A 143821-nucleotide genomic window follows, 5' to 3' on the forward strand; every position below is an offset into this window, starting at 1 on the left:
CATTGTGTCATACAAAGTAGATATATTCCCTTTTATTCTGAACACCCAAGTATAAATTTCAGTATTAACATCTTTTGGGGTTCGTACTGTGGGTTTGTTCTTTCACGTTCATTCTCATCTATAATGGAATTGCCTCATTCCATTTTGGCCAATGATATTGTCGACATTTAATAATTGAACGTGTTTCCAATCAACACAGCCCATTGATGATTTGAGTAGCTACTCCAAAATCAAAATTTGTCATTCATCAATTTATGATCCCACTATTCTCATTTGCATGCGCATACATCAATTATAAGCATTTCTTTGCTTTTGGGTACCCAAGCCACTGCAGGGGGCTTTTATTATGTGAGAATGTGGATTATAACCTCCAATGGAGCGTTATTTTATAGTAGAGCGTGGATAATCTCCATTTAGGGAGTTGGAACATTTAGAACCCATATATCTGTCATGCTGCAGGCATGCCACAGATTAATACATACATGTCAATTAATTTATGGGACTTTAACCCATACAATTTGCTACGCATTAGGCGTGCACAATATCAATATTGACATGTCAAAGGATTGTCCTTTCGGGACTTCAATCCACATCATTTGCTACGCAACAGGCGTGCATCATATTGATCACTGCTATATCCATATTCTGTTCTTATGGGACTTTAATCTGTGCAGTGTATTATCAATGTATCCAACTTGCAATCTGTAAAATTTGCGTTAATAATTCATGGATACATACAAGCCATTCTTTTGGAACGGACTTATCTCCCCATTTGGTTACCTTTCAAGATAAAATATCAAATAGGTATATAAGCATAAAATAACACAAGTATTGCTTACATCCTTAGGTGGGAGAAACTTTTCTCAAGTATCATTCAAGCTCATATCGGCCCAGTAAATATAATGTAGCGCTTGATGATCTAGTTATATCCTGCAAGAGCAAAAATCACAACTCTTTTGCCTCTGTCAAAACAAATAACCTTCATAGTTAGGATTACTTCATGGATTCATTCTTCAGATGTTCATTCTAAAGAAATAAAATCTCTTATGAACAGAGAGTTATAAAAAGAGAAAAAATGCAAAAATAATGTGATATTGATTGCAAGAGAAGGTAAGCAATCAAGGAAGGAAGCTGGTGGGAGCAGACAATAAGCTCTCATATCTCCTAGTCTAGAAGGACTTCCGGAGATTAGAGTATAAGATCGCCTTCACAATTTCCTGATGTAGCGGAAACGTGATCAGGGATAGTCTTGCTTCCTGAATGGATGATCAGAGATAGTCTTGCTTCTCGGGCATATTGAGTGCTCACTGATAAGAAAAATAAGTAGATATCGCATCACTAGGTATGGAGTAAACTGGATGTCTTCTGCAAAGAAAATTTCGTTAGTAACACATTTATACACAAATACAATGAATAGGTAGAACCGGTGAATTTCAAATTAACCATAGGAAAATTGCGAGATTCTCGGGATACTTTTGAAAAAGTAGCTCCGTGAAATCCGTAAAGCAAGATTAGCTTTGACGAAAATAATAATTGAAAACGCCGAAAGTGCCGACAAACATTAATGGAGGCCACGTGAAGTTTTGGAATCTGGGAAAGAAAAAGAGAATATGGGGATCCGAAAAGATATTGGGATCCTGAAAAACAGTAGCCATATTTCCTCCTATAGATATTGCCTTTGCAAAACTTGATTGGAGCAACTGCGTTTCAACTTAACTTCCTTCATTTTCTGAAACTTTAGTTTTCTTAAGACTTTCTTCGAAACCTTCTTAAAAATGGCTTCCTCTTCTTCCTGCCCAAATTATTTCAATTTAAATGATACTCCCACAACAACCAGTGATGCCAAAGTTTGGCGTCCATCCTTTGTATCCCAAAATCGTCATCTCACAGTTAATGATTCTGTGATGATGAATGATGCTACTGCTTCATAGTAGCTAGGAATTTCATGACTCCAATGGATGAAATGCTGTTAACAGGGAGGTCTGAGGAAGAGGCTATTGATGACTCAATGGCTTTTAGCATTCAGAGTGCTGCTTCTGTTTCTAACATGGCTGATCGTTTGCGTGCTAGAGCAAACGAGGTTGAGAGGCTAACAACTGAAAATTCGTCTCTCCAAAGAATGCTTCATGAGTCTCAACAGGAGGTTGAGAAACTTAAAGGAGAGAATAATGCCTTGTTGAAACTGGTGAGTTCGTACTCTGTTGATACACTGAGAAGGCTAGACATGCTGCAGGTCTCCAATGAAAGAATTTTGGGAGACCACGAGAAGCTCATGGCTAAGCTTAAGAGGCGCCGTCCTCTTCCTTCAGAGGCTTCCAGAACATAATGTAATTTTATAGATTTTACAGGGCCTGCACCTTCATTGCAGGTGGAAAAAATCTATCTGTTATATGCTCCTTTCCTATTATAATAATTGCGCACATTCTTAAACTTACACCTGTGGTTTTTACGTCTTTTTAAAATGACGGTTTGGAACCTTGTGCCTTATAGGTTCAAATAACCACATTGTCTCTCCCAAATTTCATATTTTATCGCATGGTAGCCTGGAACTTTTGGCCTGAGCTAAACACAAACTCAGAATTTATTTGCCCTTTTCAAATGGACATGAAATATGAATTGAGTAAAAGCCACGATAATATCGCAATATAGTAGTGAAGAGCATTAACTACTATATACCCACAACTTCAAGTTCAGGATCTCTCATATATTTGGATCCATGGGCTTCTGGCCCAGATATAACAAAATATGTGGGGAGCCTCAATTCATTATTTGAGGTTTATATTAATATTATCCATTTCGCGGTGTATTCTTAACAACCGGAATTCACAAAATATATTTCTTACTTGAGGTGTCGATTATAACAAAATCGAACTTTATTAAATTCATCATCTTCTTATGCCAAAGAAATATGTGGCATACCACAATTTGCAATAATACCTCAAGGGTTGTCCATTTAATTGTTGGAACTTCAGGTTCTCAACACTGTTAGATTTTGAACCTCAAGCCAAAATCACATATTCTTATGGTATGGACATTTTTACAATTTTCTGTACATATTTCTGGACTTCAAGCCCTTATATAATTGTCCATATCTTGAGGAACTTCTGGCATCTCATTTAATTGCTCATCCATGAGTTTAAGGAACTGCAAGTTCCCTTTTGTATATAGTGACGGTTTACCCAAAATGGTTAATATTTATGCATACGTCACTATTCATGTGAATAGTACTATTCATCAAGTTATGAATACGTATCTATTCATGTGTACAGTACATCTGCCAGTACAGTTATCATCCATGTGTACGGCACTATGAACCAATATGGTACTGTTACATCATTAAGGAACTCTAGGTCCTTATTTACATGTCAGGGATCAAGGACCCTTAAGTCCAATCACATGTTTACAAATACAGTACCGGAGAGACTGCCAGCTATCATATTAATATCATCATCAAGGATCTTCAAGTCCTGATGTAATTGTATGATGAGGATCAAGGAACTTCTGGTCCTGATCTGCATACTGTAAAAACTCATCATACAACACAATTAATCCATAAAATAAATTGCTGGTAAATAAATTACTGGTATGGACGATAAACCCGCACCATACTTTAAATAAATGTAAATGTGCGGTAAAATAAATTCATAAATTAAATTGCTTGCTGTATGGACGTTAATCCCGCACCATACCTTAAATAAAATTAAATGTGCGGTAAATTAAATTCGTAAAGTAAACGTGCTTGTATGGGCACTAATTCTGCTCCATACTTTTAAATAAAAGTAAAGGCATGTGCGATAAACTCGCGCCACCCTTTTAAATAAATACTGTCGTATGGGTAATAATCCTACACCATACAGTAAATAAAATAAATGTGCGGTAAATTAAATTTCATAAAGTAAACGTGCTTGTATGGGCACTAAATCTGCTCCATACTTTTAAATAAAAGTAAAGGCATGGGCGATAAACCCGCGCCACCCTTTTAAATAAATACTGTCGTATGGGTAATAATCCTACACCATACAGTAAATAAAATAAATGTGCGGTAAATTAAATTTCAAAAAGTAAACGTGAATCTGCACAAGTTCCTCCTGTACACCTTTAATTAATATAATTATATAAAATTAAAATAATAGAGAAGATAAAGGAGCAGAGATCTTATCGCTTATTCTTTCGGTGGGTTTTGCTGTTCTCATCAAAAGATGTTTTAGCACTTTTCCTCCTGTTACAGTGAGATGAATTGAAACCAGGTCCAGATTGGCAGATTCCCTTCCATGATTTTGGAATGGGTCCCATTCCTTCATCACTAAAGCTCTTTGATTCTGGCCAGACACCACTGTCAAGAACCCCAACTATGATGTCCTTGCCAAATCTGGCTTTGGATAAGAAGTCTCCTCCCATCTTGTTGCTTGTCCAATGCCTCTTTTCCTCTTCCATTATGCACTACAATCTTCAACAGTACCAATGAAGACATTTTTCATCTTCTCTCTCCTTCTCCTTCCTCTCTTAGCCTCATGTGCAGAACGAAAACAGGTCTACATAGTGTACTTTGGTGAGCACAGTGGAGAAAAAGCTCTACATGAAATTGAGGACACACATCACTCATATTTGCTCTCTGTGAAAGAAACAGAAGAAGAAGCCAGAGCTTCTCTGCTTTACAGCTACAAGCACAACATCGTGCTGATAACGTGTTGTGAACTAAAGAGAAATTGGAGAGGAAATTGAGATAGAGAAAGTAGAGAAACTGATTTTCTTCATTCTGATTTTTCTGTGTTTCTTTCTAACAATTAGTAGGCAAAGCCTTCCAACATGTGGGCCCCTTTTCCAACGTGTGGGCTCCACACCTAATTATTTACAACAAACAATACCCTCTAAAATGCATGACATGTATTATGCTTTTGCACATGTGGCATCACATGTTGATAAGTCCATAAATTTACACATTTATATACCCTTTATATTTAGTTTTGGTAGGAAAATTTGATTTAAAATAGACTTATTACTTTATTTTCTCAATTTTTAATCTTCCAGAGCAAGTAATTTGTTTTCAACAGAAATAAGTCTTTTTGGTGGAGTTTTAGTACAAGAACAGATGAAAGCTAAGATCTTGAGGATGATTGTGGAATTTTTCTAGAATTTTCGAAGCAGCCAATAAGAGCAGTCTTTGAAGTTAAGTCAGCATAAGGTGCAATCCCATCAAAACTGTACTGCTGTGGAAGAATGACTATTTGAAGACTTTCCTAATTTTTACTCAAGGCGTACAATATAAGAATGACTATTGGAAGACTTTCCTAATTTTTACTCAAGGCGTACGATATATGGCTGGAAAGATAAGACAAAGACCTACAATTTGCATATTTTTCCCAAATTTTCTTGGAGGAGGAACAACCCCAAACCTGCATGTAAAGTAACTGATGTGTTATCCCAGTCTAAGTAGGGAGATGAGTCAATTACTTACCCATTTTGGATTTATGTTTTAATTAGGTTTTGCTTTATTTTTTGGCTGCTGTAAAAGCCCAGCTAGGGTAGGAATAGATGTGTGGTGTTTTATTTAAGCATGAGAGCATCAACAGTGGGAGGGCGTATAATGAGGTGTATGTTAAATATACACCCTTTGTGATCGGAATCACCCGCAATGGAGAGGTATAAACGAGTGTAAATTTGCATCACCACCATGATATGCAAATTTAGATGCACATGTACATTTTTTTTTACATCTCTTGCAAGTGAGACCTACATGAGAAAATGTGAGAAAAAATGGACAAAAGTGGGATCTAGAGCAGAAAATGTGAAAGAAATCAATTATACATATTTAGATTTACATCTTCCCTACTAGAGCAAAAATTACATTTACAACCCCAAAAGGTGTAAAGGGGATATAAAAGTGGCTTTACATCCCCAAAAATACACCATCCCACTGTGGATGCTCTAAGAAACAACTCTTTTGGGGGCTATACACGTAAAGACTAGGAGAAATTGGAGACGTTGGAAGAATACCGCAATTGGCTAAGTTTTGTTGTTTCTTCCTTATGTTTTTGCTTATGACGAATTCTATGATTATGTGTAAGTAATTTTCTTTTGCTAGGCATAATGTAGCCCTAGTATGATAATCTAGTTTTCTTATTTTACCTATCTATTGATTGCCGTTTGATGTTGGATTCTTAATCACTGTGCTTAATAACTTGGTTGATTATCTTGATGCTTGATCACCATCTAGACTTTTAATTGAGTTAATCGGATGCAAATTAGAGTAAATACCATACTGAATTTGAGGCTTGCTTCGTGTGATTAGGATTTGTATTTCGTTTAGAGTAAATACCATACTCCTAGGGTTTACATGCTTCTTGGAGGTTTTCACTGATCTTAATGAGTTTCTATGTGTTGATATTTGACCTAAATACCATAGGCGAATTGCATGTAGGAATATATGAGTTAGCCTAAATACCATAGGTAATTCATGAAGAAGAAAAACTAAGCGGCGACATCAATTGGTTAGTTAATAGGTAGGTGAATAACTAGATCAGATTACTAGTGGTGAATTCATTGTCCTAGTGCTTTTATCAATTTGAATTTATCATCCTTGTGTTTCGTGACTTTCTACTTTTTTTTGTCTTTTAATTTCGTTGTTAAAAATTAATTAATTCTTTCAAAAAACCTCTTTTGTGTTTACGTGAGTATGATACATGTTTATTTTCTTGTTTATATAATTAGAGTAGTTAAAGTATTTTGTGAAGTAAATTAGGTTAGACTAATTGGAAATTGAACTCAATCCTCGTGTGAATGACCTTGTATTTGCCATATATATTACGATTGACCTTGTGCACTTGCCAGTATAATTTGTGTTTAGACTAATCATTATAATCTCTATTTTTCAGATTATCTAAAATTCACAACACAAGTCATGCTTATAAGAAAAACAATGAGTCTTTCACAAACCACATCAGTCAATAATCTACATGGAAATTTGACTTATTTGATGCAAACAAAGTAGGACATGAAAAGTCGACTTAATGACGAATTGAATAAAAATGACTTTGAAGGAGCAAGTGAGATTCGTAACAACTTTTGGTGGGCATTGGAATAATGAAGCCCTCTTTTATAGCATTAGGCATATTACATAAACTGTAAATTAGATCATGTACTTAAAGCACTTAGTGGAGAAGTACATGACATACGTAGTTAGTTAAGTGAATATCTAACAAGCAATCAACAAGAACTTGTAGTTCAAATGGTTAAGAGAATTTCTCTATGCATCCGAGGTCCTTGGTTTGATTCTCTTCTCCTACAATATCACTCGTCTAAATAAAAAAAAACCAAATAATCATGATTTAATATAAAAAGAACCATGTGCTTCTAATTAAAAAGAAGAAGAAGTAACCAAACCTTGCCAATGAAGTCTAGTCCGGTGGAAAAGGGCACTGGTTTGCAAACTAGTGGTCTTAAGTTTAAACCCCTATGACAGTTTTATGGAGTCTAGCTTATGTATGTGAGAAACCCTACTCCCCCTTCCTAACTTTGGCCCAAAAAAAAAAACATTGATGATTGTAATTTGATGGAAAATTTTTGCTTTTGTGTGGTGGTGGCCAACTCACTCAAATTATATTACGGTCCTGTTTGATTCATGGAAAAGATTTAATGGGAAATAATTTCCCATGTCTTTCCTAAGGGATGAGAAATGGACGATTTCTTTCCCATATTTGATAATGCTGGGCAAGTAATCATAAAATACCACTTTATTTCCTTTAACATGTTTGGTTACATAGAAATGTAAAACAAAATTTGTTTAATTTTTCAATATGAAATCAAATAAAAAAAAGAATGCATTGAATGCTATATTGTAATTCTAAATTATTAATGGGAACAAAATGGACATGAAAAATATGCATTTAATGTTGACTCCTTTTCTCACTTTCCCATGAGGAGGGAAAACAAAATGGGTCCGAGGGGGGAGGAGTGCTTCACTTTCCCCTCCACTTTCTCATGTGTGAGGCAACTATTTCTCATGCCTGAACTTATCAAACATGGAAAAACAATTGATTTTCCGTCTTCAAGCCTCCTTTCTCATGAACCAAACGGAGCCTAAGTGTATACTCATTGATTCTATATCCTAAGATATAAAATAGTAACCTCGTTCGTTTTATAATGAAATGAACAAAGTGGTAACACCACCATCATCACACCATTATTATTATGATTTGGTTAAGTTTAGGGTGATGTAATTCAAAACATTGCACTGGTGGAGAGGGAAATGAACGTGAAAGGCAGGTAAGACTAGGACATGTCGTTGCGTTTGTCATGTAATGGGTGCGGCGTTCATGTGGTGGGCCGGCACAGCTGCCTCCTCTTGTTGCTTTCACTGTTTTCTTTCTTTTTAATTTTTGCACAAAGAAATTGAAAGAAGCCAAATGATTGTCAATTTGATTGGCAATTTTAGCCAATGCTCTCTCTCTCTCTCTCTCTCTCTCTCTCCACACCGTTTGATCACGGACCATATTCAAACATGGAAACCATTTTTAAACGGAACTGTCTTACTGCTTTGCACGTCTTGGAAAAAAATAAAAAATGAAAAAACATTTCAACGCGTTCACTTGTTACAATGAAAGAGGATCCAACTTTTGATATAATCTTATTTTAATATATTATTTCTACTTTTTCAAAAGTGTAAGAATGGTTTGAAATAATTTGTAACTCAAGTGGTTAAGAGCATTTATTCATGTACTCGATGTTCTAGGTTTGGTTCCCTCCTCCCTAATATCATGACTCCACATGCTATGCTTTTCTTTTTCTAATTCTTCTTCAACCTTTTCTTTTCGTTATTATTCTTCACTCGGTTCTCAAGTTCTCTATTTTCTCCTACCCATGAAAGAAAAATAAATTATACCTTTCCTTTTACAAAAAAGAAGAGTTCTTCCGAGATAGGACCCTTACGACTACTATATCCTAGTCATATACCCACCTACTTTTAAATCTTTACTGAAAACCCAAATTTAAAATAAGTTGTCATGTGAGATAGATTTGTCCTAATATTATTAACTAATTACATTATATGCCACCTACCTTCATATTTAATTTATAATTTATTTTCAAGCATGTCATTAACTACCTTAATTATAATTAATACTCCTTATTAATAGCATACTAGCCCCTTGGCACATCGCGATTGGTTTTCTTTTTATTTTTTATTTTTTTATTTTTAGAATTAAGAAAAGATAACACGGGTAGTTATGTTCCATAAAAGTAGGATCTATTATCTTATTTTGTTTTTCATTTTAATTTTTTAATATAAAAAAATATGAATTTACCATATTATCCTCATTTAATTAATAATGTCAATTCTTAATGTTTGAATTAACCAAGGGCATTTTCTGGTATTTTGAATGTTTCACCATTCTCTGCCTTTTGCTTTATATATATAGGTAAATCACCCCATTTATTTTGGTTGGCATTCCCTCTACACATCGCCAATGCCTAAAATAAACAAACAAAAAAATTCCTAAATTACATATCCAATAAATAATGTACCTATATAAAAAAAAATTATAAATATGTATATAATATAGGTACTTTATTTATATATTAAAAGGATCCGTTACTTTGTAATTGAAATTTATGTAAATGTTTTTATAAATTAAAAATAAGTACATTATTTACCAAAAAAAAAAAAGGGTTTTTTTTTTCAAAAAAAAAAGGTATGTTGTGTAATTGAAATTTCTACACATTTTTCATAAATTAAAAATAGGTATGTTATTTATAGGTACACAAAATAAATATATTTACAAAAGATATGTAAAAAATAGGTATATTATTCATTAAAAAAAAGGGTGGAAAAATTAGGTACAAATAATAGGTACATTATTTTAGAGTACTGTTAAATGAACCCTAAAATTAACTAAGTACACCATAATATTTTAATCAAAATATAAAATTAACTAAGCACACCCTATGTAACTACCAAAAATACACTTGGTACACCCTAAGACACTTTATCACACAAAGTAAAGAATCAAAATCGAAGGCCTTTGGAAAAAGAGAAACGTATCCCACCAATAGTCGGTTCCTCTCGCAACCACAAAGTGAAAGAAACCAAATGCCAAAGTGTTTCATTCAGCTAATAGATTGTATACCTCAAACGCCAAAGTCTTACCTGCACAAAAACCACAAAATTAACTGAACCAAACAAAATATCACCTCAATTGCAACCACAACCACGTCTCTACAAAATCATCTTCATGTTTCTTGTACAACATCATTAGTATCCTTGTCTTTATTTTCAATATGTTTCCAACCATCATCTACAATAAGGAATCGCAGAGGCAAGACAATAATTCAAGTTATAGTAGATAAATAGAACAGAGAAATTCAATTTGGAACAAAAAGTGATGGATTGCAGTTAAGGAAAATTCAATTTGGAGGGGGGAGGAAATCTTTCCATTACCTTCTGAAAATCCAATAGAGAATAGGATAGCTTTTCAAAATCAGCAGCGCAGAGCAGGACTTCTATAAGCTCTATATGCGTTTTTGCTAGTTTCACCCATCTCTCTCTTTAGTTTCTTTGTTTTTGAGTGTTAGTGCATGCCTCCCCCCTCTGGTCTGTGGTGCTAGTTGTTTGGGACTCAAGTATGGGGAACTCAGTATGACAGGCTAGAGAAAACGGCAAACCGAATAAGGCCGGCTAAAAAGAGAAAATTGATGCAGCAGTCTGAACAAAGTAAACCTTCAACCAGAGATTATCAACTGTGATGAGGAAAGCCGCTCATCTTGCTAAGCTCTGCAAAGCTCAAGTGTGTATGGTTGCTTATAATGGGCCAAATGCCAAAGTTAAGGTCTGGCCAGAAGATCAAGACATGGCCAAAGCCATAATCTGCTAGTACAAAGAAGCAGTTCTCAAGTACAAAGGCATGCCCAAAATTCAAAAGGTTAACCTCTGTGGGTTGGGGGAAAGGATGATAAAGGAGCTCGAACAAAAGATGGGGGCTGATGACAAGGAATTGGACAAGTTATCTGGGGAGTCACTGATAAGCTTATCGACTTTCTTGGAGAGCAAGTTACAAAAATTGGATGATACAAAGAAAACCTATTGCTGATATGATGGAGAGAAGAATGTTGGGCAGAACATGAAAAATTGTGATTACTTGCTTCACAAGGAACTACACCAGCCATTAATCCCTCATGTGTTCAATGCAAGCTACTCAAACAATGGAACTTGGCCATGGAAAAATTATGAACTTCATGATAATAGTTTTTAACTTGGCTTTGCAAATTGCTCCAACAATGGCACCATGACAGGGTTAGCTGAACAAAATTGTGTCAGCTGGCACAAGTGATTATTTTAGTTCAACTGGTGAATGGGGATGCAGTCTCAGGTTTTGGTACCGCAGAAAACGTTGCTTTGATGGAATCGGAGAAGTGGAGAAACAATTTTGCACCAACATAAATCAATAGCATTGAGCAGAAAGCTTTGGTCATATGGTGACACGAAACGGGTGAATTATAATCTTGTTCCTCAGCAGTTTATGGAGGCTGCTCAACCATCCTTACTTGATGAGGCATTGCCAATTTCATTCTGGTCAAACCCTCTGCAATTTTACATGAATTAGTTTTGTCACAGGCTCAGGAATTTATAGAGTTTAGTCACAACCGAACCAATTGCCACAAACTAATAAATCTTTATAGTTTAGTCATTTAGTTCGGTTTCAGTAAGGCTATATATCTATACAGTATATACAGAGAGCTTCTATTGAGGGATCTTCAAATAAATTTATTTGAGGGACACCCTTGTAGGGTCCAATCCACATTGTATTTCATTAATCCAAACTGTCGATTTTTTAGATAATCATTCAAAGATCATCTCTACAAAAAATCACTTGAATCCGATATCATTTGACCACTCAATTGAGTTATTGAAATTTTAGTACTTTCTTAAAGCACCGTGTTCATGGATTTTGTAGGACACAATTGGATGTCGAAACTGTTTCCAATTTGTCTAATTTTTTGCAAGGAAGATCTATAAATGTAGACTTAAAAAATAGATAGTTTGGATTGTTGAAAAAAAATATTTGTAAAGCACCCAAAAGGGTGTTCCTCAAATAAAATTATTAGAAGGATCCATATATATATATATATATATGTCTGTATGTATTTGTTCCATTTGTTTTTCCCTTGTGGAGTTGGCTAGAAGCAAGAGGAAGTCTCTTGCCAAAGTGCCTTAATAAAAACAGCCCCAAAATAAGCAAGAACAACCATAAATCTGATATCAAAGAAACACAAAGGAAGCTTACAAGTAAGCTCTTTCTCTGACTCAATTATTTATTTATACACACATACATGATTAAGAAAATAGTGATATAAGCATACAAAATATATATATATATATAATATGTATAAAAAATAGGTTCTGATATACCAGAGGCCCATATGATTAGTAGAGAGCACCCTAGCTATCCTCCCGAAAACGACGTTTGATCTACAGAAGCATAGCAGTAGTGAAGCATTTGCATTGCATAGATTGCAATTTGCAAGAACTATATGACTTGGATGACAAAGAGAACCTTTGGGCGGTGCCAAATTCTTAAAGCTTTTACTTTGCCTTGAAGGTAAAGCTTAGCAGGGCTTATAGCTCTGCATTTGGGGTTTCGGTTTGGTTGGTGCATATATAAAAAAAAATGTACCTTTCAAATATGAGGTTTCTGAAATCTTCTCCTTTGCCCACTTTAAAAATATGAGGTTTCTGAAATCCTGTCCTTGGTTTAGCAATCCCAGCCTTTAAGTCAGTCAAAGGCAATGCGAAGTCCTTATCAGTATTTTGCTTACAAGGTTTCATGTACAACCCCTTCACAATTCCTACCTAATTAATGAGCCACACAACTCCTTGAACAAACTAAAAAGAAATGCGCATATTTGCCTCTACACATTCATATAAATATTTGGCATCTTCGTCTTCGTCCCTCATTGCCTCATTGCCTCATCACATAAGCACACCACAAGTGAAACTGTGATCACCAGGGAGGAAAAAATGGCTAGCAGTTGCCGGAACAGACTCTTCTCTGGGTTGCTGTTTCTTTGCTGTGGGTTTCTGGGCTTTATCACTTCTCCAGCAGAAGCTGCCATAAAGAAATACCAATTTGATGTGAGTTGTTTCAAATGCTTTAATATCATTTACATGCACAGACAGCCTTGAAACAACAAATTGAAAAATGAAAAAGGAAGAAGAAAAAAGAAAGCAAAAAGTTGTACTTCGTGCATGGATTTCCAGTTAATAACATCCTCTGTGTTCTCACAGGTCCAAGTGAACAATGTGAGTAGATTGTGCCATGCAAAGCCCATTGTTACTATAAATGGAAGGTTTCCAGGGCCTACAGTCTATGTCAGGGAAGGAGACAGAGTTCTCATCAATGTTACCAACCATGCTCAATACAACATGTCAATTCACTGGTAAGAGTTAAACTAAATTAACCAAATTAACAAACAAGTGATCAAATCAAAATTAGGTAAATATAGCAAAATGTCATAACTTATAGCTGATTGAGTTATATATGTTCTTACAGGCATGGACTGAAGCAATATCGAAACGGTTGGGCAGACGGACCAGCTTATGTAACACAATGTCCAATTCAGACTGGAAGTAGCTACACTTATGACTTTAATGTAACAGGCCAGAGAGGAACTCTATGGTGGCATGCACACATTCTTTGGCTGAGGGCTACTGTCTATGGTGCAATTGTCATCCTGCCTAAACCAGGCACCCCGTTTCCCTTCCCACAACCATACAGGGAAGCTGAAATTATACTCGGAGAATGGTGGAATGGCAATGTGGAAGAGTTTGTCAACAAAGCAAACAACTTGGGATTGCCACCAAACTCCTCGGATGCACACACAATCAATGGGAAGCCAGGGCCATTGTTTCCTTGCTCTGAGAAACGTAAGCACAACATAATCACAGAAAATACAAGTACATGACATTTTGGGATTGAGTCCAAACCCGAAAGGTGGTTGCCCTGCAATTTTCATAAAGTTCTAATTTCAATTTTGTTCTGTATTTCTTGTTTTAGATACTTTTTCTATGGAGGCTGAGCAAGGGAAGACCTATCTCCTGAGGATTATCAATGCTGCTCTCAACGATGAACTTTTCTTCGGCATTGCCGGTCACAACTTGACAGTGGTAGAGGTTGATGCAGTGTACACAAAACCATTCACTACTGAAGCCATACTAATTGCACCTGGCCAGACCACAAATGTTTTGGTCCAAGCCAATCAAGCTTCAGGCAGATACTTCATGGCTGCTAGGCCTTTCATGGATGCTCCAGTTGCCATAGACAACAAGACAGCCACAGGAATATTCCAATACAGAGGCATCCCCAACACAGTTCTACCAAGCCTTCCTCAACTGCCTGCCTCTAATGACACGGCCTTTGCTCTAAGCTACAACAAGAAACTCAAGAGCTTAAACACCCCAAATTTTCCAGCAAATGTTCCTCTCAAAGTTGACAGAAAGCTCTTTTACATCATTGGTTTTGGAAAAGAATCATGCCCAACTTGCCTTAATGGAACAAGATTTGTTGCTTCCTTGAACAACATCTCTTTTGAGATGCCTCAGGTTGGGCTTCTCCAAGCCCATTACTTCAATCTCAAAGGGGTGTTTAAAACTGACTTCCCTGATAGGCCCCAAACTCCTTTCAATTACACTGGTGCACCACTTACTGCCAATCTTGGGACTTCCACAGGGACTAGGCTGAGCAAGATTGCCTTCAACTCTACAGTTGAGCTGGTGTTGCAGGACACTAATCTTCTAACGGTTGAGTCACATCCCTTCCATCTCCATGGATACAACTTCTTTGTTGTTGGAACCGGGATTGGGAATTTTGATCCTGCCAAGGACCCTGCTAAATACAACTTGGTTGATCCTGTTGAGAGAAACACAGTTGGAGTTCCCACAGGTGGTTGGACCGCCATTCGTTTTAGAGCTGATAATCCAGGTATGATAATAATTGCAACATTCATTTCGAGTAATGTTACATGTACCACATTTACTGACGATAGTGGAAAAAAAAAAAAAAAACTATCATATCTATCATAGAGGTAGAAGTTAGAATTCACTCATATATAATAATGACAGGCTTGAGGTTTATTTACTTATAAGCTTTGCTTCCTTGTTTGAATGTCTAGGCGTTTGGTTCATGCACTGTCATTTGGAGCTTCATACCGGGTGGGGATTGAAAACCGCATTCGTTGTAGAAGATGGACCAGGATCAGATCACTCTGTTCTGCCTCCGCCTAAGGATCTTCCGCCATGCTAATGACGCGTGGACTGTGTTCGTATCAATCTGCTTACTTACACTTCTTGCAAAAGTTGCAGAAGCTAGGTTTCTTGAGGGTTACAAACAATTATGAAAGGGAAAAAGAATCAATTTGTGTGACACTGAAAATGTAATAAATTAAACCATGCTATGTAACAATTGTTTTCTTTCATCATATTTCTTCTGATTAATACTGGAAATAATTTATATAACCACATCCTGTGCATTTCCACTTTTTTGAATGCTGATCATAACCTGAAAACAGTTGAAGCTTTACAAAAATCTGGAGATAGCAGACATAAGAACGCTCCGAAGACTCGCAGGATCAAATTTTTCATCAAATTATATTCTTCATCCAATCACAACATAAAGATGCTACGTTCTTACTTATTTAACCAACATATATATGTTTTCTAAAATTAAATAAATAAATTTGGAAAAAAAAATTAAATAAATAAAAACCAACATATGTAAACTTGATGGATAAAACGCAACCAATTACGGAGCAGCATCCGTGTTTAAGGGAGAACTAACATAATATATATTAAAATGGCTTTCCTTCACCCAGATCACATATGGAGGACTAGTTATACATTTTAGCCAAATTAAAGGGCAACACTCATTAAACCAAAAGATAAAAAGTCAATTACACCTTGAAAAGAAAAAGAAAAAAAGAAAAAAAGAAAAGAAAGAGGGCAAGTCTAATGGTGGTCTGTTCGTATATGGGGCTCTAAAATTGGTGGAGAGAGAGCCCAACGGCAATCTTTGTTATAGAGGGATATAAGATGGCTCATGTAAATGGTAGAGGTAGAGGAATTTTGACAGAAATTGAGATGTGTGCTTGAATTGCTCAAAATTGAAACTGAAAGGATAAAATTGACAAAATTGAAACTAAACGGATTAAAGTGGTAAAACCGACAAACTACAAGGACTAAAAGTAAACTTTTGCCAAAAAATTAACACCAAATTTATATCCGTACAACTAAATGCTGAAAGAGGTACCAACTAATTCTTTGATCTCGTGATATTTTCTCTTCAAAATGTTGAAAGAGGTATCAAATTCGAATCCCAAGCCAACCGTGGTTTAACGGGACTGTAGCCATACTTGTGTGATTTATTCAATATCATTATTTCGTAAGTATCAAGAGCTAGAATTTGTTTAAATGTTGAGTAGTCACTAACTAGCTATTGATGTAAAAATTACTCGTGTTGATGCAAAAAAATGGTTCGGTACTTTTGGGCTCAACTTAGTTATATATTGGGCCTTCGGAATGCTCTGGACCTTGGTAGACCGATTGATTTGCAAAATGAGAACGCTCGGTAAGACCTAAGACACCGGTGTGGTATCGGCTGAAGGCTCTCCGATGCTTAAGTAAGTACAGAGTGAATAATGATCTGGACGGAGTAATGGTTAAGTATGCCAAAAGTTCCAGTTACCTCCATTTTGGGACTTGTGCTTCTTTTTATAAGTCTTGGGAGGTGTTCATGTTGTGTAGAATTTCGATGTGGGACTGTAGATATTCATTGTGGATGCTCCACATGTCAGAAGGTATTTGTGTTCTGGTATTGCGCTCGGCAGTCGCGAGGTGCCAAATGTGGCCTTACCGTATCCATCTGTGGTCCACATGTCACTTCCTTAGAGGTCTGCCAATTGTGGGATAAACAGGAGTCCCCCCAAGTTCCCAATTGAGAGAGCTTCTTAGTTGGGGACTTTCTTTTATCTTCAGTGCCTCTGGCTTGCAGAAGGTATGACCGATTGTTCCGTTTGTTCGCATGGTACCGTTCAGTGACCTTGTAGGGGCCGAGTAGCCTAGGCCTCTCTTGGGAGGTATGGTCTCTTTATGTGAGGCATCCTCTAGCTTTTCCAAGGTCATCAAGTTTCGTTGTACCATTCAGTAGCCATGTCCTTTCGAATGGCATAGCCTGGCTTGTTGATGTGTATGTTCCGATAGCATCGTTGTCGCTTGAGCTTCTGTATGTGGCGTGCACGTTGGGAAGTGGAATCAACTACACAGGACGACGCTTAGTCTTCTGCGCCCAGCGTGCAGACTGCCTCCACGTGTGATTGGTGCCACGTGTCAGACTGCCTCCGCGTGTTTTAATAATGATATATCATTTGTGTCCTTACATAACCCGTAGTTCGAGATTACAAATGATAATGCAAATTCAAAGCTTTAAATGAATTCGAAAATTAACTGAGTACATCATATGATCTAAGTACACTTTAATATTTTAATCAAAATTAATTAAGTACACTCTATTAAACTATCAAAAATACCCATAGTACTGCCTAATACACTCTATCAGACAACACCAAATTCAGATGATGATGATAATAGATAGGTCAATTAAATTAAAGTCCCATTTTAGGAAATGAACTCCACTAAAACTAAAAGATAGGTCATAAATATAACCCAGATGATGATGATTCTTCTTAAATTTTTTTAGCAAAAAAGTTTTAATGCTATCACGAGAAGACCGTGGTGGTATTGCTACTTTTCTCTTTTTAAGAGGATCCACAATGGGCTCTAATAAGGTCATAATTTCACACATTTGCATGCCTTCTTTGCTTAGTAATTTTGTTTAGCTTCTCTTTATTTTGAGTCTCTTACCTATATTTGTGTGTTTTGTAGGTTAAGACAGCAAGGGGATGACATTTGATACAATTCATGCATGTTAAGGGCTGAGTGGCACAAGAGGAATATGAGCTTAAAGATAAAACCAATTTGAGCCACACTCCTTGTCAGTCCAGTTTCGTAGGTCATCGTGCAGACCTCATTTCAGCAACTTACACAGGTTGGATGAGGAGACATCCTTGATAGAAGTTGTTCCAATGGGTGTTTATTATAACATATCCAAATTTCAGCCCAATTGTATAAATCTGGAGCCCTCAACACGTCAAGGATTGAACCCAAGTTCACAGAAATGTCATGTTGGCTGCCATCACATTTAATGTGGCTACAATCCCTAGAGCCATATGCTACACATGGGCAGCCATACATGGGAGTCAAATCAGCTCAGAAGCTCAGAAAGATGAACAAAAGTCAAGCTTTCCATAAAGAAACCATACCAAAGCATGTATTTGGCAGCTAGAGCAGTTGGCAGTATGTCAGCTAGAGCAGTTGGCAAGTATGGGCAGCTGGAGCAGTTGGGAGCAGCTAAGAGAGGTGTGCTTCAGCAGCCAAAGGGGAGGACGAAATTGCACTCTATAAATAGAGAGCTGCACACTCATTCAAGAGAGGGGGTCAGACACACACATTCACTTCATCCATTACTCTCATACACACATTCAGATTCACCACAAAGAGAGAAGGGAGCTTGGAGCTGTCAAGGGAGCTTGGAGATGTCCTGGGAACTTCCTTGCTGCCATCATCTAGTTCTTCTCCTCTCTTTATCCTATCTATGTATTTCTTATTTTCTATATTCATAGTTATGTCTAACTAATCCATTTAGTTAGGGCTTAGGATGAATCCCTAGTCATGAATATTCAATGTTATGGATGATTTTATAGTTAATTGATTTCCTTGCTTTTGTTATCAAGTTGTTAATCTCTAGTTTATTATGTGCTTGATGTATGTTTTCTTGGAGTAGCTAACTAGGATTTTATGCATCTAGCACAGGTTGGGAAGGGGTTTAGATTCACCAATTCTACTTTCCTTTCACAAGCAACACATGAATGGCCTAAGAATCATTCAAGGGGTTAATAACCATAGGTTGACTAGGACAGATACCATGTTCTAGGACTTGTGTAATTATCATATTCTCAAGGAGCTTAATGACTCTTGTATGCTTTATTCTAAGTAGATACCATGCTTAGGTTGCATATTAGAGATCACGTGTTGTGTAGATACCATGCATAATCACATGCCTTAGGAGAATCATGCATCCTGCACCTAGATACCATAGGCTTGTATGCGATAATCTATTGTTGATGAAACTTGAGTCAACTTCTATGCATTCATAACTTGGATAGGAAAACTAGTGGTGGATTCCAAGGCTCTAACACCTCTCAATCATTGTTTCACAACTTGTTGATTGCAGCCAGTGTTTACTTTCGAGCACTTTCATTTCACTTTCTTCTTTTCCTTTCAACAACAAAACCCCTCATTTCGAGTGCGTGTGTGGTGCTAGGATTCTGTCCTAGACCTTGAGTAATTAGCAAGAGGCATTGTTGAATTCGACCTTGCCTTTAGCTAGTTAGTCAGTTTCTTTGTTCTAAGTTTTTCTAGCATTCTAAGTAATTTAACTTGGAACCAAGTTACCATTCTCCGTGGGATCGACCTCGTATTTACATAAGCTATACTATAAACGGTTCGTGCACTTGCGAGAATTAAAGTTGTTGTTTTTAATAACTCATTTTAGTTGTTAAGAATTGGCTCAACAGGCTCCCTTTTTTTTTTTTGAGAAATTCTATGATTGCATTCATAATTCAGCCAAAAAAGCCACTAGCCACAAGGGGCCAATACAAACTAGCCACAAAAGGGTCATTACAATAACGGAGCGGTCTAATATCAAAATTAAGACAATATGGTGTGTCTCCACTAACGATCAGGCACGATCGAAGAAACTCTGGCATAGGCATCCCAACTAAGATTGCAAACTTAGAATAATAAAAAATAGATAAAGCTTGAAAAACCAAGTTATAACAATACAAATAAAACTCTCACAAAGGAGAGATGAAAAGCTCTCATAAAGGAGAGATGGAAAACTCTCACAAAAGGAGAGGTGAAAACTACACAGAGAACCCAAAGAGTCTTTGCAACTTATTCCAAACATAAAGAAATTGCAAAAAAGATGGTGGTGGAGATCCGACGCCGAAATGCAGGTGAAGATCCGACGCTTAACCGCAGCCGCCTATAATGGTTAGATGAAAATCATAACAAAACTAAGACAAATAGGGAAAACTTTTTGTCTCTGAAAATGGGGGAAGAGGTGAAAGGAGGAAGAGAAGAGATGAGGGGGGGAAGAACAATGGCTTCCTCCTCCCTGCTACTTTATTTAATGAGTATTTCAAACATTTAATTAATGCTAACTATTTTTTATGTTATTTTTTAATAGAGATGGACCAATTAAAAAATAGTTATAGCATTTATGACTCCCTAAACTAAAGAGCATGATTGAAGTTTAAATTTTATAGAAAGCTCATAATATAACTTTTATATGTTTTAGCTAAAGGCTTTTTATTACAAAACGTCCCTGACATTTACGAAACTATCAGATTGCATCCTTAAAGTTTTTTTGTATCACTCATGGTCCCTAACGTTAATATAGGTGCTCTTAAATAGTCACTCTGTAAAAAAAATGCTAAATTCAGGGATATAATCATCAAATCAATCCTAAATTATAAAATATATATATATTTGTATTTCCTTCCCTTCTCTCTTTCTTTCTTCTTCTTCTTTCACTCTTTCCTTTTTTCTTCTTCTTTCTTTTCTTCTTCTTCTTTCTCTCCGCTAGTAGTTTAAAATATGAGAGTGGTTAATGGCCTTTTTTTTCGTGGGGTTCCAATAATAAATAGAATGTAAAACAAGGGTATTGGCCTTGTTGTATAAAAGAAAAGAAAAGAAAAGAAAAAGTGGTTTCTAGCTTAGCTCCTGCAATGGAGGTGTGGGTGGTAGGTTGCCTCCCAGGGCAGGGTTGAATAATGGAAGTGTTTATGTCTCTAGGATCATGCCTCACAACAAACGGCCGTTTATCTCCTCTAGCATAAAAACCAAATAAAAAGAAAATTGCATTAAAAGAAGGAAAACAAATAAAAAAATAATGGTCAAACCGCATCTATATACATCAAATAGTCCCATGTGAGATACCCAGAGAAGAGATAAGGAATGAGAGAAAGAAGAAGAAGAAAGGAAAGACAGAAAGAAGAAGAAAGAAAGATAGAAGGGAAGGAAACAAAAATATATATATATATATATTATAATTTTGGATTGATTTGACCATTATATCCCTAGATTTAACAATTTTTTTGACAGAGGGACTATTTAAGAGCACCCATATTAACGTTAGGGACCATGAGTAATACAAAAAAACGTTAAGGATGCAATCTGATAGTTTCATAAACGTCAGGGACGTTTTGTGAAAAAAGCCTTAGCTAAAATTTAACTGAAAAATAGAGTATGATTGTGGATGCTCTTATGGTATGAATAGAAAAAGTCACTGAATTCAAAACGTATATGATTTGTTTCATCAAATTCCATTCAGGCTTTATATGTGGGTGTTTTTTTTTATCGAATGATGAAATTTCATTACAAAAAAACTCAACCAAGAGGATGGTACAAATACAGAATACAAGGAAGTACAAATCTAATCTGTAATATCAGATGAATGGAAGCAATAGATTACCCTAGATAATGATATCAATAGATATAAAAATTGATAAAAACTAACAAAATTAAAAACAACATAGCAACAAAAACCACATAAAAGCACCAGCACCACCAAACATGTGACACTCCGACTCAATTTTTAATCATTTATTTAATTTATTCAAATTATTTAATTGTGAAATTATAATTTTGCCCTTGGGTCATTTTGGTCACTTTTTAATCCGGTAGAATTTTGGGGCATCGAACCGCTCTATTGTGTAGCGCTCGTCGATACGAGTTCATAGACATGAGTGGGCTCAAATCAGAGTTTTAACGAAGAAGTTACGGTCAACGGAAGTGCAGTGGCACAACCGTAAATATTTCAAAGTCGGACTTTTAAATAACCAGATCAGCTTTTTTTTTTCTCTCTCTCTGTCTCTCTGTCTCTCTGTCACACAGCCACATTTTTCTAACGCTGATTCGGCTTCGTCCGGCCACCGTTTCCGACGAAACGACTTGCAAAATCTTCCTCTCCTCCTCCTCTACTTGATCTGACCCACCCAATTTCTCCGATCAAAAACCAGCGTATAGCCAGCAGGAGCTCGAAGGAAACTCTGGTTTTCTTCAAAACTTTTCGGCATCGTTTCCGACTACTCTGGCGATGGAATTTGCCAATCCTAGTATGTTTTCTCACCCTTTCAACGTGATCTAGCTGATGGTTGGGTTGGTTATGATCGATTTCGAAGTTTTGAAGCTCAAATTAGAACCTAAGTTTTGTTGGTTTTTGGCTTGATTTTCCGGTAAGCTCCGGCCACTTTTTGGCCGTGGTCCAAGAACAAAAGTTGTTCCCCTAGTTGTCACAAATACGTAGGTATAGGTATTGTCCGGTGTTTCAAGAATTTTTCAGTCGCTGGAATTTTTTCAAGACACCCACGTGCAGCCGGCACATGGGCCATGGTGTGGAGGCATTTTGTCCTAAAATGTTCCTCAAGTCGTCCTGAGCACGACGGTATGCTCGGATTCGAATTTGGTTACCGTTTGACGGTCGAACGGATTTACGCATATTAGGCAATATCCGGATTTGATATGTTCGGACCTTTGGATCAGCTCCATTTCCAAGAATGTTGATCTAGGTACCACTAGGATCGTGTAGGAACTCACGGATCGAGAATTGGAGTCGCAGATACTCCGAATTAATGATTCAAATATTACGTAAAACGGTGATCGTCTGATCATGCGATTGAGAGCGATCCGACCGCTCGATCGAGGCCAAAATTGCAAAATGGGTTTAGTAGGCTTTGTTGAACTCATAGGAACTTTCGAATCAGAAATCGGAAGTCACAGCCCCCATGGACTCAGTTGACCAAAAACGAGGAGTTTGACCAACTATTGACCACGGGCCTTTTATGACCGTCTCATCCTTTGGGAAGGTACTAGAATGACTTTGGGACTTTTCTAAGGTTGTGCATACACATTAAGTTTCTAGGAATTATGGGTTTGGGTGTATGTTTTGGTTGTGGCCTTACTGTACCAAATAGTATTACTGGAGTTGTTTGCCAATGTTAAATACGTGAGATTTTGAATGATGGTTATGGCGTATTGTTAAAAACTTGGACTTGTTTTGATGTTGTGATATTAGTGTAGTAGTGATATTGGTGGGAAACTAACTTGTTTGATAATTGATATTTTGGTTAATGAGGTTTTACAAACATGCTATCGGTTCGATTTCGGTCTTTACCATGCGACACGAGATTTTCCGTTTATATATTATTATTATTATTATTATTATTATTATTATTATTATTATTATTATTATTATTATCGTTTATTTTAATGATTGTTATTATAATTCACTTATGGCTTGATAGAGGGGTTTAGTGTCAGTAAGGATCTAATTAAATGTCGATTATATGTTTACATTCAAATATATGTCTATGTGTTTGAGTTATAGGTACACTGGATATTGATCCAGGTTTTAAAAGGTTGTCTTGGAAAGTGAATAATAATGGTTATGAATTCTGGTTTGTGAATGGTGTATTATACATATTTGAATGTAGTTTGAGAACAATTTTGGAAGATTATGCATGGTCAAATTCAAGTTAAAGAATGTTGAAATTGATCTCGTTTTAAGAGGGGGATTTTTGGGTGATCTGTTTAAGAACTGATCTTTGTGAAAGTGGATTTATTGGAAAAAAGAGGAATTTTATGGTAAGTTTCGGAAAATGGTTTTCAAACCCACCACAGGAGTAAACCCCCCAGTTGCCTTCAGAATAGTCTAGTCATTTATGACAATGCCCCACGAGACTCGAGGACACCTGAATAGTGTAGTTTGAGGATTTGCGTTCTCAGGTTGATTATATCTTCTTGAGTCTTGCGAGGAGATTTGACAGATATGCGTTTCGGGCTAATCACTCGATTCTGCGAGGATATGCATTCTCGGGTTGACTATGTGTCCCCCGAGTTTTGCGAGGATATACTTTCTCGGGCTGACCATGTGTTCCCTGAGTTCTGCGAGGATGTAACATATATGGTATTTGGAATTGACGGATTATGATTGGGGGTACGCCTAGGTGGAAAGTATTTGAGTTTTGGGATGTTTTAAACAAAAATTGATAATTTTATCTTGGTACTTATTGGTGAAAGTTTTAATACATGTTTTCAAATTTATGAGACAAAGATTGAGAGTTTCTAAGATTTAAGGATTTAATACAATTCACAACTATTTTTCTAAATGATGAGTTTGTTTTTACATTTGAAAGATTGAAACATGTTTTATTCAAACCGTTGATATTGATATTAAGGTTTCACGTGGCCAATGTTATTTTAATATTTTTCTCGTTTTTCCACTTATCGGTAATGAGCTATTATATATATGTATTTTTATCTGCACATATGTGATGGGTGGAAGGTTGTTCTAAAATCAATATCTTTTGCTTAAGTTTTAGTGGATTGATTAGAGTTTTGAGCTTTTGGTTTTAGGAAAGGGTAAAGGAATATTTAATTCGTGTGCTCACTTATGGGTTGAACCTTATTTTCTTGTATAAAGAACTACGTGTGGCTTGATTCCTCAGTAAGGGTATGTAGGCAACCTAGACTAACCTAGGTGCAGCCGCAAGTTTATTGATTGGTTTGCTTTGGTCGGCTTTGTTAAGTTGAATTTGATGAACACTTGAGAAATTATTTGAGTTTACTGTGCATGTAGATTTCTGGGTTTGAGCATTTTTCAAGGGAGAGTCTACTGGTTTTCCGGTAGAAGTCAAACCCTAAAGCAATTTTTGGACTAGGGCAAGGAGGGGTATGTTGGACAATTGTGCTGGATACCTGCTAAGTGTTGGACACGCACAGGGTTCGACACAGATTCCAAAGTGGAATTTGGGTCGGTTCCTGTCAAAATAGCCACCATAAACCATCAACACTCAAGACAACCCCAAGGCAAAATTACATTTGTTTCCCAATTCAGTATATCTTTTTTGGTCATTTTATACTAGGGTAAATTAAGAATTCAATAAATACTTTGGTAGTATGGTATACTAAGTTAATGTTAGGTTCCTTTAGCAGCACTCTAAATATAACATTAGCGACACCAACTTGTATATCAACTTTTTGTACCAACTAGTGTGGCATATCATGTGGTATGTGAAAATTAGTATACAAGTTGATGCCTGTAGTATTATTGTAAATTTAATATGTCGAATTTGACTAATACATGGTTGACCTAAAACCACATCTAATTTTCTCGGCTTGCATCGAGAGTATTAGTCATTTGAAACTGTTGCTTATATAGGAAGCGCTTATGTTTGTAAGCATTTTTTTTTTATTAAAAGTGTATTCTTAAAAAAAAAAAAAAATTAAGTCTCACCTTCTAAAAATAACAACTGAAAAAATTTGAATGTAATTTATAAAAATGCGCTTTATAAAGCGCTTTTATGACTCACAAACACTTTTAGTTATATTCCAATTTCTCCTTTTGGAGGCCTCCAGGTCCAGGTTTGTCAACTGGTAGGGGCACATAAATTGCCTACGCCAACTCCACTTTTGGATGACCCATGTTATATGCATAGAGAAACAAAATTCAGACACTTTATGTGAACATTGTAAGGCCTTTTTTAAGGACAAAAGTGGGTTGTTGGAACGAGATAGCCATGATTGCCAGTGCCACCCACTGAATATTTATCATCAGAACATGGAATTCCAAAAATAAGTCTGAAAGGTATGATTTATGCTAAGATTCTAGAGCACTGAGTTTCCCCTTAATACACGATTCATAAAGATAGGTTTTTCTAAAAAAATAATAAAATATTCTTCTTTTAGTGGAATGGAGATGAACTTCTAATATTAAAAAAGGAAAATATAACTAGATTAAAAGAATTACTTATTATATGAATAGGGGAAGTAATGAACCGGGAAATTTAGGAATGTGAATTGGATCTACTCTCTCTAGTTGATTGGGTTATAATTTTGAGGGTATTGAAATTACAGATATTAACATGTAAATTTTTTATTCTTTATGTACGTTAAACGCATGAGAAGTCATGAATTGAAATAATTTCAATATCCCTGTCTTAGAGTCTTTAGAGTAGGAATAGAGAATAATTCCAATCTATTCCTTTTTTTTTTCTTTTTTATTTTTTGAAAATAGGCGATGATATATTATTGATGAGCAAACAAAAGAACAAAGCAAGTGAGAAACATGACCACCGCTCCACATCTTCCGGGCAACCTTAAGAAAATCATAGCACCATATCGGCTAAACCCATAGTCCCGCATTGGCTAAACCCGAACTCAATGCAACCAGACATCTTCCCCTCTTTAGAGATCCAAACTATGTCGAAGGGAGCCAACTCCTTGTTTATGTGGGCCAAAATACGGTGACTATATCATGGTGACTCTTCCACATCACAAAATAAACTAACAATTTTGAAGAAAAAAGGGATAAAATGAGAATGAAGGAGGTAGGGAAGGAGGGTGCCAACCTAAAAAAGGGGTGGCGGCTAAGACTTTTTTAATTCCAAACATGCTACATTTGATCTTAATAAGTCTATTGGCCGGTTAGTCTTATGGAAGCTAAGATAACCAGTATAATTCATTATATTTAGGAAAATGCTAGGCTTACCACATTTTTCATACCACATTGTGTACCACCTCCCTAATAGAGGTGGACCTCCCTAATAGAGGTGGGCTCCACCTCTATTAGAAAGGTGGTACACAATGTGGTATAAAAATGTGGTAAGCCTAGCATTGCCCTTATATTTAATGTACAAATAGGTACCCTCCATTTCTTCCCTCAAATGAGTACACAGCTGATGTGGCACTAGTGGCTCTGCCACGAGAGAGTAATTATAATTAATGATATTTAAATTTAAGTTTATAGATAAGATGCATCCACTTGACCTTCTGGTGGTTAGAATTACAAGAATGTGGCCTGCGCACCAGAATTCCCTTATATATCTGTGTTTCTTAACCATCTTCGGACAAACAAGATAATACCAGTTTAATTACTGGTTCTTAAATTAATACCAAAACCAGTCAGCTCTCTCTGTTTGAGGCACAAACATATTAGTGATGATGCCTTGCTCAACAGGCCACCGCATATTCTCCTCCTCCTATAAATAGACTCATAATTTTGGAGCCTCTAAAACCACCAAACCAATCCAATCCAACCCACAATCAATTTTTTAAGTTATTGGTTTCTCGTTTTCCAACCATGTCTTCCATTGGAGCAACTTATGCAACAGTTTATGTGATGCAGAAGCGACAGAAGGAGGAAATGAAGAAGAAGCTAGAGCACATGGGAGGGAGATCAGGACAGAGCAGTACTGTACAAGACACCAAAGTCTCTGCACATGGGAGGAACAAGAAGGTTTATCCGGGGACTTTTCAGTCCCCGAACAATAGTCCGGTGGAGGCCGGACATAATTAATGTGGCTAATTCTGTGGGTTGTGAGTTTCTCAACTTGTAAGTGATCAAGGTGCTGGGTTAATTTACACTACTGTTGCTGGTTATTTCTGTGTACTATTGTAATTGTAATTAATTCTCTAAACATTTAGGTTTTATAAGCTTCCAAGTTTTAGGTTATGCTTGTTCTCAATTTGTATATCTATTACAAGTAAAAGTGGAAGAAGCTTTGCTCTGTGAGTTTCTGAAGTTGTTGCGACGTGAAGTTCCATCGCAATGCCGTCGCATATGGGTTTTACCGACGATGTTGGTGCCTTATACGACACTTTCTATCCGCCGTAAATGACCCATTTTGTAGTACTGCAAAGAGCATCTTCCTTCATGCAAAATGTTAAATTTGAATTTAATAACTTACATGGGAATTTGAAATTTAGTAAAACTTTGAACTTCAACCGAAATCCCAAATTTCATATTATTTTATTATATTTTTTAATACGATCAATAACCTATAAAAGAGAATAAATATAATAGTGGTGCTCATGACTGAAAAAATATTAAAATAATATTTGGCATCAGAATTGATGAGATGTTATTTTTCACATATTTCTTCTAGCCTTCAAATTCATATAAAATTTGACTATTCGGTTAAAGTTACTAAATAATTTTTTCCTTCAACTTTTGCAATTTCATATCTTGGTGGCAATTTAACATCTCCAAATTCCTTTTGGATATGCTCTAGGCAGGTGTATGACATTCTTTTTCTATTTTGTCCCTTGTTATGAGTTCACTTTTGTAGTCTGTCACGACAATATCTATCAAGTAATGGCTTGTTGGAAAAAAAGATATACAGCCATGATTACCATCCCACTGAATACCATCAGAACGTGGAATTACAAAAAAAAGTCTAGAGGTATATGATTGCTATTAAGGCTCTAACCACTTTCTCTAGAAGAATGCTGGCTGTATAATTAGGGATAACATGAGGTTTTTTTGTGGTGCGTGGTCATTCCTCTTAGTGTAAAAGAGAAAGTTCATTAAAGAAGAGTTTGTGCTCTTGAGTCATCCTCTAAAGATTTCGAGAGAGATTAGTACTTGTAATCTCATTTTCATTAGTCGAAGTATTTTCGGAATTTGTCCCATGGTTTTTCGCTTCATATTGGAGGGATTTTCGCGTTAAATTTAGTGTCTATTTCCTTTCTATGTATAAATTTTTTAATACAAGTGATGGTTTAAACTAGAAATGAGAGAGGGTTTCTCACACACACTATCAAGGTGCTATGGGAGTTCGAACTTGAGACTACTAGTTTGCAAATTAAGGCCATTTTTCACTAGGCTAGACCCCGTTAGCTCCCCTCTATATTTCTCATACTATTTGTGTTCAATTCGTATTTGAATTCCTACGATTTATAATTTTTTTTAATATAAGCGATAGTCTAACCTATAAGGAGAGGGGCACACACTACAAGGTCCTTTTTCACTGGTCTCTAAACCTCGTTGACCTATGATTTACACTTAAGCATCTGCTTTTGGTTCAACATTAGTAATAGTGTAATTGAGAACGTAATTCCATATTAAGTCGATTGGCCCGTTAGTATTATGTATGATCTCATGACTTTCAGGCTGCTACGATAACCCTTCATTAGATTTAATGTCCAACTGTAGGCAGCCTCCATTTCTTCCCCAACATGAGCACACAGCTGATATGGCATGTTTGTGTCAGCACTAGTGGCTTTGCCAACTTGTCATCCTATATAATTTATAATTAATTAACCGACATTTAAATTTAATTAGAGGTATAACATGCATCCACTTAATGTAAGAGAGAGAAAGTTCATTAAAGAAGAGTTTGTGCTCTTGAGTCATCCTCTAAAGATTTAGAGAGAGATTAGTACTTGTAATCTCATTTTCATTAGTGGAAGTGCTTTCGGAAATTGTCCCATGTTTTTTCACTTCATATTGGAGAGATTTTCATGTTAAATCTGGTGTCTATTTCCTTTCTATGTATATATTTTTTTTAATATAAGCGATAGTTTAAATTACAAGGAGGATGTGGTTTTTCACACACACTATCAATGTGCTATGTATTGAAGAATACACACAGTCCCACATAGGAAAATTAACAAAATAGAAAGTCTCATATAATAAATGGGTCCACTCTAATAAAATCGAGACCTTTTGTATAAAATCTCATACCTGCTAAACAGTTGGTTAAATTGGGGACAATATCGATGTTGCTAGTGGTGGGCCAAAGGTCCATCCCTTTGAAATCTTAACATGGTATCAGAGGGGGTCGGTTGATTGGGCCCAATTAAACCTAAATCAAACAAATCCCAAATTGAAAATAAATATATTTATAAATAATAAAATTTTAAAATTTTAAAATAATAAAAAATAAAAATAAAAGGTGACCGATGTGGAATTTGTTATACGTGTGGCCCAATAAAAAGTGGTCTCACGTGAGAAAAAGTATTGAAGAATACACACAATCCCACATCGAAAACTTAACAAAATAGAAAGTCTCATATAATGAATGGGTTCATTTCTAATAAAATCGAGGCCTTTTATATAAAACCTCACACCTACTAAACATGTGGTTAAGTTGAGGACAATATCGACATTGCTAGTGGTGGGTCAAGGGTCCGTCCCTCTGAAATCTTAACACTATGGGGATTCGAACCTGAGATAATTGGTCTGCAAGTTAAAGCCTTTTTTCACTAGATTAGACCCCATTGACTCTCATGTATAATACAAGTGATAATCTAAACTATAAGGGGAGGGACACACACTACAAAAGTATCATGGGGATTCAAATCTGAAACCACTGATCTATAAGTTCAGACCATTTTTCATTGGGTTAGACCCCGTTGGCCTATGATTGACACTTAAGCATCTACTTTTGGCTCAACATGAGTAAGTCGATTATCCCGTTAAATCTTATGCATGATCTCATGGCTTTCAATTGACAGCTATGACCCTTCATTAGATTTAATGTCCAACTACGCACCCTCCATTTCTTCCCCCAACATGAGCACACAGCTGATGTGGCATCTTTGTGGCATTCTTATGGCATCCTAATTATAATTTATAATTAATTAATCGAAATTTAAATTTAATTATAGGTATAACATGCATCCACTTAAGCTTCTTGTGGTTAGAAAGAATGTGGTCTGCGCACCACTATTCCTTTTATTTCTGTTCTTAATTAAACATCTTGGAACAAACAAGATAATACCAGTTTAATCACTGGTTCTTAAGATAATACCATAAACAGTCAGCTCTGAAATGCAAATGCTAGTGATGGCTTGCTAAAAGAACCACATATTCCCCTATAAATACTCCTCTAATTTGGAAATCTCATACCACCACAACAATTCACTTTTTTTTAGTTGGGTTTTTGTTTTCTAGCCATGTCTTCCATTGGGGCTAGCTATGCTGGGGTTTATGTGATGCAGAAGCGACAGAAGGAGAAAATGGAGAAGAAGGAAGACGAAACTAGAGGGAAAGGAGAGAGCAGTATAGCAAAGGAGAGCAAAGTCTCTGCACCTGGGAGGACCAAAAAGGTCCATGCAGAGAATTTTCAGGCCTCGGACACTACCCGTCCCTAGAGGAAGGCCATAGTTAGTGTGCATGGCTTAATGTGTGGAATGGTAGTTTCTAAAGTTTTTACAAATGCTTATGCTTGGTTGATTTTTCAAGTGATTTATTCTTGTTTAACTTGTGTTTTGTATAAGTTTCCAAGTTTTAGGTTGTGCTTCCATTTTCACCTTGTATATATATCTACAAGTTGCTATATGTTGTGTGATCTTTCTAAGCTATCTCAATACCAAAAAAATTTAGTGCTGCCTCTCCGTAGTTTCCCCAATGAAAATACTTTAGATGCAATATTTGCGTTTCTTTGTGTGATTAACGAATTTTCACTTTACATATATATTATAATTAGAACTGTTCATTTACGAAATCACCATTTAAAGATCACCTTTATTATAAATAAATTAAAAATTAAAAATAAGAAAAAGCAATCAAATTGGAGTTGTATGGTCATCCAAATGTATGGAGGAAATGTATTGTTCACTACGAACTAACACAATTGAGTTGCACTACTTAAGTTCCAAATCATTACCAACCTCTGACTTAAAACAAAAAGAAGGTTTTTTTTAAAATACAAGGAGAGGGAGACACATTACTTAAAATACAAGGAGAGGGAGACACATTACAAAAGTATCATGGGATTCGAACCTAAGACCACTGATCTATAAGTCAAAGTCCTTTTTCACTGGTCTAAACCACGTTGACCTATGATTTACACTTAAACATCTGCTTTTGGATCAACATTAGTAATAGTGTAATTGAGAACGTAATTCTATATTAAGTCGATTGGCCCGTTAGTCTTATGTATTATCTCATGGCTTTCAGGCAGCTACGATAACCCTTCATTAGATTTAATGTCCAACTATAGGCAGCCTCCATTTCTTCCCCAACATGAGCACACAGCTGATATGGCCTATGGCAGCACTAGTGGCTTTGCCAACTTGTCATCCTAATTATAATTTGTAATTAATTAACCGACATTTAAATTTAATTGGAGGTATAACATGCATCCACTTAATGTAAGAGAGAGAAAGTTCATTAAAGAAGAGTTTGTGCTCTTGAGTCATCCTCTAAAGATTTAGAGAGAGATTAATACTTGTAATCTCATTTTCATTAGTGGAAGTATTTTCAAAATTTGTCCCATGGTTTTTCGTTTCATATTGGAGGGATTTTACATTAAATTTAGTGTCTATTTCCTTTTTATGTGTATATATTTTTTTTAATACAAGTGATAGTTTAAACTATAAGGAGGAGGGGGTTTCTCACATATACTACCAATGTACTATGTGTTGAAGAATACACACAGTCCCACATCGGAAACTTAACAAAATAGAAAGTCACATATAATGAATGGGTCCACTCCTAATAAAATCGAGACCTTTTGTATAAAACCTCACATCTATTAAACATGTGGTTAAGTTGGGGACAATATCGATGTTGATGGTGGTGGGCCAACGGTCCATTCCTCTGAAATCTTAACATGATATCAGAGCGGGTCAGTTGACTGGGCCCAATTAAACCCAAATCAAACAAACCCCAAATTTAAAATTTAAAATTTAAAATATTTAAATATTTATAAATATAAAAAAAAGGTGACTGATGTGGAATTAGTTGCACGTGTCGCTATGGGCAGACCTAGCTCACGCCCAGTATGAGCCATGGCCCACACTCAACTTTTGTTACTCACCTATATATATAGTCAGTCATGATCTCTTGGACTACAGGGGTCCAAGAGATTTGTGGTCACTTACCGTTGGATGTAAATTCAACGGTTCACTCACTCTTACACTTCTTTTAAGAAACTTTTTTGAACCATTGGATTAATATCCAACGGTGGGTGACCACAATCTCTTGGACTCCTGTGGTCCAAGAGATCGGGACTGTATATATAGTATAGTTAGGCCCGCATATTTATTAAAAACATAACAGTAAGCCCACACAATTGTCCAATTATTAAAAACTAATTAAAGAAACACCCTAGGAAGCTATCACGTGAAGACTTGCCAACGCCTTGTCTCTGTCTGGAATAGTCGCCAATGCCAAAGAGAGGAAGACATCGTTGTTCACAAGCGAATCCATCTTTGTTTATTATAACCATAGTCTAAAATATTGATAATATCGAGGAAATATCGAGGAAATATCGAGGATATTTCGATTTTTTTGAATCACAGATATTTCGAAACATATCCATGTACATATCGTATAAATATCGACAATATCGACGATAATATCAGAAAATATCGATGTCGATAATTTCGCTCACATTTCAGCAATATTTTGTCAAAATATCGGTGTAATATTGCTAAAATATCGAAAATATCGAAAATATCGATGTGAAGGAAAAAAAAAAGTTATTAAAAAAAAAAGGAAAAAAGGGGAGAAAAAAGCACAAAGGGGATATGAACCCCTCCCATTTTACTCCTCCAACACCTTAAACACCATATCACTTATGTTTTTGTGATAATATGCTAAAATATTTATATTTATATGGGTGGTATGTTAACAATTACATGCAAAACTATTTTGGGGATTTATCATTTGATGACTACTCTTCACAATACACTTACTCTACACATAGAGATGATGAAGATAGTGAAAAATTTGAACCTCGTAGGAACTCTATGTGATACTAAGTCATTCATGTATCTTACCATGCAATGTATAAAGTGTAAAATATTATAGTAAATCATTATATATGAATGATTACGGTGTATTTAATCTTTTTTCATTAATTATTACATATTTTTTACACTCATAGTGTTTGCCCGCTTGCTGTATAATCAACTTAAATTAGTTAAATCCATCATGCAATGCATGTCCTTCTAATTTTTTGTGATAAACTCATAGATAATTGACTAAATTGACATTCTCCAAAGTTTCAATAAAAATTTCCAAGTTTTTCTTACAATTTCCGTGGTTTTTATTCAATTTTTATCGATATCGATAATATCCCGATATTTCCATCGAAATTTCTATATGTTTAGACTACCGATATTTCTGATATCATTGATATTTTAGACCTTGATTATAACTTAGCACTTCTTGTAGGTTAGTAATTGATTTCTCCTCCTTAGTTACACTTTCATATTTTATTTATCTTTATTTTGTAGAATAAAATTATTTTTTTTTGGTCAGCTAGTATAATTTTGTGAAATTTGTGCTGTGATTGTGAAGATGATTGTTAAACTGTTTAATTGTTAGAACTTTTTTTTTTTTTTTGGGTCGAGACTGTTACAACATTTGTTTGTATTTTTTTGTTACACTGTCTCTAAATAGGTGATTTTTTGTAACAGTCATGGAAAAATATTTTAAAAGAAAATCAAGGATGGAGCCATCAACTCTTATAGAGGTTGGTAGTTCAAAACAAAGTCGTATGGAAGTCAATGTGGCGGATCTTCCTTCAGATCATGGATTTCGAACTAGAATTTTAGATTACAATCACAATATTCGAGATCAAATCCGAAAAGCATACCTACAAAAAAGTCCTTGTCAACCTAAAAGTCATATGTTCCCTTTTAAGAAATGTGGAAATGGAAAACAACGGTTCATCCCTTCTTGGTTTTATGTTTTCCTAAGTGGTTGGAATATAGAGTAAAAAAAATGATGCGTTCTATTTATGTTGTTTTCTTTTTAAATCAAATAGTGGAGAACAAGGGAGTGGTGACGCATTTGTTGGTGAAGGATTTTCAAATTGGAAGGAGAGAAAAAGATTTGAAATTCATATTGGAGGTCCCAATAGTGCCCATAACCAAGCTGTGAAGAAGTGTGAAGCTTTGATGAATGAAAAACAACATATTGAAAATGTTTTTCACAAGATTTCAGTTCAATCTCAAATTGATTATCAAATTCGATTGTGTGCGTCCATTGGTTGCATTCGATTTCTCTAAGACAAGGTCTTGCATTGCATGGTCATGATGAGTTTGAGAATTCAAGCAAGCAAGGAAACTTTCTTGAACTTTTACAATTCCTTGCTAATCACAATGAACAGGTTCGAGCTGTAGCACTGAAAAATGCTCCTAATAACCTCAAGTTGATGTCACCAAAGATTCAAAAAGACATTGTAAATGCTGCTGTAGGTGAAACAACTAATGCTATTATAAGTGATATTGGTGATTCCTTGTTTTCTATTCTTGTTGATGAATCTCGTGATGTATCCATTAAGGAGCAAATGGTTGTTATGTTTCGTTATGTTGACAACAAAGGGTATGTGATTGAACGTTTCATGGGTATTGAACATGTGGCTAGTACAACAGCTTTCTCATTGAAGACTTCAATTGATGCATTATTTGCTAGACATCATTTGAGCATATCTCAATTACATGGTCAAGGTTATGATGGGGCAAGTAATATGAATGGAGAGTTCAATGGTTTGAAAACACTTATTAAGAAAGATAGTCTATGTGTTTTTTATGTTCACTGCTTTGCTCATCAACTTCAATTGGCTCTGTGTCTTTGGCAAAAAATCATAGCCTAATAGGTGTTTTTTTCACCTTAGTTTCCAATGTGATAAATATTGTTGGGGCATCATCAAAGCGTCGTGAACAAGCCCTCAAAGTTATTGAAGCACTTAGCAATGGTGAGCTCTCAACCGGTTAAGGCTTAAATCAAGAACTTGGAGTTAGACGTCCATGTGATACTCGATGGGGCTCACACTATGGTACTTTGCTTAACTTTGTTTCCATGTTTTCATATATAATTGATGTATTAGAGGAAATTTCAAATGATAGAGTGGGCACTGCTCAGAAAAATGAAGCATTTATTTTGTTAGGGTTGCTTCAATCATTTGATTTTGTGTTCAGTTTGCATTTGATGGAGATTATACTTGGAATTACAAATGAGTTATCGCAAGCTTTACAAAGGGATGATCAAGATATTGTGAATGCCATGGATTTAGTTGAAATATGCCAGCAAAACTTGCAGAATATGAGAGAAAATTGATGAGATTCTTTATTAGAGAAAGTTTCCCTTTTTTTTGTGTGAGACAAAATATTGAAGTTCCTAACATGGATGATATGTTTGCAGTTCGAGGGCGATCATGACATAGGGCACAACAAATTAAAAATATGCATTATTATTGTGTTGATCTTTTCTATGATGTGATAGATTTGCAACTTCAAGAGCTAAGGAATCGTTTCACAGAGGTTAACATAGAGTTGCTGCTTTGCTTGGCATGCTTAAGTACGAATAATTCATTTTCTGCTTTCAATACGCAAAAATTGGTACGTCTTGCTGAACTCTATCCAAGTGATTTTTCTACTGAACAACTCATGGCACTTGAAATTCAACTTGAGAATTATATTGACGATATACATTCCAATACCAAGTTTCAAGAATTGAATGGAATTTCTGATCTTGCGAAAAAATTAGTTGAGATAGGAAAGCACAAAGAATATCCATTAGTCTATTTTCTCATAACGTTGGGATTAGTACTTCCAGTTGCTACAGCTTCTGTAAAAAAGGTATTCTCTGGTATGAACTTTGTTAAGAACCGGTTGCGCAATCGAATGGGAGATCAATGGATGAATGATAGCTTGGTTGTATATATTGAGAAAGACATCTTCAATGACATTGATAATGAGCTCATTGTCAAGCGTTTTCAATTGTAATTGTATTGATTGTACTTGCTATGAATTTTTTTAGTCTTGAATTTTTGCAGTTGGGTCTTGTATTTTATCTTTGTTACGCCCACACATGGAAAAAATCCTAGGCCTGCCACTGCATGTGACCTACTAAAAAGTGGTCCCACATGAGTAGGAGTGTTGAAGAATACACATAGTCTCATATCGAAAACTTAACAAAATAGAAAGTCCCATATAATGAATGGGTCCACTCCTAATAAAATCAAGGCCTTTTGTATAAAACCTCACATCTGCTAAACATGTGGTTAAGTAGGGACAATATCGATGTTGCTAGTGGTGGGTCAAAGATCCGTCCCTTTGAAATTTTAACACTGTGGCGGTTCGAACCTGAGACTATTGGTCTGCAAGTTAAGGCCATTTTTCACTAGGCTAGACTCAATTGGCTCTTCTCTTTATTTCTCATACTATTTGTGTTTGATTCGTATTTGAATTCCTACGATTTATAATATTTTTTAATACAAGTGATAGTCTAAATTATAAGGGGAGGGACACATAATACAAAAGTATTATTGGAATTCGAACCTGAGACCACTGATCTATAAATTAAGGCCTTTTTCATTAGGCTAGACTCCATTGATCTATGATTGACACTTATGCATCTACTTTTGGCTCAACATGAGTAAGTCGATTGTCCCGTTAGTCTTATATATGATCTTAGTCTTATATATGATCTCATGGCTTTCAATTGACAGCTAAGATAACCCTTCATTAGATTTAATGTCCAACTACGCACCCTCCATTTCTTCCCCCAACATGAGCACACAGCTGATGTGGCATCTTTGTGGCATTCTTATGGCATCCTAATTATAATTTATAATTAATTAATCGAAATTTAAATTTAATTATAGGTATAACATGCATCCACTTAAGCTTCTTGTGGTTAGAAAGAATGTGGTCTGCGCACCACTATTCCTTTTATTTCTGTTCTTAATTAAACATCTTGGAACAAACAAGATAATACCAGTTTAATCACTGGTTCTTAAGATAATACCATAAACAGTCAGCTCTGAAATGCAAATGCTAGTGATGGCTTGCTAAAAGAACCACATATTCCCCTATAAATACTCCTCTAATTTTGAAATCTCATACCACCACAACAATTCACTTTTTTTTAGTTGGGTTTTTGTTTTCTAGCCATGTCTTCCATTGGGGCTAGCTATGCTGGGGTTTATGTGATGCAGAAGCGACAGAAGGAGAAAATGGAGAAGAAGGAAGACGAAACTAGAGGGAAAGGAGAGAGCAGTATAGCAAAGGAGAGCAAAGTCTCTGCACCTGGGAGGACCAAAAAGGTCCATGCAGAGAATTTTCAGGCCTCGGACACTACCCGTCCCTAGAGGAAGGCCATAGTTAGTGTGCATGGCTTAATGTGTGGAATGGTAGTTTCTAAAGTTTTTACAAATGCTTATGCTTGGTTGATTTTTCAAGTGATTTATTCTTGTTTAACTTGTGTTTTGTATAAGTTTCCAAGTTTTAGGTTGTGCTTCCATTTTCACCTTGTATATATATCTACAAGTTGCCATATGTTGTGTGATCTTTCTAAGCTATCTCAATACCAAAAAAATTTAGTACTGCCTCTCCGTAGTTTCCCCAATGAAAATACTTTAGATGCAATATTTGCGTTTCTTTGTGTGATTAACGAATTTTCACTTTACATATATATTATAATTAGAACTGTTCATTTACGAAATCACCATTTAAAGATCACCTTTATTATAAATAAATTAAAAATTAAAAATAAGAAAAAGCAATCAAATTGGAGTTGTATGGTCATCCAAATGTATGGAGGAAATGTATTGTTCACTACGAACTAACACAATTGAGTTGCACTACTTAAATTCCAAATCATTACAAACCTGTGACTTAAAACTAAAAGAATGCTTCTTTTTTTGTCATTTTTTTGTTTTCTCTTTAATACCATGTGAAATATGTAATGTCTAGCTTCCTTAAGCTTTCTAGATAAGCAATCTAGCAAATGTTAGGCCAATGACTTTAAAACCTCGCATGCTTGAAGACATTATGTGTAAAGACACCCTTAGAGCGCTTCCCCCTCCGGAGCCCAGCCAAGGCAAAAGGTCCCTTAGGCCTCCAATAATGGTTCCAACGCTCAATTTTTGCTCGGGAAAGATATGGAGTCCACCAACCCAAGCAAGATGGGCTCCCGCTCGCGAATGATGACATCAGCGAAGAAATTTTTTTTAAATATAATTACCAAATATTTTAGAATATTTTTTTATAGGTAAATTTTTTTATTATTAAACTCATACATATAAATAAAAAATTAATTTCATATGAATAGTAATTGTCCTCGAGTTGCCACGACAATAGATGAAAAAGCAACGAAAATATTACTAGGATAGATAATATTCACATAAACAGTAAATGCTTAAACTAGCTAGTCCCCTAAATATAACTAGTCTCGACTATGCTAGAATTGACCTTCACGAGGGGCATAAACAAACTTAATGGACCGCAACTGTTTTTTAGCAATATGAATGTCATACAACCCTCCCTCAAGATTTGCTGACCCTCACAATTCAATAGTGTCCCGCTTTGAAATGAATGCGAGGATTAATACTTTTTATACAAAAAATGGGGAATTCGAGGCGAGGATGGGTATAGCCCCCCTATGGGCACGAAGACGGGGACGAGGATTCTCCGAAACCTCTTAGGCGGGGATGGTACTGCCCAAACAACTTTGAATAAAAGAAAGCTTTGTTAATGTAAAGGTAGGCTGGATTTGCATTCGACCAAAATTCTAAAATATAATTACTGCAAGCACCGACCACGCAGGGACATGTTTCACTAATTATGATATAATCTGTCTGATATTTTTGTACTTACAAAAGGTATGCGGCTAGTAAGCTGCACGTCTAACTTGTACATGGAGCATCTTCAAACTCTCATCATCACTGAAATAAGCTCCTCCCCTCTGATATGCTAAGTGGAACAAAATAGAAAAAAGAGAATCCCTGCCATGCCACGATCCCCATAGATGAGCTACATTTACTAGTTACTATATCGGTTAACAGCCAATTTCCTACAGCACCACCATTGGGGGCAAGTTAACCAAATCGGTCCCCATCTGTCTCGATTGCCACGAAAGCAAAAATCCTCATGAGTTCCATTGCCAAGGCTGAACACGCCCCAATCCTTTCTTCCAGCATTATTCAGATTAAGCCTAGCTGAAATTCCATAAAGATGATCAGAATCCCATTCGTTCCACCATGGAGCAGCATGATCATTAGAGAAATAGATACAATTCCTCATCGCAACACCGAGTTCCGTCGAAGAAACAGACCGCGAACAACATTTGCCTAGAAATAAGATTTTATCCCCCAAATCATGTACCCTCTTCCAGGACATCAGGCTAAAATCCAATGAATATACTTTGAAATCATGTGTTTCAAGAACAGCCTCTGCTTTGGTGTTATAAAGCCTACAAACAAGAAGAAGCTCCCCACAAGATTCCACAAGATACTTCAACACACCACTATTTTCCTGCTCCTCTGACATTATTACTTCATGACAATCTATTTTTACCTCATAAGCATCATATGTTCTAATGCTAGCAAAGATATTAGCAGACTTAATCTGCCAAATGTTATAATCATTGCTTATAAGATAGAAACTTCCATCACAGAAGACAGCATCCTCAAATGGATCACCATCCAGTTTATGTTTAAACCATAATTCAGCTCCTGGGACCCAAAAAGAAAGCTCCCGACATTGACTATGAACAAGCATGCAAACATAGTTGTCAAGGATGGGAAGCCCTGAGAGAACAATCTTATGATAAAAGTTCCATGTTTTGGGAAGATCAGTTTTGTTCCTAGAGAATGGATTCAACAAGCTAATCTCAAGATAGAAACAACCAATATGTTTTACTAGAATCAACCAATCTTGATATGATCCCCAACAATATCTTCCATAAGCCTCGGGAAGCACAATGTCCCAATGTTGTTTTTGTAGTATGCTAATACAAGTTCTTACCTCTCTATCTTTGCCAGACATCATGAGCCATGGCACACCACGGCTTTGCCAACCAGCAAGTTCTTGTGCAACAACATGTCTCCAGGCTTTGCAAACATCACTAACAGATATACAATCAGTCACAGTCAGTCGCTCAAAGATGATCTCAAGGATACCACGAGGCAGCTCTGTCCAATCCAGATTAACAAGCTTCTGCTGCTTCCTTCTTCTATTTCTGCTTCGACCCATCGTGCAGCTCTATGACTCTACTCGCCTACAAAAACAAATATAATAAATGAAATCCTTAAACTATCTTTGGGAGAAAAAGAGAGGGGGGAAAGAAATCATAATAACACCAACAAACTCTTAATGACAGATTGTAAATAAAATTGTAAATGCAACATCAAGAAGTAAGTAGTGTGTGAAAACAGAGTTTTTAGTGCAATAGTATAAGCTTCAATCTAGGTGTGATGTAAGGTTCTCTGTTAACTAATCCATCGAATCTGCATGTCTTTGGGTTTTACTACACTAGCAACCTCAAAAAGTTTACATCAATTAAGAGGTGAGCATGACCCCCAATCAGTGCAAGAAAGGATAATTATCTGCACGCCATTTGTTGTTGTTCTCAGCAGACTAGCAACTGTAGGAACTTACTGAGCTTCCTGGCTTGATCAGAGGTAGTGAGTACAATAAAAGGGTTTGGCTCAAACTTGAAAGAATCTTTGGCTCTTTGAAAATAGCTAAAGTATCCTTGTAGCATTTACACAGTAAAAGTTGAAATTAAACCCAAAACTGAAATTCACTGCACAATATATTCTGGACAACTTGCTAGATAACTCTTAACTGCTAGATAAAAAAAGCAGTACTTGTTCCTACGAGTCTAGAACCAGACCTTGTAAGAAACTCAAAGAAAATAAAAGCAGACACAAAATAAAACCAGAATTACTTTCAAGAAAGAAAGTTTCGAACTTTCTTCCATTGAACCATGCAAAATTGAAAATAGCAACCTTTTCAATGAGTTTTGGAAGATTTTAAAGCCATCAGTGCATTTCACTTGACACCCATTTATCCAATGCGTGCATGCAACAATCAAAAGCTACCGTAGACCCCCTTAACCCATTTATCCAGTAAGATTTTGTTAAAAATAGCACCCATCATTGTGAATTCATTTGGGCACCAAATGCTTACACAAGCATATAATGTCGTCATTCAAAATGTAGATAGCTTCAAAAGCTAAATACAAAGGGAAGAAACACTACAAAGGGATCAACGGTTGAGTTCAGTGAATATATTTACTTCTAGTGATTGTAAAAAATAAAAAAAAAAGCATGAGACTCAGAATCAGTAAGTGCAAATAAAAGTAAATAAAGCATAATCCACTTACCAAATGATGTCCAGACGTTGGAGACTAATAGCTAGAAGAACAAAGAGGAAAGTTGCATGTCTAGGTTTTACAGGAGTGAAACTACAGTCGTTGCCGGAATGGAACGCCAGCAAACAACATAGCTGCTTCAGAAGAAAGAAGTCTCTCGAAGGAAAAGGAATCGCTGCTTACGAAAATGGTATGTGTCATATTTTGATTCCTCGTTTCTGCCCAAAGAAAAAGATAACGGGCTTGGCCCAATCTGTATCTATGAGACGGGTCACGTAGTGGGCCATCTTAGCCCAGTTCACTATGCAAATTTATTTTTTCACTTCTGAGATCATTTCCCAAGTTTTTTCTTTCTTAGAAAAAGATACTCTAATGTACAGAGAGGAGATCAAACTCAAATACAAAGGAACAGACGCACTGTTTTAGCCAACTTCGAACCCACATCCGCTCTAATTTACTAGGATTGAAAATAAAATTTAATTGATAAGTTCAAAAAGGAAGTAATATCCCCAACTAGTTGGTGTTATTTTTCAGTAGAATTCCTACTGGGATGTGTTTTTGTTTTTCAGCCATGTCTTTGGCAGTACCGACCCTGGACAAGAGTTGGAAGTATGATCGCCCAAGGCCCATTGTCCAAAGGGGCCCAGTTTTCTGTTTTCCTTTTAATATATGTATTATATATTACTACAGACAACAAAAAAAAAAAGAACAGAACAGGAGTCCACGTCCATGTGGGTCTCTGTCTCCATATGCAAACGAAAAATTATAAAATAGTACGGTTATCATCACGTCAGCTGGTGATATTTTCACTCAAAATATGTCATGTGTCATACTTTTAAACAAGTCACACTTTATTTTACAGCTGGAATTGAAACTTAATTTTTACCATTTAAAATAAAATTAAGGAAATCAAAAAAAATCAAAAAAGACAAGAGACGAGCAATTGCCCACACCAACCCAATCGCCTACTCCCAGGGCACCTACCTTGCTCGCCTCTCTCTATCTCTCATACAAGTCTCCAATCTCTCTCGGAGTAAGCTCCTTTCTGTCAATAAAGAAGTGAGGAATCTCTTAGAATCTCCTTTAGATTCTTCGCTAGAGCAGAAATTTCATAGTCGGTCGGAGGGCTTGCTCCGCTTCCTCGTCCTCCATAAACAGAATAACTCCCCCGGAAACAAGTTTTCGTTTTGATCTGCACCGTGAGTTGCTTCGATCTCTCTCCCTTCAACTGTTAAATCATCGCCAGATTTGCTTCTCAGCCATTTGCTTCTCAACCTTTTAGTGGCTACCCCAAGATCTATCTATATTTTCTCATTGATGAAGGTCTCAGGGATTTGTTGACTTCTAAATTACAGATTGCCATTAGATGTGAAGAAGGTTGTAATGGGAGGTGGGTGTATCACAAACAGGCTAAAAATTAACCAGTAGGAAATTGATACTGAAAAGGTTGATTGTGTTGGGTTGTCAACACCAATACGCATAGTAAGGGTAAAATCCTTAGACCTAATTCTTCAAGTTAAATTTTTTTTCATTGATTTGTCACTAAAAGAGAAATTTTTAAAAAAAATGAAATTCACCCTTTTGCGAACAATACCGCTCTAACTCCATCGTTCTTGTGTTTACAACTAATATGCATGATAAAGTTAATTCTTTATGTTTTACATTTTGTATTTGGGAAACTTATTCGGTTGATGCTAATTAATTTTAATGAACTCAAATTGTAAAGGTCATATTTTCATTTTGACAATATATGTTATTTGGTTGCATTTAATATGTTAAAGCTTATAGAAATTAGTCAATGGAGCTATATGAACTAGTGTGGTTTATATGATTTAATATTACTTTTAGAGTTTTTCTATTTAAACCCGCATTTCTCTTTGTTCACCTCAATACTTAAATCATTAAGCTGTTAAGTTTTATTATTGTGTAAAAAGACAAAAAAAATCATCTAACTTAATAATTAACCCTATTACATCTATATACACCCCACAGACACCCCACCAATTTTCATATTAAGTTTTCGAAAAATACAAATTCCTCTAGATCCTATTGCCAAATTATTCTTCTCTTTTAAAGATGTAGAATGTTGAGGAGCCTACCTCTTTACAAGTTATGTCGGAGCTGATGGAAAAGCTTGTTGATTTCTTGGCTGTAATGATCTTATTCTCTTTCCTTTGTTTCATATATCCAACTTTTCAATTGTTGCTTTATGACAGTCACAACTCATGACGCATGAGTACTATGCTTGTGTTTCCTTGCAAGATTATGATAGTCTACTTTCGAGTACACAACCAACTATCCACTTAGGGCTCGTTTGGTACACCGTATTAGACTCTGGATATGAGTAAATAGTCTATGTCAGGTGTTTGGTGTCAACTTGTATTATTTAATTACCCAACTATTTTATACGGGTTGGGCTTTTAATACTCTCCTTACCTGACTAACTAATACAATCCACAAAGTCCGGTTTAGATAATACACGCTTAATTATACGGCTAAGCACACGTTTTACGAAAAAAAATCAAACGCTCTTTTCTTCTTTTTCTCCCTAGGGTTTTTCTCTGCTATCTTCTCCAAAGGTTATTTTCTTCACTCTTCTCCAGGTATCCATCTCTCTCTCTCTCTCTCTCTCTCTCTCTCTCTCTCTCTCTCTCTCTCTCTCTCTCTCTCTCTCTCTTTCATACTCTCTCCAATATGCTTCTTCTTGCTTCTTCTCTATTCTTTATATATTTCAATTTTTTTATTAATTTTTTGTGGAATTAGGTTATGTATTTTTCATTTTTGAAATTAGGTTATGCTTACTTACATGAATGAAAGCTAAATCGTAAAAGGACCTATTTTACAAATGAGAAACATTGGACATGGGCTTAATGAATGAATTGCACAATCCTATTACCGAAGCAAATTAAACCATTTAAATGAATACACAAACTTCACAACAGTAGTAGCAACAGCAATTAAGTCATCACCATTTTCCTTTGGTACCTTTGGTTACGATTTCTTCTATAGTGGGTTTGGTCTTGCGTTTGGGACATTGTTGATTGGTTATGGGTGGTGCTGTCCGAATTCCTTGTTTTATGTTATCTTATGTATTTTGTTTTTGTTTAGTTTTGAACTGGTCTGGGTGAGAAGCTTGGTTTTGGCCTTGGTTTTGAGGTCTAGGTGCCTCTACCCGGTTTTTGTGACTTGCTTTGTAATCTATTTTTTCTGGGTTTCTTTAATGAGATCAGATTTCAACCCACACCAAAAAAAAAAAAAAAAGTAAGAGGAGGCTCTCTTTATAAAAACCAACATTGATGTCAATGATGATGATGAGGAAGTTGATGTTGAACCAGATCATTCTGCCTCTTTGCTAATATCAAATCAACAAAACTCAGCTAGCTCAAGCAGTCGACACCGCAAACGAAATGTAGATACTGATATTCAAAAGAAAATGGCTAAAGCATTTGGTGAGATGATTTCTGAGTCTATTGACCAATTGAAAACTATAACTAATAGTTTGGTGAAAGGATCAGAACCAAGACCTGACATTGCTGCTGAATTGGCAAAGATGGACTTGTCTATTAATGACCAAATTAAGGCACTACGGCTAATTTTGGAGAAAGCAAGTGATGAGAGAACATTCTTGACATTGGATGGTGCTATGAGAAAAGCATTTATTCTTCTCTTACTTGGGGCGAGGGAGCTGTGATTCACTCTTTGATGTAGTTTGGTTTATGAACAACTTTCCCTTTTGCTCTTATCACCTTAGCATGTGATCACTTTGAATTATACATTATTTGGTACTGTTTTTATTAACGTATGCGAGTATGTTGGAATTTTTATGAGATACTACAATTATGATAATGGGTTATATGACGAAAAAAAATATTGGCAAAAATAATTGAAAAACAAATCTTGTCATATGAATCTTACCAAAAAAAATTCGTGTAATTTGAATCTCAATTTCCATTAAAATTATCAAAGAAATTTTTTTTATTTTAAAAATAGTCTGATCTGATGTTATCCAGAACATCACCAAACACAGTATAACTTAGTCAGACTATTTATCCGGAACAGCACCAAACGCCTTATAATATTATGGATAAATAGTCAGTACTCTCCGGAACAAATTAATACTATCCGACGAAAATTAGTCAATACAGTCCGACGTACCAAACGAGCCCTTAAAGCTTGTGGATTTTCAAAATGAACTTGTGGGCAGGGATGGAACATAGCTTTGGCTAACCTGGGCTACAGCCCAGGTGGCTTTTAAAATCCCAGCCCAAAAAATAATTATAGCCCAGCCAGCCATCCAATTGAATATCCTACCTTTCTTAGGAACCCTTTGCTTGCACTGCCTTGCACGTGGGGAATAAAAGGGAGAATAGGAAAGTTGTAGCCTACAACACATAGGAGAAAAGAAAAAAAAAGTGAAAAAAGAGAATGCACACAGTCGATGGAAAAAAAAGAAAAAAGTAGAAGAAATTGTTTAACTGTTTTTTAGAGTTGTCGACTTTGTCAACAAACTCATATTGCACCCTTGCACACTTAAGGGAACACTCTTGTTATTGTTGCACTCACCTTCAAGGCTTAATTCAAGAAGTGAATCAAGCTTCTATATTTGTCAGGAACGATAAGCTTCTCTCAATTTGTTGATGTTGAAATTTGAGAATTTTTTTAGATTTTATTTAGTATCAATTACAGATTTGCAATTGAGACTTATGATTTATTTATCAATTAGGGATTTACAATTGGAGCTTATCAATTTCAGTTTATGAATTATGAATTATCAAATAGGATTTGTAATTGATTTTGGTGTTCTTGCTTATCCAATAGGTTATACTTTAACTTTATAATATTGGATCATCATCCAAATCCTAAGAAGACTATTCGGGATTTTTTTTAAAGAAATAATGAAGAATCAACTAGCATGCATTCCAACCCTTCTCTGCCTCCTCCAATTTGTGAGGAGCAACCTCATTCTGAATCTCAAAGAGTTGTCTGAAAGTTTAAGAGTTGAGTCTCAAAGAGCCAATTTTGATCAAGAAGTTGATACCAATTCTCTTGAGCGTGATCCAGGATTACGTCCTCAAATAGACACATTTTCGCCTAATCAACATGATAATGTTCGAAGAGCATATATTCTCTTAGGACCATGTCAACCAAAACTAAAGGAATATCCATCCCACTTAGAAGGGAAACAAATGTGTCGATTTAATGGTAGTTGGTATAACTAATATCCTTGGCTTGAGTATTCTGTTCATAAGGATAAAGTGCTTTGTTCTCCATGCTTTCTTTTTGACGTTGATCACTCACATAAGGCATCACTGTAGATGGATTTAGAAATTAGAGAAGAGTTGGTGGCAAAGAGTGTGCTTTCCTTACTCATGTAGGCATTATAAATTCACCACATCATTTTGCTATCCAAAAGTGGATGGATTTAAAGAACCCAACTCACCATATTGACAGAGTTGTGCAACCCCTACAAGAAGTTGCAAAAAATAGGTTAAGGCATACAACCACAATAGAGGCCATTAGGTATCTAGCAAATCAATGAATGGCTTTTAGAGGTGATGATGAATCTCATGACTCCTCTAATCGGGGTAATTTTATTGAGTTGGTAGAGGCTTTTGCAAGAATGAACGAAGAAGTTGAAAAAGTTGTGTTACAAAATGCTCCTTTAAATGCCCAATATATTTCACATAAGATACAAAAGGAGATCCTAAATATCTATGCTAACAAAGTGAGGAAGAAGATACGCGATGAAATTGGGGAAGATGAGAAATTTTGTATTCTCATTAATGAAGCACTTGACGATTCTAAGAAGGATCAAATGGCTATTATTATAAGGTTTGTTAGTTGTGATGGGCATATTCGAGAAAGGTTTTTTGATATTGTGAGTGTTCATGACACTAATTCCTCAACTCTTAAAAGTGATATTTGTAAAGTGTTTAGTAAGCATAGTCTTTTAGTAAGCAATATGCGTTGTCAAGGATATGATGGTGCTAGCAATATGCATGGTGATGGAGTGACTTACAAGCATTATTTCTCAATGATTGTCTATATGCATATTATATTCATTGCTTTACTCATCACCTTCAATTAGCTTTAAATGCTGCTGCTAAAGAGGTAGGACTTGTTTGGAGATTTTTTTCAATGTTGAATAACATTGTGAATTTTGTTGGTGCTTCTATCATACACCATTCTGAGTTAAAATTAACCCGACAAGCTGAAATTGAAGACTTATTAGTAGTTGGAAGACTTGGAACAGGTAAAGGAACTAATCAAATTCGATGTCTGCAACGACCTGTAACTACTCATTGGGGCTCATATTTTAGTTCTATTAGGAGTTTGATTGATTTATTTGGTGCAACCCAAGACACTTCTAAAAGATATTAGTCATAATGGACCTACCTCACAATTTCATGGGAAGCAGAAGGTATTAAAATTTCTATGTTTCTTTTGACTTTGTCTTTGCCTTGAATTTGTTGGACAAAACAATGAGATTCACTGATTTTCTTTGTCAAAAACTTCAAAGAAAATCTCAAGACATTGTAAGTGCTTTGAATTTGGTTGCAAGTACAAAAATGGAGCTTGATGAGTTGAGAAACAATGGTTGGGATGATTTTATACAGAGTGTACGATCATTTTGTGAAAAACATGAAATTAGTATGCCTAATATGTGTGCCCATCATACAATGGGCACTGGGCGTTCTTATCAACAAAAAGATTGTATCACAGTGGAGCATTATTATTATATGGATGTATTTAATGAGGTAATAGATTATCAGTTGGGGGAGTTAAATACTAGATTTCTAAATGAAACTATGGAACTCCTTCGTCTTAGCTCATCATTGGATCCCCATGATGCTTTCAAGCGATTTAACATTGATGATATATACACTATTACTGATAAATTTTATCCTCAAGATTTCACTACAACAGAGTTGCAGGCTTTAAATCAACAACTGAGATTTTATAAGATTGACATGGATCACAATCCAACCTTCAAGAATCTTGATTTCATTCATATATTACTTGAGCGCTTAGTGGAAACAAGATTAGCACAAACCTACTACTTGATTGACAGATTGATTCGTTTGGTACTAACTCTTCTTGTTTCTATAGCAACAACAGAACGAGCATTTTCTTGTATGAGACTGATCAAAAATCGGCTTCGAAACAAGAGAGGTGATGAATTTCTTGATGATTGTATGTTACTTCACATTGAAAGAGAATTTACTGATAATATAGATAATTAATTATTTTAATTCTATGAAGACTCGAAGGGTGCAACTTATATAGTGTTATTTGTGAGGTAAGGCTCATTATGTCCCTCCCTTGAGTAGGTATATTATTAATTTTTTGTTATCAATGAAATTACATCGTACTATCAAGTTTTCTATCTACTTAATATGATTATATGTAAGGTAAATTTAGCCCAGTCAAGTTTGAAATCCTGGGTCTATCCCTGCTTACAGGTTTAACTTGTCTTGTTCCAGTTTCAATCTTATTTTTCTATTTTCATTGGGATTCATTAAGATTCATGTGTTATTAGTTGGGTTTGAGAAAATCTCTTAGAATTCTAATATGGTCTATAGCAGGAATGCAGCATAACTCAACTTAAATGAATTTGTTAACTAATGCCCATTTGTAATTTTTTTTTTTTTTTTGGAATCTATTTATTTTGTTACCTTGCATGTGCTCACCATTCGTAGGACCAGAAGTCCCTAGTAGTTAATTTATAAATTCTTTATGTCATTACACTAGCTTGTATTGTGAGGTTGTTAATTAAAATTACCATGTGTGATTGGAATTTCTGGTTGATATAACTAAGCATATTAATCCTTATGGGACTAATATTATATTGTTTGATCATATATATATATATATTGAATTGTTGAGATACATTATTTAATTGGAGCTGTATTTTTTTTTAATTTTTGCCAGGACAGAAAGTGTTTTGGACACGACTAAACAATTCACAACTGATAAGGTAAATACTATTATTATGATGTTGTAACTTATGAGTGATTGATAATCTTTTACAACTACCACATATGCTTCTATATAGATTTTTAATAGTCGTGCGCAAGGACAAAAGTGGCATAGTAGTTATCATTAAAAGGTTTGATGGAGTTGGGAAAAATATAATGAAGAGAGCTAGACTACTTTAGATTGTGAGAGAAGTGAGCATTATATTGAGAAACCTAATGTATATTCAGATGATGAACAACCAATGAATTCTGATGCAGATGTAAGTATTGATCACAAAAAAAAAAGCGTCCTAAAAGCATTGGTACAAAGAAGTGTGGTTGCCTGTTTCAGCTAAAGGGGTTAAATATTGGTCCTAGAGATAAGTGGAAAGTTGAGGTTGTATAGGAGTTCATAATCATCATTCTGCTGAGTATCTTGAAGGGCATTCATATGCAGGACTGTTAAACAACTTGCTGGTGGATATGTTTAAAAGCTTGGTGAGGCCAAAAGATATATTATACATTATTATAAATTTTTTCTATTTATAGCTGGAAGTTTTGCCTCATGAAATTTGTTTGTTGTTTTAACTATACATTTGATAACTTTATTTTATTTTGACAGTTACACTTGCAACCATATCATCATATGCCACCTGTTATCAATCGTTGGCTTGATATTTCCAACCTCAAAGCATTTAATTGGTATAGTCTATATCAAGATCACATTGACAATTGAAAAGAGCTTATCGGTTCATTTGATGTGCATCTTGATATTTATTGATCCCTTACTATTAGATGTTTTGTCACAATAGTTTTATTTTCATCCGACCTATTGGGTTTTGTAAACTTTTATGAAGTTTTAAACATGAAGTATCCTTTGCTAATGGAGTCTAGTCCCGTAAAAAAAAAAGGTCTTAACTTGTAGGGCCTCTTAGATCGAAGTCCAAAAAGATTAGTTGTCATTGGGTTTAGTCCACGCGTTTTTGGTTTTAGATGTAGGTCCTTTGACATTTATTACTTTTTTTGTTGTGTCAATTTTACCCTTTGATGTAAATAAGGAAAACACATTGAAATATAAATTTAATGCATTATTTCCTTGTAATTGCATTTCAGAATTTAAATTTTGAATTATTTCCTTGATAAATTGTGTTACCTATAAGGTAGGAACATAAATTATAAGACTACCTATAAGTCAGATACAAAAATAGACAAATAAAATTTTATGTCACCTATAAAAATTAGAACCTAAATTACACATTTTCGAAAATATGAAGAGAAAAAAAACACATATATACCTATGCAATAGGCAATAAGACAATATACCTACCCCGTAAACAAATGCTTTTTTTCTTTTGTCAAAACATTTAAAGTTCGAAAGAGCATGAATGTAGGTAAAAATGTGAATTTTGGGAAATGTTTGCTATATTTTCCTTTTCTATTCAATGTCAAACGTTGTAAATAGCTAATTATTATGACATGGATGACTATGATCCCATTCAAGTCGAAAAGGGCAACATTGGAACAAAAAATAATTTTCAAAATAAATAAATAAAAAGATTACATCATAAAATACTAAAAAAGGAATGTAATCCTATGTGGCACAAAAGTCAAAGAACTTAAATCAAAGTCATCAAATCCGAGGATCAAACCCAACTCCTCAATGAGAATTTGAATCTATATCAACTTTTCTATAACTTAACTTGTATGTCAATAGTCTGAAGTTCAAACCCTACCACACACCTCTTTATCTGATTAGTTAACCTCTTTGTCTTAACTTTAGCTACGTAAATTTGGACCAAATATTTTTGAATATTCATGGGTGAAGCTAGATAGGTACACCCTCATAGTAATAAGCATTTAACTATAATACAAGGGTTGGTTTAACAATGTTTGATAATTGACCTTTTCCGTTGGGTAAAAAATAAATTAAGAGGTGTTGTGGTCATTGGTTTTCACTATCATCAGAAAACAAAACCAAACAAACTACAATTTCCCATATGATGTAATCACATGATAAAAACAGCCTTGTGAAGACGACAAAATTCCATGTATACTACAAATATTGTTTAATGATTTAAGTATCAGAGTGAACAAAGAAAAATATGGGGTTTAAATAGAAAAACTCTTTTATTTTTTATTTTTTCTGCTAGGTGTGTACACTACTACATTTTACAATTTGCGCGACGAATAGAATTTCGTCGTGCAAAGTACATTTTAGTCATACAAATTTCAGCGCGACAGAAACTTTGTCGTCCAAAGATCATGAAGAAAGACTTTGCGCGACAAAGTTTTTTCATTGGTCGTGCAAGTTTTGTGCGACGAAAAGTATTGGTCGCACAAAGTTTTGCGAGACGAAAAACGAAGAAAAATATTGGTCGCGCAAAGTCTTGAAAAAATTAATAATAAAAAACTAATTTTTTTAGACTTTTGCGCGACGAAATATTTTTTGTGTTTTAAAATTTTTTAATTAGAATAAACTAATTTAATAGTTTGCGCGATGAAATATTTTGTCGCGCAAGGTTTTTGACTTTTTGTTTTATTGTTTCTTTAATATTAATTTTTTTCGAATTTTTACTTTTTAAATTTAATTTAATTGTATGATTTTTTTAATTATTTTAATTATAATTTATATTAATTTAATTATATTAAAAAAAAATTCAGATTTTCACTTTTTAAATTTAATTTAATTGTATGATTTTTTTTAATTACTTTAATTTAAATTTGACATATTGAAAATAAAATTACATATGAAAAATAGTGATCAAATTATCTAATAAATAAATAATAAATTATTTTATTTTACGATTTAAAATATAAATAAGGTTAAAGCTACTTAATAAATATATATACTATTCAATTTCTTAAGTGTTATACGTACAACATAAATAAATTTAAAGCTACTGAATTAATATATATATATATATATATACACACCATTCAACGATCCAACCGTCCATTGATCCCATGACGAGATTATCACAAATTCCCCAAGCCTGATGAATCTGGCCGTCTGTTCTTCGTCGTAGTCCATCAAGATCAACACACAGCTTTTGCACTTGAAAACTTGTGTGAGGCTTCCATGGGAGCTCCTTTGCGTTGAACTGCTGCTCGTTGACATTGAGCTCCCTAGCTAAATGAAATTGATATAAAGAAAAAAGATAGGTCGAGGCTAAAAAGGAAAAATAATATTAATTTGAGAAGAAAAAGAGGACAACCTTAAATGGCAGAGTGATGAGAAAGTTGGTTGGCTTAATTTGGACGTCTTCTGTGTTACCATATGAGGATTTTGAATTTGGCTGGGGAGAAACAATGCATGGTTGCAAAATCTGACACAGTGCCACGTTGCATGGACACCACAGAACTTGCGCCATGTGAATTTAACCCGATAAATTTGTATTTTGGTTCTTAAACTTAGACTTGATTTGCATTTTGATTCTTGAATTCACAAAATGCCTGATGTACTCCCTTAACTTCACTTTTGTTACCAGTGTTTGTCCTGTGTTACTTTTTCTGTCCAATTTAGGGACAAAGCAGTTGTTTACGTTCTTTCTAATGGGCATAAACATATCTTTACATTCACCCTCCTCTTTTCTTTTTCTTTTCTTTTTTTTTTTTTTTTTCAATTGATCTGGTCAAGATTGAGGAGATTGAGTTGGAGGACATATGTGGTGGGGTATTGGTTGAGAGGAAATACTTGTGGGGCATAGGTAGGGAAGATGTCGTGGTGTGGGAGAGGGCAGGTCAGGTGAAGGGGGATGGTCGTTGGTGGTGGACGGTGGGTTGGGTGCGATGAGAAGATGGGTGGGTCGGGAGGGAGGAAGGAAAGAGAGAGGTTTGTGTTGAAATATTTTTCTATTTAATTTTTTAATTTATTGTGAAAGGTATAGGTGGATTTTAAGGTTTTGAAAAGAAAAAAAAAGTAGTGGCTGAACTTCGATGTTTGATTGGTGTGAATAAAAAAACTTAAGGCAAATGGGTTTTGTTCTTTATTATTTGTTCTTTGTCCTTATGGTGTTGGATTGGAAATAGTGGATTTGGGTACAAAGTGGTGGTGGGTAACGTGGTTAGTGTGAGTAATGAGGGCTGGACCTGGATTTGAAGGGAAAATGTTACCTTTAAATTTAACAAATTTGATGACATGATCAATATTGCTAACGAAAATGGAGTTGATAGAGTAGTCATTTTATGAATTCGATGACCAAAATGCAAATCGGGTCTAAATTCAAGAAAATATTTAGTTCTTCTAATTTGATGGTTTTTTTTGTTGTTAACAATTTGATAGTTTTTAATATTTTAATGAGAAAAAAAAAAGTATATATCAAATAATCAACCAGATGCAAGTCCCTGACCACTTTAAATTAACAAATATATATCAATCCCAACCCCATATATCTGGAATCAAAGGTAGATTAACCTGGTAAGTGAAATTCAAAGCTCAAGAGCATGGCTCAATTGGGCCATGTAGGCAAAAAGTCGTTAGATTTGACTGACAGCTCAAATTTGACCGGAAATTCTCTCCCATCACAAGTACGCCATGGTCAAGGTCATGCTGATTGTTGACTGAAAACCTCAATTTTTAATTAACTCAGAAGGCTTGTGCACAGAAAGAAGCGAGATGTGAGAGGCTTTTTGTTAGGTAGTTTGCATCAACGGACTAATTTCTTTTATGCAAGAATGAGTGTGATGTGTTTGTGTTTGTCCAAGAAAAAAGTGAGGGTTTTCCCATTGGAAAGAACGTAAATCTATTGTTTTGTTCCTAAATTTGATAGAAACGGGATACATGACTAATACTGCCAACGAAAGTGAAGTTTAAAAACTACAAAGACATATAATTAAGTTCGAGAAAAGTCAACTTTATAGTCATGAATCCAAGTCAAGTAAATTCCTTCTAAATTTTCCAGCAAACAATTCCTCAGCAAGCTTTCTTTCTCGTCTTTTATTTCTTTGTTTCTTTAGTAGACTTTTAGTTTAAACAATGATACATTATTCTAACTGAAGATTATACTTTCTTTGGGCACTACGTTATAGGTGATGACTGTCAAGAAAATTGTTTGATATCAGTCAGGAACCTTTGAATTCTGCTCATTTGACCTTGTTGGTTAGTCTTTTATGCAGTTCCATGTTCAAGTCTCACGTTGAACACTTCATAAATCTAGTCATTATATACTAGCCACCTGATTACTTGACATGGTCTTGCCTTGCACTCTACGCTATCATCAATTCTTCTTTCTTTTGGTTTTTTTTTTTTTTAATTTTTAAAAAGAGACATTTTACAGAAAACGAGATTCGAATTCAAGTACGAAGAGCAAACGCACTACTGTAGTCAATTGACCAAACCCATATGTGCTAGCACGCATTTGTTAATTCTAGTATAGTTAACGTGTGCTTTATCGCTTTACATTTACCAAGAAAGTTTCCCTTAGAAAAATATATATGGGAAAATTTCCTTTAAACCCCAAATATGGTTTAAAGGTATTAATTCTGGTCTAAGATATGGTTCAAGGGTATTAATTTTGTTATGAGGCATGGTCCCAAGGTATTAATTTATGTTAGGCAAAATCAAGTGATTTGATTAAACTTAACAAAAAAATACAAAAAACTAATCCAACTGGTTCATCAAATGTGGATTTGGAGAGATTTCTCTTGGATTATTTAATCCAATTTGGTACCTACACGTGTATTATATGCGTGCTTATTATACCAATCTCTTCGGAATTAATAAAAGACCCACTTCCACTTTGATCTTCCATTTTCATCAAACACCTTCAAAAACAAGATCGATCCCAGAAAAACCCAGATGGAATTCTGCGGGCAGCAAGTGGTTCTGATCAGTGGGTGCTCCCAAGGAGGCATAGGCCATGCCCTGGCACGTGCGTTTGCTGCAGAGGACTGTCTGGTGGTGGCTACGAGCAGGTCACTGAGCTCCATGGCTGACCTTCAGGAGGACCCAAGGTTGTTTTTACAAGAGCTGGATGTGGTTTCAGATGAGAGTGTGGATCATGTGGTGTCTAGTGTTTTGGAGAAGTACGGCCGAATTGATGTGCTGATCAACAATGCTGGGGTTCAATGTGTTGGTCCACTTGCAGAAGTCCCTCTCTCTGCTCTGCAAAACACTTTTAATACCAATGTTTATGGTATTGAAAGGACACTCTTTACTCTCTTTCAGTATATTCTCTTTTGGCTCCATTGTTTCCAGTTTTGTCCTTAACATTCATCTACTTGCTAATGGTGATTTCTTTTTGCTTGTCATTCTGTTTGTGTTGTTTGTCGCCTGCTTTTTTATAAATAGCTATATGGGTTTTTGCTCAAATTGCTGTTGAGGGTAAAGGGAGAATTGACAAATCCAAACAAATCCACTTGTGTGGTCTCCAAAATTTTCCTTTATTAACTGCCAAGCAGGTCTGTTATCCAGTGGCTTGTTTGGTCTAAAATTTGCTGCATATCATTCTCTTACACATGTGAGCCTTTAGCTATAACATATCAGTTTTCAATTGTTCTCATTCTAATTTGAGCATATGCCCAAAAACTTATCAAAAATACACAAACCCTATGTCTCTCACACTCTCTACTGAAAACCAGAGAAACTCAGCAAAAATTTGAAGGCACCACAACACACCCTTTAGGCAATTACTGATTGACATCATCCTCAGAAATTTTTTGATCAAATCGTATTGGATTAATGAGCTTGTTAAAGCTTTGCAGAGGTTCTGTATAAAACAGGAATTTTGTCATTAGTTTGCCAACCTTTATTTTCCTACTAAATGTGGCACTGGAGCTTAACTGGTCTTCTAATGCAATGAAGCACATGGGCAGTATCTTCTACATAGGCTTTCAGAATGATTTTATAAATTTCATTTATATTCAATCGTCTCATGCAGTGATGCCAGCACATTTTTCATTTGTCTTCCTTAGCATTTTCCTTAGTTTGTTCTCAAGATGATTGATTGCATATGTACTCTTTTTGTGACTATGGTTTAAGGTTCCATGAGGTTGATACAAGCTGTTGTCCCTCACATGGCATCAAGGAAAAAGGGAAAGATTGTAAATCTTGGAAGTGTTACTGTTTTGGCCCCTGGACCATGGGCTGGTGGTTACACAGCATCCAAAGCTGCTCTTCAAGCACTTTCTGATTCTTTAAGGTTTGTGCATCCCCATATCGCTTGTGGTTCGTATTACATACCTGTTTTATTCTCAGTTTAAACTTTGGTTCATATATAATTACATCAAAAGAATACTCTGGTTCGTATCTAGTAGTGTTCCCCCTTTCATCTCATAAAAATTGAAAATTGGTGCTTGGATAAAACTCTTCTGAGTTATTTCAATGTTAGGAAGTGACTAGTTCTTATGAAAGGAATAAGCAGCATCAACAAAATTCCTGTTGAAAATGTTAGAAGATATGTGACAAAAGGAAATTTCCTAAATTCCTAGCCATTTGTTTTAAATGATTATTTTGTCTAAAATTTTGTTGTATTGATTTCGGCATGCAATTCAATCAAAATGATGGGTGTACAAGTTTAAGACTAGGAACAACATAGATTGTAATTAATGTTTTGTTTTTGCAAAGGAATGATCTCTGCCCCATCTAACATCTGGTTGTGGGAATGTCAGATATACTTTTCTTAAAATTCTTGCTGGTTGACATGCCACTTAAATTTACTAATTCTGTACAGCTTTGTCATCTTTGATTGTTTTCTTTTCCCCTTTTATGATTACTAATTATCCGCAAAATATCCATGTTTATTAGATTGGAACTCAGGCACTTTGGGATCAATGTAATCACTGTTGTACCTGGAGCTATTAGGTCAAATATTGGAAATTCTGCTTTAGCCGGCTACAACCAGATGCCTGAATGGAAATTATATAAACCTTTTGAAGCAGCAATCCGCGCTAGAGCAACTATGTCACAAGGACCCCATTCAACCTCTGCCGAAGAGTTTGCAAAGAGGACTGCGGCTGCCATTCTGAAGGAGAATCCACTAGCTTGGTTCTCCTATGGCCACCACTCTACCATTTTCGCAATCTTGTATCATCTGCCACTGTTCATAAGGGATTTTGTCATGAAGAAAGCAATGAAATGTTGAGCTCCTACATTCTTTATGGTTTTGTTTCCTAATAGTTTTGTCTGTGTGCTCAAAGTACATGTATCAAGATCGCCTTATACATGAAGAAAGCATCATGTTCGTTAATAACGTAACAGGTTACAAGTGAAAAATATTTCCATGTGTGATTTATGTATCTTCCTTCACCTCAGTAGTGCATATGAATAATGTTATATTTGGTAAAAGAGCTTGGCCAATGCCTAGCAATCGGTTCATGATTGCATTTGATTTGAGTTTCACTGCCTAGTATAAGTTGTGTTTGTGGAAAGATAATCATGGAGATTTGAATAGGATGGTATGCAAATGAGCTCTATTTGATCAAATTCTTCAAATCTGTTCAGAATCTCTTTTTCTTCTACTTGCACAGATAAGATTTAAGGTCCTTCAACTTTCAACTACAAACAATTTCGAGATATGCTGTGGGTTGTAGATATGCATCATAAGAACCTGATTAAGTTGCTTTGCTGCAGTGGGTAGGAGATATCCAGATTCCAGGAGTGTACAAACAATTTTGTAGGGTGTGCTTGATCATTTCTAATACAAGCTTGGAGTAACCTTCAACTACGATGTTTGGCTATAATAATTATCCAAAAATATTGTTGGGAAAATGATATGGATATTTATCCGACCGATTAAATTTATATTGGATCCTAAAAGCGAAAATGCTGACCCCAGAAATTAGAGCCAAAATGCTGATCTCAGAAGAAACGAAAAAAAAAAACACAAAGCCGCACAAATGAATAAACAAAAATTTTGATCTCGGCACAAAATGTTTTTTTCCTCAAAATTTCACATTGGTTACACTTCCTACCTAAGTTATGCAAATTTCACATTGGTTATACTGTCTACCTAAATAATTCTAATTCACTGAGAATTATGAGGATGACCGTAATACACCATTCCAGGTGGCTGAAGTGGTCGGAAACTAGGAGCTGGAGGTTGCTGAGTTAAGGGTATTGGTTGCTGCTGGGTAATTTGTACGGCCTGTTGATTCATTTGCAATGGCTGTTGAGTCAAAGGCACCATTGGACTCACCATATGAGGCGGGGGAGGTGGTGGTCCTAGAGGCAAAGGTGGAATGCTCCCATAACCATATGAGCTCATGACCCCTCCTGCTGGCTGTAAATATTGTTGGGAGGGTGGGTTTGGAAGCATGTGAAATTGACCTTGAGAGGTGGGGGCTTGATTCTGAGGTTGGGGAACCAATGCTGATTGGTATGAATGGTTTGGCGGCACAGCAGGCGGCTGTGCTGAAATAAAAACATTGGCATCTGAAACTGGTATGGACCTTTCAGGTTTGGACATTGAATCAGTCCCCGAACTCTTGGGCATGGATGTGAATGAATTTGAAGACGTGGAGGGCTTTGTCAGACCAGCGTTCTTCGCTTCTTCAGCAGCGAAAGTAGAAAGAACAGAAGTCATAATCAATTGAGAAGAACTAGAAGCAGCAAGCTTGTCTGCAACCAAAGCTGCAATGGCTGCAGCTGATTTCCTAGGTGTTTGTCCCCCTTTAGAATTTCCATCAGTCGGTGGACTAGTCGCACTTGATGGTTTAAATACATAGTCTTCATCATTGAGTCGCTTCCGCATGTTCGTGGCTTCTTCTGCCTGTGCCTGTGCTACCTACACTTGTCAAAATATATCAGCTTAGCAGTCGGATGATCCATTGGTCAAATGTTACTATAATGAAGCTAAATAATAGTTATCCCTATATCTGTACCTACTGCAGACAAATAGAGAACTAATGACTTCGAGAGCAAGACTCGTATTCTTTACTTGACACAACACAACAAGACACATGTTAAATTATCAAGGTCCAATAAATTAGGGGGGCAAAAGATAGTAGACTTGGAACTTATCACAACAATTTTATATCATCATGTCAAATGCTTTGATGTACTAGATAATTTATTTTGCATGATCTCATAATCACAACGAAAGAATTAAAAACTAGCTTGAGATCCATGCAACACTTGCAAGTATGATATTAAGAGTGGGAATTGAATGCATCTATTAGCACAAAGTTCACTGAAAATTTGAGATGATACAATTGGACTAGACAGCGTACATGTTTGTCCATGACCAACTAAACATGCTCTGGCCTAGTGTAGGGTCATGCAACAACAAAGTCTTTCTCAGAACCGTAACAACAGTAACAGGAGAGCTGGTCATCATCACACACAAAAGTCCCAATGCCAAAATTCTCCTCCATAAAGGCAAGCCACTGTAATGTAAAGCCCATTATATGTTTATAAGAATACTGGACTTCCATTATAATGAATGGTATTGACAAAAGAGCAAATGTCCTGAACTTGTACTAACCAATAGCACTCCTACAGCAAAAGTCTCGTAAGAGGCTCAGAACCAAATCTCAAGGTTTGTTAGACAACTTTTGTTATTTTTTATTTTTTATTTTTTTAGCTTTCACTTATACATGCTTTGAAAATTTCCCCAATTCAGCAACTTCTGCTGTAATGGAAATTAAGGCCATTTCTCAAGCACAGCAACAGTTGTAACAGCTACCACAGCTGCCCTCAATTTTTAGCACCAACTTGCATGTATTTTGAAAAAAATTACATTGACTCATCAACTAACAGTTCACTAATAATCAAACCAACATGAAAATTAAGAAGCGTTGCAACAGTTTTGACCATGGGTGGCAATTTGGTATGTCAAAGCAGGTTAGGGCATGCCCACTTATGCGTTACCCACTACCCTAAATACATGGACAGGACACGGACACAATGTGGCGTTTCTGTCTGACTAGTGATTGTTCAACCCAATTCACACCTGAATGTATATTCCAAGAAAAGTAAAAAAAACGTTTTTTGAAGACCTTCCTATTGAGAGGGACGATAACATACTAAACTCACACACACCACACGGATGCTAGGACTCGAACCCAGGACCTTTCCTGAGGGAGGAATTGCTCCAAACCACTACACTAGTGGGTCCTTCAAAGAAAAAAATGTGAAGTTTTTAAAGTTCAGTTAAGGCAGAAATTGCATTCCTTCTCTACTCTGTTCTCCAGTTTATCAGTCGTCAAGCAAACCACCATATGTAATTACAAAATTTCACAAAATCCCTTGATGTTAGGTTTAAATAACTAACTTCATCTTCTAAAGTCCTAAAGATGTGAGCTAGCTCCCAGCGACCTTTGGTTAGGAGACAGCCCAGATCTGGGTTCAACTTTAGTAACTAACAAAAATGGAAGGAAATTACACCACGAGGGGAAAAATAACACAGAAAACCAAAGATCAATAGCCACTTCCCTTCTCCACTGACACTATATCATTCTGGTTGTCTCTTGCCCAAGTAAGACACTTAATCCAAAAGGATAACGATGAGAAGGTTGTATCCTGTTTTCATTTTGGTCTTCCCAGAAACTTGTACCTGTCTATGGAAGAGGAGAGTAACTCGTTTGGTTTGGATGTTAAATGACAAAATTTTGGCACCCCTTCTTGTAACAGTTTCCAGTGGCCAAGTGGATGTTACCTTATAATTTACCAAAGAAGAGGCAATATAGCATTCTAAATCATGAAAATACAATGTGCCACATAACTATCCAACAATCTTCCAGTACACACTATGGCATGATGATCAAAGGTAAAATTTTATAACATGCAAACACTCCATCTCATAAAACTTTAAACAAAAGCAGGGAAAAAAAACACGAACAACAACAAGAAGAAGAATTTATTGAAAGATTCAATCATTAGAGACATACCTGCATATGAGTCCGAACATTCTCCAGTTCAGATTCCTGACAAAGTTTCCAGAAAGTTAGCAGAAGCGTACAACATGAAAAGCTTCTTGTTGAAGGGAGCACAACATGGTTCCTTATTTGCGTGTTTTCGAACTAGAAACCTGATGAACAATTTTTATTTATTTATAAATGGCTTGATTCAATACCTGTTCATGCAGAGCTTCTTTTAATTGAGATACAAGCGCTACTCTACTTGCTTCAACTAATTTAAGTTTTTCAATACATTGCTTCAAAAGATTTTCTTCCTCCTCTAGTTCTTTTGATAAAGTTTTCCGCTTTGGATCCTTTGCTGAAGATAAAAGAAAATTGGGTTAAGAGGCCACAATTTTGGAAATCAGGCAAGACTTAAATGCCCTTATGCAAAAGGACGTAATTCTGAAAGAGCTAAAATTATTTCTAGTCATAACCAAAGATACTTTACCATTAGTACAGGCTATGTCAACATCTTTCTCCAACTTCCTTACACGATGAACTGCAGATTTGCATTTACTCATCTCAGCATCTTCAGTGGGATGTTCACTGATCACTGAGTGAAATGCAGATACGATCTTCTCAGCTGAACCACCAATGGAAAGTTTCTGGTTTCCAAATATTATGAAGTTAGCAATCACTCAAATAAGTAGAAATACAGGAGCAGAACATGTCTTAAGTTGAACAAAAGACTTAGTTCTGCAGATATGGTAGTCACATAGAAATAAAATGAAGCAAAATGGGAAAGGAACTATAACAGAAGCTCTTATGCTCACCGTTCTGATAGAGCGTGAATCTCTTTTTACAATTCTGACTGAACGTGAGCGCTTCTTGCCGTTGAATTCCAAGGGTGGAGGCACTTCTTCCCCAAGCATTAGTTCTTTGAGGCTCCGGGCACGAGACCCAAATACTCGCCTCTCTTCCCATATTCCAACCTAAAAAATTTGTAAGAGATAGCAAACCAAGTTGAGCCATTTTGTACATCGTAGAAGGAATTAATAAACCAGTTGATCAAAAATTCTTACAGTTAGACTGGTGCACATGATTAAAATATAAGTAGAGTCAGCTAGCATTCTTTGGACCAGGTAAAGAGGGAGAGAAGAATATTTATGTTAAAAGTTCAAACAGATATATGTTAAATACCCAAAACCTATTACTTGTCCGCCTACTTATGGTTAAAAAAAGGAAGATGTTATTGGCACTCCTCACTAATGAAAAAAATAAGGGAGGGAGCTGTGCAGGACGACTATTTTGGAGTGCTAATAACAATTTCCTTGAAAAATATTCAAGATTGAAATTAAAAAATTGTGACAGCAATACCTAACTCTAAATTTGTTATTAGTATAACACTGCATTTTCAATTAGTGGCTATAGGTTCATGCTATCAGTTGCTGGATTTGCTAACTGAAACAAAATAAATGAAAGAGGAACTTACTAATCTAGAGACAACAGTCTTTCCATGATCATCGCCTTCCTCAATAACAACTTTGAGCGCAGCTGGAAGAACCTTCCAAAACTCGGTAACAAATTCATTTCCTTTACGCTTACTGTTCTGTAGGATGTCATTTGCAAGATACAAGAGAGGAACTTTCTGAACCATCTGTGCATTATGGAATTGTTTATCCCATGTTGTAACAACCAGTTCCGCTTTGCTTCGGTGAAATATACACCAATGTGACAAAGCTTATTATAAAGTCAAGGAAACCGCATTTTACCAGAGACATTAAACAACAATGCTTCAGAATGCATTCAAGTTAACAAGAAGTAGACTCCGGCACGTTTTTTAAACTTTAAACTCAACCTTCAATGAAATTTTTTATAATAAAAAATGTTTAAAATTGAAACCAATAAATAAATAAATGAGCAATAGGCCAAAAGGTTATTCAAATTGGGCTTCAATCATATGTATCTTGTGCATGTACTGTCATCTAGCCAACATTTGAAAACATTTGATGTTTTCACTAATGTAAGTCATAAACCAAACCAGCTTGATATGCAGATTGATGGTACTCATAGAATTAAATGAATGGTGTTGTGCATCTACTCCTCCAAGGAGCAAACCATCACTTAGTTCCCAGTTAGGCTTCATCAACCATTCAATAGACTTCTTCCACAATTCTGGAAAGTTAAATTCTATTGTTTTCCCCTATTTTTTAAAGCAAAATTTAATCATGAATTCAGAAGTACCATATTAGCTAACAAACTTCCGTTAAGAAAGAAAAGGGTACTCTTTACAACATTGAAAATGCTGAACTTGACAAAGGAAGCAAAATGGTAAAAACAGTCAAATCAAGCCATCTCCTTCAACCAACCGACAGCACACAAGCAATAAATTTTGGAATTTACCTTTGTTGGTTTCTATAGAAGCAACTCAAAGTTTAAAATCAGCTATCCTTTCCATGTCCCGTTTTAGCAAACTACGTCAAAAGCGAGATAATTCGAATTTTATCCCCATCAAGTAAAGCATAATCCAAACAGAAAACCAGACCATGAAAAGCCAAATTACCAATTCCACAACATGTGACAACTGTTCATCAATTAGAGCAAAAATCAAGTAAGTGCATTCAGAGAAATTTAGATACAACCTTATAAATCCATTTTTCTCACAGCAGAGATGTAGCTACCATCTGGACCCATACCCGCTACCACAGAGTCCCAATTACACCAGCACCCAAGAATGTAACCAAAGATTAAAAGGTATAAAGAACTTTCTAATTTATTAACAGAAAAGGATACTTTCAATGCATTGCTGGGTGCTGTTGAGCTTCGAGAGCTTGTCTGCAAGTATCTGCTCACTGAATACACTATTCATATCCTACCTCAAGAATGCCTTCTCACCACCCACCCCACCAGAAAAATATATAAAACAAGATACCCTAAAGCACTGTTCTTTACCAGGGTCAAGAAAAACAAAAAAGAATCTTCAAAATTCAAAAAAGCAAAAACCCTTTGCAGGACTTCAAATAAAACCTCGTAAACTTTTGAACTTGAACCCCAAAATCAAGAACGAAGCAGCTCCAATTAGCGGAAGGCAGCAACAAGATTGGAGCAAATGTAAAGAAATGGAGAATTAGACTTCAGAAAGTACTTGCACCAGCAATACGACGACGTTGAGCAAATTAAAGAATGTGATGATTGCTTGGAGAGAGAGAGTCTGTATGTGAGATTCAAGTGCGATTGATGAAAGAGAAGAATTGTTGAATCTGCCAAACCCTAGAAACGGTTTTCTATTAGGGGATTGGCAAAGAGAAACGCTTCTAACATAGAGAGAGAGAGAGAGAGAGAGAGAGAGAGAGAGAGTTGCAGATAAAAAAAGAGGTTTTTTCAGTTTTGGGGGGCCATTGGCGTAAACAGTTTTGAGGGAGTAACTCAATGTTTTTTTAATGTCTAAAACCCAACGTGAACTAAAACGGATCTGCAGATTTACCCCAATTTTATTTTGTTTCTTTTTATACAATTGTTTTCACAATACAATATAGTTTTCACAATACAATACAGTCTTTTTAGGGAGCTGATTTTCCGACTCCTCTTTTATCCACTTACACTTTCTTTCATGTTTAAAGTTTTGGTTCTTATTGGATCAAAAAACAAAAACATTTAGCACACCATTTAGTCTAAACACCCTCATAAGCTAAAATCATCCTCTCTTTTTTAAACAAGAAAAGTCTAAACTACTCTCTAATCTACGAGGAGGGGACTTGAACTTCAGTACAAGGAGGTGGATTTACTACTCTAGCTAATTGACCTAAAACGTCTAATAAGCTAATTAGGATACTGTAAATGAATAGTTATTTCTCCTTCATATATGGTCCATGTTTTTTCTCATTAATCATATACGAATAGGGAATGCTCCATTAAGGATTGGGAAATTTGCATAAATGTCACATGAACTTCTAAGTTTGTGCGCTAATACCACTTGAACTTTTAATTTTTATTTGTAACCACCTGAACTTTGTAGAGTGTTGCAATTCACTACCTATGTCTAACTCCGTTAAAGCTTCCATTAAATTTAAAGGCATTTTTGTCAATTCACTCTAACTAAAAATAATTATAAAAATAAAAAAGTTAACCTGATTACACAGCAGTTTCCAAAAAATAAAAATAAATAAATAACCTAATTACACTCATCGACGCAACCATGAATGAGCATGCTATGGCTGTGCCTATGCACCAAATTAAAATTAAATCTAATATAAATGGTATATATCACAGGTGATGGATTTCTGATTTTTTTTCTAAAGTTTGTATGAAATGATAAAAATGAGTTTTGAATCTTTAGAATTGGCGTTGGAAAAGGGCAGGGCTAGGGAAGGTGTGGTGCAATTACGTTAATTTTTATTTATTTCTAAATTATGTTTTTTATAATTATTTTTAGTTATAGTGAGTTGACAGAACGACTATTAAACTTAACCGAAATTTTAACGGAGTTAGACATAAGTGGTAGATTGCAACACTTTACAATGTCTAGGTGGTTAAAAATAAAAATTCAAAGTTCAGGTGATATTAACGCACATGCCCAAAAATTCAGGTGATATTTATGCAAATTTCCCTTAAGGATTTTATGTTAAGAATTTATAATCTCAGACATTGAATCACATATTGGTATATGTAAAAATAAAATAAAAAAAATTAACCCACTAGCATATCTAATAGATGGCAAGTAGTCCTTAACACAAATTTGCCCTTCTGACAAAAGACTATCAAGAAAACTTTTCAAAATAAGGTCCTCAAATCAAGTGGAATTCTCGTTGTTGAGTTTCAATCCCTCCCCTAAATGTTCTCTCATGATCAAAACTGGTCAACCCCATCTTGAACACTCAACGAGGAGAAATTATTGTAATACCAGTGTAACTCCATCTTCAACAATCAATCCATTAATATGAGTGAGCGACAAATTTATACGACAGAAACTAGTACTAATAGAGGGAAACCTAGCACACACACACACACACCCTAACTTTTTCACCTGCTCGACCATGTCTTACCAGAATTCCTTGATATTAATGGCGTCTATTGAAATTGAACACTCTTTACTGACGTGCGACTACTCAAAGTGATGTTCTAAGTTCGTGTGCGATTACATGAGAGCTTCCAAGTTGGTGTGCCCTGTTTGCCCAAATGCATAGCTGATGATGAGGAGACTTTGAAACAGGGAAAAACCTGTTTCCAATGGATGTTGTGCTCAGCTCTCATTCCAAAGAGCTTATCCTGCAACCCTAATTACCCTAGGAAGCAACATCCCTAAACCCATTTTCCAAAATTCAAAATCCAGATTCATCAATATAATTTAGGCTCCATCAGTTTAAAGTAATGTGAAATTGGAACTCTACTTCCAAAGTAAACGAAGATACAAATGGATCCACAAGCCAATAAATAAGGCTCAGTCTATAAGGGTTCTAATACTAATATAGAAAAACACTTGGTCTTCAGGCCCTCTCAACCATCAACAAGATTTCATAATAACCAAAATCGATTAAACATGCAATTACAAGACACTTCCCTACATCTAACATACTGACAGACTGAAAAGAAAATCTGAACAGCAGCCATGGATGGACTGTGGCGATGCTCCTACTGCTTGGCATTTTTGCCCTGTGCTGCAAGTTTTTCAGCCACTTGTTCTTCCGACAAAGGTAAGTAATAGATTCGAGGAGTTGACTTGGTTTTTCGAAAGAGATCGTCCAAAGTGACAATCGGTGTATCAAGTTTCTCTGGTAGAGGAGGTGGGGGAGGCAAAGGAAGCCGTTCTCTTGCTGAGGAAGGGGCAGTCAAAGGTGGTGGAGGTGGAAGAGAAGGAGGTGGCGGAAGCTGCTGCTGCTGCTGCCTAGGTTGACGGGGTGAAGGCTGCGGCTGTGAGGTGGATGGGGCAACAGGAACAGCGGGACCGCTACTGATGGGTGTAGCAGGAGTCTGAGGAATCTGAACCCGTGTTTGCACTTCCTGGGGATCAACAAACTCGGCCACTAAAAGGCGCCCACCGTTGGGAGGCCACTGTAGGTTATACACAGCATTCCGTGTCTCCAAGGCTTCTTCCGCTGATGAATACTGCATAAACACAGTAATTTCATGAGGACGGGATGAGTTTCATTCTATATGAGAGAGAGAGAGAGAGAGAGAGAGAGAGAGAGAGAGAGAGAGTCTCACAGTAACATAGCAATGAGTCTTGATGTGGTCCATCCAGAAATCAGTAACCTTCCCAGTTTTGCCTAAAAGTTCTTGCACAGCTTTCAAGGTGAAAGGTCGCAGAAAACGATCAATTCTAAGGGAATTAGTTGGAGGCTTCTGCGATGGTGGAACTGCAACAAACAAAGATATAAGGAACCAAAGCATATGTTGCTGGACATTAATCAGATACAAGAAAAGAACAATGACTCACCAACACGTTCCTTGGGGGCATCCTCACTCATTGTAGAGTTCGATCTTGAAAAGCTACGCTTCAAACCGGGGGTCTGGAAAGTATCCTTGGGTGTGACTGAAGGTGTTTGAAGAGGGCTTTGCAGCTCTGGAACTTTAAGGTTTTCAGAGTTCCACCTGCGCCTCTTTACAGGCTCATTGCTTCCAACTGCTGCTTGATCTGCAAGGGAAGTTATCCAATAAAAAGGGCATACTAATACCAGATTCTTTAATGGGGAAAGGGGAAAAAAAAACAATGTACAGAGCCAAACATATGATATTATTTCAAACAAGTACAGGAATCATGCAGATGTGGGGAACAAAAAGTAATCAAAACTTACACAATAAGTAAAAGGCAGAACATTGAAGCCTAAAATTTCTAACGGGAATCAAGGTACATTCAGAAACTGATTATATTCATCACAAAGTTATCTGTCCCTTTATACACTAAGAATGACTCTCACTTCTCCTTAAAGACATTTCCAAAAGTCCAACAAATCATTAATAATAGTAGAATTCCTATAAAACCTTGTTGTCCTTGTAATTTTAGGTAGTTCATTAGTATTCCAAGACCCTATTTATTACATAAAGAAACAACTAAAACTAAAGAGACTAGTTGACTATTTATTAAAAGTCATAAATGGGTGGGTAGTATTAATCCCTACTCCTAAAGAAAAATGTGTTCTTTGTGATATACAAATGCCCTTATTACATGTATGCACCGCAGATAGCTCGAAATTGCATGAAGATAATATATGTTTCAGATGTCAAATGCATAAACTTTATGGATCCCAACTCACACAGATGTTTACACGGTTAGTAATGTAACAGATGGGTTGAAAAATAAAATAGTATCAAGAAACACTGGCTGCAATGCTTACCATTAAGCTTTCTTTTCTCAGCAGGAAGAGCTGGATGATTCTTGTTCTCAACACTTACATCATTTTTGTCTGTGGCAATATCATCTCCCACAATACCAGCACAACTTTCCTCATTCACAATAGGAACTTCATTTTTCTCACCAATATCTCCCACATCGTCAGAACTATATTTTGAATCAATTTGTTTACTGTCCAACACATCTTCTTCCATAGAATCATCTCCAGAACTTCTCTCTAAATTTAATATTTCTGAGTACCCCAAATCCGCATTATCATTTTTCTTGCTAATGTCTGCATTTGTAATGTTGTCATCTTTCTCTCCAAGAGATGCCTTGTCCTCAAGTGGCTCGTCAACATCCATTGGATGTGAATCACCACTGACTGGAACAACAGTGCTGGATGATGGGTCCACCATCTCCGGCTTAACAATATCTAATTCTAATTTGACATGATCAGCAATTATATTATCCTTTAGTTCAATCGTTTCATTAATTGAGACAGAATCAGTAGAAATAGAATCATATTTTACTTCAGACCCTAAAATGCTGACCTCAGATACCTGGTAGTTCGGAGCAGAAGAGCCGAGCATGTCATCCTTGGCTGTAGGCTCTAAACCCTCATTTTCCAGCTGGGGCTTTAGATCCTCAATCTCCAACTGGGGCTTTAGAGCCTCATTCTCCAGCTGGGGCTTTAGATCAACATTCTCCAGCTGGGGCTTTGGATCCTCCAGCTGGGGCTCTGGTTTCTCATTCTCCAGCTGGGGCTTTGGATCCTCATTCTCAAGCTGGGGCTTTGGGTCCTCATTCTCCAGTAGGGGCTTTGAATTCCCATTCCCCTTATTGGCTTCAGTGTTCTGTGAATCTTGCACAACTACTACTTCCTCAGTTACCACACTCTCGGTGACCGTAACACTGGTTTCCACAGTGGATTCCACAGTAGTTGATTGACCCAGCTCCTCTTCAACAATAGCACATGCATCTTTATCCACCAAAATATAACCTTCTTGAATATTCCCTTGATCCAAGGTTGCTGCGCGGTTGTCAATCTGAACTGGAACATCAACTTTTTCAGTCCTTTTACGTCCACCAGAACCGATACTTTTAGGCGTTCTAGAACCTGAACGTGGCTCTACAACTTTCACCCCAACAACAGGTTGGGGATCACCATTAAGACCATTATTTGCCCTTTCAATTCGTATTGCTTCATCCAAACGCTTTATCAAATCATCCTTCAGACCCTTGGTTGTCAATTTCCGCTTCTTGAGCTCCTCTTTTAACTCTGTAACCTTCCATTGATCAATTGGTCGATTATCGAGAATTGGATATGGTGATGACATCTTCGTTCAACTAAAACCTCACCTTCAATCCTGATTTTTAAAGTAACACAAAAAAAAAAAAAAATGGTACAAATATCAGCAACAACCAAAAAAAAAAAAAAAAAAAAGGAAAAGGAAACCACACAAAAACAAGGAAAATAACTTCAGTTAATACATAAACAAGAAAATGCAGCTACCAAGTACCAAACAAGAAGCAATAACTTTCAAAAAATGCAAAGATGCAGATATTTCCACTTAACTATTTAAGGAAGCTAACATACACATAAAGGTTTGAAAATAAAATAGAAGAAAATTTTGAAATCTCAAGTTCACTATTTGGCCAATTTCCCCAATAAAAATGAAAGTCTCTAGGTCTCGACAATTTCTGCATACCATAAGCTTCTTGCTAAATAAACTGAAAAATTGTTCTATACTCAAGGCATTACAATAAAAGTTAAATTTTCCTCTATAAAAAATAATACTTCCGTCAAAAAATGACAAGAAAAATACAAATTACTAATTCCATGCAAATAAACTAAAAATAATGACCAACACATTATACTAAACAATCATAGTAAATTAACTCGGATGCATGAACTTAGCAAAGAGCAAAGTGCAAACAAAGAGACCATAATCTACCAACATGTTTGATAAAAAAAAATATCCATCAAGAAATACTTGTCATGCAGAGAAAAAGAAAAACATTTGAAGGTAATACCTGATAATAAATTCTATAGAGACTCTATGTCACAATTCATCGAGAAAACTAAATGATAAGCTTATAATTAATGCGGAAAAAGAAAAAAAACTAGATACGAAATCCTGAATTCAAAACTTTGGCAAAGCCCCAAATCCAACAAAACAGATAAACTAGAAACAAAGGCCATACCTTTGAGGCAGAAAATAACACAATTTCTTATACAAAGAATCCACAAAAGCAAAAAAAAAAAAAAAAACCAAAACCCTAGTTACGAAAATGCATTACACATTCACACGTCACAAAACGAAAAGATTTAAATAACAAGACTCACAGGAATGAACGCTTGCTTGATAGCCTTGAGGAGAGAATCAAAAGGCCCACAAAAAAGGGAGTGGACAAATTGAAAACCCTAAATTTACAACACAAAACCCACCATTAGAGAAGCAAACAGAGAAAACATCACCATCTATGAAGAAAACCCAGAAAATAGATTGACAAGGCTAAATCTTTATAGAGCTCTCCCAATGGAACAAAGACCCGGCGCTTGAGTCGGTGTGAATTTTCTCGTTTCCTGAAAATAAACGAAAACAAACCAAAAAAGAGAAAGAGAAACAAAAAAAAAAAGAAGTGAAAAACAAGTATGCGAGAGAGGGAAAACGGAAACAACAAAAACGATTTCTTTCTTCTTTTCTCTTTCGTTTTGGGAAATTTGATTTTGGGTTTTCTAGGGTTCCTATTTTGCTTCTTTAGTTTCTTTTTTGTTTGTGTTATCGAAGGAGGAGGTAAGAAAACGAGGCGAAGTGGGCTTTCATCTAAAAATGTGATATTTTTGTTACCGGGTTTCCGGAAATACCCTTGGGTCACGTATCCTACGTGGTGGCTCTGAGGTGTCTGATTGGATAGAGGTTGAGGCAGAAGTTAGAGAACTCAGGCCCATGTAGGCCCATTAAGAGAACCTGGGCCTTAACTGGGCTTGTTCGTCGGGCCCAGGCTCACTAAAATAACCTCTCTTTTTTATCACCTTCGTTCCCAAATCTGATGGGATTTGCAGTCTCGTCGTCTCTGTGAAGGAACAGACGAAACGAATTTGCGATTGGCGGCCCCTGATTCTGCCACCTTCTGTGAGTATTTTAATTTATTTATTTATGTTTCAGTGATATTTGAATCGATTAAATTGGTTGGGGTTTTGTAATTCAGATTGCTCTCTCTTTTGGGTTCTTCTTTCTTTTTCGAGAAAATGGTGATTTGGGCATGCCCTGATTTTCGTATACATAGTGAAATTAAGGTTTTGACTGATTCAATTGTGTATTATTTGATGGATCTTGTGTTTGAGAGTTGAAAATGATGTGAAACCCTGGAGTGCTATTTGCTTACATGTTCTCCTGTTTATTGCACCTTTAGTGGACATTCATGTTCTCTGATTCATTGTTATGATAGGCAACTGGGTAGCAACTGTTTTTATGAGAAATAATTTGTGGTGTGTATTAAAATTGTGATATGTGGTTTTTTTACTACTTTTTCAGTTGTTTTTTGTTGTTATAAATCTTGTCAAATTAATGAAGTAAAAAATATATATATTTTTAAAAAAGGGGGAGGTTAATTAGAATTCTTATGCAGTTGGCCTTTTACAACTATGAAAGTTAATTAGAATCCTTATGCAATTAGGAAAGCTCATCTGAATACTTTATAATTTTGGATTACTATGCTTTCCTGGTTTGTGTATACTTTTACAGCTCTTTAATCCCAACATACTTTCTACTAAATTAATTGAAGCTAAATTAACTGCTTTGTAGATTGGAATTTAGAAGCAGTGCTTCCTACTCCTACCGACTCGACTCATCACACAGGAAAGGCAAAAAAAAATGAGTAGGTATGGGTTGAACCTTAGGCCGCAGCAGAAGAAGCAGCCAACAAGGCCTCCTCTCCCTAAACCTCTCGGTTTTGGCGATGATGATGACAATGACGTTGAGAAAGAAATTTCTCGCCATGCTTCCAAGAACAAGTCTCTCAAGGATATTGAGGAGCAGCAGAGGAAGGCGCTGGAGCAGGACCCATCGGTGTTCGACTACGATGGAGTTTATGACGAGATGAAACAGAAAGCTATCCAACCTCGTGCTCAAGATCGTGAAGAGAGAAAGCCAAGATATATTCAGTATTTAATGAAAAAAGCAGAAGAACGAAACCGAGAGCATGAAATAGTATATGAGAGAAAACTTGCTAAAGAGAGAACCCAAGAGGATCACCTCTATGCAGACAAGGACAAATTTGTTACAAGTGCTTACAAAAGGAAACTTGCAGAGCAGGCAAAATGGATGGAGGAAGAACGACTGCGTCAACTTCGTGAGGAGAAAGATGATGTTACCAAGAAGAAAGACTTGACTGATTTTTACTTCAACCTTGGAAAAAATGTTGCTTTTGGGGCAGAAGATGCCAAGTCAAGGAAGCTAGCGAAGCAGGCTGAATTAAGCAAGCTAGAGAAACATGAAGACAGACCAATTGCTATAGCATCGGAGCCATTGGAGTCTGACGGTTTGAAAGAGGGGCAGCTAGAGAAGCAGGTCAAAATGGACAAGCCAGAGAAACATGAAGACAGAGCAATTGCTTCAGCATCGGAGCTACTAGATTCTCCAGAGGTGATAGAGGGGCATCAAGAGGAAACTTTAACTATTTCTAAAAGTAGTGTTGAGCCCTCTGATGAAAAGCAAGCTTCAAACACGTTGGCACAGGACCACTCGTCAGTTGAACAGCCACCAGAAAACCAACCAAAGAGTAACCATCATAAAAGAAGTGAAGATGCCCTAACTGCAGCGAAAGAACGCTATCTGGCAAGGAAAAGAGCTAAAGAACAGTGAATGAATTTCTGCTTGTCGTAAAAGTTTGTAAAAACTAACAGAAAAGTAATGTTTCCACCCCCTTTCTTGCTCGTACAAGGATGCGATTTGGGATCAGATAATTTATTCTAGTTAGTACTGGTTGCCATATTTGACTTTTATTGTGCTTCTGTTTTCCAGTTTCACCATTTGACTTGAGCATGTTGCGTAAGGTGATTAAAGCAGTACAAAATCATGGCTGGTAAATTGTGTGGAAAAGAAAACACTACACTAATAAATAAATAACTGAAATATTTTTTAAGTGATACCATATCAATCTGTCATATTAAACCCCAGTTTTTTAAGAAACACCAAATGAGTTCATAATTCAGGTGCAAAAGAGCATACTGGTACTGAACATAGGTTTCTCAACTTCTGTGTGACGAGGAAAGTAGCACCACTAGTAAGTTTGAATTTTAAGACCTTTTTTTTTTTTTTTTTTTTTTGGGTTACAGTGGAATTGAACCTACCATCCACCCTTCACCCCTTCTGGTCCATACTTCTTCACCTCTACATGTTGGTAAATTTTTCTTTTTAAAGAAATCTATTAAGGGTTAATGGGTTAATCCGAAACATAAAATGGTGACCTTTTCTTGTGTCGTCTACAAAATATTGAAATGTTGTCTTAAAAAGTTCATGGAATCCACGAAACTGGGTAGGGCTTGTGGGCTAAATACCTCATAGGGCCGGACTGGGGCAATCCGAAAAGTGAAGTGATCCACTCCAAAGTGAGTGGGAGAAATTGTATTATATATATATATATAAGCTCCATATATATATATATATATATATATATATATATACAGAGAGCTTCCATTGAGAGATCCCTCAAATAAGTTATTTGAGGGACACCTCTTGTAGGCCCCACTCCGGATTGTATTTCACTAATCCAAACCGTCTATTTTGTAGATACTCATTCAAAGATCATCTCTACAAAAAATCACTTGAATCCGATATCATGTGACCACTCAATTGAGTTATTGAAATTTTAGTACTTTTCTTAAAGCACCGTGTTCATTGATTTTGTAAGACACAATTGGATGTCGAAACGGTTTTCGATTTGTCTAATTTTGTGTAAGGATGATCTATGAATGAATACCTAAAAAATAGATGGTTTGGATTATTGGGAAAAGAATTGTAGGGTAACCTAAAGGGCGTCCCTCAAATAATTTATTTGAGGGATCCCTCAATAGAAGGGGACTGTATATATATATATATATATATATCAAGTAGTGGGGCAAATCCCCAAGAAACAGACTACACACCACTGGTCTAAACAGACCAATCTAGAATGAACAATTTCAAACAGATCATCGACAAGATAAGCACTTAACCAATTGGAGGCCTGCTTAACCAATTGGGAGAAAAATGAATGCTAGTAATTTTCTTTCTAACTTTTTTTTTTGGATCTTTTCCTTTTTTTTGTTTGACATGTGTCATTCTCCTTACACTTAAAACAATATCATTAATATATTACTAGCCTCTCTGCACGCGCTTCCGCGCTTGCGAGAGGTTTTTTTTTAAAAAAATTAAAATTTATTTTAGAATTAAAAAAGATAATGGATATTTGTAAAAATAGGATCCATTATCTGAATTTTCTTTTATTTTTAATTTTTTTAATACGAAAAATTGTGAATTTACCATATTATCCTCATTTAATTAATAATTTCAATTCTTAATGTTTGCATTAACCAAGGGCATTTTCTGGTATTTTGAATATTTCACCATTCTCTGCCTTTTGCTTTATATATACAGATACAAGCTAACCTTTTCTTTTCAAGTTTACTCTTATTAAATGTATTCAATTTATCCAAAAAATTTCACAACTTTCTTACCATCTTATTAATTTTTTTCTAAGGTCAATTATTTTTTTTAAAGAAAATATCTTCTTTTAAGAGGAAATGTCCCTTTCTTTTTTTCTTTTTTTAACAAAAATGGTTTATATAGGAAAAAAAAAAAAAAGTCCTTTGTGTTTAAAAAAAAAACTGGACATTTCCTCTTTTTTGAAAAAAGCAGACATTTTCTTTAAAAAAATAATTGATGTTTAAAAAAATAATAATAAGATGGTAAGAAAGTTGTGAAATTTTTTTAGATAAATTGAATACATTTAATAAGGATAAACTTGGAAAGAAAAAGTTAACTTGTATAATGTATTAATAACATGGTTTTAAGTGTAGGAGAATAACACATGTCAAGCAAAAAATGGAGGAGATCCAAAGGAGAAGGTTAAAGATAAGGTTGGTAGCATTATCGCTTCTGAAACATGGGAGTGTGTGTGTAGTGCGGAGAGTGGTAACAACCTTTTGCATTGCAATTGACAAACATGGCCATAAACGTAAAAATTGTCACTCGGGGAGCAAAAGGATTTTAGTTTTGGCATGAGACAAAAAGAATTGAAATTACAATAATTAATTAAACAAACCTCAGCACATACCAAAAGCCAAAATGACGTGCTGATTGGATATATTAGTAGAGTCAGCTAGAAAAAGTCTTTAAGAGCATTTTTACATATTAAATCACACTGGAAATATAACATTTTCCCTTCGTTACTCACTTTCATCATCACTTTCCTGTATGTCTAAATGATTCATATTCCTTTCCAGTGGTGGAAGTCCGTCGTCGGAATCATAAGAGCCCTCATCTTCTCTGAGGGATGACTCGTCCGCTCCTGTAACAGAAAAAAAGCAAACATATGGTGAGACTCGCATAACTTTCTCAACAAAGATGGCTCTTTAAAGATCATCCTCATTCGATAGAAACACACAGATCGCCCTAAGGCCGAGGCACGGCTTTGCCACAAAAAAGGTATGGCCCTTCACCACCCACCAGCTGGATGTTAAGATGGATAAGATGATGGAGCAAAACAGAATACTCCATGAAAATGTAAAGGATTAAAAAAAAAATGCACCCTGAAATCTAATGGGACAGAAGTTGAAACAACAGATGAACCAGCCCCGTATAATGTAAAGAGTATCTATTCTGTTGTTTAAGAGTGAAAAATACCTTTCACTTCTGCAGGAACCTTTGGAAGTTGACTATTTTGTGAAAGCCAATCATTTTGGACTGAAATAATATCAGCACTATTTTCACATTTAGAGTATGCCTTTAGAAGTTCCCTGCATCGGTTTAAAATGCCAATGGTTGAACAGTATTAGAGACATAAAAGTCAAGAATAATTGTGTAGTTTGATAAAGATTGAGAGTAATCCCAATATACTATGGAAAATAATTTGGAGATTACTGAGATACCACCATGATACTGGGTGGTCATTATGAACTTTAAGCAGTTGGATATAGTTGAATTTCAGTCACTAATCTCGTTAGAAAATGCTAGTCAATCTAGAATTGTATGGAATTTTCCTTTTTAACTGAGCAAACAAATCAGAACGAAATGACAACCCAGGTCAATGTGAAAGTTCAAAACACAAAACGGGCTTTAGATGGATTTTCTCACTCAGCCATACGTTTAAGATATGATGCTGGACCCGTGTCACTGAAAGTTAGACTTCATTTTGTGAATTGGGTTTACATATTCTAAGTCCGCTATGGGTTTCAACTGACATAGCTCGAATTTCTTGGCTGGAATATGAATTCTAAAGTTCATATTATGCAAAAGTAAATAAACAATTCAACAAATGAACTAAACCCATACCTGTTGAGGGACAGGAAACCATGACCCCATTTGAACTTTCCAAGCAACAAATTTGCAGTTTCTTCTTCCCCACTGTGAAATCATATAAAATAAAATAAAAAACATTTGAAAAAAATTCAACTGCATGTCTGGCAGATAACATATCAAACTGTTGGGCCAAATAGATAAATAATTTCATCACAAAGAGTTCACAAAGATGAATGGTAGCACCCTTTAAAGCATACCAAAGGCTTGGGAGAAAAAAGGCTCCAAACCTAAGCCTTGATTAGGTTGGGCCTACTTGGGTCAGTAGGTTGTACTGCAGTAGCGCAACAGCCTTACTTTTATTATTATGGGAAAGCATATAAGTCATAGATCTTTAATATCTCTCATACAATTACAAAAATATGTAAAAGAAACAGGCATGACAGATTGCACTGGTGTAAGGTCCAAAAAGACATCAGCAATAAAATAAAAAAAATTTCTCACTCCACAAGGTAAAGCAAAGAGTTTTTAGTACCATATGAATAAAGCTGCAGATAATGCCTCCACACAAGATAGTTGACAGGGTCGACCATAATTTACCGGATTTGCTGCTACAAGCCAAGGCACTGCAATTATATGATTTGTAAATTTTAGAGACCTGGTAAGAAGAAAACCGTCGAACACGGAAATTCAACTCCATGCATGCATAGCAGTACCATAAGTGCAGTAAATTTTATGACCCATAACAACACCATATAACATAATTATCATAGGCAGTACCATATAAAAATGAGAAGCAAGGTTGTTATTCGTTTAGACTAGTAGCATTAGCACATTTTTTTAAATGAAAATATGAAATTCTATTTCATAAGAAAGACTGTACAGTAAAGTGGGCAAGTAATCTACAAAGAGCACAAAAACATTAATACAGACAAATACATCAAGATTAAGAAACCAAAATTAATCAAGATACTGCAGCCTTCCTATATATGAAATTCTATTCATAAGAAAGACTGTACATAAAGGGTAGCTCAGCCTGCAAGCCTTGCATAGCAGCTCTGTGAGCTACTTTATTTGTGTTCCTGCTTACAACAGCTATTCTAAGACTGCTAATTGTATGCAGCTGGTCAAAACACTGACATGGCAGGTCCCAAATGTCCCCATCCACTAACTATAACATCTACAAGGAATGATCACACCAAAATGATCTTTGTCCTTAGAATGAGTCCATGGTGAGAGAGCTCGGTGTCACACCCACTTCCACAAATGTGATGGCATTTTTCAAGACACTCATATCAAGCTTTGATCTTGGAGCCAAACCAGTCATGTTTAAGAAACTACATAACAATAAACATAAAGCCAGACAAATAAAGAAAACTAAATAACCATTCTTTTGCAATTTTGTTCAATCCTTCTCTCCTTCCTAGTCACTAACAGTCAGTACTTTTTCAGTTTCATCTTTTGCTATGATACTAGCACTCGTATTTGTATTTTCTTTATTTTATGAGTAACTCACACACTCCAAAAACAGAGAATAAGTGTGGGTGAGACTTCAGAGGCTTTCACTGTGGCATATGAAAAATGTACCCTCATATTTAGTGTTTTCATAATTATCATATATATGGCTCTTTACATTTCAACTACTATAAAAATCCAAAAATCCACATATATATATATATATAGATAAATCAGTATGTCCGCACATATATATTTATTTTTTAATAGACATGTGGGACATTCCTGGTTGTGTGTACCCACAAATTATACTTTAAATCAGATAATTCAAGTAAGCTAATTGATTGAAGAACTAAAGCTCATACAGAGGCGAGGAGCAGTGCAACGCAGCTTCACAAACGGTACATCATCCAAGCGTGCCCAAGAGCAATCCACAACAGCTAATCCTTTTCTCTGGATTAAGCTATAATCTTCTCTTGAGACACAAAGCGTCCCAACTGGACTGCAAAAATGGAAAACACCATTAGTAAAATAATTCATATATGACGGGAACGCAGCAGGATAAAATGATTCAGTATTGCCCATTACACCATCAGAAAGGTCAAATGCTCACTTGATTTTTGGTATATAATTTATTTCTTTTTCCTGTATAATATTCCAGGGCATGCAGATGATGATATAAAACTAACACAATGCAACATGACATCATTCTAGAAAATTAATTAGCATCATAGATAAAGTAAGGTACCTCAAAACAATTCCTCCAAAACCATTATTGACACGCAATTCCTGCATGAAGTAAGAATGTTAATGCTAAGCTTCTACAAAAGACTTTTCATCATTTATAGTTGGCATCCTTGCATTTCACTGAAAAAAAATGTTACGAGACCTATGCCTCTTTTAAATACTTACTTTTTACCATTGGAAAAAGTCATATCCAAAATATCTGATAAATATTCCACTTCCACTACACTAGTGATATTTCCATAAAGTAGAGATCCTAGTGCCAATTGATAACCTCAAATATGATGAACAATTTACCATCCACATTAAAGATGCAAATTTTATAGACATGGCATTAAATACCCCAAGCCAATTCTGATTTAATAAAAGAAATTATTGTTTGAAAAAAAAAAACCCCCAGCTAACATAGAAATTCAAATGCAAATGAGTAATTCAAAAGGAAAACGTAGCTGGATACTTACTTTCAAAAACCCAAATCTTGAAAGCTTGCGTCCTGTGCACTTTTTTGCATCACATTGGCCAAAATCCTGAATCAACAAAATAGCACCAAATGATTTCACGTTCAAAGACTAGATTGAAGTTGAGGATGATATTTCAAAATCCATTTCACACGCAGAATAATGCAGAGTAAGCCAAAGGTTTGGACTTTATCTAGAAATAAATTAACCAATATCTTTTTCAAAAGATTTATATAACTCAAATCTCAAACTAGAACTGGAAAAGAAGGGCAGAAGAAAACAATCGAAGCCCCTTCTAAACATGAATGTGATATAACACAGAAGTGATTACAGTTTAACTATAACCCAAAATAAGAATAAAAAATTAATATTATGTGGGAAAAAAAAAACATCCACAAAAGCATACCAATTTCAAGAGGGTCACTCAATAACAAAATCGCAAAGAAACAAGCAAAAAAAAATCGAAAGTTAGGGAGAAACAAATTAGTTCGTAGTAAATCAACAAGAAAAGAAATGCATACCCACATTGCAAGCTGGATTTTGGGACCCGTTGGCTCCTCTTCCGTAGCTGAAGTAACAATAAACCCATCAATCACTAAAACTCAAAACCCAAAATACCACAGCTGGAATTATAACAAACACTTTATAGCCCAACCCTAATGCAAAAATGAAAAATTAAAGCTGATGAATTGGCACCTTGATCAGATGGTAGAGAATCACCTTCACTGAAAAAATAAAAAAAATAAAAAAGATAAAAAAGAAAGATAGGGAAGATGATCAAGAGCAACGCGGTGAATTTGGTGTAAAATAGAAATGGAATAATGAACTTACTGTGGAAGATGGTTATTGGTCCGACTAGATTGTCCACGATGGGGCTTGTGGTTCTTGAACCGCTTGTTGTTACCCATTTTTTGTTTTTGTTTCTGCAGAAAACCCAATACTGGGAATGGGCTGGTTGTGCAGATGGTGCCGATGTGGTTTTAGCTTTCACAGGAGGGTTTTAGTCGGTATATGCACCAGACGTTTGTGGCGGGTAGGTTTCTTTGTCTTATTTTTTAGAGTAATTTTCATTTATTACGTTGAAGTTTAACCAATTTTATCGATACATCAATATTTTTCGTTTCAGTCACTATCAAAGTCTATGATTTTGAAAATATTTGTGAGCTAATAAATATTGTGACTTCAGAAAATTTATAATAATTAGTAAAAGAAAATTAAATATACCATATTTTTTAAGTTATAATAAGTTACTATATTATTTTACATTTTATACATATGGATAAGATATATAAGTTCGATTAATAAATAAAAATAAGATATATGAGTAACTTAGTACTATATAGAAAAAATTCCTATAAAGTTCAAACTTAGTATCACATATAATGAACAATATTAAAACTCAATAGTGAATAATAATACAACTCCATAATATATGAACCAAAAAAATACAACTCCACAATACAATAATAAATAACATTAAACTGATTAAATTTATCTAGGGAATTTTTTTATAGGGAAATTTATCCTAGGGAATATTAAAATAAAAAGTAACATTAAATTTTGCTTTTAGAAACTTTAAAGACGTTATAAATGTTAGACGTTGTAGCTTAAGATCACAAACTTGTTTGCAGTGTGTTGAATAAGGCTTAGCAAGAGGAAGGGAATGGAAGGGGTTCGAATCCCCTTATGTGTGCAAGCGCTTTCTTAGCATTTTTCATTCCCGTTTACTTGCGCGTGAAGGAAATTATCGCCTTTGATATTATCGCGAAAACATAATATCGGCAAAAATGTTGATATATGGACGATAACTAAGTAGATATTTGTTAAAATATCCCTCCTTTAAAAAAATGATATTACGATAATATCGATATTTTGGAAATTAAGGGACCAAAATGCCAATCGAGCCGAAGTCTGAACCACCACCCATGTCTAGTCCTAACCTTGTATTCTTAATTCTCTAATTAGATCCTTGTTGTCGAACCTAAATTAAGCATTAGAAATTCATTAAGCATAGAGATGAAAAAGAAAGTAGAGAACCTCACTATTTATAGGCATAAGAGAAGAGAAGGGAGAGGAGCTCTAGAGAAGTGTTTGAGAGCTTCCCCATGGGGTGTGTTTGTAAGCTTGGAGAACCTCAATATTTATAGGCATAAGGGAAGTAAAAATTTGATTTGGGTATTGCCTCTACCTACACTACAACAAAAGTGTCTTTTTATGACATAGATTTAATGACACATTGAAAATACACATCATTAAATGTCATTATCTATGACACGTTTTTAAAATGTGTCATCGAAGTGAGTTTACGACACCGTTATCACGACACTCGCTTGATGCGTCATTAAAATCGTTTTCAATGACACGGGATGTGCGTCATTGTTTCTTTTACATTTTGACGATGCCTTTCATACGTCGTTAAGATTTTTTTCCATACTGCTTGTTGTGAATCTAAAGACGTCGTCTATACATCATGAAACATCTGTACGATGATGCATGACCTGCGTCATAGATGTACCCCACAAATTTTCTTAATTTAACGACGTCCTCTACACGTCATGAAACAGTTATACGACGACATGTGATCTGCGTCATAGATGTAGAATGGTAGTAACAAGGTTGGTACTGGAAACGACTTTGTCAATGGAGGCAAGTGCATCGGCCAAGGATTTGGCATGAGTGAGGTATTCATCAATAGTTTTGGAACCTTTTGACTGATCCATCAAAAGAATAAACTGAGATACATAGGACATATCAAAAAAAAATTGAGGAGAAAAGATTATGGTTTTAGGCTAATACCATGTAGAAATATGATTCTTGATACTCATTGAGGTAAACAAAGTACAATTATATACTATGCATATTGGTATACAAATGGAACATATATCTAGGAAATCAATGACATGAGTTGACTATCTTATACACTTGATTACATATGAGGAGATTAAGGAAAATCAATGGAGAGATTGTTGGGATTCGATAGCTATGTTAACACATACCTTAAAGTATCTAGAGGACAATAAAAATAAGCGTAGTTTTCGGGTAAATACTTTATAACTAGTAATATATTTTAGAAAAAATAATAAATATTGATATTATATATTGTTGGAAATTTTTCAGAGAAAGAAGCTAAGAAGTTTATGGATCCTGGCATTAGAGGGCAGTATGCCTCTGCAGCGGGTTTTGAAAAAGCGAGAGTTTCCTTTTTCCTCAGCTTGTTTCCTTTCAAAAAATTTGATTTTGATAGTTTGGGCTAAAGAGCTGGTGGCTAGAGCTCCAAAAAGTATCATAGAGTATATTTTCTTTGACATTTGGGTTATATAGCTACTAGCAAAAGCTCTAAAAAAATATATTATAGAGATTATGATTTTCACGTCAGTAATGAAAAAAGGGTTTTCTATGTGTTTTTTTTCTTTTTCTTCTTCCTTCGGGTTATGTGTTTCTCTTTGAATGTTTTTATTATTTATTTTTCACAAATCCTTGATATTTGGACTTGTAGCTAATGGCAAAAGCCCTAAAAATCTTGATTTTTTTTATCATTTTTTCTTTTTCTTTTTCTTCTTCCTTTGGGTTATGTGCTTTTTTGTTTTTGTTTTTTGGTTACAAGGTTCTGTGCTTCTCTTTGAATGCTTATCAAAGACAGCTGCTGCTTTAGCTTTAGCCACTCGAATTTTATTTTTCTATGTTTTTTTCTTTTTCTTTTTCCTTCGAGTTCTGTGCTTCTCTTTGAATGCTTGTCAAAGAGAGCATGATGCTTCAACTTCAGCCACTCGAATTTTCTTTTTTCTTGGGTTTCTTTCCTTCTCGTTTCCTTATAAAAATCTTGATTTTGACATGTTAGGCTAAAGAGCTGCAAGCTAGCTCCAAATCTTTGATATTTGGGTTTGTAACTAGTGGCAAAAGCCCTAAAAATCTTGATTTTTATCCTTTTTTCTTTTTCTTTTTCTTCTTCCTTCGGGTTCTGTGCTTCTTTTTTTTTTTTAGTTACAAGATTCTATGCTTCTCTTTAAATGCTTATCAAAGAGAGCTAATGCTTTAGCTTTAGCCACTCAAATTTTTTTTCTATGTTTTTTTCTTTTTCTTTTCCTTCGGGTTCTGTGCTTTTCTTTGAATGCTTGTCAAAGAGAGCATGCTGCTTCAACTTCAGCTACTCAAAATTTCTTTTTATTTGGGTTTCTTTCCTTCTCGTTTTCTTTTAAAATATTGATTATAGAGACTATAAATTTCGTTTCAAAAATAAAAAAAGTATTTACCCTTCTATTTTTGTTCTTTTTCTTTTATCCTTCGAGTTCTGTGCTTCTTTTTAATGCAATATTTTTAAAAAATTTATACATTGCTCTTGGTTTTGTTGTTTTTTATATGCATTTCTTTTCTTGTTTCTTTTATTTTTTGTTGAGTCTTCTTGTTCCATTTTAAATGTTTTGATTTTGCCATTTTGGGCTAGATATCTACTAGCCAGAGCTCTAAAAAATGTTATAAAGAGTATGCTTGCTTTGACCCACTCTCTGTAATTTTTTTTTTTGTTTCTTTTTTTTTTGTTGGTTTTTCTTGTTCCTTTTTAAATGTTTTGATTTGCCATTTTGGGCTAGATAACTACTAGCTAGAGCTCCAAAAAATATTATAGAGAGTATGCTCGCTTTGACATTTGGGTGAAAGCGAACATACTCTCTATAATATATTTTTTTTGTTTCTTTTCTTTTTTGTTGGTTCTTCTTGTTTCTTTTTAAATGTTTTGATTCTGCCATTTTGGGTTAGATAGCTACTAGCTAGAGCTCTAAAAAATATTATAGAGAGTTTGCTCGCTTTGACATTTGGGTGAAAGTGAACATACTCTTTATAATATATTTTTTTGTTTCTTTTCTTTTTTGTTGGTTCTTCTTGTTCCTTTTTAAATGTTTTGATTTTGCCATTTTGGGCTAGATAGCTATAAGCTAGAGCTCCAAAAAATATTATAGAGTGTATACTCGCTTTGACATATGGGTGAAAGCGAACATACTCTCTATAATTTTTGTTTTTTTGTTTTTTTGTTTTTTGTTTTGGTTTATTTATTTATTTGTTGGTTCTTCTTGTTCCTTTTTAAATGCTTTGATTTTGCCATTTTGGGCTAGATAGTTACTAACTAGAGCTCCAAAAAATATTATAGAGAGTATCCTCTCTTTGACATTTTGGAACAGGGAAGAGAGCAGTCTGAATTTCATCAATTTGACATGGAGGACCTGTCATGAACGGTTGCCCAGTTTTGATTACTAGTTTTGAAAAGTGGTAAGCACAAGGCGTTTAGAATTCGTGGAATAGGCAAATGGGAGATGCGAAATGGGCTTCTCAACAGTACAACCCTTCAACCTATGGCTAAGAAAACTAAGATACTGATGGAGATTGAAATTTTAAAGGAGGTAGCCAAAGGATCTAAAGAAGTTTTTCAAAAATGGGTGGTAAGTCCTTTTATAATATGCACTGCATTTGCATTGACAGATCACCTTTTTATTATGGTCATGAACTTGAGTTTTTGCATGTATTTAAATACATGCAAAGAGAAAATGCTTAAGGAGGATGTTATGTCATCCAAATCTCCTCCATCATTTGGGATACTCTATGAATGAAAATTCTCTACTTGTCTTGCACTTGTCATTTGAAAAAAGAACTTTGAGAAATATCCTTGCAACAAATAGGGCAAGTTTATCTTGGGACAACCAAATCACCATATATGTTGAAGCGGCCAGGGAATTAGCTGTTCCTCATGTGCGTCGTCACCAGTGGGGTTTATTCCATACTTCAAGGACATGAACATTTGTTGTGCTATCCGCTTCTAACACGAGTCTCCCCAGCACCCCATCACCCCCCTTTAAGACAAATGAGCTGGATTGTCACTCGGTAAGCGGCAAAGCATTCCAAGACCTCTTGGATTTCGGAAACTCCCCAACACCTTATTCTCAATGGACTTTGAGACTGGCGCACACACAAATATTCGGGAATAAATTGAATGCAATCACCTCCAGAACAAGCATACAACAATGGACACAAAGATTTATAGAGGTTCGATCAATCTTTCTTACATCCTCTTAGTGATCCTTCTGAGAAATTTCACTTATGAAAGAATATGTTACAACTTTGGTTTACATAGAAACCCCCTTAGGATATTACTCTCTCCCTCAAGCTCACTTTTTTTCCACATCCTGCTCAAACCCTTTATGCCCCTACTTTGCCCTCTTGCAAAGCTTGCTTTGCTTGCACTAGCTCTTTTGGACACTTTGCATTCTTAACTCTCACTTGCTCTCAAAGCACCTTGGACTCCCAGTCCACCCATTTGGGCTGGTACTTCCCCCCTTTGTATTATCTACACTTCTTCCTTAAATAGACAAGTATGGAGCTTCCTTCAGCTGCCACCTCACCTTGCTAACCATCTTTATTAATGTCTTGTGCTGAAAAGTCTTCACCAGCCACTTTTGTCTTGTGCAGAAAAGTCTTCATACCAGCCAACTTCGATGCAAAGCCTCCACATTAATGTCTTGTTTGCTACAACACACCAATTGCACATATTCAATGCATTTGGATGTTCAGCTCCTATCAAAAGCCTTGAATGCTTAGCCACCCATATCAATTCTTGGGATAGGAAGTCATGCACATAAAACTACAACAACATGCTAGAAGTCACACCTAGAGCTATTACAAATCAGTTCCCCCTTCCCAAACTAATTCCTAACCCCCAAAACAGCTCACAAGCTTTCTAACAAACTTATAGACTTTGGGGTTACAAAACCATGTCGAATGAAAATTAAAAACATATGGAAAAACAAGCCAAAAAGGGTGGAGAAAACAACACAGCATGACAAAAGTAACCGGTCACTCATGTATATGTGCTTGGTGAGCTAAGGACTCCCTATGAAAATCATCGAACCTCCAAAACATCCTCAACCTCTTGAAATCTTTCCGGTGAGCTCCAAAAGCTCCATCATTTCAAGAAACCCCTTGCCTCAACACACCTTTGGTGGAAGGTGCTCCACCCAAGTGTTGGACATCTCGTGCAGGTAAAAGTTCCCCTTTAGTATGCAAACCCTCACACCCTCCTTATTCAATAAATCCGCATGCAGCCACCTTTCCTCTCAAATTCACGAATTGAGTCCCTTCAAGATCTCTTGGATTGCGAAAACTCTCCAAGATCTTGTCTTTAATAGACTTTGCGACTGGCACACACAAACAAACATTCGTAGATGAATTAAATGCAAACACCTTCGGAACAAGCATACAACCATGTACACAAAGATTTATAGAGGTTCAACCAATCTTTCCTGCATCCTTTGGTGATCCCCCTGAGAAATTTTACTTATGAAAGAGCATATTACAACTTTGGTTTACAGAGAAACCCTCTTACAACACTACTCTCTCCCTCAAGCTTACTTTGCTTGCTCCCATGTGTTTACCCTTACCCTTGAGCCTAAAACCCCTTGCTCTGGCTCTCTTGGACACTTCGTATTCTCAGCTCTCACTTGCTCTTAAAGCACATTGGAGTCCTAAGCCCCTTATTTGGGCTGGTACTTCCCCCATTTGTATCATCTGCACTTCTTCCTTAAATAGACAAGTAGAGAGCTTCCTTCAATTGCTACCTCACCTTGCCAACCACCCTCATTAATGTCTTGTGCTGAAAAGTCTTCACCAGCCACTTTTGTCTTGTATCGAGAAGTCTTCACACTAGCCATATTGGAATGGGAAGCCTTCACATTAATGCCTTGTCTACTACAATACATCAGAGCTACACATATTCAATGCATTTGGATGTCCAGCAGCCCTTATCAAAAGCCTTGAATGCTCAGCCACCCCTATTAGTGCTTGGGATATGAAGTCATGCACCTAGAACTACAACAACATTCTGGAAGTCACACCTAGAGCTATTACAAATCAGTTCCCCCTTTCCAAACTAATTCCTGACCCCCAAAATAACTCACAAGCTTCTCAACAAACTTATGGACTTTGGGGTTACAAAACTTTTGGAATGAGAACTGAAAACACATGGAAAAACAAGCCAAAATTTGTGGAGAAAACAACCCAGCACTACAAAAGTGACCGGTCGCCCTTGTGGACGCAACTGGTTGTCTCCTCTAGACAATTGCTTCTTCCTGCTCCTTTGTTGCTCCTCTGTTTTCTACCTTCTTGGCATCCCTTTGGCGAGCCAATTTTCAACAACATCCGTCTCGATGAGATACTTAAATTCATTTTTTCTTAATCTCAATATATATTGTTACCCTTAATTATATTAACTAAGGTATGTATAATATCTATAGTTAATTTATTATGGTAAAATTGAAATTGTTAGGTTTTGGCCTGACAGATCCTGGGTATCATCTTACACAATATTGTTTTATATCCAATATTTTGCTCCCGAGTATTATGGTAAGTAACTAATTATTTTTTCAATTTAATATCTATAGTTAATTTTTAAATATTATTAACTAACTAAATGAAGCGTATCACATGTATTATGATAGTAGCGCATTATTGCCCCGACTCAAGGATTTGTCTCTTCCCAAGTACTTTGGTAATGAAGAAAATTATTCAGATTTCCAAATTAATAGTTTTATGTTTGCACTATTGTTAATATCATGAATTGAATGAAATATCTCAATAAGCTCCTGAGGGAAATATTTATGGACTTGGTGTGGTACTCCTGGAATTGGTCACAGGTTGCATGGTAAAGACACCTAATGATATAATTTAAAGAAGAGGGGCTTAAGGATACTTTTAAAGTATCTGACAAACCGTAAAAATAACCGTTGTTATTGGGTAAATAATCTATAACTAGTAATATATTTAAGAAAATTATTATTATTATTGATATTATATATTGTACGAAAATTTTCAAAAAAAGAAGCTTAATAAGTTCATGGATCCTTCCATTAGGGGGTGTTGGTTCATTTTTCTGTTGACACTCTTTTTGTGGTTTACTCTGGGGTCGAGTTGCTCTGTAGAGTGAGGAGATCATTGGATCAACACCAATGCCCCGATTGGATTTTTGGCTTGCGAAGAAGACTCTTTCAACTTCTGAACAAAATTGAAAGTTGGATCAGGTTGACAGGAATGGGCGAGCTTAAGTTGGCCCCTATCGACCTATTTCTTCTATCTTGGTCGTGAATTGCGTAGGCGTGCCATTATTGGGTATGAGACCAGAGACCAGTCTAATAGACCTGGTATGAGTGATGCAGGATGTTGATTTGCTATATTTGCGCTTATTCTATTTGCGTTTATTCTGGACTTTTGCTCAAGCCATTGTGCTCCAAGGGGGGTATGAGCCCTTTTCTATGCCTCAATCAAGATGACTTCAATATTCTTTCATTTGTGCGTGTCGGTTTGATAGATACGAGCAATACCTAATCAAACAAGGAGGAAACCAGAATCATGGTTAATGATACCCTATTTGGGCTCATAAACCTAACTTAAATCCCATAAGCCCCTAGATTGGGTCAAGATTTTAGTCAATTTGGGCCCAATGGTATAGTTCGGGCCTGAATCAACCTTTACTTTCAGACTAATAGAGCCCTATTCGGGCCTAGACCTCTGCTTCTAAGTCTGAATGATAAATTAAAATAATATAAAGACGGGAAATTAAATTAGTCTACAGAGATATTTTAAATATGTAAAAGCAGTTAAATAGAAGATACTTAGTGAAATAGTTAAGATAAACTCCAAGATTTGCTTACCCGATTTTAACTTGATAACAAAGAAGAATAAGAGTTATAAATTTATCCATTTAACTAATTCAAACTATCGATTACAATGTAAGGAAAATTGGAGATTTCTCTATCCAATGAAAGGGATACATGAATTCTAACTGATCACTTAAAAAAAATCATACCACGAAGATGGCAGAGCAACAAAAGATGAATGTAAGAGTTGTCAACTGGTTATCTGAATATTAAGCAGGCTTGTTTGAAAAGATCTTGAGTTTTTCAAGTGTTTTCGAGACGTTGCGACTAGTTTTTGGAGATAGAGTCCCATTCTTCTGTTGCGGAGGCTCTATATTTATAAGCAAGAAATCTTGATGATGAAAGCTAGAAGAGGATATTTGATTGCTATCCAAAGTCAGTTATTGATCTGTTGATCTGGACTGTTTCATAGGTGAAAGGATGGATTGTCTCTGATAAAACTGCTGGTTTTTCGAGGTGTTTCTCTGACTTGAGTTCTCTGCATTCGGAAATCCAGTTGGCAATCGGCTCCTTCTAGTCCTTGTGCCTTTTATCCAGCTCGCTTTTCTTGTTGGGCGAGAAGGTGGTCAAGTCGCCATTAATGGTGATAATCCTTCTTCAAACCCTAGCACGGGTCTATGTGTAACGATTACCAATTTTTTTAACTTTATTGTGAGTCAAAGTTTTGGGCTTCTTGGCGCTATGGGCTTCTATTAAATTTAACCCATCGTTGACCCATTACTAAAAGAGTGCTTTTTGTCTTTTCCAAAGAAAAGAAAATGAAAGATATTGGGCATGGGCTTTAATAACTCTTTCCTTTAGAGATATACCATCTTTGGTCTATTTTCCAAATATAGTACAAACAGAGGGCAGTATGCCTCTACAACGGATTTTGAGATAAGCAGCAAGATACTTAAATGTGTCGCCCCATCGTGGATGAAGTTTGGAAGCAATATGAAGTCATTAAGGATATAAGAAACCCTTGAAGATAATAAGCACAAGGCCTCTCTTACCAGAAAAACAAAACAAGCACAAGTCCCCATTGGCCTTTTGCTTGCATTTTATATTTCGAGTTATTATAAGTTATGTTTACTTTTCGAACTATGTCTTAATTTCTAAATTGTCAAATAAGTGTTTGTGACACTTGTATTAAGTTGAAATTGAGCCCCTCGAAATGCTTCTCAGGTGTTCACAGAAGAAAAAATAACCTTCTGGATAGGCACTAATTTTGGCAGCTGTTTTCTCTTTTTTTATTTATTTTTTATTTTTTATATATTCTCTACAGAGATTTATAACCAGAGCCTCTAAATATAACAAAGAAGATGCATGAGAGAGCAAATATCAACACAATCAAATTATACACAATTCCCACACAAAGTCTACAATTCCTTTTTCCCCCTTCAAAAATGAAAAGAAATGCAGACAAAAAAAGTTTACACCATGGCCATCCCCTAATAAGGGATAAACCAATTGATAGGGAGGATTAATAATAATTTCATAAAAAAGGAGATTAATTGAGAATTTATTGAATTCAAAATAATCCAAGATTTTTGCCGGCGGAAGTCTGGGAATAATATATCTTTTGTTTTACCTTATACACTATAAATTATTAGCCTGTTGCCTAATCTCAGAAAATGGTTCACCAAGTAAAAAAAGAAACAAGGAAAATTAGAACATTGAAAATCTGCAACATATCACCGTTAATGAAACGCAAAAGTAGAATTAGACGTATCTAAAGGCATATAGAGAAAATTTGTGAGTTTAACAAGCCACACTGTTCAATTATATGACAAAGTTTCATATCAATTTCCTGATAAGCAAAAACATGTTCTGATCAATCTTAAACTTAGTACAATTGGTTGGATCTCCTTTCAGCATCATCTGAAGCCCACCAAATGAAGCATATACCTCCCTGAAGCCAATTAGAAAACCCAGTAAATTAGATAACCACAAGGCCATTAAATTCAGATTAACAGAAATGGATTTCTTTCACTCAGACAATTTAAATTCGAGATATTATAAGACGAAAGCAATATAAAAAAGACCAAATGGATCTCAACCCTTTTATGATTTCTACAACATAAGTTCTAGTTGCATTCACAAGCAATCCCTAAATAATTGTCAGAAAAATGAACCCCATCTAGCCAGACACCACTGTACCTCAATACGCTAATTCGACACGGAAGTAATGATCACTCTCTGAATAATTTGCAATAAAAATATAGTTTGAGCAGTATGTCACTTACACTTTGACACCTTCTTTTGAATACTCTGATTTTCCTTTCTCTGTTGACATTTTATACAGCAATCCATGCATTATATAATCAAACTTGTCTGCAAGAGATTTCTGCTCAACCTGCCAAAAGGTAATCATCTTCAGTACATGGGCAATTAGAGAATTCCAATAAATTCAGAAAACACAACATACGGGCACTAGTCCATAGAAAATATCAAAATACAAACTACAACAGAATATTATTCTTATTTTTCATCACTGTTCAATCACACAATCCACACCATCATGATTATCAGCACCGAATGATCATGGGATATTGGCCATGCAAGGAAGATGCTAATCTTAGACATGAATCTGTGGGTGGAATTTTCTCCCATTTAAAATTGACATAATTTTGATATGCCCGCTCTCCAAGTTCACCTCAAAAGTATAGTACAGTACCTGTCCCTGTTTTCCAGCAACAGGTGCTCCGCTCCAGTTAAGTGTGGGCGACAGCACCATCAAGAATTTATCCTTCTCATGCATCGGATATATCTCCGTATTCACATCTAGGGTCAGTGACACACCACGCTTCTCACTTTGTGCTACAATTCGGGAAACTACAGAAGCACATTTGTGAAATTTTAAACAAAAGCACCCAAAAAGCATTAGAGTATTGTCCAGAAAAATTCGAAAGCTTTATCGATCATGCCAAGCTAATAGAATGTAAAAGGCCTTTTATAACTATATGGGGTCGGTGACAATGAACTCCTCTACACAATTTATCACATCAAAGTAATGTCTCATAACCCGAAAGAAACCATTAAAAAGAGTCTAGAAGAAATTTCTCCATATTTTTAAACAGCAAAATTTAATGTAGCATAAATCAAATAAACCTCAACCCTACACCACTTCAAAGAAAAGAAAAAAAGAAAACAATGTCCACAGACCACCAGCGAGAGGACAACTGTTTTCTCCATTGTTTGCATATCATGACCATAATTAATCTAAAAAGGAGTTGGTGGAAAAGCTTGAAAAGCAGATAGTTGCATCTGGTGAAGCTTGAAAAACAAAAAGACTATATTTAGGATAAGGAAAATTCGCTTCACTTCTTATCAGTACACTGTAATCTTCTGTCCCTTTTTTTTTCGGTTACGAGAATCATAAGTCCTTTCCATATATCAAGATTAAGTCAAGTTTTCCGGCAATCATAAGAGGGCAACAAGTATTCAGACAAACCTTTATCAAATTTTTTGCCATCTGGATCCACTTTCTCAAGGGTAAAAATATCATCAAAGAGGAAATCAACCATTCTTACAGAAAGTTTGTCCTCAACAGCAAAAGCTGTACCTACATTATAGAGAAAGAAAAAGAAAACATATACATAAGAAAAAGTCACATAAACAGAAAGGAACTACAGGATTCAAAATCAAATAATTATTAAAAGAAACTCTCAATAAGATTATGACCAAAGTCTAGGGTTTAGGGTTTAGATAATGACAATTTCCTTAAATACAAAACCTAGAATTCATTATCTTGGAAATCCCAAAATCCAAACGAACAGGTAGAGAAAAAGCAAAAAATGACATGAATAACAAGTTTTTCTTGGAAAAAATATTGTATTTCGTTTTTTATTTTATTTTGAGTTTTCTAGGATTTCTATTTTTCTGCTGTAGTTTTGTTAAGCCATGGATGAGACTGAGAGAGCTTCATAAACAGTGAAAACGAGAAGGTGAAGAAGCAGAAGCGGGGACTTACTGTGGAGTTGGCTTGGGGCAGCTGGGCTCTTCCTTGGTCAGACGCAGAATAAAACTTTTTAAATTTTGATAGTCTAGGGCTTATTATTATATGCGCGGCCCAAGCCAATAACCCAAAACGATTCGTTTTAGCCCTCCTAAGCGAGCCCTCTTCTCCGTCGCTCACCGACTCACTCCGTCATTTCATCAAACACCTCCTCCGCCCTTTCGCGCCTCACTCTCTCTCTCTCTCTCTCTCTCTCTCTCTCTCTCCACAAAGCTATGTTTCGAAGGTACTGGAAATCCTCAGGAATCTCTCTATCAAATTACTTTCAGCGACGCCAATGCCTCTATTGACACTTTGTTTCTTCTTTGTTCCACAGATCAATTTTGCAAATTTCGTGTCGTCGTGGACTCAGGAAGATTCCGAGGTCGATTTCAAGTCAGGCATGTAAATTTCCACTTGATTTAGAGCTAGTTAGTGTATGAATTTGGTGATGCTTTTGTTGATAATAACACATAGGGACTTCAAATTTGCAGCACATTTCAAGATTTCTGAGAAGGGAATTCTCCGCCGCAGCGTCCAAAACTGCGCCTCAGCAACCTGGTGGTGCAGGCAGTTTGCCACCGCCGCCTCCGGAGAACGGCGGTTCGAGCGCCAAAGTTTTCCTTGGAAGTGCTGTTGTTGGTGCTGGGCTTGTGGGAGCTTACAAAACTGGGTATCTAGACCTGATTTTCGGTGCAAAAGAGAAGAGTGATTTGCATAAGGAAGCTGGGATTGGTGTGGAGGAAAAACTTGTGGAAGAAGAAAAGCATGATGAAGAAAAAGCTGGCAATTTTGAGCAGAAGATTGAAACTCATTCAGATGTTGCTCATGTTGAGGGTTTGAGTGGAAGAGATGGTGAAGAACATTCTCAGGTGGATGATAATAAATCTGAGAGTGACATAACAAGTGAGAAATCTTTGCCTGAGTTTTCCCCAAATGCAAATCTTGGGTTATCATCTGAAGGGAATGTAGATGCGAAGAGTACAGAGGAAAAAACTGGTGTGGAGATAACTGAGGAGGTACAAACATCGCCAATAGTTTCGCAGACTAATGCAGATCAGCAGCAAGAAAATGAAGTGAAAACATTGCCGCATCAACAGGATATCACAGAAGACAAGGCACAGGTAGTTCTCATTTAGGTTCCTTTTAACAAGCTGAATACTTGTGAATGCTAGAATTTTAGGCTGCACTTATCAATGAAACTTGATACATCACAATAATTATGTTAACGTTGTCATTTAGACTTTAACATCAAAGGGAGCTTATTTTGAATGGTATTTATATGAAGTTGCTTTTGGTGGAACTTTGTTACAGGTTGCATTAGGTAATAATGAAGAACCATCAGGTTCTCTCCTCAAGACATATAATCTGAGCGATGAGGCTGATGAAAGCATCGCAACCAACTCTAACAATGAAAACGATCAAGTTTCTAAAGAAAAAGAGGTAGTTATCAGCATTTATTTTATTTTACTTTTTTCTCTTCAATGCGTAGTGCTGTTGCAATGCCAAAAGAGAATGTCCAATGGAACTCACTAAATTCTGGTTCTCTGAATAACAGGCTCTCGTTGATGCAATTGAAGGGTTGAATGATGCTTACATATCCAAAGATGGAAAGCTAGTTCTTGACTTCTTACAAGCCATTCATGCTGCTGAAAAAAGGCAAGCTGAGTTAGATGCTCGTGTTTATTCTGAAGAAAAGAGAACGTTAAAGGTTTCTAATATTACTTACAAGAATTTATTATTCCCTTGCTTTAAAATGCTCGACTAAAGTGTTGTTGAGAGCTCTGTACTATTCATGAATTTGACCACCTACCTCATCACAGGAGAAGTATGAAAAGAAACTAAAGGATGCTGGGGCCAGGGAACTCATGCTTGCAGAAAAGGCAGCAATGCTAGACAAGGTTAAAGAGCTCTCTTATATATCTTCTCTTTGTTTTATTTTCAAAGACTATCTTCTTGTTAGAGAGAGGGAGAGGGAGAGGGGTGGATTTTTGCAATCATGTGAGAAGTCTGAACCTGAATTGGGTTGTGAATAAATCTTTGGTTCTATTATTGAAGAACTTTGTGATTTAGAAAATAGCGTCACTTCTCTGCATGAAGGTCTATATGAGGACACAGATTGTGTTGGAACTTGGAAGACACTAGTAATGTAACGCATGAGGAGTGGAGATAGATAACCCCACCCTCAGATCCAGTTTGTTTTGACTGCTCAGGACCAACAAATAGTTTCTATTTACTTAAGATGTAGCTGTTGTTCTTACATTTTTTCTTTTTTGGTTTTTCAGGAATTAAAGAGAGAAAGAGCAAAAGCAGCTGCTGCACTCAAGTCACTTCAAGAAAAGCTTGAAGAGGAGTTTAAGACAGAACTTGAGCACAAGGTGCAGAATTACTTTGGTGCTGTCAGTTTCTTTTTAAATTTTTTTCGCTTAAATATCCATGCGCCCCCTGTGCTTTATCGAAAATCTCATTTGCCCCCTACATTTCAAACTGGGTCAATATGCCCCCTGTGCCTTAATTCTGCTTCCCCCGTTACGTCATTCCATCAATTTGATTAGTAAAACCGTTAACTTGCTGATTTGGCATTGCTAATTTAGTATTTTAGCTATTAAAAAATTTAATATAAAAACTAGTTTTAAAACATTTTAATAATAATATAAGATTAGACAGATTTTTTTAAAAAAAAGAGGCCCCAGCACCACCACACCTACTCTCGCCCCCACCCATGCCCAGCACTCTGCCATGGTTCCAACATGATCTCGCCACCCAGTTGATATACCCACACCAAAACATTGATAACACTCCCTCCAATCCACCTAGCCACCTTCACCCCCCAGCCATACTCACCCCTAGCCGCCACCCCAAATTCACACCCACCTCAATAATCCAATCTGCCCCAAGCCTTAGCCACCCCAACAGAGTACCCAAACACCAAAACCCCAAGCCACAGCTCCTCTTTTCTTTTCCAACCAGGTTTGATTTCATGCTTGTCCTTTTCCCATATTCTCTGTGCAGTCATGAAGAACTTTATTTTGATTTTCACACCCAGTTGATATACCCACACCAAAACATTGATAGCACTCCCTCCAACCCACCTAGCCACCTTCACCCCCTAGCCATACTCACCCCTAGCCGCCACCCCAAATTCACACCCACCTCAATAATCCAATCTGCCCCAAGCCTTAGCCACCCCAACAGAGTACCCAAACACCAAAACCCCAAGCCACAGCTTCTCTTTTCTTTTCCAACCAGGTTTGATTTCATGCTTGTCCTTTTCCCATATTCTCTGTGCAGTCATGAAGAACTTTATTTTGATTTTCAATAGTTTTTTACCATGACGGAGGAGAAACCAGGGTGGCGAGATGGGGAGGGAATGGTGGCCATGGGTTGGGGGCAGTAGTTGGCCACGGGGAAGGGTTGGGTTATGGTGGGAGGTGTGGTGGTGTGGTGGTGTGGTGGTGGGCTATTCGGGTCCTGGGTTCTTTTTTTAAAATTTATCTTTCCAAACTTATTATTATTAAATTGTTTTTAAATTTAATTTAGATTTTGAAATTTTGTAATAGCTAAAATTACTAAAATACCTATGCCACATCAGCAAGTTAACGATTTTACTAACCAAATTGACGGAATGGGGGAACGGGGAACGAGGGACACGGAAATAAAGCACAGGGGGCATATTGACGCAGTTTGAAATGTAGGGGGTAAAGTGGGATTTTTGGTGAAGCACAAAGGGCGCATCAATGATTAAGCCTTTTTTCTTTCTTTATGGTGCATCAGCAGATGATGACTGGTAAATTGAAGTTGATAATTTTAAGTAAATGCAGGAAAATGAAGAAGAAATGAAGTTGAAAAAGGTTGAGGAATTAGCAAAAGCAGAACTGGCAGCAGCCATTGCAAGTGAGAAGACAACCCAGATTGAGAAAATGGCAGAAGCAAATCTTCATGTAAGATGACTGCTCAAATCACCTAAGAATGGATAAACACACCAAAATGTGGATTTATGGACCTAATTTTCTGTTGCTTTATATTTGAAGTTTTGAACTGTCTGGAAAAGAAAGGTTTTAGTGAAAATGGTGACACTAAGATTTTGAGGGGATTATTTAAAACCAGAAAAATAGAGGTGGGGATGCTTCGTAGTGTTGCGTATAACAGTTGCTTAATAGAGTATTGCTCAGAAAATGAACTCATTTCACCCATATGTGATGTAAATTCCCACTCCATTCAAGCAGTCAAATACAATCAGTCGTAGTTATGTTAGTGGTTATTTGAACTTTGTAGTTTAGGAAAGGAACAGAATAATAAGGAGGAGGGTGATAGACGCTGGGATGCAAATTTTTTATTTTTTTGTAGATCCATTTTGCCCATGTCCAACATGAAGGAAATGTAACTACAGTTTTGCAGGCCACATTCAATGGTGTAACCTGCTCTAGATATATAAATGTGCTTGTAGTTTTGCTCGCTTTTTCTAGATTATGAGCCTCTGTATGTCAAAAAGTGAATTAACTGTATATCTGTATGTCAAAGTTTAGTAAATGAAGTCATACTTAATGGTCCACATATGACCTGTTCAGAGTGTTAAGGCATGTAGACTTCAATTTTATACAGCTTTGTGATAATAACTGATGAATCTTGCTTAAATAGTTCTATGTTGGGTGGTGCATGGTACGTTTGTCTGTATTAATGTCCCTAATAATGATTGTCTAATTGGTCCATTACGAAATCTGATGTTTAAGTTCTTTTTGTAGATAAATGCCTTGTGTGTGGCATTCTATGCAAGATCTGAAGAAGCTCGTCAGACTCACTCTGCTCACAAGCTTGCTTTGGTGAATATTATTATTCTTTTCATTCTTTTCATTGACTTCCAACTTTTTATTTAGAAGAGAACTTAATGTGTTAATACCCTCATCAGTGATTTTCTAAGCCTGTAAGTTACTTCTTAACAATGATATGTTTTGTTGTTCTTTGCAGGGAGCACTTGCACTAGAAGATGCACTTTCAAAAGGATTACCAATCCAGACAGAAATAGAGGCTTTGCACACTTATCTTGAAGGCATTGATAAAGATTCAATTTTAGATTTGGTCCTATCATCTCTTCCTGAGGAAACACGAAGGAATGGCACAGATACCTTACTGCAATTGAATCAGAAGGTTAGTTATTTTCTTACTTCTTCATTAAATATTTGCTAATGGACTCACCCTTCTTATGCCGTCAACTATTAACATCCTTCTGTAACTTTTTACTTTTACGATTGAACTTTGCTTTGATCCGCTCTAATTAATGGCCAAGACATTGACCTTACTGCTTTATATAGTTGACAGGAGGAATAATATTCCTCCTAGATAGTTTGAATGCCCAACGTTGACCTGCTAGTAATTCATGCATGTCTAAGTTTTTCAACATAAAGTTGTTAAAATTGTGCTCAAGAGTTGCCTCAGAAGTCATACATAGAGCAACTGGTTATGGTTACGTAACATATTCTATGTTACTACTGCATGAAAGATGTCTGATTAGATTTTTGGGTTGAATTGTTCTGTATATAAGCATTCAGAACTGTTGATGAGATTCTGTCTACTCATTTGTTCATTTATTAGCAAGGGTGGCAATTGCCCCATTTGTCATTTTTAAGACATGCCTATAGGACTTAATTGGGGCTGATATTCTTAAATAGTTATTGTTGACTAGGATCTCTTTAGTATTTCGCCTTAAATTGTTTTATCATGCTGACAGAAATGCACCGCTTCATATGCTGACTGAAGCCTTGTTTCTAATTTCCCTCTCTCTATCTCGTGCGTACTTTTTGGTTGTAAAAACATGTAAGATTAAATTCAATATGCTTCATTAAGGACGTATTGACTAACGTTTCAAGTATTCTCAAATGTTTGTTTGATCACCAGTCTTCTATTTGGTTGAGATATTCAAAATTTTGGTTTAGCGACTTCCTTAATAAATGCATAAAGGATACAGGTTCAGTGCGAGCCATTTTGTGAGTTAATGAGTATCCATATGAAAAATATATGAGGTATTAATTCAACTTGCTGCAGATACAAGAATTATGGAAATCCTTAGTATGAAATGAGAATAGTTGAGTGCTTCAAGTTCTGAATTGTTAATTCTTGAAATCCTAGTAAGTAGGTAATACTCAGTGCTGTACTAACTTCATTCTTCTTGCAGTTTGATGCCTTGAAAGGGACAGTACGGCACCTCAGCTTAATCCCTCTTGGTGGTGGCGGCATTTTGGCACATTCCTTGGCACATATAGCATCCTGGTTGAAGGTAAGTAGATATGCGGCCTGTGTTTTCCATTCTAAATCACTAGTATGAATAAACTTATTGGAATGTTCGTTGTATTTGTTTTTGGGATTTTGTCTAGGTAAAGGAAGTTGACCAATCTGGGGATGGAATTGAATCCATAATCAACAAGGTGGAGTCCTGCCTTGCTGGCGGGAAAATAGCTGAAGCAGCAGAGGCACTTGAAGAAGGTGTGAAAGGCACCCAAGCAACAGAAGTAGTGCGCGAATGGGTGAAGCGTGCTAGGAATAGGGCTATCACAGACCAAGCTCTTACACTTCTCCAATCATATGCTACTTCTATCAGTGTCACATAAAATCCACTTCTTGAGTACGCATACTAAGGCTGCATAATTGATATACATAAAGGTTCTTTGGTCTGGTCTTGTAGCTCCCGATAATTGCCTGGTCTACTTGAGTAGACAAACAAATCATAATGTGTTACCGACATTATGATTGAAAATGTCACTTAATTTTTTTGGGGGGGTTAATGTCATGGGAAGTTTCTGAGCAATTGTATTTTTCGCCTTGAGCTTGAGTAGATTATCTATTACCCTCTTGAGTGGCATATTGTTTCAAATGCTGCAAAAGAATTTTGCATGCTATAATGGCATTATAGGCTGTAGCACTGCTTCAGAACACAGTGACTAAATTGGCCACCATGATATAACACAGGGACTATTTTTGCATTTAAGCCTTATTGATACTATTATTATTTTAAGTCAGGCATGCGCATGACACATTACTTTTAATACATATTTCGACAAGGTCTAGCTTAGTGGATAAGGGCATTGACTTGCAAACTAGTGATATCAGGTTCGAACTTCAATGACACTCTGGTAGTGTGTTTGTGAGAAACCCCCTCCCCTTGTAGTTTAAAATATCGTTTATATTAAAAATATATGTATATTTGTTAATGGAATTGGTGTTAGGTGACACAATGATTTTCTTTTTGGTGAAAAATTGAAGCTCGTGTATAAGTTAAGGTGACATTTTTAAGGTTTACCCATTAAAGGAATAGATTCATTACTCAAGACAACGACAAGCCTTCATGCCACAAGATAAAAAGCATGCACATTGCACATCTCACCCAAGCTTCACCTCAACACTCTTCTTTCTCTAAGTTGAGAAAAACTTATATATCAAGGGGATAACACTGTTTTGTCATTTTTAACCAATCATGCTTTGTCACAAGTAATAAGGATTCCACATGACGGAGCATGATTAGACAAGGATAACAAAATAATGTTATCCCCATTACATACGAGTCTCCTTTGAGCCTCCTCTCAAGATTTACTTTTCCATTTATCCCATCAATAAATCAACCAACACTAAACCGTTTGTTAGGTAAACTGCATGTGGTCGACATCAAAATCAAAATTTCCTCCACTAATTTTGGTCAATTCGATGGGCGATTCCGGTCTCTCAATTCAATTATCTAAACTAAGTCCATTCCTAATTTGTATGGTACTACCAAGCCTCCTGACAATTGATGGCCATAGTTTTAGAAAAAAAAAAAAAAATCAAACTTTTGGGCATAGTTGTGTGTTATTGTAATGGCGATTTTAGAGGTACTATTGACATTTAATTTTCTCATAAATTTTATATTTAATTTCTACTTATTGATTCTCTTACCAAGTAAGAAATTTTGAGTTCTTTTTTTGGTCGAAAATTTTATGTTCTTAAAAATGATATTATTTTTCTGCAACTTTTTTTTATTTGAAACAATTGTCAAAATTCAAGAAACGCGCATGTGCCTGAAAATTATTAATTAATAAATAAATTTAGTGCAAATGTCACATTCCTAACTTACCCGCAGCATTACACACGAAGAAACATCCGCGCCTGACAATCAGAAACTTGCTGATTGCAAATTGTATATCACTTGACAGCGAAGATGACGTGGTTGCAAATTACAATCTATAAATCATTGATTCGTTGGTTAGTCTGAGAGTTATCAATCTTAATCATAATTGGTGAGAAATCAACTCATGAAAACCTTTTTACATTTAAAAAATGACAAGAACATGGCCCTCACCCATGGGCTCCACTGCCACTCACAAAAATATTTATCAACATATCAACAACTAGTTGCTCCTCTGGTGTTTTTGTTTTTTTGGGGTAACGAAGGAAATTGTTACTACTCACTTCTAATTAGGGTAATTTATTTCGATACTAATAACATCGAGACATTTTATATAAAATATTATTAAATTACTGACGACATCCTCGTAGCGAGCCATTAGTCAAGTAGCGGAAATGAAATTCTTCCATTTCAGCTTTTACCACAAGACTGCCCAGTATTGCAATTGCAGCCATGTTTTGGTTTTCATCTTTTCCCCAAATTTGGCAGCTGGTAATGGTACTGGGTCTCAATCATTATCCCAGGTCCTACAAGAAAATGCTAACAGACAAGAGGAATTATTTGATTTAGAATTTTTTTTAAGAAGACTTCCAAGCTTTCACTTTGGATTTACACAAGGTCCTGCTGTCTACTCAATTAATTGATTGCTACAATCAATACCCAACTAGTTTTCAAGTCCTGACTTACCATATTCTGGCTGGAATGATGAAGGTTGTAAAAAAGCTTAGTAAATGGGGTATTTGTAGGGTTCAAATGGTTGGGTAAATTGGCAGATAAAATAAAACTGGAATTTTCTATTTTTTTATTATTATTTATTATTTACTATGAGGCAGGCTGATAAGAGTGGATAATATATGCCAATAGGATCTAACTCGGTGAAAAGGGGTCTTGACTTGCAGACTATTGATCTCTTGTTCGAACTTCCATAACATCGTGATAGTGTGTATAAAAAATCTATTCTTTCTCTAATTTTAGACTATCGTTTGCACAAGGCATGTGGTACATAAGGAAAGTCTAGCCAGTATGCCAAAATGCTGAGTTTTCAGTTAGCTTAGCACAAAAAATAAGAATGGTTGAATATTAATTAGTTATAGTTGTATCCTTATTAGGTGTATCTTACTTGGCTATGCCAATGCCACTAATTGCCTTTTATTGATAAAATAATAAATTGCACACATAATTTCCAGCCAACTAAGAAAGAGAAAGAGTATCAACAAGGGAGAGAGAGAGAGAGAGAGAGAGAGAGAGAGAGAGAGGATGAACCTCTTGATTTTCCATCTGGCTTGGCTCAGCTTAAGATATTGAGCCGACCTTCTACCTTTTTCTATATTATTTTCCATGTGGTATGAATCTCTTGATATTCCATGTGGTATTATATTCTCCAAAAAGTATTATTTCCGAAAATTAATATTTAGAATTATTGCCAAAAAATTATGCATTTAGGACAAATTGCATAATCTTATGTGGTAATTTTATTAATTCCTTTCTAACATTTTCTTCTGCAGAATTTCACAAAACTTATATATTATTTTTCATAATAGCTTAAATTCAAATTGCCAAAAATTTTGTTCCTAAAATATTTATACCAAATTTAGAGGTATTTTTTTGGAAGTTGTTATTGCAGTTCAAAAATTCCTTTTCTTTGGACTATCAATAAAATTATTATTTTTGTATTTATTGTGTTTCGAAAAATTTCTTTTGGATTTGTAGACGAAATGGTGAAAATAAAAATTAAAAAAATGTTAAAATCTTAGTTGGAGCTCCAAAAAAAGCCGAAGCCAAGCCATGAAAGCCTTTTACGCTGCAAATTGTCGGTGGTCTTATTAGGCTGTGACGGTGCGGCTGTCTGTCCCACACCCTCTCTCTCTCTCTCTCTCTCTCTCTCTCTCTCTCTCTCTCTGTGGCTTGAGAGAGTATCTATGGAAACGTAAAACTCGTCCAACAAACAAAAAAGAAATAAAATTTATTTTAAAAAAACACCAAAAGAAGAAAAAAGAAAAGAGAAAAATAAAAAAGGGAAAATTATATCAATCTGTGTCTGATTGTGAGTGCTTTTTCATTTCATTGTAGCTTCTTTGTTGCTTGTAGCTGTTGGTTGTTGTAGTTGTGGTGTTCTTGCTCTTGATGCTCTCTTCCCTTGTCTTTTACGAAACCCAATTGAATTGATGCACCAAACTGCTTCCCCATCTCTCACTCTCTCAAGGTGAGCTCACCCATCTCTCTCTCTCTCTCTCTCTCTCTCTCTCTCTCTCTCTCTCTCTCTCTCATTTGCATTGGTTCTTCTTCTGACCCAATTGATTGTAATTTCTTCCAAATCTGAGGTCAAGACTTTTGTTGCATTCTTCAGGTTCTGCACTACAATTTCACACACACATACAAAAATATGAATTGGGTTGCATTTTTTAGTTTCACATTTTGACTACCCACTGACAAGCTCGGGACTTGATTCGATCTTGTCCAATTTCTGTGAATTGTCTTTGATCTGTTCCTTTGTTCTGTGCCCAAATAGCCCACTTTGTAGAAATGCAAGTGAGGAACAAGTGTTATCTGAATTGAATTGAGCTTCACTAGCTCACTTAAGTCAATGCTTCAGTTTTTCTTTTTTTCTTTTCCGGGAAAGATTTGTAGATTGGAAATTGGTTTGTGTGTAATCTGGTCTGCAATTGTGTTTGACAGGAGGCTGTGAGTTAGATCTGGAGAAGGGCAAGGTCTCTTCATTGATTTGTTCTTTGAATCTTGAAGAGTAGCAAAGCTGGCAACCACACTGGGTTGGAGGTTTGCTGCCAGCAATGGCAGCACCCTTGCCACTAATGATCTGGTACTTTCCTTTGTCATTTTTGTTTCATTTCTTATATGGTTCTCTTTTTTTTTTTCTTCTTCTTTTCTCTTCCTTTTTTTTGTTCTTGAATCGTAATTTGAGATTGTAGATTATAAATCCAGTTGAAAGAGTATAATTAAGAAACTGAAAGTTTCACGTGCCTCTTATGAATACTTGGGGGGACGCACTAGATCACATTTATCCTGTTCTTGTTTCAATTTCCAATCTATAAGCCTCATTGTGCAGTAGGTTCGGTGTAAATTGTTAGTGTAGATAGACAATCTATGTTACGCTGAAATTAAGTGTTTCAGGGATGCATTTCTGGGAGTTTGGGAAAATTTAAATGTGTAATCGAATTGGTTGTTCAGACTTTGATGTTAAAATGCAACTCACAATGGACCAAGTGATGAAAAAATTAAGAATAATATTAAGAAAAAGGAGAGGAGATGGATTCATTTTTTAGATAATATGAAAACTGATAATGGATTTTTGCTTTCATTCTTATGATTACAGGAAAGAAATGGTGATGCAAAAGTTCAAGATTCAGAGCCTCCAACACCACATTCTATTATAAAAATGGGTTCAAGGTGAGTTAAAATTTGTTTCTACAAATTCTTTGTGCTGTTTGGTAGAATTATTTTTGCCTGCATCTTGGAACTTGTTTGCCACTTGGTAATCATTAAGGCTCTTGTAGATTATGCCGGTGGGCATTTTTCTTTCTGTGAGCAAGTGTCTGCTTGTCTACTCTCATGGAATTATGTTCTTATTTGGTGGTAATCTCCTTGCATACTTTAATGCCTCTACTTGCTGTCTCACTCATACTGATACTCTTCATTCTGCCTTCAACTTGAAACTAGACATTGTCTTAATCCCAGGGTATCTTTATTTTCTTTTCCTTAATCTAAAAAAAACAAATATTTGATAGAGAACTTACTGAGCATATGCATTGTCAATGTTGACTAGAAACCATATTAAGTTTCACCAAAATCAAGTTGGGCTAAAGATTGTCAGTTTGAAATATTAAGTTTTACCATCAGTTATTTCCTCTGAGGTTAGGGGTTTACCTTTTCATGCTATGATTCGTATTAGGATGATGTTGCCTTGTAATTCTGTTTTGTTGTTTTTTCTTGTTTTAGATGTAGACTAATTGATGTTTGTAGGGGACACCTTGTCCCCTGTGTTGTATTTTCTTTTAGTTATATATGCTATGTTTCTTATAATCATAATATAAAAAAAGGATAATTCTGCCTAAATTATCTGCTGTTCTAAATTTCTGACAGGGATCGTAGTAGCATGGAGGATGCAGATGGGACATTGGCAAGTGTTGCTCAATGCATTGAGCAGCTGCGTCAAAGTTCCTCATCTGTACAAGAGAAGGAATATTCGTTGAAGCAGTTGCTTGAGCTTATTGATACTCGTGAAAATGCTTTCAGTGCTGTTGGATCTCACTCTCAAGCAGTTCCAGTACTTGTTTCTCTTCTTCGATCAGGTTCAGTTGGAGTTAAGATACAAGCTGCTACTGTTTTAGGCTCTCTCTGTAAGGAGAATGAACTAAGGGTGAAGGTCTTGCTTGGAGGATGCATTCCACCATTGCTTGGTCTACTCAGGTCCAGCTCGGCAGAAGGGCAAATTGCAGCTGCAAAAACAATCTATGCTGTTTCTCAAGGTGGTGCTAGGGATCATGTTGGATCAAAAATATTTTCAACTGAAGGAGTTGTGCCAGTGCTTTGGGAGCAGCTGCAAAAAGGGATCAAGACTGGTAGCTTGGTTGATAGCTTGTTGACTGGAGCATTAAAGAACCTATCCAGCAGCACGGAGGGATTCTGGACTGCAACCTTTCAAGCTGGAGGAGTGGATGCACTTGTGAAGTTGCTTTCGACTGGACAGCCAAACACTCAAGCTAACGTATGCTTTCTTCTGGCATGTATGATGATGGAAGATGCATCTGTTTGTTCTAAGGTGCTGGCTTCAGAGGCTACAAAGCAACTTCTCAAGCTTTTGGGGTCTGGCAATGAAGCTTGTGTTAGAGCAGAAGCAGCAGGTGCTTTAAAATCTCTTTCTTCCCAGTGCAAAGAAGCAAGGCGGGAAATAGCTAATTTCAATGGTATTCCTGTGTTGATAAATGCTACAATAGCCCCTTCAAAAGAATTCATGCAGGGTGAGTATGCCCAAGCGTTGCAGGAGAATGCTATGTGTGCTTTAGCAAATATTTCTGGTGGTTTGTCATATGTGATCTCAAGCCTTGGTCAAAGCCTTGAATCTTGCTCTTCACCTGCCCAAATTGCTGATACATTAGGGGCTTTAGCTTCAGCTCTGATGATATATGATAGTACAGCAGAATCTAATAGAGCATCAGATCCTGTGGTTATTGAGCAGACTTTGGTTTCACAATTCAAACCTCGTTTACCATTTCTTGTTCAGGAAAGAACCATAGAGGCCCTTGCAAGTTTGTATGGGAATTCCGTACTCTCAACTAAACTCTCAAATTCAGAAGCAAAACGTTTGCTTGTTGGTTTGATCACAATGGCTACAAATGAAGTTCAGGATGAGCTCATGAGAGCTCTTCTTACACTTTGCAATAGTGAAGAAAGTCTCTGGCGTGCGCTTCAAGGCCGTGAAGGGGTTCAGCTGTTGATATCACTTCTTGGGCTTTCATCAGAACAGCAGCAAGAATGTGCAGTTGCACTGCTTTGCCTGCTTTCTAATGAGAATGACGAAAGTAAATGGGCTATTACTGCTGCTGGTGGCATACCTCCACTGGTTCAGATTCTAGAGACGGGATCTGCAAAAGCCAAGGAAGATTCAGCATCAATCCTTAGGAACCTATGCAATCACAGTGAAGATATACGTGCCTGTGTCGAAAGTGCTGATGCTGTTCCTGCATTATTATGGCTTCTGAAGAATGGAAGCCCAAACGGAAAAGAAATTGCAGCGAAGACTTTAAATCATTTAATCCATAAATCTGATACAGCAACCATCAGCCAACTTACTGCATTATTAACCAGTGATCTACCTGAATCTAAAGTGTATGTCTTGGATGCTCTGAAAAGTATGCTGTCGGTGGTCCCCCTCAATGATATATCACGTGAAGGTAGTGCTGCTAATGATGCAATTGAGACAATGATAAAAATTTTGAGCTCAACTAAAGAAGAGACTCAAGCCAAGTCTGCATCAGCTTTAGCTGGAATCTTTGAATCTAGGAAGGACTTGCGTGAAAGTAGCATTGCTGTTAAAACTCTTTGGTCAGCCATTAAGTTGATTAGTGTTGAATCTGTAAGTATCCTTGCAGAGGCCTCACGTTGCCTTGCAGCAATATTTCTTTCGATTAAAGAGAACCGGGATGTGGCTGCTGTTGCTCGAGATGTATTATCTCCGTTAGTTGTGCTTGCTAACTCTTCAGTTCTGGAAGTTGCAGAACTAGCAACATGTGCTTTGGCTAATCTTATTTTGGATAGTGAAGTTTCAGAGAAAGCAGTTGCTGAAGAAATCATTTTCCCAGCTACTAGAGTTTTGCGTGAAGGCTCGGTATCTGGAAAGACCCATGCAGCAGCAGCAATTGCTCGCCTGCTCCATTCTCGTCAAATTGATTATGCTTTAACCGATTGTGTCAATCGTGCTGGAACCGTTCTTGCACTAGTTTCTTTTCTAGAATCTGTTCATGCATCTGTTGCCACATCAGAGGCACTCGAGGCACTTGCTATTCTGTCCAGGTCAGAAGGAGCTACTGGAGAAACAAGACCTGCATGGGCGGTTTTAGCTGAATTCCCGAAAAGCATAACCCCAATAGTTTTATCCATTGCTGATGCAGCACCCTTGTTGCAGGATAAAGCTATTGAAATATTATCCCGACTCTGCAGAGATCAGCCTGATGTATTGGGGGACACAGTTGCTACTGCCTCTGGATGTATATCATCAATCACTAAAAGGGTGATCAATTCAACTAAATCAAAGGTTAAAATTGGAGGAGCTGCACTCCTTATTTGTGCTGCAAAAGTTAGTCATCAGAGGGTTACGGAAGATCTTAGCGAATCAAACTTATGTACCCATCTCATTCAATCTCTTGTTGCAATGCTTACTTCTTTGGGAAACCCAGGGGATGATGACAATGACTCCATTAGCATTTATAGGCGTAGTAAAGAAGAAACAAAGAATGATGAATCTAATTCAAGCACAGGAGTTATTTATGGTGTTAATTTAGTTATGTGGCTTCTGTCTGTTCTCGCCTGTCATGATGAAAGGTGCAAAATTGTGATTATGGAGGCTGGGGCGGTGGAAGTTCTCACAGACAGGATCTCAAATTGTTTTTCACACTACTCTCAGGTAGCTCTGTTATTCCGCTTTATGTTTTCATTCAATAAGGAAGAAGATCGAGATACATTTTAACAATTCTGAATTTCTATATAAACTGATCCAGAATATAAATTTATTGTTCTCTATCCATCAAATATTGGGTTTATAGTCTAATCATCTAACCTGGTATGGTCCTTTGTGTAATTTATGCAGATTGAGTTTAAAGAAGATAGTAGCATATGGATTTATACTTTGCTGCTGGCAATCTTATTTCAAAATAGAGATATTATACGAGCACACGCAACCATGAAATCTATACCAGTACTTGCAAACTGGTTGAGGTCAGAGGAGTTGACCACCAGATATTTTGCTGCACAGGCAATGGCCAGCCTAGTCTGTAATGGTAGCAGGGGTACTCTTTTATCTGTTGCAAATTCTGGAGCAGCAGGCGGGCTCATTTCCCTACTTGGCTGTGCTGATGTTGATATAAGTGATCTTTTGCAGTTGTCAGAAGAGTTTGGTTTAGTGCGTTATCCTGAGCAAGTTGCTCTTGAGAGGTTGTTCAGAGTTGAAGACATAAGAGTTGGTGCTACTTCTAGAAAAGCAATACCTGCACTTGTTGATCTTCTCAAACCAATTCCAGATCGTCCTGGAGCACCATTTTTAGCACTTGGGCTTCTGACTCAACTTGCAAAGGACTGTCCGTCAAATAAGATTGTAATGGTAGAATCAGGAGCTTTGGAAGCACTGACTAGGTATCTCTCACTTGGTCCTCAAGATGCAACTGAGGAAGCTGCTACAGATCTGTTAGGTATACTATTTGGCAGTGCTGAGATAAGGAGACATGACTCTTCATTTGGTGCTGTCAGTCAACTTGTGGCAGTTTTACGGTTGGGTGGAAGAGCTTCCAGGTATAGTGCTGCTAAAGCATTGGAAAGCTTATTTTCTGCTGATCATATAAGGAATGCAGAAAGTGCTCGGCAAGCCGTTCAACCCTTGGTGGAGATTCTTAATACTGGTTCTGAGAGGGAGCAGCATGCTGCAATTGCTGCGTTGGTGAGGTTGCTGAGTGAAAATCCATCAAGGGCCTTAGCAGTTGCAGATGTTGAAATGAATGCAGTAGATGTTCTTTGCAAGATTCTTTCATCAAATTGCTCAATGGAGCTGAAAGGGGATGCTGCCGAGTTGTGTTGTGTTCTGTTTGGAAATACAAGAATCAGGTCGACAATGGCTGCAGCTCGATGTGTGGAGCCTCTGGTGTCTCTTCTTGTTACTGAGTTCAGTCCTGCGCAGCATTCAGTTGTCCGAGCGTTGGATAAACTTGTTGATGATGAGCAACTTGCAGAGCTTGTTGCTGCTCATGGTGCAGTTATTCCTCTTGTTGGCCTCCTCTATGGTAAGAATTACTTGCTCCATGAAGCTATTTCCAGAGCCCTTGTGAAGTTAGGGAAAGACAGGCCTGCTTGTAAGATGGAAATGGTGAAAGCTGGAGTGATTGAGAGCATACTTGACATCCTCCATGAGGCACCCGATTTTCTCTGTGCTGCTTTTGCAGAACTGCTCCGAATATTGACCAACAATGCAAGCATTGCTAAGGGACCGTCTGCTTCAAAAGTTGTTGAGCCCCTTTTTATGCTGCTAACAAGACCAGAATTTGGACCTGATGGGCAGCATAGTGCACTACAGGTTCTTGTCAACATTTTGGAGCATCCACAGTGTCGTTCTGACTATAGCTTGACATCCCACCAAGCTATTGAACCAATTATCCCCCTGCTTGATTCTCCTGCTCCTGCAGTACAACAGTTGGCTGCTGAGCTTCTATCACATTTACTCTTTGAAGAACAACTTCAAAAGGATTCAGTGACTCAGCAAGTGATTGGTCCTCTCATACGGGTTCTTGGCTCTGGTATACACATATTGCAGCAGAGAGCTGTGAAGGCCCTTGTTAGTATTGCGCTAATATGGCCAAATGAAATAGCTAAAGAGGGTGGTGTCACTGAACTGTCCAAGGTGATATTGCAATCAGATCCATCTCTTCCTCATGCTTTGTGGGAATCGGCTGCTTCCGTTTTATCAAGTATTCTGCAGTTTAGTTCTGAATTTTATTTGGAAGTGCCTGTTGCTGTGTTGGTAAGGTTGCTTCGTTCTGGCTCAGAAAGCACAGTAGTTGGTGCATTGAATGCTCTTCTGGTACTGGAAAGTGATGATGCAACCAGCGCAGAAGCAATGGCTGAAAGTGGTGCTTTAGAGGCTCTTTTGGAACTTCTCAGATCTCATCAGTGTGAGGAAACTGCTGCAAGGCTGTTGGAAGTATTGTTGAACAATGTGAAGATCAGAGAAACTAAGGCTACCAAGTCTGCCATAGTACCATTGTCTCAGTACCTCTTGGATCCACAAACCCAAGCCCAACAAGCGAGGTTGCTAGCAACTCTAGCTCTTGGTGATCTCTTCCAGAATGAAGGCCTTGCTCGAAGTGCTGACGCTGTATCTGCTTGTCGTGCACTAGTAAATGTGCTTGAAGACCAACCTACTGAAGAAATGAAAGTTGTAGCGATATGTGCTTTGCAAAACCTTGTGATGTACAGTCGGTCCAATAAAAGAGCCGTTGCTGAGGCTGGTGGTGTTCAGGTTGTGTTGGATCTGATTGGTTCAAGTGATCCAGAAACGTCCATTCAGGCTGCAATGTTTGTTAAACTTCTCTTTTCAAATAATACCATTCAAGAGTATGCTTCTAGTGAGACAGTAAGGGCCATTACTGGTAAGTTCTCTTTTTAAATGGTGATATACAATGTCTGAGATAGTAGAACCCCTAGGTCGATCATCACTGAAGCCGATTTCTTTTTCCATTTTTAAAAAAGAATCTAATAAGATTTTTGTCGTGTCATAGCTGCTATCGAAAAGGATTTATGGGCAACTGGAACTGTGAATGAGGAGTATCTGAAGGCTCTGAATTCTCTTTTTAGCAATTTCCCACGTCTTAGAGCCACAGAACCTGCAACGCTAAGCATTCCTCATCTTGTTACATCCCTCAAGACAGGGTCAGAGGCAACTCAAGAAGCTGCCTTGGATGCACTCTTTCTTCTTAGGCAAGCCTGGTCAGCATGCCCCGCGGAAGTTTCTAGGGCTCAGTCAATTGCTGCAGCTGATGCGATTCCCTTGCTGCAATACTTAATTCAGTCCGGCCCACCTCGGTTTCAGGAGAAGACAGAATTTTTGTTACAATGTTTGCCAGGGACATTGGTCGTCATAATCAAACGTGGAAATAATATGAAGCAGTCAGTGGGAAACCCTAGTGTTTATTGCAAGATTACACTAGGCAACACTCCACCTAAGCAAACTAAGGTAAAATGCCTTAAATGTGCTTTCTGCTACCTTTTCTTTCCTATTCTTAAGAGATTTGAATATTCTTTTGGATAATTTCTTCTGAATTCATCATTCATTTGAGTGCCACATAGAACGCTTGATTATGTCATCATGAATGCAAGACTGCAGCCAGTCTTTACAATGTGTATTCAAGAAAAAATTAAGTTTATTTTATTTATTCTTAGAATTAGAACTTGGGGATTTAATAAGATAAGTAGTTTTCGTTCATCAATTTTTCCTGGTTCTTAATTTGAATAGTCTTCGTGATTGGTTGAGGATTAGGATCTTGGTTGAATTTGTGGGTCATGTACTGTATATTAAACATAGTATCTTCTGCAATTATTGCAAGAACAACAGAATTATTGAAATTATGTGGATAGGTTATGTTTACTGGAAACATTTTGATTGTATTTTTTTGGAGATAGTTATGCACATTGTGTCTCTTCTGTGTCTGCAGTGATATTTGGCCTGACATCGGTATTAACTTCTCACCATGAATTTCTGAACTTTTCAGGTTGTTTCAACTGGCCCTAATCCAGAATGGGATGAAACCTTTTCGTGGTCCTTTGAGAGTCCCCCGAAAGGCCAGAAGCTCCACATATCTTGCAAGAACAAGAGCAAAATGGGAAAGGTAAGTGAACAAAGAAATGGCCAACATAGACACTTTTCTTTAGAATAACAGGATATATTTTCTCAGCTGATCCTTTATTCTTGTTCTACCTAGTAACTGGTAACCAATTATCTTTTGATATATTGACAGAGTTCATTCGGAAAAGTTACCATCCAGATTGATCGGGTAGTAATGCTGGGAGCCGTTGCCGGTGAGTACACTCTGTTGCCAGAAAGCAAAAGTGGGCCCTCACGGAATTTAGAAATAGAGTTCCAGTGGTCTAACAAGTAACAACCCCATATGGAGTTTTTGTTATTCTTCTGAAAATTGAATTATTAGAGGAAAACTTTTTCAAAAAGGGATTCATTTTTTTCTTCTTTCTTTTCATTCTGGATTATTTGTCATGTCAATGTACATAATATCCCAAAGATTTTGATTTTTGCCAACAGTCCAGTAAGTAGTCATTTGTGAATGTATTCTTTTATGACCTGTGGGAAAGATGTAACTTTCTTGTGTGCTTTGTCAATGTTAGAGGAATAATGAAATTGTTTATGGGTTTTGGGCTAGTTCATATGTTAATGTAGTATTTGATGGATAATAAGAAGTAATGATTAATGATTTGTTCACTTTATCTTCTTGTATTTTCCTCCATCTCGACAAAGGACTAAGGTCCAAGTATTATGTGTTAAAGATTATTTCTGTTTGTGGATCCACATGGAATGGAAGTTTCATAAGGAAAGATTATGATAAGGGAATGGTTCGATTTCTTTCCTTCAATGTAATAATAAAAAAATAATAAAAATTGGGCTGAAGGCTAAACCAACAAGACGGGGCAAGCCTAACAAAAAAATACCATCTAAGCTTCCTCTCTCTCTCTGTGGTTTAAATTATATTAAAGTAGAATATTGTTTGTATAAAAAAAAAATTTATATCATAATATCATCTAAACTGGCTACTCACAATCACAACGAGGAAGCTTCAAAAACTTAGAGCCCCAAATCTAAGAAATGACCAAAATTTGGCAGCTCCATTGATATAAAGTCTGTATTTCAAAATTATTATTCTCCCTTATGACATACAAGTTATTTATGGAGAGTTTCAAATAACCATGTGAGCCATATTAGCTGCAATTTCAGTTTGTAAAAGTCATCTTCGTAACTCTTTATATTTGTACATTTTTGCGAAGTGATTAAAGCTTGAGTTCTGAAGTACATTGATTCAAGGATTGAATCTCTGCAAGGGAGAAAAACTTAGTTACAACGGGGATATTACTGTTTTGCTATTTCTAACCAATAATACTATTTCATGTGAAAGTGTTATCACGCTGTTATAGCGTTATTGGCAAGGAATAGCAAATATAGTATTATCCTCATGGAAGTCTTTCTCCTTGCAAAGGGTTTATAAACAAGTTAAAAACATTTTTGTCCCTGCATCGTCCTAAGTTCGTTCCCCCTAGGGCTGACAATGAGTCGTGTCGTGTCGGGTTCATGTCGTGTCAAGATTATATACGTGTTAGGAATGCTCAACCCAAACCCGACCTGTTTAATAAATATGTCACACGGGTTGACCCATTAAGTTCTCGTGCGGGTTTCTGGTCATGTCGGGTTGACTCGCTAAGTGGTAGCAATTAAAATATATTAAAAAAATTAGAATAAATTAGAATAAACAAATAAACAAATAAACGGGTTAGTGGGTTGGCGGGTTACATGGGTATTTTAGTGGATTGATGGGTTACATAGGTATTTTAGTGGGTTAATAGGTATTTTAGCGAGTTGATGGGTTGACCAGAAACTCACTCGTTTATTAAACGAGTCATGACGGGTTGATATGAGAATGACTCGAATTTTAATCGTGCGGGTTGAATCCGCTAAATTCTCATGCAAATTTTGAGTCGTATAATGAGTTGTGCCCGAAATGGCCCCTTCTCATCATATAACTACTCTGAGCATCCCTAAGCCACCTAAACTAAAAATCTCTTGCCCTTCTAACAGAAAAAAAGTCACATCTTTCCTATATTTTCTGAATCTGAAGAGGAAAACAAACTCCAAATAAATAAGTACATATTAAATTGTAAAATCAAAAAAGAAAACAAAAAGAGCATGGAGGAGGAGCCAGCGGTCCCAGCCCAGGTGTCAGACACACAGCGTCACCTCCAATCAAAGCACGTCGTTTTCTGTGACACTGCGAGTCTGCGACACGTAAACACCTCCTCACCTCTCACTTTAATTAACAAATTAACAAATTAATTAATTAACTAAATAATCATAATTAATTATCCTTTTTTAATTTATTAATTAGCTTCGCATTCCCATAGGCCATAGCTGTGCGTCTTCCTCGTCCTCTTCCCCTCCACTTTACCTTTCACTCCATTTCAGTCTCTCTCTCTCTCTCTCTCTCTCTCTCTCTCTTCTCTTCCTCTCTCTTCCTTCAGATCTCAAGCTGAGGTTTCTCTCTTGGAGTCGCCATGGCGGCTCGATCTCTACTCTCTGTGCTTCTTCTACTGGCGTGCGTGCTTCTAGAGCCTCAGAATGCTCGCGCGCTTACGCTGTCCGCGAGGCTCATACACCGCTTCTCAGATGAGGCGAAGGCGCTACGGATTTCGAGAAGCGGAGAAGACCCCAAGGACTTAGGTCGGTGGCCGCAGAGGAACTCCATGGATTACTATCACCTACTTGCAAGCACCGACTTCCAGAAACGGAAGATGAAGCTCGGCTCTCGTAGCCACTTCCAGTTCCTCTTCCCCTCTGAAGGTAGCAACACGGTATCGTTTGGCAACGACTTCGGCTGGTGCGTCTCTTTCTTACCTCATTTCACTTCGTTTCAAATTTCTTGTTTTCAAGCATAATGCCATGATGTAGAAAGATGATGTATTTTTGTGTGTATTTTAGGTTACATTATACGTGGATTGATATAGGGACGCCTAATGTTTCGTTTCTGGTTGCCTTGGATACTGGGAGTGATCTATTTTGGGTTCCATGTGATTGCATACAGTGCGCTCCCTTATCTGCCTCTTACTATAGTACCCTGGTAGGCCACCTTTCTATGTAATTATGATTCTTTTGCCTTTAATTTTATGTTCATCGTTTTATTTTCATGCCATGAGCTACTGGAAACTTAATGTGTATCCAAGATTGTTAGAAAGATGTTAGAAAAAAAGAAAACGAAGAAATTTTTGCATTTTCTTGAGGAATTGAAGCCACTCTCTCCCAACCCGCAAAAGGATAAAAGGGGAAATCTGAGGAATTCAATATAGACTCATCAAGTGTTGTTGGTTAATGGTCAATGTTTCGTTAAGTAGACTCTGGGTGTCTATGTTTGAGTGAAGTTAGTAAGTCTCTTCTAAGGCTTGATAACAGGTTTCGCACTTATTTCCAATAATTGATTGGCAGGTGCTCCCTCGTATTTGGGGCATCTATTATGCAGGATAGAGATTTGAACGAGTACAGCCCATCGGGTTCAAACACCAGCAAGCATGTATCTTGCAGCCATGAGTTATGTGAATCTGGTACAAACTGCAAGAGTCCCAAGCAGTCATGCCCGTACACTGTTGACTACTACACAGAAAATACATCAAGTTCTGGACTTCTTGTGGAGGACATATTACACTTTGCTGCTGGCGGTGATGATGGGCCAAACACTTCTATTGAAGCCCCTGTTATCATAGGGTGTGTTTGGTTGATATTTCTTGCCTCATTAATATTTTGAACTAAATGTCGGAAATGGTTCCAGCAAAGATTTAGAAATTTGCTTCTGGCATAATGCAGATGTGGTATGAAGCAAAGTGGTGGTTACCTGGATGGGATTGCTCCCGATGGTCTTTTGGGTTTAGGACTTGGAGAGATTTCAGTTCCTACTTTCCTTGCTAAGGCAGGATTGACCAAGAACTCTTTCTCAATGTGCTTTGATGAGGATGATTCTGGGAGACTATTTTTTGGGGACCAGGGACCAGCTGCACAACAATCTACATCTTTCCTGCCTTCAAATGGAAACTAGTAAAAACTATATATGCACTTCTGTTCAATTTACAACTTTAAGTGATAGTTACTAGATGCTTGCTAAGCTAACATTCTTGTAGATGCTGAAATCTCCATTGTGTTATCGTTTATTTCCAGTGAAACCTATATTGTTGGAGTGGAAGCATGTTGTATTGAAAATTCTTGTCTTAAGCAGACAAGCTTCAAAGCACTGGTTGACAGTGGGACATCATTTACATTTCTTCCAGAAGCATTGTATGATAAAATTTCAGAGGAGGTACATCTTTTCATTAAATTCCAATATCTGAGTTTGCTATCTGCATACCTGGTAGGCTGATACCACTTCCATTCATTGATAGTTTGACAGACAGGTAAATGCGACAATCACCAACTATGCAGGATCTCCTTGGAAGTACTGCTACAATACAAGGTGAATTTTCATGAAATTATAAGCTTTGAGAATCTCCCGGCTCCACTTCCTTCAGTTGTGTGTGTCTGTATCTTATGCCATTGTTCTGGTGGTTTTTCCTAGAACAGTTCTCAAGATCTTCCCAAAGTGCCTTCTGTGACGTTGATGTTTGTGGCAAACAACAGCTTTGTGGTACATGACCCTGTCTTTCCGATAAACGGTAATCAGGTAGGTAAACTAGCTCTTCAGATTTTTTGAGTGGATGTGAAATAACTTAAGTTTCTTTATTTCTGTCAATATACGTATAGCTCACTGAGTTTATAGGGCTATATAACAACTTAGTAAAGAAGACAAATGGTTCAAGAAGTTCATTTTCATGATGAAAATAATAATATGATATCTGGGCCAGATTGTCATTAAGTCATGATACAATTTTAATTCAAAATGGTATAGCTGTAATTTTTGTTCAGTGGTAAAAATTTGTATCATGATTGTAGTATGACAATTCAAGAGCTTGATAGTAGACCATGTAGTATCTTTGTAATAAACTAGATGATTGATTAATTTGCTTATAAAGTGATTTTATTTACATACAAGAAGTGACGACATAGAAAGTCAACTTATGATGTAATTTCTGTTGTCATAGTCGAGAGGCTTTTTCCAATACACTATTTTAATTTGAATGAGAATGAACTTTATAAATGCGCTCACTTGTCTAGACATGTCATATCTCTCAGTCAAACAAACCTGAACCTAATCTGTAAATCTTCTCATTAGCAGTCCGCTGGTGGGGCAATTTATGTTAAATTCACTTGTTTGATACTTCACTTTCCCATCTTTGGTTGAAGAATGATGCGCTTTAATATCATGGTTATTATACAGTTCTTTTTCCTGCTTATTAATGTTAAACTTTCTGGCTTTGATAATGAGAAGGTATTCTCTTTGTACTTTGATAAAGTTTGTTGGTTTACCACCATTTCCCAAACCTTAAGCTTTCGGATGTGGGGCAACAATTTCTATCTATTATAACACTTTCCTTCACATGTGCCCTTCTCTCCCCAGTAGAGCCTGACATGGAATTGCAAGGATTTAACCATACTTTGTACAAGGAATTAGAGTTAGTTCAACAATTGCTAGTTAAAAAGCTCTTATGGAACATATATTTGGTGTTCTATATTGTCATTGACTATTCATGACTTTGTCTTGCCTTAAAATTTCTTCTTGTGATGCCTTGACTTTGTAATTGAATATTCATGACATTATTCTGTTCTGTACAATACAATGTGTAACTGATTTTAATGTGTTGATTTTCATCCGTACTGATATACTCTGAACTCTTAATATACATATAGAAAAGATAATACAGGTTACTTTTCATATGTATTTTGTGCCATAAACATTTTTGTATTGATGTTTAGAAAAGTAATATATACCAGTGAGAGATGATCACTCAGATAAAATCTTACAGTTTAGGCCTTCCTGGTGCAGGGAGTTGTTGGGTTTTGCTTAGCCATACAGCCGACAGATGGTGATATTGGAACAATTGGACGTAAGCATGAGTCTTCTCTGTAGCAAGAATGCTGCTTAGCTTTTGTTTTTGTTTTTTTCCTGCTAAATGGTTTGTTACTTGAGAATTTTCTTTTGCAGAGAACTTCATGACGGGATACCGGACAGTATTTGATAGAGAGAACTTAAAGTTAGGCTGGTCTCGCTCAAATTGTGAGTTCTCTGGCTTTCTTGAAACATTAGGGATGTTTCCTACTGACTATGTTGTTGTTTGCAATTGGTTGTCCTTATAACATATGATGGGTGAAATATCATCTGTTTGACCTGAAAGTGATTGCCACTAGCTAATTTCGTTTTATTTATCCTAACTGTAAGTTTGTCTGACACTGCTATAGGCCTAGTTCAAGTCACTGTATTAGGATGAACTAGAAAGTGAAAAGCGCAGCTCTTTGCTGATGCTATTTAATTATTGAGGTAGAGCCCTTTTGTCAATAATTACCAATAAACTTTGCAGGCCAAGATTTTAGTGATGCTAAGAGTATGCCCCTAACTCCCTCAAAAGGCACACCACCAAATCCCTTGCCAACAAATGAGCAGCAGAGCACACCGGGTGGCTTTGCACCTGCTGTTGCTGGAAGAGCTCCCTCAAAACCATCAGCTGCATCAAGTCGGCTCGTCTCATCCCAGTTTTGTTCGTTGAGATTGTTGCCTCTACTGCTTGTATTATTTCTGATCGTCCTCGTCATCTAGGTGGATGTGACCATATATCGTAGATCATTTATGTAGTCTTACATGTAAATGCAGGGTTTCTTCTCTTTCTTTTCCTGCCCTGAAATACATATAGAGCAGGAGGTCTGTACTCCATTGGCGTCAGTTTTTCTCTCTATCATGTGTCATTGGATTGGTTGGGGCTTGTAGTAGGGACATGCATTGTATTTAGCTTTTGTTGTATTAATATAATATATATATATATGTATATTTCTTTTTCCTCGATTTTACCCATCAATCTCAACATTTTGCTACCTTCGCCCCCTTTTCTCAAGAATTTTACATGCTATTATTAGGCATTTACAGTCGCTGCTAAAGTATTCTTAGCCATTCTACGCAATGGCATAAGAATGGTTTAGCAGCAAATCACAATTTGACATGTAAAAATAATTTATCAAAAACATAAAAGGAAAAATCTCCATACCATAACAAACTGTGATTGGTAGAAAAATAGGATTTACTCATTAAAGGGAAGGAGGCAGGTGTTTTGCTGTCCAAACTCCCAGTTTTATTGTAATGATTTTTCTGTTGCTTATAGCTTTGAACTGGGCTCTGTAATGATGGAACATGTAGATCATGAAAGGGACTTAAGCAATCTAGCAACAGATCGCAATCTATTCATGTTGTCTTCTTTTTTCTTTTGCCAGCAGAAGTGATTTTAAATAGATATCAAAGCGAAGACAACCTGGAATCTGTTGAAAACACATAAAGATGTTCAGTTTTTGTCATTTTATTGTCTATTTGCAGTTTTCTGCATAAAACAATCGTTCATAATTCATTGATGCTGTCCAAAGACCAAACCAACCAAACTTGGCTAAGTAAAAAAAAAAAAGATCCACCAAATTGGCCATCAATATGAGTTCGAGTCTTGAACTGTTATGATGATTATCTTCAAGAGTCCTTACTAAGTGGTTGTGCGATTATTCTCACCAATTATCCTTAATGAAGAAGCAATCTCACCAATGTTGTTCAATTAAATTGATCAAGTTTTTGGACTCTACTTTTATTGATTTTCGATTGGATTTAAAGTTTTTGTTATGTTTTTTTTTCTTTCTTTGACAGTGATATTCTAAACTATTCTAATATACGAGAATGAGTTCAAACTCGAATGCCAGGTGGCAGACACACTGTCTTATCCAATTTGCCTAGCCAACAGTTGCATTGGATTTGAAGTTTTTAAAACCAATTAGATGTTTTTTCTTCGTTTTGGGATCAAGAAGTGATTATATATTTTATGAGGTGCCAAAAGTTTGGTGGGATGACATAAGTTTTCTCTTGGCCACTTGATTATTTCTTTCATATCCTAATCTCAAACCCAATTTTTCCGCTCAAACTTGGTGATGTGTATGTAAGTTGCATTATATGTAGGTTAAAATTAAAAAAGAAACTTCTATTCTTCTGATTGGTTTAAGGGCATGTTAAGTTTTTTTTTTTTTTTTTTGTACAAGGGATAGTCGAAACTAAAAGAGAAAGGGGAATTTCTCACACAAACATAACTAAGATGTCATGGGGGCTCGAACTTAAGACCTCTTATCTGCAAGTCAAGATTCTTTTTCACTGAACTAGACATCGTTGGCGGCAATGCTTATTTTTTTAAGGGTCATGCTAGGGAGACCAACTTTAGATACCAACTTGTGTACAAACTCTCTAATAGAGGTGGAGCCCACCAATATAATGGGTCCCACACTCTATTAGAGAGTTGGTACACAAGTTAGTATCTAAAATTGGTCTCCCTAGCATTTTCCTTTTTTTAATTAGCAAACCAATCATCAAAACTGATCAAAGTTTTAGAACTATATTGAAGTGGAATGACCATTAAAATATTAAAGTAGATAGAAAGCATTCAATTGCCAAAAAATGGTGCCATCATAATCTAATCCAATTATAATCAATGTACTTTAACCATACCAGCAAGCAACCCCATACCATCTCCTTCTTGGCCTTTACGTATACACCGTTCACGTGTGGATGAAAGGGGATTTACAATAAAGGCCAGCCTTATGAGCATTGCCGCCATAATACAATTTTGGGGATTTACAATACAGTGTTTTCTTCTAATACAATTTTGTTTCTTGAACTTGGATCTTCTATAATTGAAGAAAAAAAATACCACTTCAGTGAAAAACTAGTTGGTTAATAAAATATCACCTTATGTATAAAGAAAAATGAGTAAAGGAAACATGAAGCCTTTGACATTGCTAAAATCCAACGATGTTACCTTCGAACGAAACAAAATAAAAAATTGGTATACACATTAATATGTACTTTTTTGCTTTCTTTTTTGTTGTTTTCTTATGTTAAGCACTAAATCAATTGGTCCTTGTTTGAGAACAACTTTAGATGGATCTTAGTAATGAAAATATTTAATCCTTCTTATCATAGCACCATCTTTAAATGTGAGCGGGTTCAACTTCTTTTTTTAACTTACACAGATTTGTTCATTTTACAAAGCAATCTAAAGTTGGAACTTAGCACAAACATTTAGGGCCTATTTGGTATTCAACTTGAATCCAACTTTTTAAACTCAAAAACAGAATTTAAGTCCAAAACAAAGAAAACATGTTTGGTAGCTCTATTTTTGAAAACTCAAACTCAAGAACAACTAAAAAACACCCCAATTATTAAAAACAAAAAATATATGTTTTTTCAGTTTTTTTCTAACAACCCATAAGTTCTCAAATTTTTAAGATTTGAAAACAGTTTTCAAGTTGCATATCAAACAAGTTTTTGAATCTTAAAAATAGATTTAAGGACTCCTTATTTTTAAGAAAAATCAACGTTTTTGAATTCTCTATTTAAATAGGATACCAAACGCCCCTTTAGCTTTTGATAAGCATAATGAAATTAGAAGATTTTCAGAATCTGATTGCCAATCACATTACCTCTTCTGATATAGAAACCAGGTGGAATCAAAATTCAAAAAAGTAGGGTTCAAATTACATGATTATTAGCAAAAAGTAGGGTCCATTCTAAACATTAAGTAAATTTCTTATCTTTTATTTTAATTTATTTTTTTATTACTCTATTTACTTAAATTTACAATGTGAATAAGGAAGTACCTTCAATTTGATTCAATTAAAAATACTAGAAAATTAAATTCTCAATAAATCAAAATAAGAAAAATCCAATTTTAGTATAAGATACAATTTATTCCAATATTGATAGCTCAACAAGTCAACATATACTTTATACTAAAATCTCATAAAATCGAGTTTGTTTATTTAAGATGTAAGGAATATAAACCATCAAAAATATCATTGAAAACATTAATATTTTAAAAGTCCATTTTTCATACTTAGTCAAATTTTGAGAGAAAACAAATTTTCAAGTAGATGTGTAGTAATCTATATTATTGTGCATCAAAATTTGACCACATATCATACTTGAAAAATTGTTTTCTCTCAAAATTTGACTAAGTATGAAAAATGCATTTCCGAAATACTAATTTTATCAATGATATTTTTGGCGGTTTATATTCCTTATATCTTAAATAAGCAAACCCGATTTTATGAGATTTGTTGAGGTATCAATATTGGTATAAATGGTACCCTATACTAAAATTGGATTTTCATATTTTGATTTGTTGAGAATTTGATTTTCTAATATTTTTAATTGAATCCAAATAGGGGGTACTTTCTTATTTACATTGTAAACTTAAGTAAATAGAGTAATACAAAAATAAATTAAAGTAAAATAAGAATGAAAAGTAAAAAAAATTTTAAAAAAATTGAATCAACATTAAAAATTGAAAATAAATTGAATCAACATTAAAAATAAATTAAATGTTTAGAATGCAAAACCAAAAACAAAAAAAGGCAAATGGGAGGGCTTACTGGGCCGTGCCATGAAAGGGCTTTGTCGGGCCAAGCCGAGGGATGATCAGAGGTTTCAAAACCTAAGCGCAACCCTACCCAACCATAGAGCGGGCCTAACCATCGGGCCAGGTTGGGCTTTAGGCCATCGAGCGTAGAGCTACCAACTTCGCCTTGCGGGCCACGACCCAAATGGTGACTCCTAAGTGGGTGTGTCCAAGTACAACTCAGGAATGTGATGTTGGAATCCGATGCTCAGAGGTATATCTCGATGCTCAATGGGAAGGCTGAGGTGGATGCTGACCTTGAAGGGATTGTCTTCAATATTAGCCGTTGTTGTCTCAACTTAACTGGGTGACCTTTGTGTTTGCTGTTATATTCCTATTTAAATCGATGCACTAGATATTAAGTTATATCAGGTTTGATAAGAGTTTAAATTAGGTTATACCTTGAGATCCAAAACCTTATGAATTAAGGAAAGTTTTGAAGCCAATTAAAGGGGTCTTACGTGAACCGTTGCTTGATGGGCTTAGAGTGTTAGTCAAGTCGACCCTTGGAGAGATGACTTGACTTAGCCTATATAAGCTTAAGATCCTGCTCTCATCAGACACGTTATCTAACCCTAATCTCATCATAAAGAGAGAGCTAAAATAGTTTCTGTGCGAGAGCAGAAGCCTTAAGCCATTCGTGCTTTTGATTGTGTTGCCGCTGCCGTTGAATGAGTTCCGAGGTTGTGTATTCCAGAAAATAGCATCATGTATGTCTTATATGTATTTCAATTTTAGTGAAAGATCATGGACACTTTATAGAAATCTAATTTGCTCCCAGGAGTTGCAATCAGGCAGCACATGTTGTAGCACGTTTTGTTTTCAAACATGGGGGTAATCATGTTTGGGATGATGTGGGTACTAAATGGCTTTTAATAGTTGGAGTTGTATTTTTCCAATTCTTCTCTAAAATTTGTCTAAGGAGGTGATTTAGGGAGCCAATTATGGATGCTCTTATGGGCCATCAAAGCCAATTATGGATGCTCTTATGGGCCATCAAAACCTACCAAATGGAAATGGCAAGTACATAAAAATTCCAATAGATCAATTATTATCAACTATGATATGTAAAAACTATCAAGGGCAGGACTAACTAGAGTATTTTGTTTAGATTTTGGTCTATACGAAAGTATGCATGTAGCTCCGCCATTTAAGTTGATGTATGTTGTAATGATTGTGAATAGAAATGCATTATCAGTAAAGCATCATCTTTAAGTCTTAGACAATACAATACAATTGAAAAGATAAACCAAATCAACCAATCAAGGTAAAAATAAAAACTAAAAAAATTTAATTTTCCCATAAACCAAACAGAAATATATTCAGAAATATGAAAACCTGAAACCCATAACAAACAACAATATAGAACTATATTAAAAAAGTCGGTTCCAATCTCTAAGTATCTAGTAGTTTTGGGCAGTTTTCTTTACTGAGTTGTTGTCCAAATTTCATTTCAATCCTCCCTTGTGAATGTCCCTACACCTACCACTTACCTATTAAACAAAGGCACACATAACCCCTCATTCCAGCTATAGACACTCGGCTCGCCGCGACCACCAACCATTCGTATTAAAGGCTCATGATTCACAGTAGGTTGTTCGTCTCTGTCAACATGATTGACTTAAAAGTTCCCATTTCCATTGTTATTATATGTACCTGGTTGGCACCAAATGGCCCAGCCTATACCTGAAATATGGCCTAACCGAAATATCCTACCCAAAGTATTCTATCTGTTAAAATATGGCCTAGCTAGGCATTGTAACCTAGCCGAAATGTCATACCCGAACTATATGTCTTACCCGACTAATATGGCCTACCTGATTCACTATGTCCTAACCGACCATAAGGTACGACCTGAATACATGTGCTTCTCCCTCACTCCCCAACACAAGGACTACTCAGTCTAGTCCCCCACATGCCACGAGCACCAAGAAGACAGGCCATGCCTTCTCCTAACTGGCCTCATGTGCCCAACTCATGCTCTACTAAAGATGTCTCTCATGCCTCTGCCACTTGCTCATAGGGCAAGTGGCAAGTGGCTCTTCTCTTCTAGCTATATAAGGAGAGAGACCTCCTTCTAACAAAGGAGGCCCATGCTCCTCCCATTAGGCATACCCGGAGATGCCCAAACTCTCCATCTTCCTCATGTATTCAGGCTTTCAAGTCTCACTATGTATATTGTAATGCTCCTCCATAATAAAATACAAGCTCTATAGTGGACGTAACCCTATTCATGGGTGAACCACTCTTAAGCCTTTCACCCGTAACAATTGAGCCGTTTGTAGGAAATCGATACAAAAGGTTATTCTTATTACTCATTCTTCCAAGGTGAAGTCCATCTCTCCCCCGTGAATCTTACCTCCTCTAGGAACAACCTCTCATGGTCCAGACATTGTTGATCCAGACAAGCAAGAAAACTCACATAAGCCTACAAAATTTGCTCAGCTTGGATTAATCCAACAAATGATATTCTGCTCGATTCAAATTAATCAAACAATGGATAATTTGCTCGGCTTGGATTTTCTCACCATTTCTGCTCGGCTCGGATCTTCTCACCATAATAAGCAGGAAAACTCACCAGATAAGATAAACCTCACCATTTGATACCGTTGTTGTCATTAACATAAGTAGCATGCCAAAGGAGAAAAAAAAAAAACAGCTCGGCTCGGTCCCAAGGCCTCCTGCCAAATTTCTTGGCTACAGACCTGATCTAGCCAAGCTGATATCTTCACTACAAACCAGACCTCGCCACCACCAACCCGATCCCTTGGTTGTTAAGTAGACCTGGCCATTTCCACAAACCCAACCTTATCGCCACCTCTCATTGGTCCGCTCTCTTCTATGCTAATTTTTCATGTGCCATGGTAAAGGTCGGAGGAGGTGATGAAGCAAGGGCCGATAATCTCTCTAAAAACAAGAGCATCAGAGAGATAAAGGTAAAAATAGCTCGGCTCCGCCAACCACCCAATAAGACAACCAAATAATGGAGAAACGAATTGATCCCACATGCTCTTTATTGAAGACCAGCGAAATGAGCGAGATCGGCTTGGTATCGTACCATGCATGGATAAACAAGCACCATTTTGCATGGTCAATGTTCATGTCGCATGCCAACTTGCCCACCTTGTGTGCGTGACCTAGCAGACCACCACAAGTAAAATGATCTACCCGACTACTTGCATGGCCAAGCTCCATGTCAGACCTAAGCACATCACATGGTCGACCACAACCTCGTATGCTCAACTTCTACGTTACATGCTGAGCCAAACACCTTGTATGGGTGGCTTTTTGCCTTAATGGGTCGACCACCACATCGCATGTTTGACCATACATTGCATGCCGAGCCGAGCACCTCGCATGCTTAATCTCCATGTTGTTGTCGACATGAGCACATTACATGGTCGACCACGACCTTACATGCTCAACTTCTAAGTTGCATGTCGAGCCAAGCACCTTGCATGGGTGGCTCTTCGCCTTAATGGATCGACCACCACCTCGCATGCTTGACCGTACGTCCCATGCAGAGCTGAGCACCTCACATGCTCAACCTCCATGTCGCATGATTGACTCGAGCACTGCTATGTTGCATGCCTATCTAAACACATTGTATGGGTGGCTCTTCGCCTTAATGGGTCGACCACCACCTTACATGCTCAATCTCCACGTCGCATGATAGGTCAACCATCACCTCGTATGCCTGATCATATGTCGCAGGACCAACTTGCCCACCTTGCACTCGTGGCATGTGACTCATAAAGATGAGCCAAATGGCCACCTTGCATGTGTGACCGAGCTAGCCACATTGAATGTGTAAACGAGCTGACCATCTTGCATGCGTGATCGAGCAGACCACATTGCACGCAATTGACCTAACCACCTTGCATGTGTGACAGAACTAACCACATTGCATGCGTAACCGAGTTGACCATCTTGCATGCGTGATCAAGTTGACCACATTGCACGCCTAACCGACCTTACCACCTTGCATGTGTGACATATTACTCGGAATGATGAGCTGGACGATCGCCTTGCATGCGTTACCTCCATGTCGTAGTTGACCACTAATATATGGTCAACCTCCAGGTCGAACCCGAGCACTTTGCATGTTAGCTCTCTATCTTGATAGATTGACCTACCTCTGGGTCGAAATTCCTCCAGAATCGACCTGAGCACTTTGCATTGTTGCACTCCATCTTGATAGATCGACCTACCTCCAGGTCGGATCTTATCTCCGAGTAGGACATTCCCCCATGACCGACCCAAGCACTTTGCATGCTTGTTCTCCACCTTGTCCCACCATGGTTCGACTCCACCATCTTCACTTGTATGCTCGGCTCGACTTGGCCTCACTATCGCCACCTCAAATTACCGACCCGACCACTTGCATAGTCAACCTCCAAGTTGCGGGACTTCTACTACTACTTGCATAGGTAAGGTACGAACGAGTCAAACACGAATCCGCTCGGTATGAAGACTGATGCAACTCCCCACCCAAAGTGTGATCCTTGAATAGAGAGTGGGTATATGTCCGAGCCGACCTGATCCAAAAGGTCCTAATCGATCTAAAAGATGCTACCTGATCCAAAAGGTACTACATGGTCCAAAAGGTCCTCTACCCAATTCTAAAGGTGCTTATTATCCTAAAGGTTCTACCTAAGTCAACAGGTCCTATCTGATCCAAATGGTCCTACCCAAATCAATATGTCCTTCCCGACACGAGTAGCTCTATGTCTACCTAGCACGAGTAGTTCTCTGAGCACTATGCATAGTTAGCTCATTCGCCTTCATGCTCAACTCCGCGTCATATGCCTACATGTGCAATTTGCTTAGCCAAGTCCACGTTGCATGTGGACCCAATCACTTTCCGTGGTTGATTAACAAAAACTCTCACCTCCAAGATACTGGTTGATCACCTCCGCCAACAATTACTTAAAGTTCCCAGTTGATAACTAGTTCTCAACTAAGAACTTTAAGGCTCGGGTGACACCATGTATGTCAGCTTCACTACCACCTCCAACCTGTCTAACCATGTATGTCAGCTTCACTACCACCTCCAACCTGTCTAACCAGGTAGTGTGTCACATTACATACATCTTCATCATTTCATTATCACGTACATCCTCATCATGTCATCATCACATACATCCTTATCATGTCATCATTACATACATCTTCATCATGTTATAATGTGATATCGCATGTGTGAACTCCATTAATGCTCTCCTTGCGACCGAGACCTATCAAGGCTCGACTTTCTATGATTTAGCTCACCACAAGGCCTATACGAGCTCGCCAACTAAGACCAACATAACTCAGCTTGCCACTGAGACTTACTAAGGCTCAACTTTTCATGACTCAACTCGCCATTGAAGAGTGTATAGCTTGTCTGACCTCCAACCATTTGTAGCTAAAGCTTATTACTCATAACAGGCTCATCGGCTCAGCCAACATGATTGCCTTCTTGTTCCCATTCAAGAATTCGTTCTCAACTAAGGACTTGGGGGCTTGTTAGTGTAGGTACCTGGTCGGCACCAAGTGGCCTCACCTGCTTAGCTGAGCTGTTGTACCTGGTCAGGACCAAGTGACCTCACCTACCTAGTCTAGCTGAAGTACTTGATCGTCACTAGCTGACCTGACCTAGCCAAGCAGGTTTTAGAGGCACCTGATTGGCACCAAGCTGAGTTAACCTACCTAAGCTGGTATTAAAGGCACTTAGTCGATCCTCCCTTAGCAATGTCCCACATGCCTTCTACTTGCCTATTAAACAAAGGCATGCATGACCGCTCTTTCTAGCTATAAGCACCCGACTCGTCGCGACTGCCAACCATTTGTATTAAAGGCTCATGACTCACAACAGGTTGTTTGGCTCGGCCAACATGATTGACTTGAAAGTTCCCAATCGAGAACTCGTTCTCAACTAAGAACTTAGGGGCTTGTTATTGTATGTACCTAGTTGGCACCAAATGACCTCGCATATACCTGAAATATGGCCTAGCCAATACGGCCTTGCCGAAATGTCCAACCCGAAGTATTCTACTTGTTTCAATATAGCCTAGCTAGTCAACATGACTTGCCAAAATGTCATGCCCAAGCTATATGTCCTACCCAACCAAGATGGCCTAACCGATTCACTATGTCCTAGCTGACTAGAAGGCACCACCTAAACACATGTGCTTTTCGAGGTTGACCTCACTCCCCAAACACAAGGAGCACTTAGTCTGGTCCCCCACGTGCCACGATAAGGAAGTTGCTGTAAGTGATGTTGGGCAATGTTTTGGTCTTTAAAAGGAGTTAGTAAATTATGTTGGAAATGCTGCATTAAAGGACTACTTTATCGGCCAACTATTTTCATTTCTAGGTTGGAAAGGCTGCTTTAAAGGACTACATATTCGTTCACCTTAATGACAATATTCGCAAATTCCAACTTCTCATGTTAGCTTTGTTTGGTGCTTCCCCATTTCCTCTCTTTTTCACAAAAGATATATTTCTTGTGTGGTAGTTTTGTACATCATTTCTTACATTTAGTGTGTCTTTAGATTTATGGTGCATAAACTTTTTTTGCTTGTTCGTGAGAAATCTAGGAAAGACAACCCAAATGCCTTGAAAATCCAACTAGTGTGTTCTTTCATTTATTTTAAATCTAGTTATTCTTTAATTATTGTTGTTGCCTCTCTCTCTTTTAATAGTTTGTGTTACACAAACTCAGTTTTTTATTTTGCCAAAATTTTCTATACATCAATATTTCGCATTCCCTTTCTCTCTTGAATTGACACTTCTGTCATGATAATGCTATTGTAAACAAGGTTATGAATAAAAACCTTGCAAAGAACATCAGTTTATCAATAGAAACTATGTAGAAAACTAGAAGACTTGATAGTCCACCAGGTCTGGATTTACAGCAGGTGTGACTTCTTTGGTTATACTTCAATTTTTCCTTAATTTTGTACTGAATGCAATTCTTCTTTTCTCGTATTATTAAAGTTACTTGAGTGGGGACTAATTCTGTTCTAGGTGGAATAACTAATTGTTCATATTAATTAAGGTTAATCATCTTACTTTCACATTCTTGTTGGGAGAATTAAAAGAAGAATTGACTATAAGTTGTGAGACGTGATACGAAAAAAGTGTCAAGGAAGAGGGTACTCTTTATTGATACCGACACTCTTAACGACTCCGTAGCCGTTAAGTATTATGTTTCCTGATACTTTTTAGTCGTCACTAAACACTGTTTTTCTTGTAGCTATGATTCTACATTGCTTCTTGTTGATATTACATATTCTGCTCCTCAAAGCTTATTATACATAGCTGAAGTCTAAACTCACACTACTACAAAAAAGCAAAAAGACGACGGTAAATCACCATCGTGTATTGGGTTTTTCAATGGTCGTGGAATCCACCGTCATCTTTTCCCTCATAAACCACGACGCTAAATCACCGTCGTTGTTAAAATATACAACGTCATCAACAAATACAAAACGACGTCTTTGTAGTGCAAAAAGATTTAAAAAAACAGTCGAGGATGAGAATAGACGACCAACTCTCTAAAAAAACCGTCGTTAAAAAGAAAAAATATGACACATATTAACAGAACAAGGCCGCAAGATAGACATACAACGATGAAAATTAAAATAAGACGCCGTTAAATATCATTTTCACGACAATAAAAAATATGACGTCTTTAAATACATTAGAAGACGACGTTATTGATACCTACTACGTCGCCTATATAAAAACAGCCGTCGTAAAATAAATTTTCCACTTTGATTTTTCTATAAAAGATGACGTGGAAATAGTTGTCAGTGTCATTATTTATGACGTATGTATTTATAGAGTAGATGTTGAACAACGAAACAACGTCAGTTACAAATATATGAGAGTCGTATTACAAAATTTATACGTCATATTTTCAGAAACAAACAACGACGATAAATATTAGACGTTGTTAAATAAAACAACGTCGAAAACAAATAAAAACAGACGTGTTTAGTCTGCTAAAGTTCTAAAAAATAGTCGAGGATGAGAATAGACACCAACTCAAACAAATCACCGTCGTTAAAAAGGAAAAATATGACACATATTAAAAGAACAAGGCCGCAAGATAGACATACAACGACGACAACTAAAACACTACGCCGTTAAATATAATTTTCACGACAAGAAAAAATATGACGTCTTTAAATACATGAGAAGACGACGTTATTAAATTTTTCACTTTGATTTTTCTAAAAAAGATGACGTGGAAATAGTTGTCAGTGTCATTATTTACGACGTATGTATTTATATAGTTGACGTTGAAATGCGAAACAACGTCGGTGGCATTTATATAGTCGACGTTGTATTTATATGTATTCATTACTCACGACGCACTTATTAATATAGACGACGTTGAACTTCTAAACAACGTCGGTTCCAAATAAATGAGAGCCGTATTACAGAACATATAGACGGCGTTGATTATGATGAGAGCCGTATTACAAATAACGTCGTTTAATTGATATTAGACGGCGGTTATAATGAATTACCGTCGGAATTCATTTCGTTCCTCTTCGTTTATAAAAGAACTTGCGACGTGGAAAATGTATGATGACGTCGTATTTTTTAACGTTCAGATTATATATCTCGTTTTTTAGACGTCGGTATTATGGGATTGGAGTCGTGTTATTTTGAATTACATGGCGGTTCTTAATCCTTCCCCGACGTGATATCCTGAATAATTGCTTCACAATAGCGTCGTGGTTCTTCATTGTTACGTTGCTTTAAGACGTCGGTAAATATACTGAATAACTGGTTCACAATAACGTCGTGTTTTATTTGAACGTAGAAAGTGAAGAAATCACATTACAATATATTACAAAATTAATGTCATACACTGCCAATTACATAAGCATCATTCAATCCATATATCTTCACACCCATCTCGAATATTTTGGCCACCTAACTCACCCACCAGTTCATCAAATGTGTCAACATTTGGCATCCCTCTAGTAAATGGCTCACACTCAATTATCACATCACCTAAGACTTCATCACCAATAACATCATTATATTCTCTATTAGGCATTGATAACACTACCGACCAACCACGATGCATCGGGTCGTCAACAAAAAATATTTGTTTGACTTGAGAAGCCAAAACAAATTGGTCATTCCTATGTCCAATTTTACTCAAATCTACAAGGGTAAGTCCAAGTTCGTCGACTACAAGACCAGAACTATCTATCCAATCACACCTAAAGACTGGGATTGTAAACTTTTGGTAGTCAAGGTCCCAAATTTCTTGAATGACACCATAGAAACCCATATTTGAGAGAATTGGGTTTTTATCCTTGGCACTAGCAACTTGCATGGTATGTGCAAGTAAATAAACTCCACTATTTTGAGTTGTCCGCACATCATCTTGTGCCTTGATATTGAATTTAATACCTTTAATAAGATAGCTCCTATATAATGGCACTGCCATGTTTGGACCAGCTGCTAGCCACCTTAAATTTTCTGATACGTCATGATTGTCTTCCTCAAGTTCACTTTGAACCTGCAAATTAATCATATCTTAATTCAATCTAACATAGAAATAAGAAGAAAATTAAAAGAGAAATATGTTATTCAACAACATATACCTTGAAGCGTAGCCATTGAATGAAAGTGCTATTGTGCTTATCCTGCAGCCACTTTGTTCTCTTTCTAAATTTTGGATAAGCAGTCTTGATGTGGATCATATGTTGCCTACATGACACGAAAAATTCAAGCATTACTGTCCCAAATATATAAGATAAACATAAGAAATAATTTAAAATGGAAACTTAAAGAATAAAACTCATACGTACTCGATATAAGGTAGGACTTCCTCCGTATTCTCCAAGACATATAGATGTGCTTGATTCAACAGGTCCTAATCAACTACGCTCACTGTGCAACCTGATAATGGCTTTGAAACTCCCATCTTTTGGCTTGAAGGCACTCCAACTGTACTAACATCAGATAAATGCTGAGTACAAAACTCTACCGCTTCTTCAGCTATATACCGCTCAGCAATGCAACCTTCGGGACGAGTACGATTCTGAACATACCCCTTCAGCACTTTCATATATCTTTCAAACGGATACATCCACCTAAAATATACTGGCCCACATAGACGAACTTCTCTGACAAGATGTACTACTAGATGAACCATGATATCAAAGAATGAAGGGGGAAAGTACTTCTCAAGCAAACACAGAGTAACTACTACATCTTCTTCCAACTTATCTAGCTTGGAAACATCAACAGTCTTTGCACATATAGCATTGAAGAAGAAGCACAAACGAGTTATTGCATACCTTGTAGGCTTCTCCAAAATAGAACGAATTGCCACAGGGAGCAATTGTTGCATTAAGGTATGACAATCATGTGATTTAAGGCCAACAAGTCTTGAATCTTGTAAAGATACAAGATTTTTAATATTTGAAGAATAACCTTCAGGGACCTTCATACCATAGAAAGAATTGCAAACCTCTCTCTTCTCTGCTCTTGACAAATTCCAAGGCCCAGGAGGCAAACGAGTACGTCTTTCTCCATACTCGGGTTGCAAATCAGTTTTGACCCCTATATTCAATAAATCTAATCGAGCAGCAATCCCATCTTTATTTTTTCCAGGGATCCATGACTTATCCATCTCTGACACTATAACCTATTATCTATAATAAAGTGAAAATACAGGCAATGACCATCACTATAGCAGATTATACAAAGATCTAATAGCAAGTAATACACAACAGAGACGACGGGTTTTAAACAAAAACAGACGTATTTGGCATATATAGACGACGGATTTTCAACAGACGTCGTCTAATATAAGTAATACAAACGACGGTTTATGAAAAAACCGTCGTGTATAAGTAATACAACGACGGTAGTTTAAAAAAACCGTTGTGTAATCGTCGTCGTATGCCTAAAAAGGCGTCGTGTCTCAGTTTTTTTTCAAGAACCCAAAACCCATTAAGAACACAACATATATATGAAACCAAGCAAGAAACCAACATATACATGAAACCAAGCATGAAAACAATAAATTCATTCCCAATTCAACATAACATAGGGTGATTAAAAGATTCGACAAAATTAAATCCATTCCCAATTCAACATAACAGATAATGTAATCCATGAACCCATTAAACAGAAAATCCATGAACCCATACCTATAAGCACATTATTAACAGATCGCAAAGCATATACCTAAAACCCTTTAACAAAACAACCTAATATCATTCAATGAATTTACAAGGGGAAGATAGGGTTTGTACTTACAGGTTGGACGAGCTCACAGATTCGACGGAGTCTGGAGAGTGCAACTTTTAATTAGAGCAGAAGTGAGAGAGCGAAATGTTATGTTGCGCGAAATCTGAAAATTTTAGGGTTCAGGGTTAGAAGTATAAGAATAAGAGCCAAATCTAAAAAATTTAGGTCGCGTGAAAATTTTTAGAGAGGGCGCTCTTTAAAACGTCGAAAGAAAAACCATGGCGAAAGTTCTACAAGAACCGACATAAATGTAATATTCCACGATGGAAACACTGAACGTAACGCCGTTTATTTTGAAGCTTCATTTTTCGGATTAATTTTAAATTTATTTTGAATATTTTGATATAAAGACGACTGAAAAACCATGTCGGGGTTAAGAAATTGAAGACGTTGTAAATTATAATAGACGACTTACATATTAAAATGACGTCGTTTAAAGTATAAACCATGTCGGATATTTTACTGCACGACGTAACATATGTATTCCACGACTCAACCACCGTTGTTAAAAATTAATACCCTAAACCCTTAAAACTAAATTATATAATTTAAAATTTTAAGTTTATAAAAGGGTTTATGGTTTTACAGCCTAATATATACCCTAGACTACCCAAAAATTATACTTTAAAAATAAACCCCAATAAATAACAACCCTAATCTCTAAACCCTAGACTCTAAACCCTAAACCATAAAACTAGAAGTGATTTTATGACTCATCAAAATAATTTTGTTTTGGATGGTCATTTTAAATTTTTGTTATTCAAAATGAATTTTTTCAAGGTTTAGGGGGAAGAAAATATATCAATGACTTCATAGGAGTTAACTTTGCATTTTTCTGATTTATTTTAAATTTATTTTGAATATTTTGATATAAAAATAATAAAATATTCTTATCACAATAACAAACCACGTCGGGGTTAAGAAATTGAAGACGTTGTAAATTATAATAGACGACTTACATATTAAAATGACGTCGTTTAAAGTAGAAACCATGTCGGATATTTTACTGCATGACGTAACATATGTATTCCACGACTCAACCACCGTCGTTAAAAATTAATACCCTAAACCCTTAAAACTAAATTATACAATTTAAAAATTTAAGTTTATAAAAGGGTTTATGGTTTTACAGCCTAATATATACCCTATACTACCCAAAAATTATACTTTAAAAATAAACCCCAATAAATAACAACCCTAATCTCTAAACCCTAGACTCTAAACCCTAAACCATAAAACTAGAAGTGATTTTATGACTCATCAAAATAATTTTATTTTGGATGGTCATTTTAAATTTTTGTTATTCAAAATGAATTTTTTCAAGGTTTAGGGGGAAGAAAATATATCAATGACTTCATAGGAGTTAACTTTGCATTTTTCTGATTTATTTTAAATTTATTTTGAATATTTTGATATAAAAATAATAAAATATTCTTATCACAACAACAAACCACATCGGTGTTAATAAATTGTAGACGTTGTAAATTGTAATAGACGACTAAGTTGTTAAAATGACGTTGTTTAAATGAGAAACCATGGCGGATATTTAACTATCCGACGTAAAATATATATTCCACGACTTAACCGCTGTCGTTACAAAGTACTACCCTGAACCCTTAAGAAATTGAAGACGTTGTAAACCATAAACGACTCAATTGTTCAAAGAACGTCGTCTAAATATCCTTTTATGTCGGATTTGTTTAAAACGAAACAACAAAAAACGACGGTTTTTGACTTTATTAGGTCGTTGGAAAAGTATTACACGTCGGTTACGCAATTTGTATGTTTGTTTTTTTTTTTTAATTTAAGAAAACCTCAACAAATTTTTACATTATATATTATAGACAAAATTTGTACATTATACATAAATATCAAGTGTTCAATAATTCCCCTATTCCAGGTGAAGGCAAACAAACTCTGCCCATTCATTCCGGACTTCATCAATTGCTTCTTGGGGGTATGGCGCTTCCTGTTTTCCCTTGGCATACTGCATAAACAATGACTATTAGGGTTTATAAATAAAAAGAAATTCAATCACAGACGACGATATTTTTCATAACCGACGTAGTATATCTATTCAACGACGGTAATTTTACATGACCGTCGTTGATAATACAAAAAACGACGTAAAATGTATGAAGGTAATTTCTTCTTACCTTCTTCTCAAACGCCAAGGAAGGATCCATGATGATGTCCCTCATGAAGCGCATCACATAATACCCGCATTCGACACTGCTGGGTTGCTTTGGTGTGCCTGACAGAGTTTTCTAAATTACTGCTTTACGGCCTGATCTGGCTATGTGAGAATTATATATTTTTATAGCACTGTTCACGATGTTTTTGGCATTTTCGTCGACCACACGATTTCCGGGTAGAGGATCCAGAAAATAGACGGTTTCCCTCTTTGCTCTCACAATCAGCAAGATCCAATGACGGCCGCACAAAATTAATATAAAAACGACGGTTATTTACAAAAACGACGTATTATAATATTTCACACGACGAAATAAAGTAGCAATCGACGACATTATATATTTATCACGACGATAAATAACTACCGACGTGGTTAGTAGTTTCAAACGACTCAATAAAATAAAACACCGACGTGGTTAGTTTATACGCTGTCATTTATTGAAAATCATAAAAATAAAATCCTGTTAAGGAGACTAACCCTGGATTGTAAGGCATCATGAAAATCTGTTCACCATCAGTCTTCTGAAGTCGAGCTGCTACCAATCGTGATCTGTCGGCTATTGACCCAGAGTTGGCACTAACTGTAGCAGGGTCGATAAAGCCAACCATGCTGCACATATTTGCTTGTTTCAAAAGATCATGTAAGTACCTAAATATATAAAATAATATAAACAAGTCAGCACAAAAAAACACACGACGGTTATGTATAACAAAACGACGTATTATAAAATTTCACACGACGTACTAAAATAGACAACGACGTTATAATATATTTATCATGACGGTACATACTAACGACGTGGTTAGTTAGTTAAGACGACGCAATAAATAAACCAACGACGTATTATTTTAGAATGACAAACCTCATATATACAGCAACCACAGTAGCTCCTATTTCTTCCATGCCTGCAAATTGTGTAATATCTTCAGGCAGGACGAAGGTATCGCGTTCTAGACCAAACACCTCCTTATCAATTGTAAAGTTCAGGGTCTTATCCTGAGGCACGAGTGTCGTTTCCGCATAACGACAAAGGGATTTTAAAGAAGATGGCGCCTCCATATTTGAATAATCAACAACTTTAATAACATATTTAAAGAAATAAAAAAAATGACGTGGTAATTCAATAAAAACGACGGTTTAAGGAATAAAACGTCGTCTGAAAAGAATTTAAACGACGGTGAAAAAACCGTCGTGGTGAACAATTTATTACGTCTTAGAAAAAAATTCCGCCGTCTAAGTTGTAAACAAACGAAGGTTTAAAGAAAAATATCGACGTCTGAAATTTTGAAAAACAAATAAAAAAGGCAAAGTTATGTGAACATACCTGGTCGTCATGCTTTTCTTCATCTTCTTTCTCCTTTTCATCTTGTTTTTCTTCTTTCTTCTCTTCATCTTTTTTTTCTTCTTCCTTCTCTTCATCTTTTTTTTCTTCATTCTTCTCTTCATCTTGATTTCCTTCATTTTTCTGTTTTAAGTAATAAAGAATGTAGAGAAAGTAAAAAAATTAAATTCAAACGTCGTGGTAAGACAAAACACAAGACAGTATGTAAGAATTATGGACGTCTTAAATTATTAAACAATGGTAAATAGTAAACGTCGTGGGATTTATATATTACGTCGGGAATGACTAACACCGTCGTCTAAAAACCACAAAGTTTTAAAAATAACGACGTTTAATGGCGTGTAAAACAAGTAAACTAAATACGACGTGGTATTGAAATACAAACGATGGTTTATTTTTAAAATCGTCGTGGTATGTATTTCAAACGACGGTTTTATTAATAATAACGACGTCTAATAGTTTTAAAAAAAAACAGAGAATTCAAAGTTCAGATATGTTACCTTTTCTTCCTGATGTTTTCCATTTTTGGCAGTATCATCCTCAAAATGTAGGGATCTCACATCACCTCCAGAGCAGCTTGCTTTGTCAGACATTGGATTTTTGGGACTTTGGCTAATTCTTGGTTTAAGCATGCTTGGATCAAAATTGGGAATTAATTGGGAAAGCTGACTCAGGAAATGCTCCCTCTCAGCCTCTACCAATTGTTTGGTTCTAGCCTCCATCCTTAAAGCCTCTTCCCTTGCCTTAGCTTTCATCTTTTTATTCTCTTCTTGAAGGAGAACTCTTAAACTGTCCTTTAAACGGTCGTCAAAGCTCATCCTCTGTGGTTTGGGTAAATTGAAATATTGCCTTGGGGAAATCCCAGCACCTACACCTCTCACTCTGCCTGGATGCTCGGGGCCCAAAGCCATGGTCAGCACATCATTGCTGCCAGATACACTGACTTTGCCTTCCGAGACTTGTTTTTGCAATTCATCCTAAAACAAAGATATATAAAAAAGTAAGAACAAAAAACACACGACGGTTATTTATATACAAACGACGATTATATAATTTCAGACGACGCAATAACATATAAATCGACGTTATTATAATTTATCACGACGGTAGTTATATCGACGTGGTTAGTTTTTTAAAACGACGAAATGAATAAACCACCGACGTCTTATGCTTTATTTACAGATAACAGAGGGATGATTCAATATTCACACCTTTAACGACCTTGTTTAAAACATTTCGACGTAGTAATTTAATACAAACGACGCGAAAATGAACCACCGACATCTTATGCTATAATTACAGAAAACAGAGTAGTGATTCCTGATTTAGACCTTTAACGACGTTTTTAAAAAAATTTCGACGTGGTAATATCATTCACACGACGCAAAATATAACATAAGACGTAATAAGAATTATTCACAGTTTAATAAAAATTTAAAACAGAGTGAGTAGGCTTACAATTAATTTTGCTTTCTCTGCCACCTTTGGATCCGGGATGTTACCATGTTTGTGCTGTCTAGCTCTCTTCCATAAGGTAGATCGATCAAATTCTACCCCAGGCATGGTTTCCTCTAATTGATCCTCCAAACCAGCATATCCTTTTCGAGACAATCGATGATTGTACTCAAGTTTCTCCCTAATCTGTGCATGTTGAGAATGCACAGACTCAAAATCTTTGGATAACCTTGAAGCTACAAAGGCATCCCATTGTGCTTTATCTATGAATTTATATGTTTCAGGGGGTTGGCTTAATCTCTCCCTGTCATTGGTGTATGGAAGGATATAATGCCTCGTTAGTGTAGACTTGAAATCCTTCCATTTCTTGGCAGCAAAAGCTAACACAGACTTCTTGCCCCCTTGACCTACCACAAAAGCAATGTCAACTGCTTCCCAAATCTGCTCCTTTATATCCTTGGGGATTTTAGCCCATTTCATGTCCACAAGTGGAACTCTGGAGCGTGCCAACACACCAATGTAGGACTGCATCTCACTATGTGCTTGGCCAATTCCTTTCCCCCTTTTATTGTACTCAACAATTGGCCTGAGTTTCTGAAGTTTTCTCTTCACAACACGAGGCATTGTGCTCATACCTCGACCAGACTTTGAATCATCAGAGATTGTTGTCGTGCTGGTTGGTTCTGTCTCAGCAGATGATGAAGCAAACTTCATCTTCTTCGAAGACTTCATCTTCTTCGAAGACTTCTCTTGAGGAGTTACCATTCCAAGCTCCTTACCTCCATTTTTCTTGGAGCCAGAGTCCTTACTTTGGTCTTGAGAAACCATTTTTACAGACAAAACTGCAAGTGAAAATATTTCAGGAAAAGATTAAGAACACAAACGACGGTTATTAATAAAATACGACGTATGATATGATTTTAAACGACGCAATGAAATAATCTCAGACGTAATAAATGTTTAAAACCAAGGTAATTAAACAACGACGAAATAATATAAAATAAGACGTAATAATAACTTATTACGTCGATATTTACCGGACGACGTGATAATTAACTATAAACGACGAAATATTTATATAACGTCGTGGTATTGATGTTCACACGATGTCAATAGTAATATACCGTCGTCTATATAAGGATCCAAAACCCTTCTTTCTTTCTCTGTGAATGTTTGATTGCAGATTTGATTTTTCTGAACCATGGTTTTTGTTTTCTAATTTGATAAAATACAAGGCCAAGAAAGAAAGTTTTGGAATCTTATATAGACGACGGTATTTTAATATGACGTCGTGGTATTAACATTCACACGACGTAAAACAATAAGATACTGTCGTCTATATTAGATACCAACCCTACTTTCTTTTTCTTTATATTTTATCAAATTAGGGAAAAACAAAAACCATTGTTCAGAGAAATCAAATCTGCAATTAAACAAGCAAATAAAAAAAAGACTATAATTTCAAAAACAACTTTGTCAATTTTCAGACGACGCTAGAACGACTGACGAACCGTCGTGGTCTACATATTTAACCACGTAAATAAGAAGCTACCGTCGTCTTATTTAGTTGAGGTAGTTGTCTTCAAAGTTGGAAAGAAGTAAAATGATTTTGGCCAGAAAAAAGGTAAAAAGATTTTTCAAACAAAAAACGTATGAGCATGCAAAACAGCAACCAAAATAGTGAAAATGAAAGCTTACCTTTTGCGTGCAATGAAAGCAAGAGGAAGACGATGTTTAAGTTCAGAGACGACGAAGAAGACGAGAGGAAGACGATGAGATACTCTGACAGTGCTCTGACAAGGAAAAAAGTCAAAAAGTTTTCTCTGGGAGATTGAAATTTTTAATCGGGTTTGGAAACAGTGCATGTGTAAGTCAGGTAGACGAAAAGTTGCTTACATATAAAACCATTTCAAAAAAATAATACGGCGGTTACATATAACTACGACGTATAAATTACAAAATACGACGGTACATTTAACTTCGGACGTGGTAAATAAATACGACAGTAGTGTTGTAGGTACTGTCGTCGTAAACTCAAAAATTAAAGTACATAAGTAATAACTCGCGTCATGGTAGATTATTTAACACGTCGTTTTTATTAATGTACTGACGTGGATTTCTGTAATATACGTCGGTCATACCGACGTTGATTTTACAATTTAAACGGTAGTTTTTTTGTAAGGACCGCCGTTGGTTTTAAAAATTTATTCTATAAATTTGTCGCTTTCATTTATTTTCGGTTTACATTTAGGGTTCCAAGTTCTTCCTCTCTCAGAGACTCTGTCTCTCACATCTCAAAGACAATAATTTGGATGTCTTTCTCAAAGAGAAATTGAGCTTACTCGCATCAAATATATGTCCACAAGAAGAAGCTTGTCAACTAGCCTTCTCACTTCCTTGATCAAGCCTGATAGGACACTTAGTGCTTCTGAATACTCCTTGCTTTCCAACAAAAGAGATGCAAGCCTGGCCTCCACTCGCTGTCGAAGGAAAGTTCGCTTCTCAGGGAAATCTGAAGATCAGATGTGCCTGATCTTCTGCTTGATTTTCTTGGCTAAGAAGATCCGTCAGATTTGTGATAGCCTCTTCCTTTATCCGTAGAGCTTCAGAAGAAGAAGATGGGTTTCAAGAATGCGATAAAGAATAGAAATGGCTTCAGATGGCCTCTAAAGCATGAGCAATCGAATCAGTAGTTGCTGGGAGATATGATGAAGACATTGTCAATGCTTTGAACTATACAAGTCCTGCAGAAAGGTAAAGGACCAAACTGTTAAAGAAACTAAAACAACGACGGTTTTCTGTTCTACCGTCGTATTTTCTTGTCGTCTATATTAAGGTAAGATGGCGGTAGATTTATAATTACCGACGTAGATTATTTTGTTAAACGTCGTTAAGTGTAATACAACCGACGTGGATTTTATTTTTAAATTATAAATAGAGGTTTTTTTCCCGAATTCTTTCAGTTTTAGTTTTCAATTACAAAGCGTGATAAATAGATTTTTCTTTCCCGAGGAAATTTAAAATGAGGGAAATTAATGTTCTAGAATTTGTAAACTAACACGACGCAATATTACTAACCCGAGGAAATTATAAATAGATTTTGCTTTCCCGAAGAAATTTTAAATTAATTCAGTTTGAAACAACGACGGTTTTTTGTTATGCCGTCGTTTTTAACTAACACGATGCAATATTTGTTTTGCGACGTGGAATCTTTTCATTTAACGTCGTTAGGTTTAATATAACCGACGTGGATTTGAATTTTTAAATTATGAATAGAATTTTTTTTCCCGTGACCTTTCAGTTTATTTTTCAATTATAGTGCGTTATAAATAGAGTTTTTTTTTTTCGGAGGAAATTTAAAATGAAGGAAATTAATGTTCTGGAATATATAAAGTTTCTTTTTTGGATGACAGATTTAAATAAAATAAGAATATAAAAACAACGACTGTTTTTGTATTACTGTTGTCGTTTTTCGTCGTCTTAAGTAAGACTAAGACGACGTAATATATTTGTTGAGCGACGTTGATTTGTTTTTTAAACGTCGTTAGGTATAATATAACTGTCGTTGAAAATTGTCTCTCTGATTGCAAATTTGCAACGACGTTAGGTATAATATTTGTAGATACACAAACGCACACACATCATCAACTTCCAAAAAATTGTCTCTCTGATTGCAAATCTGTGTCATCTGTTAAGATTATGATGTGGAACAGAGTTCCATCTGGTAAGATTTCGTAACCCTTGGGATCTCAGACAAATCTGATTATGTCGGCGGTTTTCTATATAAACCGTCGTGGTTATTTCAATTCTTGTCATTAAGTAGATCTACCGACGTAGGATAAGAAAATCAAAGAAA

General features: G+C 36.3%; 12 protein-coding genes across 15 annotated transcripts; 7 read left to right on the forward strand and 5 right to left on the reverse strand.

Moving 5' to 3' along the window:
• LOC18772970 (laccase-11) lies at positions 12893 to 15481 on the forward strand. Its single transcript, XM_007204942.2, has 5 exons — positions 12893 to 13123; positions 13277 to 13428; positions 13542 to 13915; positions 14046 to 14969; positions 15160 to 15481. The coding sequence occupies exons 1-5, from the start codon at positions 13010 to 13012 to the stop codon at positions 15288 to 15290; spliced, it is 1695 nt and encodes a 564-aa protein (XP_007205004.1). The 5' UTR covers positions 12893 to 13009; the 3' UTR covers positions 15291 to 15481.
• LOC109949702 (zinc finger MYM-type protein 1-like) lies at positions 30902 to 36688 on the forward strand. Its single transcript, XM_020565804.1, has 4 exons — positions 30902 to 31054; positions 35071 to 35449; positions 35578 to 35658; positions 36186 to 36688. The coding sequence occupies exons 1-4, from the start codon at positions 30902 to 30904 to the stop codon at positions 36686 to 36688; spliced, it is 1116 nt and encodes a 371-aa protein (XP_020421393.1).
• On the reverse strand, positions 39433 to 42235 carry LOC18772005 (F-box protein At2g26160). The gene is made up of 2 exons (XM_007207896.2): positions 42075 to 42235; positions 39433 to 40964 (listed from the first exon to the last, which is right to left on the reverse strand). The coding sequence occupies exon 2, from the start codon at positions 40937 to 40939 to the stop codon at positions 39728 to 39730; it is 1212 nt and encodes a 403-aa protein (XP_007207958.2). The 5' UTR covers positions 40940 to 40964; positions 42075 to 42235; the 3' UTR covers positions 39433 to 39727.
• Positions 55564 to 58347, forward strand: LOC18773290 (NADPH-dependent 1-acyldihydroxyacetone phosphate reductase). Its single transcript, XM_007205638.2, has 3 exons — positions 55564 to 56154; positions 57000 to 57159; positions 57765 to 58347. Exons 1-3 carry the CDS (start codon positions 55818 to 55820, stop codon positions 58099 to 58101), a joined length of 834 nt encoding a protein of 277 aa, XP_007205700.1. The 5' UTR covers positions 55564 to 55817; the 3' UTR covers positions 58102 to 58347.
• On the reverse strand, positions 58837 to 65305 carry LOC18772653 (regulation of nuclear pre-mRNA domain-containing protein 1A). The gene is made up of 7 exons (XM_007208415.2): positions 64592 to 65305; positions 63291 to 63538; positions 62632 to 62790; positions 62307 to 62463; positions 62032 to 62174; positions 61847 to 61882; positions 58837 to 59742 (listed from the first exon to the last, which is right to left on the reverse strand). The coding sequence occupies exons 1-7, from the start codon at positions 64665 to 64667 to the stop codon at positions 58984 to 58986; spliced, it is 1578 nt and encodes a 525-aa protein (XP_007208477.1). The 5' UTR covers positions 64668 to 65305; the 3' UTR covers positions 58837 to 58983.
• On the reverse strand, positions 67116 to 71927 carry LOC18775354 (apoptotic chromatin condensation inducer in the nucleus). Its single transcript, XM_020567077.1, has 5 exons — positions 71476 to 71927; positions 69130 to 70495; positions 68232 to 68429; positions 68000 to 68151; positions 67116 to 67900 (listed from the first exon to the last, which is right to left on the reverse strand). The coding sequence occupies exons 2-5, from the start codon at positions 70463 to 70465 to the stop codon at positions 67427 to 67429; spliced, it is 2160 nt and encodes a 719-aa protein (XP_020422666.1). The 5' UTR covers positions 70466 to 70495; positions 71476 to 71927; the 3' UTR covers positions 67116 to 67426.
• Positions 72142 to 74136, forward strand: LOC18775210 (nuclear speckle splicing regulatory protein 1). Its single transcript, XM_007205467.2, has 2 exons — positions 72142 to 72265; positions 72938 to 74136. The coding sequence occupies exon 2, from the start codon at positions 73007 to 73009 to the stop codon at positions 73994 to 73996; it is 990 nt and encodes a 329-aa protein (XP_007205529.1). The 5' UTR covers positions 72142 to 72265; positions 72938 to 73006; the 3' UTR covers positions 73997 to 74136.
• Positions 76345 to 81428, reverse strand: LOC18772496 (ribosome biogenesis protein TSR3 homolog). Of its 3 annotated transcripts, none has more exons than XM_007205672.2 (10): positions 81118 to 81428; positions 80983 to 81011; positions 80808 to 80854; positions 80290 to 80355; positions 79833 to 79873; positions 79450 to 79586; positions 78165 to 78255; positions 77666 to 77737; positions 77018 to 77130; positions 76345 to 76682 (listed from the first exon to the last, which is right to left on the reverse strand). In XM_007205672.2, exons 1-10 carry the CDS (start codon positions 81192 to 81194, stop codon positions 76561 to 76563), a joined length of 795 nt encoding a protein of 264 aa, XP_007205734.1. In that variant the 5' UTR covers positions 81195 to 81428; the 3' UTR covers positions 76345 to 76560. The 3 variants fall into 3 exon arrangements, with proteins under 3 accessions (XP_007205734.1, XP_020420587.1, XP_020420588.1); XM_020564998.1 differs by having other exon boundaries at positions 81007 to 81011; positions 81118 to 81341; XM_020564999.1 differs by lacking the exon at positions 80983 to 81011 and having other exon boundaries at positions 80812 to 80854; positions 81118 to 81341.
• On the reverse strand, positions 91629 to 94000 carry LOC18772687 (DNA-directed RNA polymerases II and V subunit 8A). The gene is made up of 5 exons (XM_020566331.1): positions 93931 to 94000; positions 93412 to 93522; positions 92635 to 92792; positions 92204 to 92313; positions 91629 to 91869 (listed from the first exon to the last, which is right to left on the reverse strand). Exons 2-5 carry the CDS (start codon positions 93482 to 93484, stop codon positions 91755 to 91757), a joined length of 456 nt encoding a protein of 151 aa, XP_020421920.1. The 5' UTR covers positions 93485 to 93522; positions 93931 to 94000; the 3' UTR covers positions 91629 to 91754.
• On the forward strand, positions 94045 to 100933 carry LOC18774830. The gene is made up of 12 exons (XM_007207068.2): positions 94045 to 94201; positions 94292 to 94355; positions 94449 to 95078; positions 95269 to 95397; positions 95513 to 95665; positions 95778 to 95855; positions 96240 to 96332; positions 97776 to 97895; positions 98697 to 98774; positions 98920 to 99099; positions 100124 to 100225; positions 100323 to 100933. The coding sequence occupies exons 1-12, from the start codon at positions 94191 to 94193 to the stop codon at positions 100554 to 100556; spliced, it is 1872 nt and encodes a 623-aa protein (XP_007207130.1). The 5' UTR covers positions 94045 to 94190; the 3' UTR covers positions 100557 to 100933.
• LOC18774043 (protein CELLULOSE SYNTHASE INTERACTIVE 1) lies at positions 103776 to 113815 on the forward strand. 2 transcript variants are annotated; one of them, XM_020567256.1, is made up of 8 exons: positions 103776 to 104306; positions 104780 to 104921; positions 105435 to 105508; positions 106202 to 109241; positions 109425 to 111969; positions 112099 to 112553; positions 113089 to 113205; positions 113335 to 113815. In XM_020567256.1, the coding sequence occupies exons 3-8, from the start codon at positions 105498 to 105500 to the stop codon at positions 113473 to 113475; spliced, it is 6309 nt and encodes a 2102-aa protein (XP_020422845.1). In that variant the 5' UTR covers positions 103776 to 104306; positions 104780 to 104921; positions 105435 to 105497; the 3' UTR covers positions 113476 to 113815. The 2 variants fall into 2 exon arrangements, with proteins under 2 accessions (XP_020422845.1, XP_020422846.1); XM_020567257.1 differs by lacking the exon at positions 103776 to 104306 and adding an exon at positions 104378 to 104632.
• On the forward strand, positions 115483 to 120071 carry LOC18775293 (aspartic proteinase-like protein 1). Its single transcript, XM_007204964.2, has 10 exons — positions 115483 to 115971; positions 116073 to 116211; positions 116608 to 116849; positions 116949 to 117176; positions 117297 to 117435; positions 117518 to 117588; positions 117696 to 117795; positions 119056 to 119116; positions 119215 to 119286; positions 119588 to 120071. The coding sequence occupies exons 1-10, from the start codon at positions 115649 to 115651 to the stop codon at positions 119821 to 119823; spliced, it is 1611 nt and encodes a 536-aa protein (XP_007205026.1). The 5' UTR covers positions 115483 to 115648; the 3' UTR covers positions 119824 to 120071.

The sequence above is a fragment of the Prunus persica genome, chromosome G6 (assembly GCF_000346465.2).
Source record: "Prunus persica cultivar Lovell chromosome G6, Prunus_persica_NCBIv2, whole genome shotgun sequence".
Taxonomy (NCBI): Eukaryota; Viridiplantae; Streptophyta; class Magnoliopsida; order Rosales; family Rosaceae; genus Prunus; species Prunus persica.

Coding starts and splice junctions, on each gene's coding strand:
- LOC18775354 (XM_020567077.1), bottom strand. CDS start 70,465: ATGTCATCACCATATCCAATTCTCGATAATCGACCAATTGATCAATGG. Junction 68,430..69,129: donor TGAGAAAAGAAAGCTTAATG/GTAAGCATTGCA, acceptor CTTCCCTTGCAG/ATCAAGCAGCAGTTGGAAGC. Junction 67,901..67,999: donor AGACTCATTGCTATGTTACT/GTGAGACTCTCT, acceptor GTGTTTATGCAG/TATTCATCAGCGGAAGAAGC.
- LOC18772005 (XM_007207896.2), bottom strand. CDS start 40,939: ATGGGTCGAAGCAGAAATAGAAGAAGGAAGCAGCAGAAGCTTGTTAAT.
- LOC109949702 (XM_020565804.1), top strand. CDS start 30,902: ATGTCTTCCATTGGGGCTAGCTATGCTGGGGTTTATGTGATGCAGAAG. Junction 31,055..35,070: donor CACCTGGGAGGACCAAAAAG/GTCCATGCAGAG, acceptor CACAATGAACAG/GTTCGAGCTGTAGCACTGAA. Junction 35,450..35,577: donor TATGAATGGAGAGTTCAATG/GTTTGAAAACAC, acceptor TTTTCACCTTAG/TTTCCAATGTGATAAATATT.
- LOC18775210 (XM_007205467.2), top strand. CDS start 73,007: ATGAGTAGGTATGGGTTGAACCTTAGGCCGCAGCAGAAGAAGCAGCCA.
- LOC18775293 (XM_007204964.2), top strand. CDS start 115,649: ATGGCGGCTCGATCTCTACTCTCTGTGCTTCTTCTACTGGCGTGCGTG. Junction 116,850..116,948: donor GAAGCCCCTGTTATCATAGG/GTGTGTTTGGTT, acceptor GGCATAATGCAG/ATGTGGTATGAAGCAAAGTG. Junction 117,796..119,055: donor TTCCGATAAACGGTAATCAG/GTAGGTAAACTA, acceptor TTCCTGGTGCAG/GGAGTTGTTGGGTTTTGCTT.
- LOC18772970 (XM_007204942.2), top strand. CDS start 13,010: ATGGCTAGCAGTTGCCGGAACAGACTCTTCTCTGGGTTGCTGTTTCTT. Junction 13,429..13,541: donor TACAACATGTCAATTCACTG/GTAAGAGTTAAA, acceptor ATGTTCTTACAG/GCATGGACTGAAGCAATATC. Junction 13,916..14,045: donor GTTTCCTTGCTCTGAGAAAC/GTAAGCACAACA, acceptor TTCTTGTTTTAG/ATACTTTTTCTATGGAGGCT.
- LOC18772687 (XM_020566331.1), bottom strand. CDS start 93,484: ATGGTTGATTTCCTCTTTGATGATATTTTTACCCTTGAGAAAGTGGAT. Junction 92,793..93,411: donor TGGCAAAAAATTTGATAAAG/GTTTGTCTGAAT, acceptor GTGCTTCTGTAG/TTTCCCGAATTGTAGCACAA. Junction 92,314..92,634: donor TTGCTGGAAAACAGGGACAG/GTACTGTACTAT, acceptor ACCTTTTGGCAG/GTTGAGCAGAAATCTCTTGC.
- LOC18773290 (XM_007205638.2), top strand. CDS start 55,818: ATGGAATTCTGCGGGCAGCAAGTGGTTCTGATCAGTGGGTGCTCCCAA. Junction 56,155..56,999: donor TTTTAATACCAATGTTTATG/GTATTGAAAGGA, acceptor CTATGGTTTAAG/GTTCCATGAGGTTGATACAA. Junction 57,160..57,764: donor GCACTTTCTGATTCTTTAAG/GTTTGTGCATCC, acceptor CATGTTTATTAG/ATTGGAACTCAGGCACTTTG.
- LOC18774830 (XM_007207068.2), top strand. Junction 95,398..95,512: donor AAGTTTCTAAAGAAAAAGAG/GTAGTTATCAGC, acceptor TCTGAATAACAG/GCTCTCGTTGATGCAATTGA. Junction 95,856..96,239: donor AGGCAGCAATGCTAGACAAG/GTTAAAGAGCTC, acceptor TTGGTTTTTCAG/GAATTAAAGAGAGAAAGAGC.
- LOC18774043 (XM_020567256.1), top strand. Junction 109,242..109,424: donor GTTTTTCACACTACTCTCAG/GTAGCTCTGTTA, acceptor TAATTTATGCAG/ATTGAGTTTAAAGAAGATAG. Junction 111,970..112,098: donor GACAGTAAGGGCCATTACTG/GTAAGTTCTCTT, acceptor GTCGTGTCATAG/CTGCTATCGAAAAGGATTTA.
- LOC18772653 (XM_007208415.2), bottom strand. CDS start 64,667: ATGAATAGTGTATTCAGTGAGCAGATACTTGCAGACAAGCTCTCGAAG. Junction 62,464..62,631: donor ATTCACGCTCTATCAGAACG/GTGAGCATAAGA, acceptor TTTGGAAACCAG/AAACTTTCCATTGGTGGTTC. Junction 61,883..62,031: donor AAGAAGCTCTGCATGAACAG/GTATTGAATCAA, acceptor AAACTTTGTCAG/GAATCTGAACTGGAGAATGT.
- LOC18772496 (XM_007205672.2), bottom strand. CDS start 81,194: ATGGGTAACAACAAGCGGTTCAAGAACCACAAGCCCCATCGTGGACAA. Junction 81,012..81,117: donor ACCAATAACCATCTTCCACA/GTAAGTTCATTA, acceptor TTATTTTTTCAG/TGAAGGTGATTCTCTACCAT. Junction 77,738..78,164: donor TCTGCAGCTTTATTCATATG/GTACTAAAAACT, acceptor ATGATTTCACAG/TGGGGAAGAAGAAACTGCAA.